This window comes from Cucumis sativus, chromosome 5 (genome assembly GCF_000004075.3).
Source record: "Cucumis sativus cultivar 9930 chromosome 5, Cucumber_9930_V3, whole genome shotgun sequence".
Lineage (NCBI taxonomy): Eukaryota > Viridiplantae > Streptophyta > Magnoliopsida > Cucurbitales > Cucurbitaceae > Cucumis > Cucumis sativus.
The window spans coordinates 8,892,787-9,036,965 of NC_026659.2; the positions used below are offsets into that span (position 1 = coordinate 8,892,787).

The following is a 144,179-nucleotide window of genomic DNA, read 5'->3' on the forward strand; positions in this document are numbered from 1 at the left end:
TTCATATACAAATCTACTAGAGCTGAAAAAGTCCAAAATGTACTATAGGGGAGACAATAGTTAAATCCCCGCTCAAGCTTTGTCGCACTCTTTGCAATCAGTTTTTTTTTTTTTCAATTAACAGTCTTCAATGCTTGCTTTAACGATGTTTTCAATTAATTTTTCTCTTTCTCACGTTTTATAAAATGTTTTCTCAAGAACGTGAAGGGAGGCTACATCCTACTACAAGTTTGTCTGTAATTTTCAGATTTTGACTGACTGACTTGTTGACTAAGTAGAACAAGTGTCGCACAATCACTCATCTCATTTTTGAAAGGTTGCGATTGTGACACATGACACGTATAAAGTGCAGCTTTAGATTATAGTAAACATTTCATTTATATGTTAGGTTGTGCTAAATTTAAAAATACAAAATTCAAAACGTAATAAATTGATCATGGGAAGAAGTTACCATAATTAGATTAAAATATAAGAATTTAAATTTAAGACTTGCATGTATATATGTAAGATTTATTTATAAACAATATTTTTTGTACAATTTCTGAATGTATAACTTATTGTCTCTTACGAGCTTGATCCAAACTTTTTTTTGTCTTCATTAAAATACCTCTAGATAGTGTCGCATAAAGTTGTCCATGAAAAAACGCATTTTCAGGAAGATATATTCCAACATTATGAATTGTTTGTTCTTGTGGTTTGTTAATTGTTATTGCAAAACATAAGCGAACGAAGAATTGTTTTATCTTGAACTTGAATGGATATCCATTATCATTTGGTGTGCTTAATGGTATTCGTGGAAGAAAAACTTTCCTCCATGATCACCCATTGCCTAGTTCAGCATGTATAATATTTTTGTTAAATGATCGATATACCAATTTTATCGTCCCATTACACAATCCATTGGATGGATCCAAATTTTTCAATAACAATGTTGATAGAAAAAAGTCTTTTATAAAGTAGAAAAAGAATGTTACAACAACTTTTGAACTTTCAAATCTTGTTAATTAGAACTAATATGATATTTAATTTTTAATTAATTTCTAAAATGTAAATGAAAAATGATTCGTATTCAACTTTTCACGTCCTACATAGTTTAATTCCACTAAACTTTAAGTATAATTAATTAAAAAAGTAGTGGGTAAATGAAAAACCATTTGCATTCAACCTTTCACATTTTGCATACTTTAATTCCACTAGACTTAAAGTATAATTAATTCGAGAGGGTGAGTCTTTTATAATAATTTATATTAAAAAAATTAAAAATGAATTTACCATAAAACTATAGAGTGATTTGGAGCATAGAACTAAATTCAAGGTATTATGGAGAGAAAAAAGTTTGTCCATATTGAACCTTTTATACATACTAGTTTCTTTGGGTTATATCTCATCATTTATATTTACCTAATGTAGGGTTATATCTCATCATTTTATATTTTTATTTAGAATTAATATTTCACTTTTAATTATAATTAATGATATTGATGTTTCAAAATTAATTTCTATAAAATAGTGAATACAAGATTTTATTTTTTTTAGTTAGTCTCTTTATTTCAAGTTTAGTTAGATATCAAAATGTGATAACATTTAAATTGTTCCAAAAAGATTTATATTATATATTTAAATTATATTATATTAGGAAAGATTATTGAAATTAGCATAAGCTATAAAGAAGAAAGAAAAAAAAATAGATTTAAGTAATATATAGAAACATGATAGCAATTACTATTGGATAATTGATGTAGAAAATATCCGCATATATAAAATGTTAAGTTTTTATGAAATTAAATAGTTAATTTATTGTCTTTTACTGTTTTAGAATTTGAATAATGTTTGTAACAAATATTCATAAGTCGTCCATAGTTGATACATAATATAAAGGTCATATAATATTTATAAGTTAAAGAATTTAAAAATGTGTAACTAAAATCATTTATTTAAATTTAGTTTCACCATATTTCATTTCCTATCTTTTTTGGTTTTGTGCTTATGTCTAAATATTAAATTTTTATCATCTAAAGTAATACTAATTTGTAAATTTAAAAACATACTCTCCAAAAAAAAGTTAGAAATTTTAGAGTATTGATATAAAATTATAACAAAGAGATATATTAATTTAAGATAAAAGACATAATGAAAAATAAGGTTTCATGTCATTTTACTTTCTCATTTTAGTTATAAAAATAAAAAGAAGATATAATAAAAAAGAATATAAAAGAAAAAATTCCACTCGTATCATTTATATAACTAAAAAAGTAACAAAAAGAAATGAAAGAAAAGAAAGAAAATATTTGTATAGATCTCTAACACTGAAGAAATAAATCTTATCTTCTTGCATTTCTCTTCTTCTAATTGATGATACGATTTTCTAGATTTACTATTGATCTTTATATTCACATAGTTCTTGTCTCCTTGTACTTCCATCTCCACTTAACAACGATTTTTTTACTTAAGGAAGCAAGAGACATCATACATTTATATTGAATAAATTGGTAGAAAGTATAAGTTAGAGAATTTTAAAAGGCTTATTTGAATTTATCATCATGCCTATAAAAATTATTTTTCCACTACCCATGAAGTTAAAGATGAAGAGTTAAAATTCACCCACTATTCATGTATTGAAGTTGAATGACAAAATTGTCATAAAATGAATAGTAAAAATACTTATAATTAAAAGGGTAAAATGGACTAAAAAAATTTATCCATATACGAGTTTTTGTATATACTATAGACTAGAGATATAACAAAGCTCCTAAAGATTTACAGTTATAGAATATTTTCAAAAACAGAAAAACCCAACACAATCACAATAGAAAATACAATAATGTTCCATGATTAATTGGCACCCATGATTCGTAATATATTTGATAAATACTTGTTTATGTTTGAGTATTTTTTATCGTTTAGATTTGACTACCCAAATCTAAATGATTTTTTTCAAGATTCTATGGTACACGATCGTTTAAATTTGGGTAGCCAAATTTAAATAATTTTTTCAAGATTTTTGGGTATACAATTTAAATTTGATAGATTTGATACACAATCGTTTAAATTTGAATAGTCAAATCTAAATATATTTTTTAAAAAAAAAATTGGTATACGATTGTTTAGATTTGATCGTTTAAATTTGAGTAGTCATATCTCAACGGTTTTTTCAAGATTTTTTTGGTACATGATCGTTTAGATTTGGTATGATCGTTTAGATTTGATTATTTAAATTTGAGTAGCCAAATCTTAACGATTTTTTTCAAGATTTTTTTGTACACGATCATTTATATTTAGTACGATCGTTTAGATTTGATCGTTTAAATTTAGCTACCAAAATCTAAATGATTTTTTTAAAGATTCTTTAGTACATTATAGTTTAGATTTGACTATTTTTAGTACACGATCGTTTAGGTTTGACTATCAAATATCCTAACGTTTTTTCACTATCTTTTATATTTGGCACACAATTTCTGAAACAACCAAATAACAGTTTTAAAAAAATTGCAGAAGAAGAGAAAAAGACAATGGAAAGAAAAAGAAAAATTGCATAAGAAAGAATGATGGAAAGGAAGAGCAAACATAAATATTTAAAAATTGAAGAAGAACATAAAAAGATGATGGATAAAGAAAAAAAAATCGTGGAGAGGAAGAGAAGAGAGACAATAAAAAGGAAGGACAAACTTGAAATATTTTAAAAAAATGATCTGCTTCATGTACTTTTTCATTTTGTTACCCGAGTACTAAATATTTTACTAATTTGTTATATTCATGAAAATATAACTAATGAAAATTGGAAATTTAGCAACCGTTAGGGAATGAGATTTTTGGCAAAACTGTGCTATGTGCCTGTATGACTTTTTAAATATTCCAATTTTGCCCTTGGTTTTGGATACATCATTTTTCTCGAATACAATGTATTTTAAATGTATTCCAAAATTATAATTGTAACGAATTACATGAATTAGATGGCTAAATTTATTAAACACAATTGGTTATGGGATTATAACATACTGAATCAAGATTTAAGTGCTAGATTTCAGATGATATTTCCTATATTTTTTTAATCTTGAAATCGATATTAAATATAATATTTTGTTTTGATTTAGTTAGATTCCGAAAATATTTATCTTTAATAAATCTTTTTATATTTATTTAGTAAGATTTCGAAAATATACATTTAATAAAGAGGTTTTTTTTAAAAATAAAACAAATGGGAAAAATATTTACAAGAACAATTTTAAAACCGGAAAACACTCATAGGCCCACAATAAAAAATACCTAAAATGTCCACACACACTTAATATATTTGGTACATGATCTTAGTATAGATTTGGTACACGATCCTTGATCCTGTACCAATACCAATATAAAATATTTATATTTCATACACGAAGATTCTTTTATATTTCATACACAATCGTTTGGATTTGGCTCTTTGATATACAATTATTTAGATTTGATACACAATCGTAGAGACAAACTTGAATTAGATGATTTTCAAAGAAACAGGAAGAAATCTGACACTTTATGATTTATGGTTGTCTAATTTTCTAATTTCTTTATTTTATAATTTATTTATGGGAAATTGCATAGGATAGCATTTTGAGAATATGCTATAATAATTATAGCACTTTGTTTTAAAATTTTGCAAATATGACAAAATTTTCACTTCTCCATCTTAAATTTGATATTATTCCTAAACTACCCTTCAATAACTTATTTCTCTTCCTCTTTTTAATGTCTTACTCATTATTTATTTATGCTCCCACTTTTTAAGGCCCTAATTATTTGTTTATTCTTATACTAGAAAAATTATTTATTCTTTCTGTCTTAATCTTAATTTTAAAATATCAATAGTACAATAGTTGTAATATGAATAATATAGTATAATAATTGTTGATTGGAGTAATTTAACTTTATTTGTGACTTTTTTTTAGTTTTTTCAGTGTGTATTTTGAGTTGAATTTGATTTCCAATGATTTTGTTTTATTTTTTTACATTAATTTTTTTGTTTTACTTTGTCTCAGTTTCGTATGTCAGTATTATGATATACTTATATTATATGTATTAGTTGGTTAATATACTTACTACGTGATTTTCATTTTTTCAAATTTTATGCAGTTCATTAGAGTATTATTAAATATACGAATGATGTAACTCAATGTATCATTATCAAGTATATCAACAATATATTGTTAAAGCATATCAGTAAAGTGAATCATTATCAAGTATATGAATCGAGTTTACAAGTGTATATCAATAGTATATCAAGTGTATAAGTAGGACTTCAAGCATATCAAGTGCATTTAATCAATCAATTGTATAAGTGAATAATACTAAATGTATATGCAGTGTATCAAACATATATTAGTATGTTTCGGTATCGAGTGTATCAAAGAGTATCAGGTGCATCAAGTGTATCAATCAAATGTATCAGGTGTATCAAGAAGTATCAAGTGTATCAAAGGGTGTATTAGGTGTATCAGACGTGTATAAAGTGTATTAGACGTATATTAGTAACGAGGGTATTTGTGACATTTTACCTCTTGATGTGTGAGCTGGGCTTCGTTTTTCCCATTTTCGCAAATAATAAAATGTGTGTGCTATGGACTTAATTATTACAACTTATTTTGTCATTTTTGCAAGTATCCATTTATTTATATTATTTATATATTATATTATTTTAATATTATATTTTCTCAATTTTCGTATTATATTGTGTCCCGTTTTCATAACAAATACATATTTATTTTTGTCTAATTTTTTTTCAATAATAGTTTTAATCGGGGTTAATTTACATAAATATAACAAAATTTATAAATATTTTCTACCCATATAACAAAAGAAGAAAAACTCATGAAGTCTAATTATTTTTTAATAAATTTCATATATGTCCTTGTTGGTTTTTAATATTGTGGGACGAGTTGTGTACTTCTTCCCATTTTTTGCGATTTATTCATCTCCTCTTCTAAATTTTCTTTCTTCAACATTTAGAATATAAGATCTGATTGTTTAAATCCCATATTTCATTTTCATCATCTTTGGTAAGAATTCTAAATTGTATTAGAAGATTAGTAACAATTGTTAACAAAGAATTATGTATTGTTGCATTTTGTAAATGATTGTGAACCAAAATCTAAATGACCGTGTATATAGTATTATACGATCATTAGATTTGAAGTTTTTCAGGATCATTTACATTGAACTACAGAATCTCTTACCATGACCAACACGACCATTTACCTTTAACTACACGATCATCTATCCTTGCACTGTGATTGGATTATCTTATATGATCGTTTATATCTGAAGTTTTCTCACCATTATTTAGAGTTTATTATTCGATCCTTTAAATTCAAAGCATTTTCTCAATCGTTTAAAATGAATTACACAATCGTGTATCATGATCTAAACCATCATTTAGACTGTAGTACACGATCATTTAAAAGAAGACTACTCGCGTGCATATGGTCAATTAATCGCGTGTTGACTGAGATTTTTTTGGTATTTCACATTGTGGACCTGTAGACTTTTTTCTTTTTCAAAAGAAGATTCCCTAAAAAAAACACATTCAAAATTTAGAAAGAAAACTACTTTTTTTGACCTTTCAAAAGTTGACTTTAGTGTTTATAAACTTGACTTTTCATAGCAAAAAGAAATGGAAGAATAAAACATTAATATTTTAAAAATATAATTACAGTTAATAATAGTTATAGATTTTTTTGTTTTTGTTTGAACTAATAGATTGGTGATACTAAAAGATGTCATAAACTTACAAAAATAATGTTTAGTTTTCTTAAGAACACATGTATTTTAGTTCTTATGACATTCTTTTTTTCTATATTCATGCATCATTAAGACTGATTTAAGAATATATAGTAAAGTATAATAAGATTAGTTATGAAATTTTAAGTAAACTATTGAAATATTATCCAACAAATTTTATTATTATATTAGAAAGAAAAGGATTGATTTGAATTTAACAATAATAATATGGATGGCCATATTTTCAACAAAGATGACAAATTGTGATCAAACTTTTCAACAAAGTTGACAATTGTTATTTTGGACTTTATTATTCATGTTTGACCAATCTTTTATCATTCCTTCCTATCCCTTTGTTTTTCAATCTTCCATTAAAGTCTTTAATCAAATGTCAAAGCATTTTTGATCACTCAAATCTTTGCATTAAAAAAAGTTAGATAGAGACATGCACCATTTTTTATCCTTGACAGACTATGACTTGACTAGATGTATAACATCAACTTTGTAGTGTTAACCTTGAAATTAGAGGTTGAATGAACATGTATGAATGATATTTTCTAATTTCAATTTAAAATATTATTAATAATAAGAAGAAAAAAAAAAACAACTTTAGTAGGCTGTTTTGTTTCTCTTTCTTCAAATTAAATAATATGAAACCCAACTCATTTCTCAGATTGATAGATTGATGCGACCATGTGAGGAAAGGTTTTTTGAGTACAAATAATAATTGTAAAAGGTTTGAAGATGAAAATAAAACTGAGATTAAAATTATAGGGCATTATTCAAAGTTTATATCATACAAACAAAAACATAATTCATAACCCCACATGGAAGAAAATCAGTAGAATAACTAATCTACCTTTAGTTTACAACTTTTTAAAATATGATGACTAGCTTCTCATCTTCAATTGAGACTGCTGAAGAATGTGGATATGTACACCAAAGAAACAAAAAACTTATTATGTGGAGTGTATGGTTGGTTGTAAAACGTACACTAAAATGTACAAGGTTTAATTTGAATTAAGAAGATTACAAACTTACTTTATCAAGCCAAGTAACTAGCTGTTGAGTTGAAGGTCTCTCTTTAGGTACCTTACATAAGCAAAGACATGCGATATCAAGAACTTCTACCATAGCCATTTCGTTCTTCTTGTCGTATACAAATGGGTCGAACACTTCACTTACTTTTTTGTCTTTCCTCATTTGGAACACCCAAGAGATCAGGTCCCGAAGTCCTTTCGGTCTGCACATGTCTATTGGTCTTTTACCTGTCAAAAGCTCTAATAGAACAACTCCAAAACTGTACACATCTCCTCTGTAGGTCGCAATCGAGGATTGTCCATACTCGGGTGGAATGTAGCCCAATGTACCAACAAGGTCGGTTGTTACGTGGGTATCATAGGGAAGAATGAGTCTTGCAAGACCAAAATCAGCTAAATGAGCTTTAAAATTTTTGTCTAAAAGAATGTTACTCGACTTTATATCTCGGTGAAGGATATGGGGTTCACAGAATTGATGCAAATATGCCAGCCCCCCAGCAGCCCCCCGGGCTATCTGCAGTCGGGTATCCCAGTCGAGGCAAGATGAACCATCAGGTTTTTCATGTAACCAGTAATCTAAGCTACCATTCTCCATGTAAGAGTAAATTAAAAGCCTGTCGTTCTTATACATACAATATCCCTGAAGAAGAACAAGATTTGGATGCTGAGCACGTGAAAGTGTTTCGATTTCTGCTTGAAATTCTCTGTCCATTTGACCACAATCACCAGACAGTCGCTTTATGGCAACCTTTCTGCCGTCAGGAAGGGTAGCTTTGTAAACTAAACCGAAACCCCCACATCCAATGATATTTTCTTGATCAAAGTCATTCGTCGATTTCAAAATATCCTCCAGCGAGAGACTTCCATTGTCATTGTTTTGGAACAAAACTACCAATCCTGTCTTGACTTCCTCCAAGTCCTTATTGTCAATGTTAGACACTTCGTTTTCAGGATCTCCAACTCTTCCCCGAGGTGGCCGAAGCATAAACACTACTACGAATGTTGCAAGAAAAATGATTCCAAAGATAACACCCACAATTATACCTATAAGAGACCCCGTGACCATTCTTGATTTGTGGGTTACTACCAGAGCATCTCCATCACTTGATGCACAGAGATCATCTTGGACACAAAAATTGTTTCCTTCAAAACTAGAGTTGGGAAAGCTATGAAACTGACCTCCTTTAGGAATCGCTCCATGTAATTGATTGTATGCAACACTGAACTTGGACAAAAAGTTAAGCTTTTGCAGTGATGGTGGAATTGTTCCTGAAAGTTTGTTGTGAGAAAGATCTAGAGTCTCTAAACTAACCATCCCAGAGAGGCTGCTCGAAATTGATCCCGACAAACTGTTGAATTTCAAATCAAGAACCATAATCTGCTTAAGATTTCCCAACTCTGGCCAGATAGGTCCACTGAGATTATTAAAACCGAGGTCCAAAGTGGGTGGAAATCTCCATACTTGATTGTACTGCCATCCAGTTCCATTTCTTTTTACGAAAAGAGAAAAATCCGGTGACACAGGTTCGTCAAGCAAGAAGTTTCTGTCAATGTAACTTTTCATTTGAGTAATCTCTTTCGGGATACCTCCGACGAATGAATTATTAGATAAATCTAAGTAAAACATGAATTGAAACTCGCCGAACCAGGATGGAATGTTTCCTCCAAGACGGTTCCATGACAAATCCAAAAACTGCAACTTGTTAGAACTTCTCAGCCACTGGGGTATCACTCCCTTCAATCTACAATTAGCAATTATAAAAACTTGGAGACTCTTGAAATGCAAGTTAGGATCATCTCCCAACACTTCGCCATGGAAGTTAAAGGTCAGAACCACAGTACTCAAACTCTGACAATGTTGCAAGATATTGAGAGCAGAGGAAACATTAACAATGCTCGTATTCGTAAGTGATAAATACGTTAGGCTCTGAAATTTTCTAAAGGTTTCAGGGATCTGACCACCGAGGTTGTTCCTAGCAAGATTTATGCTTCTCAGCTGCGTACAAGAGGGAAGATTACTAGGTATAAATCCCTGAAACCTATTAGAGCCTAAATCAAGTGTAACCAGGCTTTTCATTGCTGAACAATTAAGATCAAGATTTCCCCCTATTGAATTGTTTCTCAAGTTTAGGACAGAGAGTGAAGCAGAGTTTGACAAGGACTTGGGAATCCTCCCACTAAACCTATTGGACTCAGCAACAAAGAAACTCAAATTCAGAGAGTTGTAGAAAACATCAGGAATTTCCCCAAAAAACTCATTAGATGACAAATCCAACCGAACAAGGCTTCTTAGATTCCCAACAATTCTATTCAAAGAACCAGAAAGCTTGTTATTCTGAACAGACAAATGGGTCAATTTTCTCAATCCAGAAATCTCATTAGGAATCCCACCACTAATAAAATTCGATTCCAGATGAAGTCTCTTCAAAGAAACACAGTCCGCAAGTTGAAAAGGAAACACACCAAGAAAATCATTGAAACTCAGATTCAGAACCTCAATAAAAGTGGAGTTGATACAGATGTGAAATGGAAGAACACCGTTGAATAAATTACGAGAAACATTAAGAATCCGAAGGGAAGGCAAATGGAGGGTACCTGTGGAGAAGTTCCCCAAGAACCGATTAAAGCTGAGATCAAAAACTTCCAAGTGTGGGAGGTGAAACAGAGCCAAAGGAATAGAGCCAGTGAGGCAATTAGAGGACAAATTGAGAACTCTGAGGTGTTCGAATCTTGCAATTGAGTTTGGTAATTGACCAGCTAGCTTTATCCCAACAAGCTCAATTTTCACAACCCTCCCAGAAGAGTCACAAGTGAGGCCAGTACAAGAGCAGCAATTGGAGGAACAGTTAGCGTGCAATGAATGGATTTGAGAAGTAAAAGTGCGATGGAAGTCGTGGAAGGCCTCAGAATCATTGGAATGGCAAATTAAGGGGGTTTGGGAACAAGAGAGATGGAAGCGGAGAAAGATGGCGGAGAGGAGAAGAAGGATAGAGAAGAAATTTTGAAGACCCATTTTGGATATTGGGGAATGGGGGTGTTAAGGGTTTGGGATATGGGGAAGAAAATGGAGGGGGGGGGGGGGGGGAGAGAGAGAGAGATGAAGGAAAATGGAGGAAGGAAGTGAAGGAGAAAAGAGAAGAAAAGGTGTAACGGTGAAGGTCCATTGTCAAAGCTGGACGATGGTGGCAAGAGTCAAATGGTTGGTGGGTGACCTCATCCTCGTCACGTGCGCGTAGAACATAGACTTTTGTTTTTTGTTTTTAAAATTTTAAATTAAAAAGAATTATATAAAAAAAATGATATATATTTTTTTCTTTTTTAAAAAAAGATAAAATATAGAATAACTTTAAGGATTTTGATTTGATGGGATGAGTGGAAGTGAAGGGTGGGGGACGGCGGTCATCATCTCTCATCTCTCAATTCTCATCAATTCTCATCAATTCTCGTGCCTTTTATTTTCTTCTTCTTTTTGGCATCAATTTTAGGTTCTCTCTTTTCGGTGGCCAATCCATTTACCATATTTGAAAATATAACCATTTTTTGGTTTTCTAATTACCCTAAATCATACCAAATGCCTTTTTTTTTTAACAAATATTCTTATTCATCTCAACTTTACACCAAACTTTTTAAAAACCACCCTTTTAACAAAATCTCACCAAGTTGAAAAATAAAAAATTCTCCTTAAAACGTAATAAAATAATAATTAGTCAAACAAAAAAATTTTACACTGATAGATCTATTGGACTTTTACTGTGTGTTAATAGTAAAATATATTTTTTATTTGACAATTAACCGTATGTTAATTACAACAATAACTATAGAGTTTGATTATGTTGATGATCTATCATTGTGCATTAATAATAATAAAAAATTAAGACTATGATTTTAACTTAAAATTTAGGTTTTTATTTTGGTTGATGAGAAAATTGGTATAAAATTTGGATCAATAAAAATATTTTTGAACTCTTTTTAAGCCAAGCGTATTTATGAAAAATTTTCAATAGTTCACAAGTATTTTTTGAACAAAACTTCAACTGTTTCATCCGAAACTAATGGTAAGGATATTTTTTTAACCTATTTTTTCTAAAAGTTTATGAGCATTTTTTAAACTTTTGAGTATTTTTTACACAAACTCTAAAGTTCTCGGACATTTTTTATAATTTAACTAAAAAATATTTAGTAGTATTGCAATTATAGAAATAAAAATCAAACTATTATCAAATATAAAATAATCTAAAAGAATATGTAGACATAGTAAAAATTAAATTTAACTTGTGGAGTCTATTAGAGATAGGGTCTCGATGGAAAAAGAGATATGGGCAACAAAAGAAAAAAAAGGATCAATTCCACTCTAGTTGCATCCAAACTGTTTAGAAATTAACATGTATATATTATCATAATTAAACTAAATTAGGTTAAAGAAAATATGTACCTTCGTAGCTTTCTGTTTTTTGAAATCTCCTCACAAACTGATCAAATCGGGGACCACCACTATATTCGCTATTTTCTAGACTTAGAATCGGGTTGTAGGATCCGTTAAGTGAAGGAAATTGGGAGAGAATGATGAAAATTGGAAGGGGTAGGACTTAAGTTTGAGATTTGGGAGAGAGATAATTTGGTATCGATTTTGTAAAATAAAAAATATCAAAACCAAAAAAAAAAAAAACTTTCAATATTTGAAACAAACCTTTTAAATAACCTAATTACATGAAAAATGCATGTAATTAGTTTACCAACTCACAACACTTTACATTCCACTAACCATTAGTAAAATTTAGTGAACTAGGGGTATTCATCTTTATATGTTGCCACTTTTCCCACTTAAGTGTTAGTGAGATTATCCAACAAAATATTTGATTTTTGAGACATTTGCAAAAATGGCAAAATAAGTTATAATAATTAAGTTTATAGCACACACTTTATTATTTGCAAAAATGGCAAAAACAAAGCACAACCCACATATTAAGAGATAAAATATCACACATGCCCTCATTACTAATATACGTTTGATACACCTTATACATGTCTGATATACCTAATACACCTGATACTTCTTGATAAATTTGATTGATACACTTGATGCATCTGATACTTTTTGATACACTCGATACGTTTTGATACACATCTGAAACATTACTCATATATGTTTGATACACTGCAGATACATTTAGTATTCTTCACTTATATAATTGATTGATTAAATGCATTTGATATGCTTGAAACCCTACCGATACACTTGATATATTATTGATATACACTTGTAAACTTGATTCATATACTTGATAATGATTCATATCCTTTCTTCTAAAGTTTTTCTGATTTCTGCTGTTGGAGCCATAATTATTTGATTTTTTGAAGTTTTTTAACAAATTTAGAAAATTTCTCATGTAAGCATGAATATGGAATCATTAATATTATCAGTAGATAACTAATCTTTATCAAAAGGTTCTTCATCATGGATAGATTGAAAAACAATACTTTTACCTTTTTTTATCTTCTCTGTCTGATATTGAAATTTTATGTTACTACAGTTTCTAAATTGAAAAAGTACCAAATTTAAAAGTTGATAACCCTCTTATAACTGTGTGATAACTCTTCGATAATCGTCTAATATAACTAATTACTGTTTTTGGTATTTTTGATATTTTTTCAATAAACACAAAAAGAGGTGTCATACACTATTTTTTTCTAAATGTTTTTATCATTTGATGCAATTTCTCTTTATAAATTACACAAATGCCAAAATTGGGGAAACCTTACTAACAATGGGCGTGAGAGGACAAATACGATTTTGTCCCTAATTCAAAATTTGGCACAATCTTCCTTTTTTTAGTACGTAATATTCTGACGCTTTTTATTCCCATTCTTCTTTCTTCTTATTTCGTTTGCTTTCCAGAATTTCATTTCCATTATTCTCTCTCTTTTGCGCAACAGACTGTGGGTTTCACTAGTTCCGATTCTTCTTCTTATTTCAAATTCTTCTCTCTTCTTCTTCGAAATCTTTATTTCCTCTTCTCTCACATATTTTATCTTCTTTCGTTCAACGTCTCTTACGCGCATGTCCTGGGTTTTAGAAATTTATCAATCGATAAAACCTTTTTCTCTCTTCTTCTACGAAATCTCTACTTTTTCTTTGAAATCTCTACTTTTCTCTCACAAATTTCTTCTTCTTCCATCCAACATCTGTTGCGCATAGGGTGGGTATCACTAGTTCATCAATCGGTAAGGGTTTCGTTAATAGGTAAGGGTTTTAGTAGTTCAACATCTCTTATTTTTTTCGAAATCTCTACTTCTTATTTGGAAATCGGTAAGTGTTTCTTGATCTTTCAGTTGGTTTTCTTTGTCCCACAGTGTTTCAGACGTCCATTTAACAGTAGGCTAATTTTTGTTTTCTTGCGCACATATTATTTTAGGTTATTTTTTTGTTTTCTTAAGTAATTTCTTGATTACATATTCAGTTTAATAACATAAGGTAACTTCCTCTTTCTTCTGCATGATCATTTAAAGCACTCATTATTTGCGGAGTCAATTTACAGTTTTACCCCTAGGTTACCTCTAATTCTTAAATACGAGTGCTCCTCCAGTGAACAACCTATTTATAGTCCTACCAATAAAAAAATCTCCCTCGTGCCATAGAGAGGGTACGACCCTTTATTCAAGACCTGGAGACACCATTTAAAGGAACACTCATCTACTAACCCTAAAGTAGGTAATGAGTGAATTTCATCTTATGTAATTATGTTCTCAGCTTTCCACTTGATTTTGTCCCCAAAATGATAAGTTTAATTAAGTCGGTGATCTGGTGACTCTCACTCGTACAAATCAAACGACAATCCATCACGAACATGAGTTCATAATACCTTCAAGATTAAGACTAAGTTACCTATGTCATCGTAGAAAAATAGAAACCTAACTAGTTAACGAAGTTACATCTAGTGGTTACTATTTTGTGGTCCAGTCTTATGCAAACTCATTGCATAGGATACCTTCACTCGTATGTCAACTACACGAATGCATTGGATCATTGCGTTTATATCAAATACAAAGTGAGACGTATTCATAGTGTTACTAGAACAAGGTATCCAACCTTCCATTTACTATGGACCCTTTAAGCTGATCTCAAACATTGACCCTTGTATGTCTCTACATACATACTGTTTAAGACTCATTAAACAACTTCATTAAACAACTTAGAATGTTAGTTTATTGGATTTGGGTTATTAAGACAAAATTGATAATATAATCAACAACATATATTTATTACAAATAACACTTTATTAATAAAGGTCAATAGATTACATTTACAATCTACAAGTTTTAGGATATAAATCCCAAGATGTATATATTTGAATGGTTTTCAGTTGTACCTTTAAATCCATCTACTGTCGAATTGCATGCATTCAAAATATTTTCAATACTTTGTGAATGAACGGATGCGATAGAGGAAAGATAGGCCTACAAAAGGTCAATAAACTTAAATGATGATAAAGATAGCTTTCATTTGCCGTCCATCTTATTTCCATCTCATCTTCATTTGATTTTTATTTTGAATTAGTTTTGTTTCCATAGTTAACATTTTTTTTTCTAATCTCATTAATTATTGTATACAATAGCTTGTTGAGAAACTAGCTTCAACCAAAAGGAAATCAAGAAGATATAGTAGTAGAAAAACTATCTACCGTAAGTACCTAATAAAATACACAAATTGATTGAAACTTTTTCATTAATCAATGATTAATCATTAATACAATATTGTTTTGTATGTTTTGTAGGTAAGCAGAATGAAGAAAGCAGAGATGAAAGAGAAACGAAAACAAAGAAAAGAAATGATAAAGGAAAAAAAAGATAACAAAATTCTCTATTTTGATAAGCGATAAAATTAATATACTTGAACTAATAAACGTGTTTGAGGTCCATGAACAAGAAGAAGAGAAAGATAAAATAAGTTGAAGGAAAAGATCACCAAACTGCTGATGGAAATATAGTTGATCAAATACTTCAGATCCAGATTGACATGGTGATTACCATCTGATGTCCATCTTATACTCATCTGATTGCATTTGATTTCTATTTTGATTTCGTTTACATGGTTAACAAAAAATAAGAATATTCTTCTTCATTTATATTTAATAGCTTGTTTGAAGAGCTTAAACAAAAAGAAAATCAAGAAGATGAAATAGTAGAAAAGAATCCATTATATGTACCTCATAATAAACACATTGATTTAAACATTTTCATCTGATAATGATTGTTTTGTATGTTTTGTAAACAAGATGAAGACACCGTAGAAATGAAAACAAAGAAAAAGAATGAAAAAGGAAAAAAGAAGGTAACAAAATTCTCAATTTTGATAAGATTTAAAATTAATACATGTGATTAATTACCTTCTAATTACTGTATTATACCAATTTAAAATTCATTTTGTATTTGTTTTAGGTGGTTGACAATAGAATGAAAAGAAGGAAGTCTTCCCAAGAAGAAAAACTTGAATTGGTAGAAAAAGAAAGAACCAAAAGAAAGATAAAGCCAACACCGAAGGCTATGGGTTTTGGAAATTGAAAAGAAACAGAAGTCTTCGAGCAAGACTCATAATACACAAGAAGCAATGTTTTTGGGCCACCTTCATTTAGTTTAAATTTATCACAATAAAATTCAGACAAAAAAAGAAAAAAAAACTTTATGAACTCTATAGACTAACAATTACTAATTTTTGTGTTTTTGTTTATATTAGCACTAATATTTTGTAATTCAACGTTCGATTGGGGTTTACTAATACTTTGTTGTTAAAATCTCTTTGCAATCGACAAATGCATATTTTATGTTTTGCCTACAAATCATCAAATTGCAATACTCAAAAAAGAATCAGATGATATCACACTAGCAAACAAAGACAAATTGAAATACACGTTGACATATGATTATCATATGATTGACAATTAATTGATATGTTATTATCATATGATGGACAATTGATTGAACATTGATTGGCATGTGATTGTCTTATAAGTTAACAAAAAAATATACAATAATGTTTAGTAATTAACATACTAAAGTAATATTGTTCAACTTAATTGATAGGGTATTGTCTTCATTATATTTGTACATGATTCCTCAACATGCATGATTCCCACAACACCATTCAAAAAGGGTTGATTTTTACATGTTCTTCAATTATGACCAATACTCATGCAACGTGTACATTGACCAGAAAATGCATGTTTTAAGTTCGGCTTATAAATCATCAAATTGCAATACTAAAAATAGAATAAAAAGATATCACACTAATAACAAGACAAATTGTAAGAAAAATTGACATCTAATAATCAAATTATATATCGACATCTGATGGACATGTAGTAATTGACATCTAATTAACATATGATTTGCATGTGATTCTCTTTTAATATAGTTTGTCTTATAATTCCCACAACACCATTCAATAATAAGGTTGATTTTTACATGTTCTTCTATTATGATTTGTATACCCTTACAATGGGTATACATCTTGTACTTGATGTTGCGCTTCTCAATTCACCAATTGAAGGGATCCTTTGCTTTCAAGGTCTTGCTGCTGGACGTTTAACAACTAGAGACATTATAGTATCATTCACTGCTACAATACTTCATTCATTATGGTTACCAACGGGACGAACAAAACCATTAAAAGTTGATGCCAATGTGCTAGCAAAATAATACTTTGATACGCGCTATTACAAAAATTGGATTACTTGACATTAATACAATATCAAGTAAATGAATACTTGAAGCTTTTTTTGTCAAGTATAATCGACTGTCAAGTATAGTCTCATTACTTGACACTAAAAAAAACGTCAAGTATTATATTTCTTGACGTCATTTTCATGTCAAGTAAGATATCACACTTGACACTTTTTACGTGTCAAGTAAGATAGTATACTTTTTATGTGTCAAGTAAGATAAGATACTTGACTCCATTTATGTGTCAAGTCAGATACTATACTTGACTCTATTTACATGTCAAGTAAGACAATAGACTCGATTCTTTTTATATGTCAGGTAAGGTAGTATACTTGACACATTTTACGTTTCTCATATCTCATTTCCTGTTTTACATTCATTCAAATAAAAATGAATTCATTAACAAAATAAACTCTCCAATCAACAATAGTTTTGTTCTTCAAAATTAAAGCAAGTCACGTGTACATAATTTACAATAATATTATAAAAGTAGTATGACCATTCATGTCTCTCCACAAACTACTCTCAATTTACAAAGATAAATAAAAACACACTACCTATAACATTATAAAACATTAAATTATGTTTTGACCTTCAATAATTACATATTTTCAAGTGTTAAATACTTCATAAAACTTTTTCACCAAAGAATTATCGAAGCAACATACAATAGAACTTATCAAATTTTAACACAAAAGAAAAAAAATATTGATCATCAACTGTTTCTGAAGAAAAATCAAGACATACTTGGCAGCAACAGAGAAGCATATAATATTCTGTAAACGAGGAAAACGAGGAAGATATAGAGAAACTTGATTAAAAATACTTGCGGGTGACCTCAAGTATACCTTCCTTACCTACACTTGCTAGCTAGGGGTTGAACGTGAATGAAAGTTTTAAAAAAAGATGACATGTTGTTCCCAATATCTGCAGAATATATAGAAATAATAAATAAATTTAAATCACAATTCCAACCATTGCCAATAATCAGCGATGACATATGAATGAATGTATGATCCCATTTACCTGCAATTTCCAATCAAAACTCAGCTACAATGTTACAACAACACACCTGCATATACTCCCTTTTTTTTTTCTGTTTGTACTCAAACAAAATAGAAATTAAACCTAAACAAGAACACACTTGCATCATCAATATTCCTGAACAAGAAAGCTCCAAATAATCAGGCTAGCTTCTACATCAATAACTAGATGAATGAAGCTAGGTTATTAAATAAGTTCACATATGTTGTAAAGCTTTTTTTATTTTATAATCGGACAAAGTAAAAAAAAAGAAAAAACTAGGAATATTCAATGACCAAAATTCTGGAAGGTTATAAACCACAAAGGCAAAATGAGTGCTAGTAAAGCCGGCATACGTGGTAGACAAGAGAGGCTGAGGGTTACATTTTTCGTGGAGAGAATGGGGGAGATGAAATGACACTTTATTTAATAAATTTTAATATATTTATTTTACGAAAGGAGAGAAATAAAATGTATTTTTATATAGTTTACTTTTACGTTTTTTATACTTTTTATACTTGACATTTTCAAATTGTCAAACAAAAATATTAACTATACTTGACGTTGTTTTCACGTCAAGTAAATGTTAACTATACTCGACTTGAAAAAAACGTAAAGTAAAAATTAACGTAAAATAGTTCAAAAAAATTTGTAAAAACTTTACTTTTTTAAAAGTATACTTAACGTTTTTTTTGTTTCTTTTTTGCGTCAAGTAAATGTTCACTATACTTGACACGAAAGAAAGGTCAAGTAAAATCTGCACTATACTTGACGCGAAAAAGATGTGAAGTTAAAGCTAACGTAAAATATGTAACACCCAAAAAATATGTACATAGTCAAGCGTGGCTTTTGAATGATGTTCTCCTTTGGATAATTTCAGCCTCTTAGACTTGCCAAAGATGCAGTGTTCATAGAAGCCAAGTCTTTTTACTCCTCTAACTTGAATCAGCCCCCTTGTTTCCGTCTTTTTACTCCTCTAACTTGAATCAACCCCTTGTTTCTATAGTTCAGTAAACTCTCTTTCATTGATATGTGAAAGTCATGCCATAGTTCTAGTTCATTTTCTTTCTCAGTTTCTAAAATTAGAGCATACTTGGGTTTGATCACATTTTTCACAATATACAAGTCTTCCACCTTTCTTGAAGTAAGAATTACTCTACCTTGTCTTTCCACTTTCATGAATCATCTTTCAATATAAATGAAGCACCCTAGGTCATCAAGCATACCTAAAGAGATAAGATTTCTCTTTAGCTTTGGAACATGTCTTACCCCTTTAAGGAGAACCTCCATGTTATTAGATAACTTCAATAGCACCGAGCCTACACCAATAATCTCATAATTTTGATTATTTCCCATGTAAACTGAGTCTCCCTCTTGTAATTTGTAGTCAACAAACCAGTTTTTCTTAGAGGTCATATTATAGGTACATCTTGAGCCTAAGATCGAGTCTTCTTCCTTAGTTTCAATTTTCATGGCCTTTTTATTGGTGGCTGCTAACACCTCAGTGTATTCAAAAGCTTCATTACCAACAGGCTCGTGATCACTTCCATGTTCTCTTCCTCTTCTTCGATCTTCTCTTTGATAAATAATTATGTTTCGATTGAAGTCTTCTTTGTCATAAGGTCTACATCTTCTGTTTTCATCTCTTCTGAAGTTCTTTTCCTGGTCAGGACAATTTCTTTTAAAATGTCCTTCTTTGTGACATATGAAAAACATTTCGGTGCTAGTTTATCTCTATTTGATCTGTGATTTCTGGTGCTGTTTTTTCTAAAATAAATTTTCCCCTTTGAGAACAAAGACTCTGCTGCATGTGAAGTCTTGTTTTCTATCTTCAATTCCAGTTCCTTGATTTTTAGTGTTGTAATGACTTAATTCACTATGATTGTCTCTCTACCATACTTCAACTCTGTCTTTACTTCTTTGTAGGTGTCATGGATTGAATTAATGAGAATAGCATATTCACTTTCTACCCCCAACTTCTCCCCAGTTTGATTAAGAGCATTGGTAAGTTTCTTGAACTCATCTAAATTTTCAACAAGATTCTTGTTCTGATTCATTTTAAATAAAAATAACTTCTCCCTTATGAACATCTTATTTGGTATGTCTTTCTTTTCATACAGTGCCTTCAATTTCTCCCAAGCAACAAACACATTGGTTTCTTCAATTACCTGTCTCAACCCATTATCAATAATATTCATAACAAGTGTACCGTAAGCTACCTCTTCCATTTTTTTCTCTTTCTGACTTGGCCAAAGTTGCAGGGAGTTCTTTTGGATCTTCTAAAGCTTTCAAGGTCTTTTATGAACTTAAGATTGCTGTAATTCTTTTTGTCCACAAGGTAAAGTCTTCATTCCCATCAAATTTTTCTTTTTCATACTTCGTAGAACTCATTTTCTTTCTTTCCTTTCAATTGCTCTCATACCCGTTCTTGAAAAAAGTATAAACAGAAGTTTCTCTTTCTATGTAAAAGCAACCTTGAGACAAGTGTAATTTTTGCAGAAATTAACTGAAACAGTAACATACAAAGTAAAAATTCTAATTGAAATAGATATGAACATTAATGTAATTAAAAAAAATACAATGTGAAAAAATAATTATTCAATACAAGAGGCACACTAAATTAATTTGTAAAAAAAGACAACCAAAATAAGTGTATAATCATAATTAGTACAATTGTGGAAAGATAAAACTTTATTTCAAAATTATTATTAACGATACGTAATATGTATTATCTGATAATTTTTTAAAAATAATTTGAAATATAAATAATACAAAAGTACTGAATTAGTGTTTGCCATTATTTTAGGAATATGATCTAATGTTTGAATTCAAAATATTATGAAATCTAGAACGGTTGAAAATCTCTTTGCAATATTTTTAGAGAAATTGTTATTAAACATAAGTTTTATAAATTCATTAAATAAATGTTAATTAATTTGATTTATATACTAAAAATCTGAAAATATGTTATGAATTATAGACATATATTTATGGGATACTGAAGAAAATATCGTCAATCCAAAAAATATCATAAATTAGTTAAGATTTTCCAAAATTGATTTTAGTTAGCAAATACACTCTGTGATATTTCACTTCATTATTACATAATGCAAATACACTACGTTTGTAAAAAAAATAAAGTATAATCCTATGTGAAGGGGTATAAACAGGTAAAAAGAAGTAAAAAGAAAAAATTGAACCGTAGATTATTTGATATTTTTTCTTTTATTATAGTAAAATTTTTCATACTCGCCGTTATCTTTAGAAGTACTTAGAAATTAAAAATGTATGTCGCAACAACTCAAGAACCAAATACGCAGCAAAGCTATGAAAGATGTAAACTTGATGGTAAAATAATATTTTGACCTAGTTGAAGTTACAGACAACCTATGAAAGATTAACTTGTTGATTATGGTTATATCAAATGGACACAATATCTCTATAGTGATTAGAGGGGGTAGTGCAACTAACTACTGACTTTAGTGGAATAATGATCTGTTAGCCAGTTAATCTCGAATCGTTGGAGCCCATTATCTATAGGTCCATTAGGTTTCCGTATTAGCTCATATGAAATTAACTTAATTAGAACAATATGATGAAGTAATTAAATTGTTCGAATTAAGTAAAGAAAGAGAAACCAACGAAGATATGTGAACATATAGTCGTTGATCATAAGTTTGAGATAGAGCATTATGTGTTTAAATTTAATTTAAATATTAAAAATATGAATGCAGATTCATATTGGGAAGCCTAGACTTGATGAAAATCGTCACAGTTGTAAAAGGTCAAATGGTTAACTTTTTTACTTTAAAAAATTAAAATTTGACTGACTTTATATTCAAATATGATTTAAATTTTGAAAAAATGAATTTCGATTGATGCTCGTGTGGTCGGAATTAGTCAAGATGTACAAAATGGTAAAAAGTCAAAATGTTAACTTTTTACTTGAGAAAAACAAAGTTTGATCTTCTTTTTAACCCTAATTTTGTTTAATTAGGGTAGTGTTGCATGCTAATTTCTAAATTTCTAAATTCATGCAATTAGATCGGCGCATATCTACCACTTTCCATCATTGGTTATTGTCAAATGTAGCAAATAAGCTAAAATATTTGCAAAATATAACAAAATATCACAAAATTTATCTAAACTGTGATAGAGTAAAATAGACCGGTATCAAAGGTAAATTGTGATATTTTTCTATATTGGTAGATATTTTGAGAAGTTTTGTCTCCTAAAGTTAGGGACATTTTTAAATATAGTAAAATAAATTAAAATATTATAAGATTCAAAGAAAGTGAAAGTAGGGTTAAGAAATGCTTAAAAGAATTAAAAGTTACAAAGTACACCTATTTTTCGGATGACTCGCTCAACTTACAGCAATAACAGTTTGTGTGATTTGAAAGTTTTGTTACGAGACATGTGAGTAAAGCGAGACAAAAACATGTTTGAGATTCCCTCGTTGAAGCGGAAGCGTTCAAGAAAGAGAGGAAGAATGGTTGGGTAAGACATTACGAAAGTGCATTTAATGACATTATTTGTGCATTGATTTAGTCTTCAGTGTTGGGGTATTGAACGATATGCATAGAATGCATGGGATCATATGAATTATCTAATTGATATTCCCTTTTTCAGTCTGACTTTTCTTTTATCCAAAATTGAACAAAGACCTTTTCAATTTCAATATCCTTCAGCTGCCTTTTATTTAGTTTAATTATTACAATAATAATGCATAGAATATGTTTATGCATGAAGCACTTAAAGCAAATTCCTTTTTTTAAAAGATTAATTGTGTTACGTTGAAATTTTATAATGTGAACTGTAAGATACCACTCACTGGGAGGTTGATATTCCACATAAAAATATGTGACCATAATTTTTAATTAATATTGCTATTTTAAAAGTACATTAATAATAATTAAGTGAGAAAAATAACAATAATAAAGGGCAACTACATATTATTTAGAACATTGAATAGAAGGTTTGTGAAGGTAATTTTAATACAACCCTTTACTGGGGGTTGTTGAATTGACATTTTCTTAGAATAAAAAATGAACTAAAAAGCTTTAGGTTGGCCTTCAGTACTTTGGTTAACCATGACAGCTACCCTCAATGCATGAACGCGTCATTAGCAGAAAATAATGACTTTCTTTATCAAAACTTTTGATCTATAAATAATACCCTTCCCGACCTTTGGTTTCCTCCATCTCATCTTCATCTTTTCTCTTCTTTCATTATATCATCATCTCAATACGCACGCTTCTTTCTTTCAGGATTTCATCAAAATGTCAATGCCTCCCCTACTTGTTCTTGCATTCACCTTCTTGCTTTTCGGTTTAGCATGTGATGCTCAACTTTCCTCTTCCTTTTACGACCAAACTTGTCCTACTGCACTTACAACTATTAGAACTGTCATTCGACAAGCCATCTCCCAAGAGCGCCGTATGGCTGCATCTCTCATTCGCCTCCATTTCCACGATTGTTTTGTTCAGGGTTGCGATGCGTCGATATTGCTTGATGATACTCCCTCTATGATTGGTGAACAAAATGCAGCACCCAATAGAGACTCTGCTAGAGGTTATGGGGTGATACACAACGCCAAGACGGCAGTTGAGAAGATTTGTCCCGGCGTTGTATCTTGTGCTGATATTCTTGCAGTTGCTGCAAGAGATGCTTCTTTTGCTGTGAGTACTTGATCTTCGGCATCCATCTATGCACTATATATGTCAAAATATTATGAATATTGTCTTTTCTCATACTAAATATTATTTGTACAAAAATTAGGTCGGTGGTCCATCATGGACAGTAAGGCTTGGAAGAAGAGATTCGACCACTGCAAGCAAAGCTTTAGCAGAGAATGAGCTTCCACATTTTCAAGCAGGTCTTGATCGGCTTATTTCCATCTTTTCAAATAAAGGACTTAGTACAAGAGATATGGTTGCACTCTCCGGTAATTAAATCTTTTAAGTTTTTTGAATTCATCATATAAATTATTATATGCATCAACTTTTATTAATTCATGTACACGTTAATTCTATTATTGCAGGTTCTCATACTATAGGGCAAGCCCAATGTTTTCTCTTCCGTAATAGAATATACAATCAAACTAATATCGATGCAGGATTTGCTAGCACACGTCGAAGGAATTGTCCAACATCGAGTGGGAATGGAAATTTGGCACCACTGGATTTGGTCACACCCAATTCCTTTGACAACAATTACTTCAAAAATCTTGTTCAAAGAAAAGGTTTGCTAGAAACAGATCAAGTTCTCTTTAACGGAGGATCAACAGATAGCATTGTTACAGAGTATAGCAAAGATCCAACTATGTTCAAATCTGACTTTGCAGCAGCAATGATCAAAATGGGAAATATTCAACCTCTCACTGGTTTAGAGGGAGAAATAAGAAATATTTGTGGTATCGTTAACTAAACTTATTTTGTTATTAAACAAATCATAATCTGAGCAAAAAAAAATTGTATTATTTCCATTTATTCATTCGTTATGTAATTTAAATTTTAAATATAATTCTTTGTTAGTATGTTCCATTGATAAAGTTGTAATTTTACATTTTTCAATTAAAGTCAAATTATCTTTTCCATCAAAATTGAAAGAAACATATTAGATCTAATTACTTGGTAATTTTAGTTACTTATCCTTGAGGAGAGATTTTCTTGTGTACAAAGATCCTTTGACGAGGGTATTCAGTAGATACCTAGAGTTTCCATCTCATGGTAGGTTAGAGATAAGCGCCTCTACGGATGTCTAGATTTTCCATCTCATAGTAGCATTAACGAGATATGGCATTATTGATGCTATAATCGACTTTTTATTGTATTTTCGAAATGTTATAACACTTGACGTTATTAAAAAATGTCCCAAACTTTTGATAATTGGTTTGTTAGGATTCCTAAAAACGCATTAAAATATAACATATTTAGTTTGTTACTAAAATAGAGGCGTGTGATTGATTAATGACAAATAATGAATCAAAAATTGCAGCCGTCAACTTTATTGCAATATGGGAAGCTTCTTCCAATATATTGTCTTATTGTTTCATATATTATTATATATTCATTACTTTTAACTTTTTTAAATAATAATAATAAAAAAAAATACTTTAAAACTTCAAAAGTTGTACTCAAAGTAGACACTCACTTTTATATTTACTTCTAAAGTTGCTTATGAATTACTTATAAATCTTAGTTTTCTTTGATCTTTAGTGCCCATTAATTAATATTTTATTATTTTTAAATAGTTTGATTTTTTCTGTTCTACTTCTTAAATGATAACTATTTTATTTACATTTCACTTTTTCTTTCTTTCTTTCTTTCTTTCTTTCTTTTTAAATTTTTGAATATGATGTTTGCTTCTTTCACATTTTTGTACTAAGCTTTTCACCATAGGGCTCTTCACCCCTTCAACTTCTCTGTTTTGTATTTTTCATATATAATTTAAGTCATATTTAAAACATAATATATTTATTGCTTTATTCACGCCCTACGGTTCAAGTCTTCTTGGAATATATCTTCATTTGCAATGGTTTAAAATTTTAGATTTCTCATTGCTTCGAAAGAATTTTTCTAACAATTAGAACACTTCCTAGCTTCTCAACCTAAACTACATCCGTATATAAATTCAGCCGATAGAAAATTAGAAGATCAAGTACTAAAGATTCTCCAGAAAGCTCGTGTGAGTATTGTCACGTTCATTGGGACCTATCTACGTAGCTTTCATCTCTCTCTCGTAATCTAAATTAACAAATCAATAAATGACATCAAAGAAAGTCACATCTAAAGCTACACATTCGCAACTGACGCTTACATTAAACCTGATGCCTGGAGTCACTCAAAGAGGATCATTCAAGAACAAACACAAGATCTTGTTCTAAAAAATCAAGGTTAGGAACAACATATGGAATTTTTTAAAGGTTGGATCATCATCGTTAATGTGAATTCTTTGTTCGAAAACTCTTCCTTTGCTTTTGAATCACACCTTGAAGTAATGTCATTCATGATGGTAGATGTAACACAACCGATGTGATAATGGCAAAGATGGAAAGAAAAATAAATCTTCCAAGGAATGTTGTCGAGGAGAAAGAGATCATGAAATTGTTGCGTTGAGAGATCAAATGTAACGTTTTTTTTTTTTTTTCACTTTTTCATTATTTTAACTTATTTTCTTCATAAACATAATAATTATTATCATGTAATGTTAAATTCATGAGTAATTTTTTACACTTGGTATTGAATTTATCTTAACAATATTACCATGTTATTTTATTATTAGTTAATTAATTAATTTTTTTCTTACATCATATTCATATTCATCTTCATATTTTATCCTTCTTAAAAAACTCCAACGATGGAATTAAAAATATATGGAGTCCCTTATTTCTAAATTTTTGAATTGAGGGGATCAGTTTTTTTAGAGTCCAAGATCGATTTTCAATATTTTTTTTTAAAAAATAGAATTTGTAGTGTGATATATTTGATTATATATGTTGCATTATTTCCTATTAACCTAATTTTGAAATTTTTCTTAAATTTCATTTTTTAACCGTTTAGAAAATTTTTCTTTAAAACTATATTTTTTTAAAAAAATTTAAAATATAAATCTATATTCATAAGGTTTTCTAATCAACTTATTTACTTACATTTGTTTCGCTAAAAAAAAAGTCTACGATGAAATATAAGAAATTTGATATTATGATTTTCTAGAATTTTTGAGGTGAGAGATCAATATCTTTTGGAGTCTAGATTTGACCCCAAGAAAAAATGAATTTAATCAATATTTTTTTTAAAAAATCTTTATTCGAAGACACTAGGCTAGATTTTGAGAAATTGTAATAATTTTTCATTTTCTTAGGGTGAGAAATTTTGCTCAATATGTAGTATAATTAATGGAATATTATTCCACTTATGAGACCATTGCTTCAAATATTGAAGTAATGAGGGGTAAGATAAAACATTAGTTTTAAAATAAATTAAAAAATATTTTAAATTCAATATTTGAAGTTTGGTCACTGTTTTTTTAAATGGGTGCGGTGTGATGTTAATACTTTTTCCATACACAAATTACTCTTGAACTCAAATCTATTTTTCGCAAACAATTTTTTTTAAAAAATTGTTTACTTTATTTTTCGGTGTCCAATCACACACTAAAAAAGATTGGTGACAACTCCTATTTTCTTTTAAAACTAACTCTTTTAATTTGGTGAGAATAAGATTGATCCTTAGAAAACCGTATCGTACATCCTAGTAGCCAAGATAAGCACCATGAATCAAATATCCTACAAATACGCTCCATATGAGTTATTTAAGAATTTTTTATATACTTCTTTGCTATTCTATAACTTTTTTATTGACTTAGACATTAAAACTCTTTTTTATTTGTCTTAGATAGATTCTTTCCTCCTAAATTACAAATTAATGGGTTGGGATAATGTTTGAGGGTAAAAATTCACACCAACATATTCTTTTCTCTCCCCTTCCATTGCTCTTAATGATCATTCCTTGACGTATAAATTTTTTTTTAGTGTCAAGTAAAGAAGATTTTGTAGTAGTATACAAAAGAATAAGAATCTAAATCAAGAGTATGATTAACAGAAAGTGCATGACTATATGGTATTTCTTCCAAATCCCAAATACAACAAGTGCAACTTCTATAATTTAACTTAACCAAAAAGGTTTTACTTTCATCCAGTATTGGATGTTCAAACTCACTGATAGAATAAACCTAGAATTAAAACAAGAAAATAATTAAATTTATAGACTTAAATACTACTCAACATAATAATAGCAATATAAGTGGAAAGGAATTGAAAATGTCAGAACGGGAAATTATTCCTAAAGGAGTGGTTGGAAAGCTATCTTTCTGTGAGCATTGTGTAGTTGACAAGTCTACAAGACAAAGTTTTCAAAAGGCTAATCACAACATCAAAACTATCCTAGACTACATTCATTCCGACCTATGGGGACCCTCACAAATAATACCATCCTTAAATAATTCCAGCTGGTATTTTCTAATATTTACTTATGATTACTCTAGAAAAAGTTGATTTTATTTCTTAAAGGCTAAATACCAAACTCTAGGAAAAATTAAAGAATGAAAAACCATGGTAGAAAAACAAACTTCTAAACAAGTTAAATGCTTAATAACTGATAATGGTTTAGAATTTTGTAATGAGAAATTCAATAACTTTTGTAAAGAACATGGTATAACGAGGCATAGGACTGTTAGATATACCCCTCAACAAAATGATGTTTCTGAAATGTTAAATAGAACCATAATGGATAGGGTTAGATGTCAAATGTTAAATGGTTTAATTCCAGAAAATTTTTGCGCAAAAGTTGTTTTTATACTGTTTACACCCTTAATATGTGTTGTCATCACTCTATAACCTTCCTAACACCTGAAGAAAAATGGTCTAAACATCGTCCTAATTTACAAAACCTTAGAATATTTGGTTGTATTGAATTTGTCTAACAAATTAAGTCAGAAAAAATTAAAACCTAGAGCTATAAATAAATGTATGTTCCTACATTGGTTTATTGTAATTATGATCAAACAACACATATCTAGCTAATAACCCCACTTTTCAAGAGCTCATGCATTAATCGTACATATTGAGATTATTGATTGTCATTTTGTTGGTGATTTAATTGCTTTCCATCCGCTCTTCTTTTCAACTTGTTGATATGTTTAACTAAACCTTTATCTGGTCCATTGCTTAAGCATTTTACGTGGAAGATGGGCATTGATGCATAATCTTCATTGTCCATCTTGAAGGGGTATTAGATATTATTTGTTATTAATTAAACTATCATTATTTTTAACCATGGTTAACTTACCCAAAGACAAGGTGAATGCAACAAGAATCAACAATGAGTAGTCCTTGAGACATTGACATTATTTTGAGATTCATAAAGGAAGAAGTGTTTGAGATGATGATATGGAGAAAGATTGTACTGTAAGAGAAAAAAAGGTGATGGAAGAGGAGATGGAGCAAACCAAAGGTTGGGAACTGGGAAGGTTTATTATCTATAGAACAAAAGTTTGGGTAAAGAAAGTCATATTTTTCTGCCCATAACGCGTTCATGTATCGGCCGTAGCCGTCATGCTTAACTAAGTAAACCCTAAACATATAAACCTTTTTGTTTTTTCTTTTTCTGTTGAATTTTGATTGTAAGAAAATGTCAAATCAAAAAGCCCAATAACGGGTAGCATTTCAATTCTTTATATTGACTATTTTCCTAACTTATTATTATTTTCAAAATTTATTGTTTTAAATTTTAGTTTTGTTTCGAAATATTGAATTATTTACATATATACTGATACACAAGCTCAATGCAACTTTCAAATTAAAAATGGCATTAATACATTTTTGTAATTACCAAATCTAAAATTTGGAATCCGAATTTGGCAATCGATAGCTTTACTTTCTTGTTATAGGCATTGGAAAATAACCTTCGTAACAAAAACCAATCATAAACCTTTCTTCTTAGTCAAGTAAAAATGGAATGGGCTTTCTAACTCAAACCAGCCAAAAATATGAGTAGATTTTTATAGGCATACAGGATCTGAGCTGAAGGTAGGTAGACGAATGAACCTCGACTCCGTTGGGTCAATATTGAATAGTTATTTTCAAATATAGTAAATTGAACTAAACTATGTACAAATTTATCAAAATATTATTGTTTTAAAGATAGACACTGATAATCACCAAAAGACAAATATCATTAAATTAGGTATACATTGGTCGGTTAAAATGGGTTTTTCGATCAAACTACCACTGAATGTACTATGGTCCGTATAGTAAATGTTCAAACCATCTCCTATGGCACTAAAGAGTGCAAATCGGTCATCAATCAGTCATTTGGTTATGGTGGATTTAAGCTTTTGAATTTCTTTTTGCACCATTTGTATGATTGGATTTTTCCTAAACAAACACCAACCAAATCCCTTCATATCTCCAATTGATGGCGTTTGATTTGATCGATTTTGATCGACCATATTGATATTTTAGTATATCATGTTCCCTAACTATCATCTACTATCATTGATAAATAATGATAGACAATTAAATGATAAAAATACCAAGTTAAAATGTCTATTATAAATATACAATTTTACACAAAAATATTCATAGAGCAATTTTGCTATTTAAATTACTTACCATACAAAATAGGTAAAATAAAGAGAATTGTAAAAAATGGCAAGATGGGCAAACTGTTTACATTTTATGACCAAATGAAATGTAATACATTTTTGTTATTTAGTAGTTTTTTCTTTTTTTAGGATAAAATGTAAATAGTTTGTGTTTTTTTATAAAAGGTAAATAGTTTGTGTTTTTTTATTATTGTGGAGAGTACTCTTAAAATTAAAAATATTTGAAAGAAAAAAAGAGAAAGTTTGTATTGATATCGACATTGGAGGCCGCCATTTTAGTTTGACCAAATAATCTTTCAAAGTTGGAAGTTTTCAAAAATGATAGGACAGCTTACTATCACTTGGCAATATAACGACGGCTACTCTTTTAGCCAAACCTTCATTTCAATATATTGCTATAAATAACACCCTTCCCACCTTCATTTCTCTTCATTACCTTCTTCATTTTCTTTCTCACTTCATCATAAGGCTTCTCTCAACCAAAGGGAAAGGGATACACTATACCGATGGCAGCTACGGTGACCACAAAACTAGTCATTCTTATAACTGCAATGGCGTTATTACTTTTGGGCACAACTGAAGCCCAACTTTCGCCTACATTCTACGATCAAACTTGTCCTACTGCACTCACTACTATTAGAACTGTTATTAGGCAAGCAGTTTCTCAAGAACGTCGAATGGCTGCATCTCTCATTCGACTTCATTTCCATGATTGTTTTGTTCAAGGTTGTGATGCATCAATTTTACTCGATGATACTCCCTCTATGATTGGTGAACAAAATGCAGCACCAAACATAAACTCTGCAAGAGGTTATGGAGTGATTCATAAGGCTAAAACTGAAGTTGAGAAGAGATGTCCTGGCACAGTATCTTGTGCAGACATCCTTGCTGTGGCTGCAAGAGATGCATCTTTTTCTGTAAGTACTGACTTTTAATACGTTTATTTAGTCTATAATGTAATAATATGTTATGGAACAATGTTTTTTCTAATAGTATATATTGTTGTCAAATAGGTTGGTGGTCCATCTTGGACGGTAAAGCTTGGAAGAAGAGATTCTACCTCTGCAAGTAAAACTTTAGCAGAGAGTGAGCTTCCACATTTCCAAGAAAGCCTTGACAGACTTATATCCATTTTTGCAAATAAAGGTCTTAGCACCAGAGATATGGTTGCACTCTCAGGTAAATTAGATTAGATGACACAATATTTAAATTCCTTTGCACACTATATATACACACGTGCGTGTGTGTGTATATGTATGTATATTCCTTGGCTTCCATCATTTAAATATATGTTTACTACTCTATGGCAGGTTCTCATACTATAGGACAATCTCAATGCTTTCTTTTTCGCAATAGGATATACAACCAAAGCAATATTGATGCAGGATTTGCTCGCACTCGACAAAGAAATTGTCCATCATCGGGTGGGAATGGAAATTTGGCACCACTTGATTTGGTCACACCCAATTCTTTTGACAATAATTATTTCAAAAATCTTATTCAAATGAAGGGTTTGCTTGAAACAGATCAAGTTCTTTTTAGTGGAGGATCAACGGATAATATTGTTACTGAATACAGTAGAAATCCAAGTACATTCAAATCGGATTTTGCGGCTGCCATGATTAAAATGGGAGACATCCAACCTCTTACTGGTTTAGAAGGAGAAATAAGAAATATATGTGGTGCGGTCAATTAATCTCTTGTTCTACCTTCTTTAATTCATTTGTTAGTTCATTTCAAATTTCATTATTGTGTCCTTTGGTGATACATTCTAATACACATTGTGTGTCATTCTTCAAGTTGTAATAATTATGTGATACTTTTATTAATGTCAATCTAATTGAGAAATATATTCTTTTACTTTAATTTTAACTTTGAGTTGCAAATATTTTAAGCTTCTTGAATTTACCTATTACTTCTTTTTTTTTTCCTACCAAAGTTCACCCTTATCCTAAACTCATTGGTTAACAATTAAGCTAAAATGAACCGAAAAAATCATCACGTGTATTTTTTTATTTAAAAAATCACAAAATTTGAAGTGTTTAGAAACCAATTTCAAAATAATTTTAAAGAACTTTTATTAAAATGGGTTTGAATAAAAAAAATATATGGTTTTTCTTATCCAAGTTAATTATAAGTATAAGTTCAAGGAAAGAATCATTGGATTGGGTGAACGATACTAACTCTGCATTTTACATATTCGATCTAATTAAAGAGATGAGAAGGGAGTGAAAGTTGAGGGGGAAGAGTATGACAAATCTTTTCTCATAACTTCATTTTCTATTTTTGTATTAGAGTTTGACTGTTTCTACACAGTCCAATACACATAACTTTAAACCTAATTTTATTTATTGCATCGTCAATTAAAACTATTTCAACCTTGAAAGGTGACTTCGATAACTGGCAAGAAAGATCCTTTGGACACTCAAGCATCCAACACATTAATTTGTAATTTAACGTAATTTAGGATGAGAGAATGTACGTGAGACAAATAAAAAGGAGTTTTGATGTCTAAGTCAATAAAAGAGTTGAATAGCGAAAGAAGTATGTAAAAAATTCTTAAATAATTCATATGGAGCGTATTTGTAGGATATTTGATTATTCATGGTGCTTATCTTGGCTACTAGAATGTAGGATATGGTTTCTTAATAACATAACAAGTTAAATTTGATGGTTAATTAACATTGTTAAATCCAAAAACAATCGCTTCAAAGAATTTATAATTACCAAAACCTACTACTATAACAACGATTTAGTAAAAGTGACAAGTCTGAGTCCATCTACTTTGAATACAACTTTTGAAGTTTTAAAGTATTTTTTTTTATTATTATTATTTAAAAAAGTTAAAAGTAATGAATATATAATAATATATGAAACAATAAGACAATATATTGGAAGAAGCTTCCCATATTGCAATAAAGTTGACGGCTGCAATTTTTGATTCATTATTTGTCATTAATCAATCACACGCCTCTATTTTAGTAACAAACTAAATATGTTATATTTTAATGCGTTTTTAGGAATCCTAACAAACCAATTATCAAAAGTTTGGGACATTTTTTAATAACGTCAAGTGTTATAACATTTCGAAAATACAATAAAAAGTCGATTATAGCATCAATAATGCCATATCTCGTTAATGCTACTATGAGATGGAAAATCTAGACATCCGTAGAGGCGCTTATCTCTAACCTACCATGAGATGGAAACTCTAGGTATCTACTGAATACCCTCGTCAAAGGATCTTTGTACACAAGAAAATCTCTCCTCAAGGATAAGTAACTAAAATTACCAAGTAATTAGATCTAATATGTTTCTTTCAATTTTGATGGAAAAGATAATTTGACTTTAATTGAAAAATGTAAAATTACAACTTTATCAATGGAACATACTAACAAAGAATTATATTTAAAATTTAAATTACATAACGAATGAATAAATGGAAATAATACAATTTTTTTTTGCTCAGATTATGATTTGTTTAATAACAAAATAAGTTTAGTTAACGATACCACAAATATTTCTTATTTCTCCCTCTAAACCAGTGAGAGGTTGAATATTTCCCATTTTGATCATTGCTGCTGCAAAGTCAGATTTGAACATAGTTGGATCTTTGCTATACTCTGTAACAATGCTATCTGTTGATCCTCCGTTAAAGAGAACTTGATCTGTTTCTAGCAAACCTTTTCTTTGAACAAGATTTTTGAAGTAATTGTTGTCAAAGGAATTGGGTGTGACCAAATCCAGTGGTGCCAAATTTCCATTCCCACTCGATGTTGGACAATTCCTTCGACGTGTGCTAGCAAATCCTGCATCGATATTAGTTTGATTGTATATTCTATTACGGAAGAGAAAACATTGGGCTTGCCCTATAGTATGAGAACCTGCAATAATAGAATTAACGTGTACATGAATTAATAAAAGTTGATGCATATAATAATTTATATGATGAATTCAAAAAACTTAAAAGATTTAATTACCGGAGAGTGCAACCATATCTCTTGTACTAAGTCCTTTATTTGAAAAGATGGAAATAAGCCGATCAAGACCTGCTTGAAAATGTGGAAGCTCATTCTCTGCTAAAGCTTTGCTTGCAGTGGTCGAATCTCTTCTTCCAAGCCTTACTGTCCATGATGGACCACCGACCTAATTTTTGTACAAATAATATTTAGTATGAGAAAAGACAATATTCATAATATTTTGACATATATAGTGCATAGATGGATGCCGAAGATCAAGTACTCACAGCAAAAGAAGCATCTCTTGCAGCAACTGCAAGAATATCAGCACAAGATACAACGCCGGGACAAATCTTCTCAACTGCCGTCTTGGCGTTGTGTATCACCCCATAACCTCTAGCAGAGTCTCTATTGGGTGCTGCATTTTGTTCACCAATCATAGAGGGAGTATCATCAAGCAATATCGACGCATCGCAACCCTGAACAAAACAATCGTGGAAATGGAGGCGAATGAGAGATGCAGCCATACGGCGCTCTTGGAGATGGCTTGTCGAATGACAGTTCTAATAGTTGTAAGTGCAGTAGGACAAGTTTGGTCGTAAAAGGAAGAGGAAAGTTGAGCATCACATGCTAAACCGAAAAGCAAGAAGGTGAATGCAAGAACAAGTAGGGGAGGCATTGACATTTTGATGAAATCCTGAAAGAAAGAAGCGTGCGTATTGAGATGATGATATAATGAAAGAAGAGAAAAGATGAAGATGAGATGGAGGAAACCAAAGGTCGGGAAGGGTATTATTTATAGATCAAAAGTTTTGATAAAGAAAGTCATTATTTTCTGCTAATGACGCGTTCATGCATTGAGGGTAGCTGTCATGGTTAACCAAAGTACTGAAGGCCAACCTAAAGCTTTTTAGTTCATTTTTTATTCTAAGAAAATGTCAATTCAACAACCCCCCAGTAAAGGGTTGTATTAAAATTACCTTCACAAACCTTCTATTCAATGTTCTAAATAATATGTAGTTGCCCTTTATTATTGTTATTTTTCTCACTTAATTATTATTAATGTACTTTTAAAATAGCAATATTAATTAAAAATTATGGTCACATATTTTTATGTGGAATATCAACCTCCCAGTGAGTGGTATCTTACAGTTCACATTATAAAATTTCAACGTAACACAATTAATCTTTTAAAAAAAGGAATTTGCTTTAAGTGCTTCATGCATAAACATATTCTATGCATTATTATTGTAATAATTAAACTAAATAAAAGGCAGCTGAAGGATATTGAAATTGAAAAGGTCTTTGTTCAATTTTGGATAAAAGAAAAGTCAGACTGAAAAAGGGAATATCAATTAGATAATTCATATGATCCCATGCATTCTATGCATATCGTTCAATACCCCAACACTGAAGACTAAATCAATGCACAAATAATGTCATTAAATGCACTTTCGTAATGTCTTACCCAACCATTCTTCCTCTCTTTCTTGAACGCTTCCGCTTCAACGAGGGAATCTCAAACATGTTTTTGTCTCGCTTTACTCACATGTCTCGTAACAAAACTTTCAAATCACACAAACTGTTATTGCTGTAAGTTGAGCGAGTCATCCGAAAAATAGGTGTACTTTGTAACTTTTAATTCTTTTAAGCATTTCTTAACCCTACTTTCACTTTCTTTGAATCTTATAATATTTTAATTTATTTTACTATATTTAAAAATGTCCCTAACTTTAGGAGACAAAACTTCTCAAAATATCTACCAATATAGAAAAATATCACAATTTACCTTTGATACCGGTCTATTTTACTCTATCACAGTTTAGATAAATTTTGTGATATTTTGTTATATTTTGCAAATATTTTAGCTTATTTGCTACATTTGACAATAACCAATGATGGAAAGTGGTAGATATGCGCCGATCTAATTGCATGAATTTAGAAATTTAGAAATTAGCATGCAACACTACCCTAATTAAACAAAATTAGGGTTAAAAAGAAGATCAAACTTTGTTTTTCTCAAGTAAAAAGTTAACATTTTGACTTTTTACCATTTTGTACATCTTGACTAATTCCGACCACACGAGCATCAATCGAAATTCATTTTTTCAAAATTTAAATCATATTTGAATATAAAGTCAGTCAAATTTTAATTTTTTAAAGTAAAAAAGTTAACCATTTGACCTTTTACAACTGTGACGATTTTCATCAAGTCTAGGCTTCCCAATATGAATCTGCATTCATATTTTTAATATTTAAATTAAATTTAAACACATAATGCTCTATCTCAAACTTATGATCAACGACTATATGTTCACATATTTTCGTCGGTTTCTCTTTCTTTACTTAATTCAAACAATATAATTTAATTACTACATCATATTGTTCTAATTAAATTAATTTCATATGAGCTAATAGGGGAACCTAATGGACCTATAGATAATATGCTCCAACGATTTGAGATTAACTAGCTAAATCCCTTTAGTTCAAGCTAATCAACATTTGTTTAATAGGTCATATTCCACTAAAGTCACGTAGTTAGTTGCACTACTCTCTCTAATCACTATAGAGATATTGTGTCCATCTAATATAACCATGATCAACAAATTAATCTTTCATAAGTTGTCTGTAACTTCAACTAGGTCAAAATATTGTTTTACCATCAAGTTTACATCTTTCATAGCTTTGCTGCGTATTTGGTTCTTGAGTTGTTGTGACATACATTTTTAATTTCTAAGTACTTCTAAGGATAATTGTCAAAGATAACATATTTGACAATTAATTTTTTTTTTCATAAATCTAAATAGAGATAATGGCGAGTATGACAAATTTTACTATAATAAAAGGAAAAATATCAAATGTAAAATTTAATAAGATTTTTTTGGCATAAAATAGACCGTTCAAATTTTTTTTTTTACTTCCTTTTACCTGTTTATACTCTTTATGTAGGATTATACTTTTTCTTTTTACTGATATAGTGCATTTGCATGATGTGAATAATGAAGTGAAATATCACAAAGTGTATTTGCAAACTACAATCAATTTTGAAAAATGTTAACTAATTTATGATATTTTTTGGATTGACAATATTTCCTCAATATATTCCATAAATATATGCCTATAATTCATAACATATTTTTGGAGTTTTAGTATCTAAATCAAATTAATTCACATTTATTTATTAAATTTATAAAACTTATGTTTAATAACAATTTCTCTAAAAAATTTACTAAGATATTTTCAACCGTTCTAGATTTCATAATATCTTGAATTCAAATATTATATCATATTCCTAAAATAATGACAAACACTAATTCATATTTTCGTATTATTTTAAAAAAAATATCAGATAATACATATTACGTATGGTTAATAATAATTTTGAAATAAAGTTTTATCCTTCCTACATTTGTACTAATTATGATTATACACTTATTTTGGTTGTCTTTTATTAAAAAATTAATTTAGTGCGCCTATTGTATTGAATAATTATTTTTTCACATTCTATTTTTTTAATTACATGAATGTTCATATCTATTTCAATTAGATTTTTTACTTTGTAGGTTACTGTTTTTGTCAAAACCTTAATTTTAAACCAACGTATTATTAGTGAGCATTTTCATAATATTTTCAAATTATTTATATTCGAAAGTATTTATAGAAAATATGAATTTAAATACCTCCAAAATACTATAGTTAATAACAATATGAATTTAAAATTTTATCTTAATTAAAATTCTTATCATTAGGTTCACTACGTCATGTAAAATATGATTTACAGACTCATTATTTATCTTTTCAATAAAGTACTTAAACCATAAATTCTCCAGAATTCAAATACACAGTTCTTAGAAGTTACAAGTCACTGATGATAACAGACAGATCCAATTTGTTCACAACAAAAATATATACATCTAATTGATAGACAACATAATAAACCTATTTCACGCAATCAGAGTTACAAATACCTTGTAATTGGGATTCACAATTCTTAAAATTTAATAGTCAATCATTATAACAAACATATGTCAAACATACACTACTATATCATTTTCATCTGATTTTTTTTTTTCATTTCATCATATATAACTTTTTCGTAGATTGACTACCTTCCATTTGTTTGAATATATTTAATTTGTTCGATTTGTTTTATTAGTTATTTCTTTTTTTCTTAATTTAACAAAATCGATTTATTTGTTAAATTGGCCAGGTTTAATTGCGTTGATTTTCGATAGAGTTACAATGTATTTGTATATATTACATGATAATATTATTCTTTTCAGATTAGTTCCACAGTATTTAACAGACTATATAACATATATTTCTAACACCAATTACATTGTAATTTATGCTTTTAAATAATGTGATAAACTATTAGTTCTATATCATGATTGCACATTTAAATATTAATATTTATTTGCTCATATATAATCATATATTTTTCCAATAAAAAAAACTTAACATTAAGATAGATTTGTTACAAAAAAGAGTGGGGTGTAAGAATATGGGTTGAACCCAAATAACTCGAACTACTTACTCAACCCATATTATATGGGTTGGGTTAAAATATGAGTTGGGTTGGATTAAAAAAATTTAATTTTTTTAGGTTGGGTTGTGTCTCGAGTTGAAAGGTTGAAAAATTCGATTCAACCCAACCCGAATTAATATATATATATATATATATATATATATATATATATATATATATATATATATATATATATATATATATATATATATATATATATATATTATTTAATAAAAAACAAATTAAGTATATAAACTTTGAATTTATTGTATGAAATTTTGAATTATGTGTATTTAAAATTTAAATGCAACAATTTTGAACTTTTATAACCCTAAACCCCCATCCCAACCCGATCCATATTTTACGGGTTGGATTGAGTTGGGTTGAATTGGGTTAGAAACTAAATTTGGGTTGCCAACCCAAATAACGGGAAAATACTGGTTGGGTTGAGAAGGTCTCCAAACCCAATCTAACCCGATTTCACTCCTAGAACATAGCATTTTTCGAAACTTGCTCTTTTAACTGATTGAAACCCTCTTCAACCGTTTTTGCGTCTGCATGAATTCTCTGTTATGCCATTAATAACAGAAACAAAGAGGAACAATAAGAAGAAGATGAAGACGAAGATGAAGAAATAGCAAAAGGGTGTTGAGAATTTCAAAGAATTTCTTACTCCACAACATCGGTACAACAATCGACCTTCATTTCCACCGCCAGTGGCAGTTCATGAGGTCACTATCAAAGTTCGAGTATCATTGACGAAAAGAAATAGCAAAAGGGTGTTGAAAATTTTGTTACTGTTGCTCTACAGTTTCAATAGTTTGGGTTTGGAGAGTTTTGTCTTGACCTTTTAGTAAATCCATGGATACTTTGCTTAAAATCAATAACAAGTATGGTTTTCTGCAACCATTACATGGGGTTTCAAAAGAATTGAGTGGTGTGAGGGGTACAAAGTTTCATGGTCAGGAATTTGAATTTGGTCAAAGAAAGAGTCGTCTAAAATTGAGGAAAGGGATTGTGTTGGTGTGAGAAGTAGTGCTCTTTTGGAGCTTGTTCCTGAAATTCTAAAATTGAGGAAGGGTTAATAGAAAGCAGCTCAAGTTAAAAATGTTGCAGAAATGCATTTCCAATGGTGTTAAGTTTCTTGAAGCTAAAGTTATTAAAGTTATACATGAGGAGTTCAAATCTTTGATAATTTACAATGATGAGTAACCTTTGAAGCTGCCATTGTTCTTGACATTTGAGGGTGATATTTTTTTTGTTTTCTCTTTTTGGTTTGAGGAATTTTCATTGGATTTAAATGGTTGGGGGAGTTTTTTTTTAATTACAGTCTATTTGAAGTTTATTTCATTACTACATTTATGATTCAAGTTTTTTAGTTAGGGATGCTCGTGCTATTTTTTTTCTTCAACTTTTTCTGTTATGATATTTTGTCAATTTAAAAATATTTTTGTCATTAATCCAAATCGAACCTCCTACTTTGTCATTCTTCTTGTCCGCTCGTCTATCAAACTGTCAAAATATTTACGGTGCAGGTAATAAAATGAAAAAATTCATGAAACTGACTATTTTTTATAAAAATTTCAGGTTTGTCATTCCTCATCATCGTCTTTCTTCTCTTTTCGATTGTGATTTTTTTCTTCTCCTCCTCTGCGATTATTTTTCTTTCCATCGTCTTTTTCTCTTCTTCTTCAGTTTTTTTCTTTCCATCATACTTTTCTCTTATGCATTTTTTTAATATTTTTGTTTGCCCTTCGTTTTCATATTATTTCTTCTGAAATTTTTGTTTCTTTTCATCGTCTTTTTCTCTCCTTATGTAATATTTTTTACTTTATTTTTTTTTTCATCGTATTTTTCTCTCCTTATGTAATATTTTTTACTTTATTTTTTTTTCATCGTATTTTTCTCTCCTTCTGCCATCTTTTAAAATATTTTTTTAAACTATTATTTGGTTGTTTAAGATCGTGAAAAAAAAATCGTAGGGATATTTTGGATAACAATCATGTACCAAAAGCGATCGTTTTCCAAATATAAACGATCGTGTACTAAAGGATCTTGAAAAAAAGTAGACAAATCTAAATTAAAGGATCGTTTTCCAAATATATTACGCACATTGGATGTCAATTAATCACACGATATTTTTTATATTTTTCATTGTAGGCCCATGAGCTTTTTTCATTTTCGAAATTAATTATTCTACAGGGTGTAAATATTTTGTCGCTTTGTTATATTTTTTAAAAGACCCCAAATTAATTACATGTAGCAAAATTTTCAAATTTTATCGGTAATAGACATTAATAGACACTAATTTACTTATATTATTTACATAGATAAACAGTGATAGAAGTCTATCAATAGTTATCATTGATGGAATTCAAAGATTTTTTTTTATACACGATCGTTTAGATTTGACACACGATCATTTACATTTGATTGTCTAAATTAGGGTAGTCAAATCTCAATGATTGTTTTTACGATTTTTTATATTTGTCACACGATCTTAAAAACTTAAATAATAGTTTTAAAAAAAATAGCACGATCTTAAACCAAATAATAATTTGAAAAAATATAGAAAATTACCAAAGAAAGAAAAAAACGATAGAAAGAAAAAGAAAAAATTACCGAAGATAAAATATAAAAAGGAAGGGTAAATGAAAATATGTTTAAAAAAATTGAAGAAGAAGAGAAAAAGACGATGACAAAAAAATATGGCAGAAAATGAAAAGAAAAAAAGATGGCAGAAGAGAAGAGAATAAAGATGACCATGAGAAGGAAAAAGAGAAGAGAAGAAAGTTCACCATGATAAGGAAAAATAAAACTTGAATTCTAAAAGAAGAGAATTGTGAGAATAACAAAATAATCGATAACAAATTGGAAAATAGCAATTTTTTTTAAAAAAATGGATTTATAGCAAAACCGCTTGATGCAGTCATTTTTTTTATTTTTTTCTGTCGATTTTACCCCTGTATAGAAAAAATTATTTTATCACTGATACGTTGTATTTGTATAAATGAAAAATGATAGAATATAACCCAGAATCATAGATACAATGTATTTACAAACCATCAGTTTTATAAAAATATTAAATAAATATTTATTTTAAGGATGAATCTAATTGAATCAACCTTCCCTAAATTTATGCCTGCAATTCATACCAGATTTTCGAATTTGTAAGTTTCAAATCAACCAATTAACAATTTATTTATACAATTCATAATATATATACTAATAGCTATTTAATTCATATTTTATTTCTATCAATAAAATGATTGATAATATTCTAAGTTTCAAATGATTTGATTAATATTTAGTTGCATTTTATTATATCATACATAATACACAATTTTCATATTTATAATTCATTATTTATAAATATTTATTTTATTATTTGAATTTGAATGTTTAATGGAAAGATATCCAAATTTGGAATTTAGAATGGTATCTTCTCCAAAAATTGTGCCCTTTGATATAACAACAATTCCATATTAAAATTGTTATTTTTCGATCATTTCCTAAAATTGTTCATTTAACCTAATAATAAATTGAAATTAAAACTTTCGGTTCATTTAAGTATCCTTTCATAAGATGATTTTACTGTCCATTATTTAAGTTTTTAGTTTGATTATCAATAATCCACAAGAGAATTTAGAGGAAAAGGCATTGGAAGAAGGTTCCAAGCGAAGGTTACCTCCGCATGCAGTTTTGGTTGACTATTGATTTATTATTATTAACCTTTAATTAATCACACATCAAACTTCACCTTCTCAAAACACACCATTATTACTTGGTTACTCATCGCCGCTTATTCCTTTTATCCATACCAAAACACAAAGATTGAAAACTCGACATATTGTTCAAGACTCATCAAATAACTTAGGATGTTAGTTTATTGTATTTAGGTTATTATTAAGATAAAACTAATTAAAATAATCAATAACGTTTTGTTAAAATTATAATAATAACACTTTATTAATAATGGTCAACGGATTACATTTACTATCTACGAGTTTTAGAACATAAAATCTAACAAACTCCCACTTGGACTAAAACTCTAGTCCTTGTGTGATGTACACAATAAAGTAATCTTTCAACTTTGGAAATGGTAAAATATACAAGTATATTACATAATAAAGTAATCTGATAATTTTTTATTAACCATACGTACTATGCATGCTTAGCCTTTTAGAATTTCATTTCTAAATATTGTCAATGTATTGGTATTTTAGGATTCCCAAATTAAATTGAGGAATAATGGTTCTGTAAAATCTTCAACTAACTAGGGCTTTTATCCCTTCCGTGGGTTCTCGCTACCATGGGTTTCTCGTCGTCGTGGTTTCTATCGTTGGGGGTTGGTTGAGTTCTTTTGCCCCTCATTACTGTCGAAGTTGGTTATGTCTTCTCTTCAAAATAAAAAAAAATCTCGGTGAACTCTACCTAAGTACATATAAATGCATTAATTCTATCTCATTTGCCCCTTTGTTTCATCGTTTCTAGACGCTAGAGAATTTGGCCTTAAGGATGTATTTTGTATTTTGTGTTATGAATGTATGTTAATATAGAAGGGTGTAAAGACATGTGATGGAAGGTTTCAGGGTTTGTGAAAGCATATTTGAAGCATTTGCTACTTGTTGATGGTAAAACTTGTGGTCATGGTTGATGTCTCCCTTCTCATCATCTCCATCGTCATCACCTTCTTCCACATAATCATTTCCATCGTTAGCGTCTCCAGATGAAATTTTGAGATTCTGAGTCTGGTTATAAATTTTAAAAAAAATTATCAAGTTTAAGTGATCACGTAACAAGACTAAATGATCGTGTAACAATTCCATATGATCATGTAACTAGTCTAAATGATTGTGTCATATGTCTTCTCGATTGTTAATAAGTCTAATCAATCGTTCAAAATTATTACACGATCGTTTAGGTTCACATAACCACATGTGAACTTATGAAATCTCAAGAGTATGTGAAGCATAACTCAACCAACCTTTAAAGCATCTACTTGATTTTCGCCAATTCGATTTGTTGGAATTGACAGTATCAGACATCTTACAGAGACTATATCAGTTAGTCTCGACAAATCCTTTCGAGCACCAGACGTTTATAATTTAAGATGTTTATAGGATCGTGAATGCATGTGTCTTCGTGAGAACTTGTCACCTATCTTTGAATCCTTGCCTTGGGTATTTGGTTTTGTATTCACTCTATATTCCATCTCCATATGTATCTCTGGTCTACTTGAGGATTGTGGTGAATGGTTAGCATCATTAACATTAAACTCTGATCGGATCAGGGGATTTGAAGATTGCTAAGTTTCTAAATCGTCGTGATCACAGATGTCTCATCATGATGAGTACTAGCACATGTGTCCATGCATGGGAGATTTTCATTCTCTTGTATTCAAGCTTCTTTCAAAAATATTTCGTCAAACGATAGCTTAAGCTTGGATATAACTATAGTTTTCATAAAAACCAGTAGTTATAAGGCCACATGGTACCGTTAAAAGAAAGTGGAACAAATAAAGGCAAAAAAATGACTAGAACAACTAAACGATCATTTAACGTAACATACTAAACGAACTTAACGATTTAGTTAGTTAATATAAATGATCGTTTAGTTATGACTATACTTACTTTCTTTGTCTAAAATACCTTTCTATCAACCATCTTGTATGATGAAGATTGTGTACAAATCCACCTTAGCATTCATGGAACTACCCGCTTGCTTGATTTTGTGGCTATGAACTTTCTTGAACTTGACAGATTTTATAAGCCCACACCTAAATGACAATAATTGAAGCATTATAAAAACACATTTTTTTTTGTTCACAATCAACCAACACAAATATCTAAAAATAAATTAAAATCACCTGAAAAGCAAGTGCATAGCCTTTGGTGTTGTAGAATGGTGAATTGCTTTGGGATTATCTATCCTTTTCAATTTGTATGCATCATTTTTTCTACGTATAATCGTTTTCAAACTGTGCAACAAAAATTTGATCAACACAGACAACCAAATCCTAGTTCCTAGACACTTAATGGTCGTCAATAATCCCTAATGTGTTCACATCCAACTGAGTTTTCTTGTCCTTCCCCACCATTGCAACCTTAACAAACAATGCCAAAGCAACCTTTACAACTTCTTCGTCAGTTGTAAAATTGCATTTTTTGAAGACTTCCTCAACCTCCAAACATGTTTTCGATTTCTCCTTTGAGAGCATGGGTCCTCCAAGTATGAGCTTCCATAGCTTATCTCCGCATGTGTCTCTTTTTCAATTGTTACATTAGTCGGCCACAATCCAACTACCAGGTTAAGTTCTTCTTGTGAGAATATAACTTTCTAAATCAAAACAACGAAACTTACAAAGTCTGACCTCTCCTCCCTTACTTCCCTCGATAAGAAGTGGTGGGACAACTAGTCATTAAAGACCATGTCAACTTTTTTAGCAATGGTCTAAGTACAATTTTATTGAACATTTTCATATATTTGTTTGTTAGTTTATCCTTTATCACGGTATGGATCTTGTGTACTTGGCATGAAACAGTGGCAGAGAAATATTTGTCCTTCCATACCAGCCATCCTAACAAGCTGATCATAGGGAGAAAAAAATACAAACGTCAATTATTAATATATAAGTGTATGATTCATAAATGGCACCAGTGGTCTAGTGGTAGAATAGTACCCTGCCACGGTACAGACCCGGGTTCGATTCCCGGCTGGTGCATTTCTTTTTGATGATGCGGATTATGGTGAAAAAATTACTTTTTTCCTTCCTCATTTTTTTATTTTACTTTCCCATGGTTTGTTTTCATATCCATTTTCATTGACTGATTTTTGTTGGTTGCTTTAATTTTGTACTTTCTGTTTTAAGTCCTGAGGTTTATTTACGGAGAATTTGTAAAAGAAGTAGATTTTACAAAATATTTACAACCTATAACAAATTCTATCATGAATAGTTATTGATATGCATAGAATCCTAAGTTTTGCTATAACTTGTAAATATTTTAACTTATTTTGCTATTTTTAAAAATGTCCCTTTATTTATTGCCTAGGATTCTTCATGTTAAGCGAATTGACTGAAAATACCATGGCAGACATTCAATTTGGCATGTCAAACACGGGGGGAGGGGGATTCAGCAACATATTTATTGAATAACTTTCAGTCGTAAAGCACTGTAATTATTTTTGCAAGACCATGTGATTTAAATAGTTATATGTTTCAATAGTAAATTTTGTGTCACACCACGTTCTGAAGCACCTCCTCACTAGGTTCGAGATGTAGCGTGATCCCTAACAAGACAATTCATAAATCAAGGTATGTGATTCTCTAACTAAGTTTAATTTGTGAAAATCATATAGTTCAAATACTTTGGCATTTATTGTTTTATACAATGTTATAGTTTTATTGTGTAATCATGAAAATAAAATGACTCTAGCAAACAATATCAAGTCTACAAATACAAATTGAAAATGCCAAAATTTTTATAAAATTTATGAAAAATGTGATGAGAAAGCACATTCTTTTGACCTATTTGCTAAATTCCTAGAAAGCATGGTATGTGTGCTCAATACACAATGCCAAGAACACCACAACAAAATGGGTGTTGCAGAAAGGCGTCATCGTATATTAATGAATATGATTAATACAAAAAACGCTAACCTCGCGCAATAGAAATTTTTAGAGATTTTTCTATCACACGTCTTTAAGTGATTTCAGTCGATAATGACTCAAGATCTTCACCCTTCTCGACCAGACATGCCCGAGAACCCTAATATTCCTTTTATTGCTTCCAATTTCGGCTAACACGACCCCAACATGGCCTGAGACCCATCTTTAAACCCTTCCTGTTTTTCATCTAGATCTGCCAAAGTCTCAAGATGGCTCGAGACACAACTCGAAAACTTTCTATCTTTCCACTCGATCGGCAAGCACTGAGATGCTCCTATCTTAGCACCAAACTTTGCTCCCTGTTTTTCATCTTGCCCAAGATTGCTCCAAGTTGGCCCACGATTCTTACTTCTGCCTTTTCTCTGTATTTTTTCTCAACCGAACAAAACAGCGTCTAAACACTTCTGTCCCGAGATCTTGGACAAAACTCTTAGCCTTTCATCAACTTCTTAGCTAGCAAATGGTATAATGAGTATAATATCTAATACATAACCATTTGATGTTTTCTCACGATAAATAAACTTCAATTTTCAAGCTTGTTATTTCCTTGGATGGTTGGCCTTTGGGCTTGTTTATTTTGTTGAGTCATTCTTTGGCTTGTTGACTTGGATAGACACCTCCAACTTGTTAATCAATTTGGATCAACCTCCAGTTTGTTGATCAACTTACAGGGCCTTTTCTTAAGTTTGAGAAGATTAAATCAACTTGAAGGTTGTGAAGATAGAATTAATTAATTTATCGAAGTCTTCTAAACTTTGAAACTTCAAATAGTTTAGGTATTCCATTCTCAAGAACTTAGAGCATAAATTTTTAATTCAAAATTTGAAATTTTAAGAACTGAATTTGTAATTCAACCCATAAACATGAAAATTTGATAACTACATTTACAATTCAACCTTTAACTAATGTTATACACTTCAAAATTTTATTCAATGTGTATATAGAAGTTATAAAAAAATTTCCAAGGTCTCAACAATTATTGAGTACATATGAGAAACATTTCTGAGGTTGCCGACATGACAGGAACCTGCTTGGCATCTCTTCCTTTGAAATCTTTCTTTTTGAAAAATTAAAGATTGCAATAAGATTTTACGGTTGGTATGAGCCTCCATCTAACTTTTATATTTCACAAAAGTTGCAAAAAGTACTTTTACATAGAAAGGTAACTTAACAATTATTGTTACCATCAGAATGCTTATTATAGCGAATATAAATATGCTCTACTTTATATGAATAGAATCTTACATGACATATATATTGTGACAATTATTTTTATTTCAAAAGGCTTTCTACAAAAAGCAAAGCATTACAAAATTATTCAAACATTTCATCATGTTGTAGCCTCCACTAAAGTAGCATGTAACTTTGAGGCCTCCTCTAAAACACATTGCCTATCAAAAAGAGCTGACACAACAGCAACACCTTTAAGATTTGGGATACCAATTCCCATCACAGCAGCTGCATTAGTGTGATTGATACCGCCAATTGCTACCACTGGCAATTTGGAAGCTAAGCAAACTCTTTTCAATCCATCAATCCCAACGGTTAAATTGTTCGCTTTTGTGTTAGTGGGATAAACTCCACCACACCCAATGTAATCTGCACCATCAATCCATGCCTGTTCCGCTTGCTCCGTTGTCTTGCATGAGACACCGATGATCTTGTTGGGGCCAAGAAGGCGGCGAACTTCATGAGCAGGAATATCGGACTGACCAACGTGTACACCATCCGCATTACACGCAAGTGCAATGTCAATACGATCGTTGATCAACAATGGAACTCCATGTGCACGACAAATCTTTATGCATGACTTTGCTACTTCCAAGAAATCACGAGTTTTAGCATCTTTTTCTCTGTTCATAGAAATAAGAGGGAATTACGTTGGAAGAAAATTAACAGTTGAATAAAAGTTTACAAAACTATGCCTAGTACTCAACTTCTAGCAAAAGTTAATTAAGCCTAGTTTGGTAACTAATTGGTTTTTGGTTTTTGAAATTTAAGTCTATTTACTCTCAATATTTTACCATGGTTTTCATCTTTTTTAAGTGAGAGTTGAATTCTTAATTAAATTTAAAAAACAAGTTCTTAAGAACTTTATTTTTTAATTTTTTTAAAAAAGAAAACAACAGTAGAAAGTAGATACCAAACCAACAAATTTAGAGGTGAAAAGGGTAAAAGGTTCTTCACAGGCTTAATTTCAAAAACTAAAAACTAAGTTTACATTTGGTAACATCTTGATGTTGGTTTTCGTTATTTGTTCTTTAAAATTAAGTCTTTCATTTCCATGTTTTCTGATAATTTGCATTTTTCTTAAATACAATTGATTGAATTTTTAGTCAATTCCAGAAACAACTTTTTGAAAACTACTTTTAGTTTTCAAATTTTGGATTGGTTTTTTAACCGTTGGTACAATGTTGGTACAAATAAAGAAAGTTAGAGGTGGAAGTAGTGTTGTTAGAAATAGTGGGATTAGGTCAATGTTGAAAGTCCAAGAGTAATTGAGATTTACTTTACCCTATTTTTTTATTATTTTAATTAGGCTCGTGTTTCCTATAAATATTTCTACTTTGTACCTTTATTCTCATTAGAAAATAATAAGCAACATTTATACTGTGGCCTTGCATGTACTAGGGTTTCCACATAAACCTTGTGTTCTTCCTTCATCTCTATTTTTGATATGGTATCAGAGCGAGATATTGATGAACCATCACCCACATTTCTGCTGCTCACATCTATTCTTCTAATGGTGGTGAGTCTTCAACACAATCAAATCCTCACATACAGACTTCCTCTCTGTGAATAGCACAACAACAATTGGACATGCTTCGACAACAAATTGCGGCAATTCAAGACATTAGGAGCCACTTTTACCAACCCTAGTCCTAACTTCATACAATCCCACCGATGTATATGAGAATCTTGTAGCATCGTTCGCCTCTTTATCCTCTTTTTATATGTCTAATACAGTGCACATTCAGCAGGATATTTTTCAGTGAAAAAGCCTAATGACCAAAACTATATTTCGTGGTCCCAGTCTATCAAAATGATTCTTGAAGGGCACCACAAATTTGGCTTTCTAACAAGTGAGATATTTCATCCTCCACCGAGAGACCCATAGAAATGGTACTGGAAAAGCGAGGATTCTCTTATTCAGTCTTCATTGATTAATAGTATAGAACCAAAAACAGGTTCACGAATGTAAACTGAGGACAATGAATGGTGACATCATTTTCTAACCGATTCTCCCTTTTCTGGCAAGAAATGGACCTATGTAGAGAAATTGTTCGAAATTGTCCCAACAATGGCATACAATACTCCAAAGATCGAGGAGATTGGTAGGATATATGTTTTTCCGGTTGGTCTCAACCCTAAGTTTGATATTGTCCGCAGACATATACTGGAGCAAGCAAAGACCTATACCCTCTCTGGTCGAGGTTTGTTCTGAGGCTCACCTTGAGGATCGCACCAATGGTATGAGTAGTCTAACAACCCCGCCATTAATTCTACTGCCCTCAGTGCGAAGTCCCCTAGTCATGGTAGTGAGAGGCACAATGGAAAACCGATCCCTATTTGTGAGCATTGTAAGAAATAATGGCATACCATGAGCAGTGTTGGAAGTTACATGGTCATTCCTCAAGAGGTAACAGATGCTCTTCCAACGACAAACAGAACCCAGGACAAGCTTATGTGAGTGAGTCGTCTCCCACCCCTTCTCAGCCACCTAGGAGCCCAACCCGACTACACTAGGAGCTATTGTCCAAAAAATTATATCTCAGTCCTTCAGTCTTATTAGTGTAGATGAGAAGAACATCTGGATCCTGGACTTTGGCGCCACAAATCATTTGACAGGTTTTTCTGATCATTTTGTCTTACATTCCATGTGCTAGAAATGAGAAAATAAGAATTGCAAATAGCTCCTTGGCTCCCATTGTCGAAAAGGGGCAGATTTCTCTTTTTGAAGGATTAACCTTACACAATATGTTGCATGTGCCTCGAGTTTCCTATAATATACTATCTATAAGCAAGAATACTAGTGCGTTGAACTACAAAGCAACATTCTTAACTGATTATTTATTTTTATTTTTTTTGCAGACTTTAGCTCCGGGAGGATGATTGGCACTGTTCGACACAGCAGAAGACTACCTAGTTGATGATGATCTCCTTCCTAGATTTCTAGGATTAGTCTTTTATCTTCACACTTTGCTACTTTCAAAAGGCGATATGTTGTAGCACTTTTGTCTAGGTCATCCCAACTTTCAATACATGAAGCACTTATTTCATCGTCTTTTTTCTAAAGTCGAATTTTCTTCTTTAGCTTGTGATGTGTGCACAAAACAGCATCGAGTCTCTTTTCCCTCGAAACCATACAAGTCAACCCAACCTCACTCTTGTTCATAGCGATGTTTGGGAACCATCTAAGGTGACTACCTCTTCTGGAAAACGATGGTTTGTGACCTTGATTGATGACCATACCCATCGTACTTGGGTTTTCCTTATCTCCGACAAATCTAGAGTCACTTCCACATTTCAGGACTTCTATCACTTCGTAGAAACGTAATTCATACAAAGATTACAATCCTACAAAGTGATAATGGTCGTGACTTTCAAAACCACACCCTTAACGAGTTTTTGTTGTCTAAAGGAATTATTCACCAAAGTTCTTGTGCTTACACCCTCTAAAATAGGGTTGTCAAGTGAAAGAACCATCACCTTTTGAAAGTTATTTGTTCCCTTATGTTGTCTACTTCCCTTCCTATTTATAAGGCGATGTTCTCTCTGCAGCTTATCTCATCAACCGAATGCTTTCCCATGTCCTACACCTCCAAATACCCTTTAGACTGTCTCAAGGAATCCTACCCCTCCACCAGTCTCATCTCTAATGTTCCTCTCCAAGTGTTTAGGTGCATAGCTTATGTTCATAGCCATGAGCCTAACCAAACTAAATTCTCTCCTCAGGCACAACTTGTGTGCTTGTTGGATGTCATCTGCATGAAAGGGACTACAAATTTTTCCACTCACCTTCACGTACGTACTTAGTTACCATGGATGTCACCTTTCTTGAGGATCGTCCTTTCTTTCCTGTTAGTCTATTTTAGAGGGGGAGTGTGAGTGAAGAGTCTAATTATGTGGTTCCTTTGAAGTCTACCTATCCTACTCTGGGTTCCTTACCTGACCCAAATCCCACAGGGCAGTCCTACCTACAAATCAAGCTCCCTGGAAAACCTACTATAAGAGGAATCTTAAAAAGGAAGTTAGATCTCCTACTGTTGGACCAGCTCCGGTCGAAGATCCTAAACTTTTACGAGATTAAGGTATGATTGATTCTATTGACACATATTAATAAATGATTCAAGACGAAGTCCACTAACTCACATACTGGTGAGTGAGAATGACGGGTCCGAGACAATCCTTTGAAAATATGGTTAAAAAGGGCCGTTGATGAAGCCATCACAGACAGAGAGGATACGATTGATGAAAATGAGGTCATTGCAGAATCTACTCACAACGAAACAAAGCAAGACCATCTAGAAAACATTCGTAAGTATGATTCATCCATTGATCTTCCTATTGTACTGAGGAAAGGTACCAGGTCATGTGCAAAGCACTCCATCTCTAATTATGTTTCGTACGAGAACCTTTCACCCCAGTTCAAAGCCTTCATTGTCGTCTTAACTATACTATAATAGCCAAGAATATCCACCTTGCCTTAGAGTGCCCTAAGTGGAAGACTGCGATCTCTACACACTCCCAAGGGACACAAGATTGTAGGATGCAAATGGGTGTTTGCACTAAGTACAAAGCAAATGGTACCCTTGACAGACATAAGACTAGGTTAGTTGCAAAAAGATTCACTTAAACTTATGGGGTTGACTATTCTGAGACTTTTTTCCTATTGTCAAGTTAAACACTGTTAGAGTCTTGTTGTCCGTTGCTGCAAATAAAGATTGGCCTCAATATCAACTTGATTTTAAGAATGTTTTCTTGAATGTAGATTTAGAAGAAAGTGTATGTAAGTCATCCTCCAAGACTTCAAGTTCAATTTGACAAACAGGTTTGCAAGCTTCAAAAGTTGTTGTATGGGTTGAAACAGTCACCAAGAGCTTGGTTTAACAGGTTGTTTACTACTTTTGTCAAGTCCCAGGGATACAATCAAGGCCACTTCGATCACGCCTTGTTCACAAAAAAAGTCTCCAAGACTGAGAAAATTGCATTATTGATCATCTATGTTGATGACATTATACTGTATGGGGATGACACCATTGAGATCATCCAACTAACAAGGAAGATGAGGGATGAGTTTGACATTAAAGACTTGGGGAATCTAAAATACTTCCTTGAGATGGAGGTTGCTAGGCCAGAGAAAGTACACCTTTGATTTATTAGCTAAGACAAGTATGACGGGATGTTATCTTGTTGATACGCCAATTGAGTTCAATGTCAAACTCAAAAATTCAGGTGACAGGTTTCCTGTTGACAAATAGAAATATCAACGCCTTGAGGGAAAGCTGATTTATTTCCCTCACACTAGACCCGACATCTCCTATGCTATAAGTACTATCAGTTAGTTCATGCAGGCTCCTTATGAAGACCACATGGAGGCATTAATAGAATTCTAAGGTATATAAAAGCAACTCCGGTAAAGGGTTGAGGTTTAGGAAAACTGACAGAAGATGTATTGAGGCCTATACTGACTCTGACTGGGCAGGGTCTATTGATGATAGAAAATTCACCTCAAGATACTGCATCTTTGTGTGGGCAATCTTGTTACTTGAAGAAGTAAGAAGCAAGGAGTTATGGTTCGAAGTAGCGTTGAAGTCGAATACAGGTCTATGAGTTCGGAAATCTATGAAGAAATCTGGCTTTAGAAGGTGTTTTCTGATCTTCATCAGAATCAAGAGATGCTTATGAGCCTATTCTGCGATAACATGGTAGCCATTAGCATTGCCAATAACCCGATCCAACATGACAGAACCAAACATGTGAAGATTGACAGACACTTAGAGAGACTAGATATTGGTAGCATCTACATCCTTTACATACAGTGGCAGATCCAAAAAATTTATCAACAGGGGACTTCGAGTTGTAACTTAGAGGATAAATAAAAATCTGAAAAAAACTACATAAGAAAGACTTGAAATCTAGTTGGAAGGGGGGCGGACAAGCATAGTTACCACTAAACTGTCTACAAATATTAAGCATTAATTGGTTTTGTTTATACATATTATATAAAGACAATAAAGTTGAGGGGGGGTTTGAGCCCCCGGGCCTATACTAAATTCGTCAGCGTTTGCATACCCTCGAGTCAACAGATTACTGTTATACTCACAAAGGGGCTCCTTAGACAAAACTTTCAATCATGTGTTAGCATGTTGGATCTTTCCGAAACTTACATCCCAACTTGAGGGAGAGTGTTAGAAATAGTGGGCTTGGGTCATGTTGAAAGCCCAAGCGTAGTTGAGATTTACTTTGCCCTAGTTTTTTTATTATTTTAATTAGGCTCGTGTTGCCTATAAATATTTCCCCTTTGTACCTTCATTATCATCAAAAAATAATAAGGGACATCTATTCCGTGGTTTTTCTCCCTGTACTAGGGTTCCACGTAGATCTTGTGTTCTTTCTTCGTCAAAATAGTTAAGGGTTTATAGACTCAATTTTTAAAAACAAAATGGCTACCAAACACGACCTTCATGGTTCAAGGCCTAAGATATTCAAATCTAGATGACAACTTCACTATCGCTCGCCCAATGAGCACCCAAGGAACATCCAGACTACACTTATGGGTTAATTTCTAAAGCCATTTAACCTTTGAACTGAGGTGTTGAGAGGAGATATAAAATGCAACAAAGAATTCCATGCATTTTGAAGTAATGACTTAAAATTATATATCAACTTATACAAGACATTAGGCAAACCTTATTTGAACAATAGTAGCACCTCCTTCCACTGCATCTTTAACAGCATCAGTGATAGAACGGTCCCAACGCTCATTCATACCTGAATCCGTAACAGCATACAAAAACAAGTCAGCTGGATTGAAACATCCCTGACTGTAGGAACTTGGTTCTCGATTCTTGAGACAACATAGATGATCGAATGGGCCTTGAGGTCCATGTCCAATGTTAATGTCCTTGCTGTACCTCAATGCTCTTTCGATGAACTGTTTGCTTGCCTGTAAAAATTCAGATAAGTAAAACCTTAGTTGTAGGCAGTCATCAAGTCTGTTAATCAACAACAAAGCTTATAAGCGTGATTCAGTCATCAAATGGATATGGAGTGAGAATGATGTCTTTTCATCCAAAAAGAAAGAAGACAAATAATCAAAGAATCCAAAACTCCTAATTTAATTGAGGGGCAACCATATTTTGATGAATGAGTTAAGAAAATATATCATAATAAGATGTTTGTTTCTATTATTTTCTTCTCTCCTTTTTCATCAATAAGATTGTCGATGCTATTTTTCCTTGTATGATGCTCATGGCCCACCCTAACGGTAAATTAGAGCTATTACTACAGCTAGATTATTATAACTAGATTTCTTTAACTATTCAATAGGAAGTTGTATTATGAGCCCTTAAGACTTGGATCTTCTTACGGCTGAAGTTAGTAAATTAAAGAAGAGATCCATATACAATTACCTTAACAGCTGAGAACATTGAAGACCCTTTAGCAAGTTCAGCTGCAATGCATGATGCTAAGCTGCATCCAGTACCATGTGTGTTGCGAGACTTTATGCGTGAAGATCGTAGCTCATGCAAATCCTTGCCTGTGAAAATTATTTTAAATTTTGGATTCAATGGATGTTTCCTTCGTAACAAAAAGAAATAATATCAAATTGTCAAAATTTTGCAAATATGTACTTACCATCAAAGAATATATCAACCGCATCCAATGAATCGGGCAGGTCCCCACCTTTGATAAGTACATTTCTGAAAACAGCACAACACTCCGTAAGTTAATTTTTAATAAAATATAGAACCATTGAACCAAATGCCAATAATGTATATTGTCTTAGGACCGTCATGCCTACAAAATTAAACCTTCTATAACCTATGGATGACCGTATGAAACTGAGGCCTTCTAAAATGTGTGAGGTTGATTTTAATTGGTTAGAAAATTGAATTCGAAATTATTGTTATCGTTTCTTTATTTGAATATAATATTAAAAACTGAGGATGGGAAACTAGACCTCCGACCCGGAAAAAGGGAATAGGACTAACTCATTTTGCCAAACCGAAATGGAGCGCTGGCAAAAATAGCAAAAAAATTTATGATAATAGGACTCATGTTGCTGCATTTTTCAAAATTGCAAAAGTAACAAATTTAAAAGTTGATAACCATTTGATGATAACCCTCTGATATCACTAATTACTTGTCATATTCGCAATATGCAAAAAAGAGGTGTCATGGGCTGTATTTTCCTAAATGTTTGTTATTTGATGCAATTTTCCAATCGAAATTATCTTTATAGTTAATAGCTTGCAGAACAAGAAATTAGAATATATATATATATACACACATATATAAAATTAAGAATCCAAGGAGAGAAATTTGGATGTTTTTCTTTGAGTAAACCCATGCCTAAACCTGAACTCGGCATCCCACCCTCCCGTCACTCATTCTATAATTCCCTATCTTTGTTTTCTATCGATAAAATTATTTCTATTGACAAAATTCCATGTAATCACAAATTGACCTGTAATTAATTTGCGACCAATTACAAATTTGCATGCTTCCTAGAATTAAAATTAGAAACATGACAGTGGCAAATCAAATGGCGCCACTTTTCTAAGCATTGATCCAACGGGCAATGTTAGCTTGTCCAATCGAATTACACTAAGTGGCGATTGGCCCGAAGCTAGGCTGTCCCAGGTTTAATAAAATAAATTGGGACAAACTTGAACAATAAATCTATTTAAAAACATATTAATTTAAGATCAAGTCTAAAAGTTGAGCCCAAAGTCAACCAAGCCCACATGGGCCTCCCAAAACTATATAAACAGAGAATACGCATCATTTGATACATTCAGGCAGAGATCCAAAAATCAATATTTAGAGAATTCAACAAAATGACCCTCAACAAATTAAGCATATCTTCCCCAATGAATAGATCGTCTCGTCTTCAACAAATTGAGCATCTCTTCTAAACGAATAAATTGTCTCTTCAACGAATTGATCTTTTCCAAATTGATTGTATCTTCATCATCTATAAACTAAAGACCGATCTCCTCAAAGATCTAAAGGCTTCGACAAATTAATTGTATCTTCATCATCTACAGACCCTTTGATGTAACTCAAATAAGAGAATTGTATTAATGTTTTTCAAGTTGTGAATACAAGAAGATAACTACTCAATTTATAGCAAAAAGTAAACTAATCCTAATCCTAATTCTAAGAGAAAACTTAACAAAAGTGAACTAATTTTAATCTAATTAATAAAAAACTTAACAAATGCCTTTGGGAATAGGTAAAGGTGTATACAGTCCAGTATTCTGCTGCTGTCCTTTGGCAGTTTGGCACGTAAAACAGTGCTTAACAGTCTTTGTAACATCTCGGTGGAGTTGAGGCCAATAAAACCTATCACTCAATAATTGGTAAGTTTTGTCTATGCCAAAATGCCCCACAAGACCATTCTGAGAATCGGCAGAAGATGCTGAGCAAAGCTGCTGGCCTGAAGAGTGGGGCTGATCCGTAACATCAACTGCGGAAGACCCACTACGCGGTTCGAGTTGATGAACAGGAGAAGGCCGCAATACGAGAGGAAAGTGGTAAGACCAAGAATTCCGCTTTTTCCGCAGAGCAAGTGGGGAGAGGTAGGTTCACCATACCTCGAAAGGAAGAGTGCCGGATCGAGAAGCTGCCCACGGAGCGGTGCGAGAAGCTGCTCGAGTTTACATTTGACTGATTTTTTTCCACTCAAAGAAATGCCGGCGGTCTTTCACTGACGAAGCGAAGAGGGAAGAGAAGAAGAATCCTACGAAGAGATGTTCTAGGAATGCAAAGAAGATTATTCTTAAAGAGAAAATCGTTAGTTAAATGGAAGTCATTACAATTGACATGATCAACACAAAGAGACCAAATTTGACTAAAATCGGGGTCGTCTTTATAAAGAGTGGGCAAAGAATCAAATGCAACTACTTGAAATTTAGAACAAGCTTTTCTTGAACAAGTTTTGAGGAGACAATGTTCTCGCTACTTCCGCCATCAATTATGACATTGCAAACTTTACCTAATTGCAAACTTTACCGTTGATTGTGCAGCGAGTATGGAACAATGAATGTCGTTGAGGGTGAGTTTCCGTTTTTGGTGTTAGGAGAATTCGTTGTATCATGCAAGATAGTTGTTCCCCTTCATCCAGTTCCAACTCATTTATTTCCTATTCGGAATTAGGTTCAGCTTCGTCTTCTTGGCTCCCTCCTTCCTCAACATGTGCTACCATCTTCCGTTGTGGGCATTGATTGGATAAGTGTCCCTTTTGGTTGCACCAGTAGCAAAATCCCAAATTCAGTCTTGGGTAGTTGGTTGAACCATTCTTCTTGGTAGAGAGTTCTCAAGTTCTTGGGCTATGAGTTGTTTTGGAAGGTTGTCCTTCTTTCGCCATTGTTGTACCGGAGCCTTGAGCTTGCTTGGCATTGTCATAGTTCTTTCGTTGGTACGGGGCGAATGCCTTCTCCCACAGGTTCTTCTCGATGCCGCTGTTTTTCTGCCTTTTTTCCAGCTTCCATTCCGCTTTAAAAGCCATCAAAATTGCAGCCAGTAGTGTGGCTATGGGCTGTAAATCTAGCTGTTCGTATATGTCTTCCTTAAGACCATCAACAAATCTTGCTATTTGATAATTTTCACTCCCGTTCGTCTGAGTTCTTGCACTTAGACGGTGAAACTCCTCTGCATATTCTCCCATTTTCCTATTACCTTGACGGCATCATTGATATTGTTGATAAAGAATCTTTTCGAAATCCGTGGGTAGAAAGTGTTCTTTCATCATCTTGAGCATTCTTGGCCAGCTCCTTATGGGTGTTTTGCCAATTAAGCGTCGATTGACTTGGATTTGATCCCACCAAGCCGATGCACCCAATTTGAGCTTCAGTGAGACCATCTTGACTTTCTTGTCTTCGGCTGTCTTCATATACTCAAAGAAGCTCTCCACATTTTTAACCCAATCAAGAAATGCTTCTACATCCAATTTACCACTGAAATTTGGTAAATCGACCTTCATCTTGAAGTTTTGCTGAAACATTCCTCTTCTTAGATCTCCTCTATATCAGGCTGGTTCTAATCTGCCTTCAAAATAATCTTCTCCACCATTTCGGCCCCTTCTGAAAACTAGGTTTTGATATCTAATCTCTCTCTGTCGCCGGCCATCTCCCAAATTTCCTCCGTCTTTGGCATGGCCGAAATAACATCTCCTCCTCTTCAAAACCCTCTAAAACTTGAAGACCCATATTGGGTTCTTGTAGTCGGCGGCCTCTGAGGTGGTCCCCACCTTTCTCGGACAATTCTAACGAACTCTGGCGATTTTTGTGTTCCGAATTCCGAGTTCTTGGTGGTTACCATTTCCGATCTCTTGCTGCTGAAGAAGGGCAGTCAACGCCTCTTCAAGCCAGCGAGCAAGTCTCTCCATAATTGTTTCAAGAACTCCCATTTGGTTGAATATTTCTGCTATGCTTTCTTCAATGGCCATCAATCGGGCAGTCGAAGTGCGTGGAGATGGGAGTTCTTCCTCTGTCGGCACTACCACCTTTCCCTTGTCAGAGGTGTTCTTGCCGGTCACAGCTCCCTTCATCGGTGAAGCTCTAATAGCAAGTTAGTGTATGTCCGATTCTTGGACAGAACACGTAAAGAGACTAAAGTCTTTGTTCCGGAAATTTTTCTATTATCCCCACAAATTGACAAACTATTGGGTTTTTATACTAAACCCAATAGCCAACTAATATATCAGGAAAATATAAAACATTACAGCTTCCAACAGTCAACTAATTACTAACAGCACAGTGGGGGAATATATAAAACCACGACCAATCCATGATGGTTTATTTACACCCTTCAAATTATAAAAGATAACTTGTTTCAAAAGTACTCCCAATACTTTCAAATGTTTGAAATATTACAATCCAATTTTCTATTCTAGATCAGCACAACATGGTTTCATATCCTAAAATTTCATCCGAAATTCTAAAGGATTTGTACTCCTAGAGTAGTTTTAAAACGTTAATGAAAGATGCAACTTTGAAAGAATAGAGGCACCTGCAAAATTCAAAGGTATCTTTGATAATTTAGCTTAAAACTTCCTTTTCGGCCAGAGGCAAGGCAACCAAAAACTTCCTTTTCTTCTCCCTTTCTTATTACGAGAAAAATGGGTGTCTTTCATTGATACCAATGAAATTACAAAGGCAAGCTTATCTGATGACTAATAGATTAAGAACTTACTTTGATCCCATCTGATAGATTAACATTGCAGCATGACGCATGTCAGAAATTGTTGTAAGTGGCATATCACCAAGTAAGGCAGATGCTTCCTTCAAATTTGGAGTTACCAAGTCCGCCATTGGTAGAAGTTTTTCCCTGCAAGCAAAAGACATGTCAAAGATTTATGCAAAACTAACATAAAAAGATCAAACATGACTTCTGAATTTTAAAAAATGAAACTATTTTGATTCAATTAGCGAACTATTGCTCTATTGGGGAATTCGGGTGTCACAAGAGAGAATCCCTGCTATAGATTTTTCACCATTTAATCCCATGCGACATCAAGACACTACTTGACAAGCCTTAATGAACTTTGCCCGAAACACCCACAAGGACACTCAGAACACTAGATGATTGTTAGACCCCCAATTATTCACAGATATAAAAGAAGAGGCAAAAAGGTTCATTAACCAGGAGACAGATCAAGGAGAGATGATTGTAATAAAGAATATGGCAAGTGGGGCCCACAAATAAAGGAGGGATATAAATAGAATGTTTGGGGATTGGAGTAGGTAGGTTTTTTTGTAGTAAAAGGCTGCTGGAGCTTTATGGGAGAGATTGCCAGCCTTCTCTAAGGAGTTTGCTTTGTTTTGTGTTTTCTTGTATTTTCTTGCTTAAACATCTTGTCAACTTCTGGTTTGGTTGATTATTGTAAAGATTACAGCGTGTTGCCTCCATTTGTTGCCTTTGTTAGGATTATTTGTGTTATTTTTAGGGTGATATCGTAACAATGAACTCCCAATTTCAACTCAAACGATCACCACATAACCCAGCTAGAGAGAGGAGTGATGCACATATACATGGTGAAAATATAGCACACCTTATTCGTCAAAGCTCTATGAAAAGTGAAAACCACACTTTACAAGACTCAAGACTAGAAATCTCCCACCATGAGAGATCTTCCCTTGCAAGGTGTGAACTAATGAATACTTGAGATATTGAGATCTCTAAGATAACCTATCTATTTTGAGATGCCTTGAACAATCCCCAAGCTCATCCAGGTGTGGGAGAAATAACTTTAGAAGGGCCAGGTGGGTCCCTAGTGGGCTAAAACCACCCAATACACATGTAATTAGGGCCACTCTTCCATTTTTCCACATTTAACTCCTACCTTTTAGGATAGTGGAGAACATGACCACTTTCTCCCTATTTCATCCACTTCCCACCTTGCATAATTCTAGGCCACCTTCCTACAAATTAGGGAGTAACCACCCATGATGTCTATGATCATGAATACCCACCATTCATCACTATAAATATGTTTAGTAGCTTATTTGGTCAAGCACACTTAATAATCTTTATTATTAAGTGCCTCACAAAATCCCTGCCTCGTGTCATGCATACAAGTTATGTCATGAAACACTTGATAAAATGCATTTCCCTTTACACCCTACTAGAATCGTGTGTGTATATCTCGACATGTTATATTTGATGAAGAAACCATGCCTTACATAACAGAATCAACACACACCACATAATTACCTATCTTGGATGTTACAACATTTTTAGATGCAGAAAGTGACAAATTAGATGCCACAATCAACTCCAAGATTGGCCAAGAAACAATTTCTCAAGCTCCTCTCCATCCTACCTTCAACTCAAATAATTTTGAGACTGTCAGACCATGTAAGACCAAAATAATCTTTGGAGATCCCAACAGTTATAAAGCAATTGTTACCGCGACACCAGATGCCAAGAGCCAAGAACCATCAAGCAATCTCATGTCACTAGACGATCAAAATTCTAAACGAATTGGTGTGGAAGAACATAGCCTAGACGAATGTCAAAACCTTGAGCACGAATCATATGGGCAGATATTAGATCAACCGCCAACCTCAACACCAAAACAGTCAACTGCATCCTCTGCCCATGAGATCTCTCAACCCTCAACTAAATCTAATTTTATTGATTTGCCTACACTTATAATTCTCTGTTTATTGACTTACCTTTTGACGATGCTACAGATTCATTGCCTCCATTACCAACTCAAGATCATGTAGCCCATCCTAAACAAACCAGCAGTAATACCTCTCTCTTTAAATCCCATGGTCACTCGGTCCAAAGTGAAACCAAAATACATAACAAAATCCATTCCTACACAACCTTCCTAGTTAGTGCCACTTGAAGCCCATCTCTTGAACCAAAGACATCTCGCTCTGCACTCAAAATTTCCGTGTGGAAGGATGCAATGGAGGCAAAAATTAAAGCCTTACATGAGAAGCAAACATGGAAACTTGTACCTAAGCCACCCAACACCAACATAGTTGGCTCCAAGTGGATCTTTAAAGAAAATTCAAAGAAGATGGAACCATAGAGAAACACAAAAGGAGACTAGTAGCTCAAGGATATTCTTCAATTGAAGGTCTCGAATATGAGGAAACCTTTAGCCTTGTTAAACCAACAACAATTTGATTAGTACTTGCTCTTGCTGCTTCTTTCAACTAGCCCTGAAACAAATATATGTCAAAAACGCCTTCCTCCACGGTTATCTCAAAGAAAAAGTGTACATGGCTCAACCTCCAGGTTTCACTTACGTTGCTCATCCTGATTGTCTATTTATTGAAATGATCACTTTATGGCTTAAAACAAGCACCTAGAGCTTGGTTCGATAGATCGTCCACTTTCCTTACTCACATAGGACATGTAGCACCTTCGACCCATCTCTCTTCCTTTTCAAAAATTCTAGTACCTTAGTTCTTATGCTTTTTTACGTTGATAATATTATTCTCACTGGCAATGACCCAGCCTTTATTGCCACCTTAGTGACCAAGTTAGGTCAAGAACTTGCTTTAAAAGATTTCAGGATCCTTCACTAGTTCTTAGGAGTTGAAGTAAAGCATATACCCCATGGTTTTCACATCACTCAAATTAAGTATACACACACAGTAGATATCTAGCTAAGGCTAACTAAATGTTTACCCAATATCAACTCCAACAGCAACAAGCAACAAAAAATGCCCAAGAGATGATGAACTAGTCGATCCTACCACTTATAGAGGCCTTGCTGGGTCCATCCAATACCTCACCTTAACAAGACCTGACATCGCCTTTGCCATCAACAAAGCTTGTAAAAGATGCAACTACCCACAATGCAGCACTCCAGGGAAGTTAAATGCACTCTAAGCATAGTATGCATCATGGCATCATTTTTCTTAAAAACAATTGCCTTAAGCACTATGATTTTAGTGATACAGATTGGTTGATTGTCCAACCACAAGGAGGAGCACCTCAGGCATTTGTGTGTATCTTGGATCCAACCTCATCTCATGGGTTTCGAAGAAGCACCCAACTGTCTCTAGATCCAGCGTTGAGGTAGAATATCTAGCTATGGCAAATGCAATCGCAGAACTCACTTGGATCACATTCTTGCTGTGACATTGAAATCTCATTATTTAAAGCTCCTGAACATTTCAGCGATAATATGAGTGCTCTCCAAATGTCCATCAACCCCGTGTAGTCCCTCATATTTCAGCGATAATACGAGTTCTTTTTTTATTAGAAACATGCCAGAAATTGTATAAAAGAAAAGCTTCTAAAGCAGCCTACACAAGCGGAGAGGTTTTGAAACCCTCAATCTAACAAGTGAAAGTGAACATAGTAGCAATACCACATAAAAGATAAAACATCACATTATAGGCAGATTCATATAGCTCTTGCTATGATGAATGGATGCCATCTAAAATCATGGTGGGGAGAGGAACAAAATAGTATTATTTTTCAAATTATTGTGTGATTCATGAGGATTTCAAGCCTCAATAAGCTCTTATAAACGTGCGTCAGATGTAAGCTTTAACGTTAAAAGTTTGAGCTCCACACATAAGTTTCGGAAGCCTTTTAAACCAGAAAACACTGTCCCAATTATGAAGATATTGAAAAAATGAAAATATGGAACGAAAGAAATTATCATAATCATACAAATAGAATCCCCTTGAAGGACTGAAGATATTCCATTTCAAGAAAGCATCAACTTACTGTAACACTGAAATAATAGCAGGACCAGCCAGAACATCTCCACTAGTAGACACCATGACAGGATCAACCACCAAAGCTGCCTTTAATTACATTAAAATTTAAACCACGATTAAATCAAAGAAATCCACCAACAACTTCCTTAATTACTTTATACCTCGAACGGGAAACTCCTTCAAGCACTGATGTAGAACTTGAACGATGCCAGTAGAAGGTAGCATTCCTGTTTTCACCTAAATTAATGTAATCATTAGTAATCTTCTATCCGTGCTTACCAGATTAAATAAAGTACATATTAGTATGTACTCTGAAAGAACAATAAAAGCTACCCGGTGCAATATCCCATACATGAACAGTCCACATTCTTGTTAGCATGAGCTCCTAAGAAAAATCAGTAGGCAACCATACCTTGAAATTTCTTATTTAATATATATATTGATGGATTTACGAAGAGCCTACTCTCAACCCTAATTTAGTTATACTCACCACATCAAACCTAATTTAATTATACTCACCACATCCACTTGCATATCAGAGAGAACAGATTTCAGCTGCTTTGAAACAAAGCCCTCCGGAACAACGTTTACATCCTGAAAAAGTTATTGCAGCTTATTGTTAAACAAAATTTTAAGTTAATATTAATTCAAAACAAGCAAAAGCTAACTACAACAAATATATTCTAAGAGTGAGTTTAGAATGATTTTTGCAAAGGTGAAAAGTGTTTTATGCTAGTACTACTCAAATTTTTCGTAATGTTTAATTAGGTATTTAAAAGCGGTTTTGAAAATTATTTAGAGAACTATGCATGTATTTAAGTGTTCGTAGAATAAGTGTTAAGTACTTCTCTAATTAGACCAGAACTCAGTGTCATTGTACTCTATATCGTTTGAAACATCAATTTCATTTGGTTATCCAAGGGATTCTTCAAAGGGTCCATTGCTTCACATAAAGTGTTTAATATTGTTTCACTTAACTTTATATATAGCTCTCAACCCCATGGTCATAATCAAACTGTTCTTATACCAAATCGAATCTAGTACCTTTGTATGTGTCTAGAACTTACAAGATAGTCAAGTGATTCAAGGTACTTAGACTCTCCCCTCTTGAGATCTCTCTCAAACCCTAACTCAACCACCACAGTATTGTCTTACTACTCCCTCTCTCTATCTCAATTTATAACCAAGTATCCTAACAACTTGTCTAACTAAATAATAATATAACCCTTAAATACTGTAGTAAATAACATTGCAATTATGCAACTTGGGTCACCTGAAAATACTAATAATTACAAAAAATCTTCGAAACTGAACGCACCCAACGGAAACGTGAGATCCAACAAAAAACAAAACATCATTAGGATCCCTTTCCAACCCTCTAAACACTATTATTCCACACATATCAAAGACCTCACAAAACAGTGCACACTTCGGCAAGGCACAAGAATTAGCTTTTCTCACCAAATGGATGGAGGAAGAACTCTTTGATCATATCACTAGTACTTTAGCCATGAGAAAGGTGCTTTTCACCATGCCAAAAGCAACCCTAAACACACCCTAGACAGCATTTAATAAAGTGCTAACGAAGTATTAGCTTTCACTTAAAAGCATGATTTCAAAAATTATCCCAAACTCTCAAAAAAAACATTAGAATTTGCCCATTGCAGCATGTAAAACCATTTTCTACACTCCAATATACCAAAACAGTCGGACAAATAGCAAGTGAACGTTTGATTATTCATACACCAGTCTTTCCCATTATTCTTTCAACCCAAAACAAAAAAAAACAATACATAAATATAGATAATAATAATAATGAGTGTGTGATAATGACCTGAACCCCCACAGTATTCTGTGCAGTAATAGCAGTTATCACAGTGGAGCAATACACTCCACGAGCAGCACAAGTCTTAAGATCTGCTTGGATTCCAGCCCCTGCTCCCGAATCAGAACCAGCAACACTCAACACATGGGGAATACACGTCTCATTTCGATTACTTGAAGCTACAACCATTTCATCCTGCTTCTTCATGGCCATACAAAATCTAGAAACTTGATTGAACTAAAATAGACAACAGTAAAGATTAAGGCACAGAGAGGAAAACCTATAAACTATAAAATATATTTTCATAATAGATAAAGCTAACCCTCTGCTTGGAATCCCTTAATGTGGAAAGAACTTCAAATTAATTTAGGATGCATAAAAATGGGGGTAGGAATCTTGAAATCTTATTTTTGTTTAAATAAAATAAAATAAATTGGTTTACATAGGTCTGATAAGAGAGGATTTTAAATCTTCTTTTATGAATATTCGTGAGTGAACAGCGTGTTCTATAACATTTGAACCTAAAAAATTAATTTTCAAGTAAGTGTCAGGATCTATTGGTGAGTTATTAAGAGTATGTTTCCTTTTTACCGATAAAACACCCACGATGGCTTCGTAAACTTGAACAATTATGTTTCCAATTCTACAAATATAATAATATCTGCCTAGCCGCCTCCAATTGCCATGAAGTTTCTTCTATATTCAACGAGACTCAGTGCTATTCAATCAAACTAGAGTCAAAGTTAAGTTTTCAATTTAGCCTGTGCATTGTATTTTGGTGGGTTTATCGAATTGATAAATTTAATTTGAATATTTTATAGTTTATAATTCCAACAAGTCTTTTTATAGCCAACAAAACTACAGGGCTGTTCTAAATTTTCTTATCCAAGGAAACAATATAAAAAATAAGACCTTAGGGATCTGAGAAATGAGGGGCAGCGGCACCATCTCACCAACGGCGCCGGCTAGGGGTTGAACAACTGCGTTTCTGAGAAATAAAACAGAGATATGTAGCTGTAATGGCTCAAGGAGGCGAGAAAGTGGGAGAGGGAGAAGGCGGCGAAAATTTGGTCGGACGGCTGAGAATGAAGTGTGTGGCGGCGGCGCTGAGTCGGTGGAGTGCAATGTGGCTGAAAATGAAATAGGGTTTTGAAGTCACAAAATTTAAGAAAACTAATAACAAACTCTTGCAATATATATATGTATAAAGATGAACAGATGATGTATTTTTGAATAGCAACTTCATACAATAAACAATATTGATCAACACAAATATGGACACATCAATTTACATGATTGGTTAACAATGAGTTAGCTAACTCAAATGAGAAAGTAATTTTATGATTTAGAGATAAATATTATATTATAGATTAGAAACGTACGTTTAAAGTATAGAGTTTATATATAGTGTATATATTGTGATTGTTCATCAAGAGTGCCAAAGAACTCGATCTAGAGCATTCAAACAAAATATGTAAATATGTATAGTGCATATTATGAAATAAATCCTAAATAAGTAAATGCAATACATTATTCAGATTCAAACGACAGATTTATACTTTGAGATTTTTTTTTACAATTCTAAATAGTTTTGCCATGAAATTAGATTGTGGTTATTTCTTTAATTTAAATACTTAACATGAATTGGATAATGTTTAATTACAATAGATTGATCAATTGTTTATGAAAAATCACAATATACATTGATAAACTAAGTTCATTTTTAACAAACCTTCTTCTATTGATTTTGGTATATTTGAAAAGCTCCCTTTGTCATCTTCTTCCTTAGAAGGAGGTTTATTGGAAACAGCATTCGCTATCAAACTAGCTAAAATGGAGAAACAATAATACTGGTTGGTTATATAATCAATTGTCATACCATAAAATAATGTAATTTGATCTATGGTATTTTGAATAGTTGTGACATTTGGATACATGATTCAATCTTAGTTTCTTTAGCTTTAAGGATATGTTTAGCTCTCAAGTCTCATCTATGGATAATGTTACTATGGTTACAAATATGGTTATCAGAAGAAGAGACACTAACAAAATGAATGCATAAATTTGTAGCGCTTTCACTCCAGGTTATCCGCCAAATCAATCCTTCCAAAGCCCTTGATCCTAATGGTTTTCCAAACAATGCCTATCTAAAATACTAAGACATTGTTGGAGACATTTGGATGTGCTTAATCGTCAAAAGCCAATTAGTGAGTTAAACAAAACTCACATTGTTTTGATCTCAAAGATCAAATCTTTACATGTTGTTTCTAATTTCTGACTTATTAGCTTATGCAATGTTTCCTACAAGGTTGTTACAAATGTATTAACAAATTGAATTCAGTCTTTTCTTCACAACATCATATTGAACGATCAATTTGACTCTGTGCAAGAGTGTTCCATATCATGGACAACATTATCATTAGTCATAAATGCTTGCATTTTCTCACAACAAAACAAAAATATAAATCAAACATTGCAACTATTAAGAATGATATAAGTAAAGCTTATGATAGAGTTGAATGAGTTTTTGTTTTTGGAGTTTTGGGTTTTGGAAAAAAATGGTGATGGCCCTTGGTTTTGTTGAAGCTTGGGTGGATCTTGTGATGGATTGCACTAAATCTCTATCTTGGTCATTCCTTAATGGTTTACCATTAAAGACTTTCAATTCACCTCATTTTGTGGCCTTAGACTAGGTGATCCTCTATCCTAGCTCATACCTATTTCTATTCTACATTGAAGGTCTGTATGTCCTCCTTTCTGCTATAAGATATCCAATGGCTTTTTAACAAGTCTTAGAATTAACAAACATTGTCCCATAGTTACGCACTTATTTCTTGCCAATGATTGTCTTTTTCTTCTTAAAGTGTTTACCGAAGAGTTTAGCAGTATGAAATAGATTATTGTATTAGGCCAAAATGTAACCTTCTCAAAATCAAGTATAATTTTTTTCGGACTATCAAAACCATCTGCAAAGTATCATGCACATTGTTTAAGTCTCTTTTTTTGGGCTTTATCTAGCCATGTCTTCTGGCTTTTCATAAAATAAGAATGCAAACCTAAGTACATGAAGGATAGGTTTTGGTAAGTTATCCAAAGATGTAATGGTCATTTATTTTCATATGGTGGTAAAAAGATGTTTATTAAAAGCATCAGCAAAGTGATTTTAACATATATTATGAGTTACTTTTATCTTCCTGCTAGTTTCAGTAAGAATTTAATGGGCATTTTTGTTCATTTTCTTGTGAGGATCAACTCGTGGGAAACGAAAGATTCACTGGACTTCTTGGAAAAATCTTTGTTTGCTGAAGGAAGAGGGTGGCTTCAATTTTCAGGACTTGGAAACTTTTAATTAGACTCTCTTGTTGCCAAATAGGTATGGCATATCATAAATGACCTCTTCATTGCTAGGATTCTTAAAGGTTGGTATTTCCCAAACTTAGAAATCCATAACTCAACATCTTTGAAGACTAATTCCTACTTATGGAAGGGTTTCATTTAGAGTTTAAGGCTGTTAAATTTGGGTCTTCAAAGCATATTGGCGATGGTCACTCTATCAACATTTTCACGAATCATTCGGTTTTGCGACCATTCACCTTTAAAATTGTTACTCCCACTTTTAGTGAAGGCGTTCCTATGGTGGCTAATTTGATTGACACTCATAGACATTGGAATATGGAGAAAGTATGAGTTATTGCATGTGGATTGGGTGACAATTTTTGAAACTGTCATGGTTGGACTTGATTCTGATGACAAGTGGGTGTGAGAGTTTGACTTGTTAAAAGTGTACATGGTTAAAAGTGGTTAAGCTACTACTTCTTCTAATGATGGTTTCGATCAACGCCAAGTGTTAATCAATGGAAGATTTAGTGGACTAGTGAGAAAATTCAAACCGAAATGAAGCACTTTATGTGCCTATTTTTTCACGGTTTTAGGGTTTAGTTGTCTCAAATAAACCCTATTAATTAATTAAATCATATTTAAATGAATATATCTCAATAATCGATAGTTTAATTTAATTAATTTAATCGAATCAAATTAAATTATGAATTAATTCTTTAATTAGTTAATTGCTAAATTAAATATAAGATATTTAATTTAATTCAAATGTGAATCATATTAAGATATAAATTTCTCACACAACTTATTGTTTTGTGTATATGAGTTTCAATACGAATCTTATTCACACTAAACTAATATTTGAACTCATTCAAATATTTTATTATCTCGTAAATTAACTTTGAATCATATTTTACGAAACAATCTATCTAGTAATTTGTTATTCCGATTAAAAAGTGAATTTTAGTCAACTTCTTATCCGTTTTGGTTCTTTTAGGTCCTCCGCCTACGTCAACCACTATTTCACTTCTTTCACTTTTCTTGCTTTGTTGTATTGTATTGTTTGTTTTTTTCAACGGAACCAGTTGCTATTATATTGTTTTTTCCTGTATGAACATAGATAATCAATTAATAGCTCAAAATATAGATCAACGTATTTTTTCAAAACAGAATACCTCATCTTCGATACTTATTTCACTTTTGTTAGTCTTCTTTCCAGACACCCTTAAAAGCATGCAACAAACCACTAGTTCTAGTAGTCTTCATCGTTTTCTCATCTTTCATCCCTTTTAATAATATATATATATAAAAAAAAGTGATTTTAAAGGTATTTAGGCATTTTGTTTTTAATTCTAAAAGAATCGGCCCAAATTTATATTTGTATAAATATATCACAAATTAGAAAATAAATATAATCTATAACACAAGCGAACAATATTTATAAAAATGGCAATTTTTTACCATGATAAATTTTTTAAAATGCCAAATTACCTTTCAGTTTTCTTTCGCTCTTATGCTATTAGTGATGATTTCTATCACGGATATCATACTATCAGTGATGACTTCAATCAATGGCATCATGTCTAATATGTCAATATGTTTTTTATAAATTTATTACTGATAACTTGAACTTTGAATTTTTAAATGATATAAATGTCAACAATACCTAAAATCAATAATTTATTTCAACAAAAATTGTAATTATATCAATTTCATTTATACAATCCGCGATAGAAGCTATTTTATGGATAATATATTATTAGTGGTTCAAAGCTTTTATCAATAGCATGCTAATACAATCTCTTTTCTTTGTCCATTTTTGCTAAAAACAAACAACCACAATATCACTTTAGAGTTGAATTATATTGATATCATTGATATATAGTAGCCTATTAGCTAGGGATATTACTTACTTATAAATGCTATCAATGATATCCTTATGTTGTGTTATCACTTATAATATCAATCAGTAATAGCAACAGAAGAATATCATTGATAGTAGCTATCAAAAATATCAATTCATAGCCTAATTAAACCTTATCAATTAAAAATTGACATGTTTATCAAGGATATATCACTAATAAAAAATATTCTTCTAATGATATCACTCTAGTTTCTATTAGTGATATCCTTGTAATCCAATCGTTGATAAATAATGTTAGTGATATCATTTTACATTGATAACAATATGGAAAAATTACTTATAATAGCTATTAGAAATATCAATTGATGGCAACATGAAAGGTAAAAGATATTAGTGATAGCAACTTGTATCACATTTCTTAAACTAAAATCTACCACGGATAGCAGTTTGATAACAGTTATCAGTGATAGCAGCTACCTGTAGCAACTGATAACATATTTCTCAAATTGAAAGTCACTCTACCCTCCTATGGCTATCATTGATAAACGGTATCATTGATAGCAGTTTTTAATTCTATCAACCGATAACATATTTATCAAATTAAAAGTTATTAGTGATAGCAACATATAACATCTACCAATTGCTATCAATGATAACTTTTTCAATTTAAGAGAAATGAGAAAAAAATATTTGTCATGATGACAATGAAGGGATGAGAGCCCTATGCAACACAATAATTAACATAGATCTTAACTCAGTTTAATTGGGATTTAAAAATAGCAGTGCATTCGTAAAGTAAAAACATAAATTTTTTCTAAATTACTATAAAGGTTAAACATGCTTCTAATAAAGTTAGAGAAAAGAAATACAGAGAAGAAGAAGAACTTAGGTTCGTTGACAGCTTTGTATCTACAAATCATCAAATTATGACGTCGCCACTTAAAAACATTCCTATTCTGTGAGCCAGGAACCAAAAGTTGGAAGGAAGTTTTTTTTGGATAATTTTTTTTTTGGAGAGGATTGTAGTATGCAGATTTTTTTCTTAACGCTTCTATCACTATTGACGTACCTCTGGTCAAGAAGAGGAAGTCATAAAGATTATGGAATAAGTGGAAAAACCACTCACATTTCCTAAATATTTTATTTAAACCATATTAAATTCTCTCGCATAACCTATATAGTTTAAATTGAATTAAATAAAATAAACTACAATATTAATTAATTCTCTAATTAATTAATTTTTAAATTAAATATTTTATGTTTAATTTAATCCAAATTTGAATCATATTCAAATATAAATCTCTCTCGTAACTTATAGTTTTAATGTGTATCATATACCCATTAAATTTTAACTTTGATATGAATCTAATTCATATTAAATTAATATTTGAACTCACTCCAATATTTTATTCTCGCATAAATTAATTTTGAATCATATCTAAAATAAATTTATATAATAAAGTTTAATTAAAATATAAACTTTATATTATAATGTATCACCATACATTAATATTAATTCTAAAGTGAATTTGAACATTTCAAATTACAACCAATACATATAAATCTCATTATCCTTTATGAGCTAGGAAGAAAATCTAATGGGCCTATAGATCAGAAGCTATAACGATATGAAATTAATTAACTAAACGCATTAACCACATTAATCAATATTCGTTAATTGTGTGTACACTCCACTAGAGTCTCACAGTTGAACTCTTCTTAGTGTAAATATATTTTTTGTGTCCACGGATATAGACAAATAACATTAAGTTAGTCATTTACAAGTATTTGTAACACCAACTGGTCAAATTATCGTTTTACCCGTGGCTTACTTCTTGTCCTTAAATACCAGTGTTCTCTAATGAATAACTTGTTTATGGTCCAACCACTAGACAAAAACCCTCTAGTGCCATAGAGAGGTTAGGGCCATTTGTTCAAGTTAAGGAAACATTGTTTAAGGGAACACTCATTACCTACCCTAAGGTCGGAAATGAGTGAATTTCATCTTGTGTGATTATGTTCCCAACTCCCCCCTCAGTCTTATCTCCAAAATGATAAGCATATTAAGTCATCTAGCCACTCTCACCCGTACAAATCAAAGAACAATCCCTTACAAACATGAGTTCATATAACACTTAAGATTAAGACTAAGTTACCTAAGTTACCTAAGTCATCATAACGAAATAGAAACCTAAATAGTTAACAAAGTTACATCTAGTGATTACTATTTTGTAGTCCAATCTTATGAAAACTCATTCCATAGGATACCCTCACTCCCATGTCACCTACACGAATGAGTTGAATCGTTGCGTTTGTATCAAGTACAAAGTGAGCCGCATCTATAGTGTTATATGAGGATAAGGTACTCAACCTTATTCTTATACTGCAGACCATTTACGTTGTATCTCGAACATTGATCATTGTATGTCTCTACATACTGTTTAAGACTCATCAAACAACTTAGAATGTTAGTGTATTGGATTTGGGTTATTAACGCAAAACTAATAATATAATCAATAACACTTATTGAAATTATAATAATAACACTTTGAATTATATTTACTATCTAAAACTTAGTAGACAACTATCATTGATAATAGCTTAAGTGATAACAACTGATAATAGCTTCAGTGATAACAACCGATAACAACTATCAATGATATTCACTAATAGTAGCTATTAGTGATAGGCTTCAACGTGAAAAAATCGAAAAGAATTGTGTGAAAGAATCATTTCTCAAATTGAAAACTATCAATGATAACAATTATCAGTAATAAATGCTATAGTTTTTAAATTGAGAAATTCAACAAAAAAAAAAAAAAAAAGTTCAAAATGATGGTTGGATGTGAGTATTTTAGACTTTTACTATTTTTTGTGCTATATGTGCAAATATTTATCCTTATGCTATATATATGCTATTAATTTAAGTTTTTTTCGTCATATATACAAGTAATCCAAATATATAATATTAAAGAACTAATCAAATATTATATGTTATAAGTTAAATATTTCCACCAACCATTTTTATATATATCATTCCTGAGTTTGCTTCAAAATCTATTTGGTAAGGATATTTTTGTACCTTTGTAGTTCTTCTCCAAATGTTGTATGCTTCATGAATCGAGAATCGTGAAGATGGAAGGTTATGGTTTGGAAATGGAGTAGCTTGAAGATGAAGTGTTGATTTGAAGATGGAAGGTTACATATGGAGATTGAGTAGCTTGAAGATGGAGTGTTTGTTTGAAGATAGAACGTGGATATGAAGAGCTGGATGACTCTGTTATGAAGATGAAAGAATGGTTTAGGGAAGATGGAAGATAAATGGTTGGAGATTTTAAGCTTGAAGATGAAGGGCTTGAGATTGTGAGACTTAAAATGTTCCCTAAAACACGTCACAAGTTTATTTTCTTTGCTATCTTGGGTTGTTTCAAAATTTCTTGTACAGTGGAAAGGGTGTGAAGTGATTGTTCCTCCCGTTTCAATTTTAATTAAAGTGTAACAAGAAATCTTTGGAAATGAACGTCCATAGCACGCATGTACAAGTTTTAGTAGTAAGGTGGACTTTTGCAAATTTGTATTTATTAAATTTTTAATTTGATTTTTCATTTTTACGAAGAAAAAGTAGGTTTGCCACTCTTAAAAAAAACGCTATTGTTCTAGTTAGCCCAAATATTTTATTGGTCAAAGGCTAAAGATGTTTCTTGAGAAAGGAAATGACTTGGTTTGTGTGAGTCTGCCACCTAAGGAAGAAGAAAAGAGAAGAAAAGAGAGGAAAATTTAATTGAGATTGGATGGCAGTGGACATACAGCACCATGAGCTTTTAAAAGTGAAGAAGAAAAGGCAGAATGGCTGTGAGCCTTTCTGGTCGGAAATGGAGAGATATCACCAAACTAAATTTTGTTTATGGGAAGAGAGATTTGTAGCTCATGTTTGAAGTCCATAGTCCCAAGTTTAGTACAAACCAATATATTTCAAGTGGAAGTTAAACCTATAATTTAGTTTATTTAGAAAGATAGAAGACTCCCTCAACACTAAAATTTATCAAATAGATATTTAACATCTTCTATTAAAAATGAAACCCTTTGCTATGAGATAGGAAGGGTAAAATTGTATCCATCGTTGAAAACTAAACAATTTCCATGACTAAAAACAGATGGAGACGAGACTTCCACGTCTTTCTTAAAACTGCTTTGATATGAACATATTTACAAACAAAAACTATTGAACCAAAATACCAAAGCAGATCCATGCCAACTTGTAAACACCATCCATCTTTTGGAAACAACATATATAATTCAAAACCAAAGAGGTTCTATGATGAGGAAGATGAACTATCGTCATCAGACGAACCATAGCGCTGGCTTTCGCATAATCCGGGGAAAACCGATGGAAGACATGGATTCATAGGGCCCGTAAATTGACGAGCCGAACCAACTATTGTTCTTTCATTGATTCTTCCAACTTCTTTGCATACCTGATCTAAGATGGCAAGAAAATCCTTTACCACCATAAAAATGCGCAGCGGCCGAGCTTCTTCTTTTGCTAGGTTTCCATGAAAGTATTCGGTTATTTCCTTTACCATGGTGAGGACAATGCCTTCTTGAACTTGTATCCTTGATACTTCTTCTGCTGCCTTGCCCAAGAACTTGTTCATGGCATCAGAGAAATTCGACCGACTCCCTCCTTTCAGCATGTCTTCGTTCAATCTAATGACCTCTGTGATTTTTGTGATCCCTCCAGCAAGTTTCCCTATGTCGTGGATAAGTACATCTGCATCCATTAATGCAGCTTTTTTCACATTGGATAGCTCCCTACTAAGACCTGAAACGACTTGAAGACCAAGCTTTCGAAACTCGACGTCATTTGTTAAGGAAGATTGCTGAGTATTATCAGCTGTCAGGTTGTTGTCGGAGGTGGAGTGTCGATAACCTTCAGCTCTAATAATCTCCTGTACTACAAAATGCAAGAGAGTAGTTTTTCCATCAGTGCCCTTGATATCAACAAGCTTGAGAAGAGTGTCAAGTTTAAAAGCATGTGCGTCGCCTCTGTCCGTGCCTACATTCATCCGGTTCCCAGTTTTGAGCACTGCTTCAAGAAGTTTGAGAAACATTCTGCTGTTCTTCAATTCTGTACAAGCAGCCTGTGTAGAAACAAAGTATTTTGTGCAATCCGTAAATTTGACAAAACAGAATATCCTGCCATAAGAAGCCGTGGACTGTCGAAAGGAATGAGCAAAGAAAAGCTAATGAATTACCTCAAGAGTTGTAAAGGACCGAATGAGGTACTCAACCTCAGAATCGAAATTGGCCATGTAAAGCATTGCATCCACCCTTTTGAATGCAAATGGTATATCAAGAACTACCTTGAGGAATTTCTCGGCTGGGCCAAGTTTAAAAGGTGAATCGTCTTTGTATTCTTTCAAACTACGCTCTTCTTCTTCGGTTGGCGCCATTTTCAGTAAACTTTCGAGCAGTTCAGTACACAGCGCATCTGAGTTTCCTGTATGGACATATCAAAAGAATTGAATCAAACAGGAACAAACAAATAGCAATCTCCATTATTTCATTAGCACATCCAATGCCTACAAACCCAGGAAAAACACTTGAATCAATGTACAATAACTATAGTTTTCATGTGCCAAGATGGGAAAACACCAAATTTATTTTATGGATGTACGAAATGATTTCAATGGATCCTACTATGCAACTTTCAGCGATTAAGGTCATGATTACGATTGGCTTAGCAAAGTTTGTTAGGAGCTACTCCTTTGAATGAGAGATGAAAACCAGGTGATAAATTGTCCATTTCATAAACTAGAACTAGAAGTGTACATGGTTTCTCCAAAAATTATTTCACTTTCCAATTATAACACCAAAAGGATCTTCCCATTTCCATTGCTAGTTGGAGGCGCACATGTGGGAAATTTTAGATAGAAAGTACTTGTTTACATCCCATTCTGATCAATTCCATATTTTTTTGGTTTATGAACTTCTAAATGTTTTGATTCAGTCCCTCAAAATCTAAAATATTATTTTGGTTGAAATCCTCTTTTATACCCAAATTTCAGATTTGGTACACTTTTAAGTACCTGAACTTTTCCTAAGAGAAGACTATTTTAGTCCCTTCAACTTTCAGAAAGAATAATTATTTTGGTCCTTATTTCTACTGTGCTTTTAACAGCCTAATGACATAGCTTTGAATATGTATTTTACTCTGTCGATAATCGTAATTTCAAGCCACGAAGGGTAAGGATAAACATTAGACAAGCGAAAATTACAAGGAAAGAAAATGTAAAAACAACTCTAAAGGTTGTTTTAAAAAGTGAAGGGACTAAAATAGTAGAAGTATAGGAACCAAAATGGAACAACCACAAAACATCAGAGACTAAAAAAACATTCTGAATATTTAAAGACTAAAATGAATAAGATGTAAAAATCTAAGTTCTAGTTAAACAATGAATTGAACCAGAATACTTTAATAAAGTTACCTTCCAAAAGGGCTTCTAAGACCTCTTCTATGGTAACATTAAGTGCCCTCAACAAAATTGCAATATTCTGAGACTTCTTAGGATCAAGAACTCGATTCTCTTGGCTCCCTAAAGGCATGTTTTGATGAACACTACCATTTTCTTTGCTCATGATATTGGAATTATGATTATTCACCATAAAAAGTGATTCAATCATTTCCTCATTCAACCTGCAATAATCATTATACAGTTCAAAAAGATGATTCAAAACACATGTATTGCACTGTAATCATTACAACAGCAATAAGATCAATCCAAGAAGCACAATAAACAAAATTCGTACTGAAAAGAACTCGATTTGATCTGATCCCACACCATTGCTCGATCAGAGCTCATCCGAACTTTGTCCCAATGCAATGCCTTCAGTTTCGGCTTCAAAGTTTCTTCCGCTCTCTCTGCATCTACAATGGTGTTTGATTGCTCTCCTGCTGACATATGAGCTATGTTCTGTGAGAGTATCGGTCTTGTTGGCACGGTGAGTACTGGTGGACCTGTTAAGAACATTAATAAAAGATTAAGTACACCATATCCTATCTACTTAAAGCTTGTAAATGAGCAACGATTTAAAATTAATATTGTCGTGTACGAATTTCTAAGAACTTTAAGTAAAGCTGAGTACTAAAAACATTGAAGAATATATAATGTAGTTTGATTTAATCAAACCTAGATTTGGTTCCTTGTTGAGAAGAGAGGAAGATTGAGGAATCTCCCAAAACATTGGAGGAGGAGGAGGTGGCGGTGGCGGACGCAGAGGAGGGGCTGTTGGTAGTTTCACTGGCAATGGTTGCTGGTAATCCATCCTAGATCCATCTGAAAACTGCCGAGGCAGCTCCGGAAAATCAGAATCCCTCGATGGCGAGTTCTTAGTGTTCCCAGAACCTCCCAGTGGCGAAGAAGCAGAGGAGAACGACGGTGATGGTGGTACTGGAAGCGTTGGCAATGGCCGTAAAGGAACAGGGAATCTAATAATGGAGTCCGGAGACTTTGATCTCAAGCTAGTGGGGCTCAACATCAATGGCGGAGAAGGACTATTGGGAAGAGAAACAGAGGGAGAACCAGAATTCAAACTGGAATTATAGCTTTTCCTCAAAAAATTTTCAGTTTCCACATTATGAAACAACTTCACAGGGCTCAATCTTCTGTTACTCCCCACATTCTCCTTACCGCCGACGGAAGACCCTCTTGGTGAAAAAAACTCTTCGTCGTCGCGATCGTAGTCATCATCATCATCATCATTACCATCAGCATTCCTCCGATAATCGTCTGCGAAATTCCGGCGGGGAAGCGGTGGAAGGGGATTCAGCTCCGGCGACCCCATTTTCACTGGAGAAACAGACTCGACGATTCCGCCACCACCCTCCTCCACGGCTCCAGCAGCCTGTTCATCAATCTCTCGAGAAGTAGCCAAAGTCCCAAGATAAAGAAACTTGGAGGTGGTAGTGGAAGAGGTTCTGTTCTTATGAACTCCATCAGAAGTGTCAATATCCGGAGGGTAGAGCCGAAGATTATCAGTTCTAGAGGCCTTATCAGTAGCAGAGACTTGTCGGTTCCGGTTTCGAAAGTAGTAAAACAGAGCAACGAAAAAAACAAGAACAGAGAAGACAAGAGAAACAGAGATGACAATGGCGAAGACATGGCGGTGGAGGTGTTGGGAAGAAGAAGTAGGCTGCGGGAAGAGAAGAGCAGAAATGTTGGCCGGAAATGTAGGAAGCGCCGTCGAAGGAGGCGAGGGAGGCGGCGGTGGCGAGGAAGGGTAGGATGGAAAAAAGGGTTTAGGGGGAGAGGAAAATGAGTTGGAGGAAAAGGGGAGTTTAGGCTGTAGGTGCTGTGGTTGAGACAAGGGAGAAAGAGAAGATGGAGCTTGAGATGGAGGTAAAGAAGTCCATGGGAAAAAGGGTTGGTGGAGAAGGTGGCGGTGGTGACGGTGGTGGTGGAGGAGGAGGAAGTTCCGGTCAGCGGCGGCGGAAAGGGGTGAGAGAAACAGAGAAAGAAAAGAGAAAAGGAGAAAAAGGCTTGAAATGGGCATTGTAGAGAGGAAGAAGAGGAGAGGAGCCATATGGTGAAATCAAAGGGAAAACGGCATGGGAGAAGAAGAAAGGGGAAAGGAGAGTAAAATGGAGGAAGGAGGAAGGAGGAAGGGAAGGAGAAAGAAAGAAGAAAAGAGTGAAATAAATGGGGAAATGGAGTTTTAATTTGGCAGAGGAAAGATTCTGATAACAATGATCAGAGTGAGAGTGAGAGTGAGAGAGAGAAATGAGGTGTTACACAGAGAGAGACGAGGAAGAGGGAAAAGGTGCTCTGTTCAACACAGAACGAAGATGGGCGCGTGAAGGAATAGGTCAAGGGCGGGTTAAGAGAAAAGAGTGGATGAAACTACGGAAATGACCCTGTGAGTTTCACGGTTGGTACAGTGGTGAGTGCCCCCATTGTACGTACCTCTACTTCTGAAGCGCGCCTAAGTCCAACATTCTGACCTTTCACATTATATTTCTTTTCTCTTTCCCATTTTGGTCTCTTCTCATCATGTGAAATTGAGTTTGTCTTACTTCTTCCCACTTCAAATCATTTGAGCAACACACACAAAGTCCAAAAACACACCCCTATTATATTATATGTGTTAAATTCCGTAATCTTTATTTATTCGTATTATGGTTTTTGTCTAAATCTAGCTTTCTCAATTAAATACTCCACCATCTTCATCTTCTACACCAATCCTTTCAACTGCACAAAATAACTCTATCAAACTCAATAGTAAAGGAGCATATATATTCACATTAAGAGGGCAACATAAGGTCCACACCAAGTCTATTCCACAAACATGGTTTCTAATTCCACCCAAAGATTATAAGGAATGCGTCAAATGATCGTGAATTTCTGAATTATAAAATATGCCTATTAAAATGATCTTATCATGTGCATGAATAGAAAGGGTGTTTAGGACGGAGTGAAATGGTGAAATTGAATCAAACTCAATTTGAAATGTGAATCAAATTCATTTCATCAATGATTATGAATGGTTGGGACCCACCATGTAAGAAAATAATTTATGAATACAAAATTTATACTTTTTAGTGATGTGCCAATATCTTTTAATAAATTTTAGCTATACAAAAATGCAACTATTTATTCTCTATGTTTTTTTTTTTTAAAAAAAAGTATTCTACAAATATTTATATTCATGCATAATTTTTATTCTACAAATATACGTTGCATTTAAACATATATTTGTTCATACAACTACATTTCTAAGGAAAATTAATTCATACAACTTTCGTATTGATTTCAGTGTAGTGGATACAATTAGAGATAGTGCACGGGATTGGACAGAGTCGGGATGCCACTCCTCATTCCCGTTTCCGCTTCCTGTTTCATTCTCCATTCCCACCCATTTTTTCACAAGGAACGAAGCAGGTAAGGCGAGCTACTACGCGTTAATGTGTTAGCCAAACATTTTAAGTTGAAGAAGTTGTGCTAGGTATTGGAAGCCTAAAGTCTTTATTTTAAGTCTTTGTTGTAAAGAAAGCATGTATTGTATTTGGAACCTATGTTGTTTAGTAAGAAATTGGTTAGTTTCTTATTATGTGTTGTGTTATCTTATTGCCTAGTAGTTTAAGTATCAAGTTGAGCTAAGTTACAAATTTTAAGTATTTAAATTAAACTAGGTGATAAGTCCAAGGATTGAACACTGAGCATTCTGGCATTTTTCCTAGAGGCATCAAGGCTACTCAATTCACGTCTCTGTGCTGCAACGTGTGATCTGAACGCGTTGCGGGGGTGGGACGTGACAAGTTGGTATCAGAGCAAAAGTTCAGTCCTTTGGGAGTAAAAGTTTAAGTTGAGTTTAAATAGTGTGATACCATTTTGGTATCAGAGCAAGTTTGGTCTTTTGGGAGTAAAGTTCTTGATAGTGTGGTACCATTTTGGTATTTGAGTATTGCGTTCCTTAGGAATGGAACAAGTGCAGGTTTGTAAGTTGTTATTTTGGAAAAGTTGAACTAAATTTTAAAGTTGTCTTTGTAGGAAGTTTTGAAAAGACGTCATGCCAATAAGAGAATGAAGACGAGCTGGGAGTAGATCACATACTACAAATCCAAGAGAAAAAGAAAAGAAGTTTAGTATTGAAAGACTGAAGGCGTTAGGAGCCATGACCTTTCGAAGGAACAACCAACCCAGATGATGCAGAGAGGTGGCTAAGTTTGATAGACTTTTTTTTTGGCGATGGAGTGCCATAAAGAGAAAAGAGTTAAGTTGGCAACATTTTTGTTAGAAGGAGGTGCTGAGGATTGGTGGAGTCTTCATGCAGCAAGAGCAAGAGGAGTAGACTCTATCTCATGAAAGAAATTTAGAAAAAACATTTCAGAATAAGTTTTATTCTTGTTCGTTTTGTGATGCGAATATGAAAGAATTTATGAGCTTAGTACAAGGTGATATGACTATCACGACATATCAATGAGTATGAGAAGAAGTTTACCGAGTTGACTAAGTATGAATTAGTTTTTGTGGTTGATGTGAGATAAATGTAAGGACAGTTTAAAGACATAGATTCGAGCTCTAGTGACGGCTAGTGCTAATTGGTAAGATTTTTCTAAGTTGGTTGAGGCAACTATGCGAGTTAACAGGTATTTGGCGAAAGAAGAAACAACTTTATGGGAAAAGAGGTCAAGTTCTATGATGAGTGAAGAAGAAGAAATGAATAGTGTTGAGGGATCAAGTAAGAGATAAGTCTAATTTAATCAAGAAGCACGTTAGACAGATGATAAAAAACCAAGATGCATGGAGTGTAATAAGAAACACTCATGGGTTGATAGACAGAATAAAATTCTTTGTTTTAAATGTGGTAAGCTGTACATTATCAAAAGGATTGCTAGATGTAGTAAAATGAACCAAAATATTTACAAATATAGTTAAATATCATTGTTTATCCCTGATGGACTAATAATTTACTAGTAATAGACAGTTCATTGTGATATTTTGTTATATTTGAAAATATTATCTCTCGTTTTGTTATTTAAAAAGATTACTCTAAACTTAAGAAGTAAAGTAATTTTCTTTTTTAAAAAAACAAACCATAAATTTATTTTTCTTTTTAAAGAAAAAGCACGTATTTGTTTCCATCTCTGTTAAGAGTACTCTAATAATTGTGAAAATAAAAATGAACAAAAGCTTACAATCTTTTAAAAGAAAAGTGTTTTGATATATAATATTTTGGTTTTGGTTTTTTCTTTAAAAAAATAAGAAGAAAAAGTTGCATAAACTTTGGGAGAATGTTGAAGAAAAGAAGGCTTTTAGTAGAGAATTTTAGGAGTTGATGTAAAAAAGCAATTTGCACCAAAGTTTAGTGCATAAATTTCTCTCCTTTCAAGACAGACAGTGGGCCATACATTATTGACCAAATCATTCCTTTTTTTTTTTTTAATAGTAATAATAAAAATACCTTTTTTCTTTCTTACTTTTCTTTTCCCATTATAATAATCCCTTGAAAGTATAAATTATAATTCCTTTTTGTTTATGCATATAATTGTGGTCTTTCATTGGAATATTGGTGTACATGCCAAATATTCCATCTTTCATCTTTGAATTTATACTTAGAGAGTCACTTTGAAATCCTTAAAAGTCTTTTTTATTTTCTTTCTCTCTTTTCTATTTAGTACAATTAGTACAATAATGTGTGAGATGGACTAGCTAGATCTCACCTTTTAATTAAACCATGATATATCTTGTATCATAGTTGCTATACCTAGTTTTGAGGCTATAATGACTTTGCCCCTCGTTAATGTTGTTTTAATTTTAAACATGTGATACACACGAGTTCATAATTATTATTTGAAATCTTAAATTATCAAATAGATTTAATCTGTTTACATTTTGGATGCAAAGTTGGGTTGAGTTGAGTTGAGTTTAGTTTGGAATTGTTTACGTATGTATTGTATTACATATTTCTTTCTATTTTAAAATTTTGTAACTATACGTATTTTTTTAAAAAATTTGAAATGCCTAATTTTTTTAATTTTTAAATATAATAAATTTCTACAAAGTGAAACATATACTATACACAAATTTTAAATTACACTACAAGAAATCGAGGTTCTCCCAACGTAGCAAAAGATGTCGGTGAACGAAACGTTGGGAAACGATCCTTCCACTGATGCAACAATTTGTATGTTGGTAGATTTACTCTATCCCGACGTATTATTATTGACGTCGGGCGAAGGCAGAGCATCCTCGATGCCACAATGCTGACGTTAGGGACGGGGAAACAATAAAATATATATAGTTACTTTTTCTCGACACATTAATGAGTAACGTCTATGCTAGAATTTCATAAGGTCCTATATATCTTGGACTTAGTTTCCCTTTCCTTCCAAATCTGATCGTATATTACTCAATCCAACACACGATCGTATATCATTTTATACACGATCGTGTATCATTTTCTACAAGATCGCATATCATTTTCTGCATGATCACGTATCATGATCATTTAGAAGAAGAATTACACGAGTCCGTGTGTCCTGTGTTGGTACTACCTACACAACCATGTATCATTTCCTGCACTATCGTGTATGATGATCATTTAGAAGAAGAATTACACCCGAGCGTGTGGCCGATTAATCACATGTTGACTGTTGCATTTTTTGTATTTTTCATTGTGGGCTTGTAGCCTTTTTCCGTTTTCGAAATTGTTATATATAGTGTAAATATTTTGCCAGTTTCTTATATTTTTAAAAAAATCCTATAAACTATATATATATGTTTACTTATTTGAAAATAGGAGTGTGTACGTGGGTTAGTTAGGTTGATAACCCAAAAGACTCAAATAAGGTCTCCAACCCTTACAATTTAAGTTGGGTTGGTTTGAGTTGTTTGGTTATAGCCTACTTTTTCTTTTTAATTTCAAATATGTAAGTTTATCGTTAACACATGATTTAGTAACTAAATCTCATTAAATTCAAATATAAAATATCAATGGATATTTAATCAAAACTTTAAGCAAAGATAAATATTATATATAACTGTTCTAAAAGGAAAACATAAACAATTCACAAAGTAATCCAATCAAAATTAGTCAAACTTTAAATAAAAGAAAAATGTATATATATTGTTGTTAATACATACGTAATTCGAATTGGATTGGATCGACCCGAAGTTTTTTTAGCAAACCTGCAATCCAACTCAACTCAACAGAAACAAAAGTTTAGGGGAATTGGATGAAGTGGCCAAATTGGTTTACATGTTGAGGTCGTTACATGTCAAAGGTACTTTAAAGTTCAAACCAAAACAAATCGAAGAAAAAACTCTTTTCATAAAAGACCAAATCAAATAGTTTAAGTACAAAAAGATTATAAAAACGGTTTAAAAAATGAACATCAAAGAAAGTTTAGTTTGAGCTCTATTTTAAATAAACATAAAAATACAAAAGTGTTTGCATTTTAAGTCAAAATGAAACATAGAGTGGTTCTAAACATAAAACTCATTGTAATCATCAAAACTTGAAAACACATAAAACGTTAAACCTAAGCATTTGAAAGATCCCTATATGGTATTCAGGAGTCCTTCTTATCCCTCGTCAGTATGCCCTTCATGTTACCTTTGCTTGAACAAGTTAAACGTGAAAAGTCTAAGATCCACACCTAAGTTAAGAACCAAGAGGTTAAAATTTGGCCATGTGTTATGAACTAGGCAGTTTGGTCAAACGAAGACGTTTTGGTCAAAAGACGGCGTTTTGAACTATAGTTTAAGCGTAAAAAGTTTGAAATCAAGTTAGTTTGCAAGAAAGGTTGGACAACAAGATTTGTGAAACTTGTGTTACCATGCAATTAACACTACAAGAAATCAGACCGTGACGCCAGAAATAACGTCGACGAAAGGTGCGTCAGCGTTCATCACCTTTTGAAGACGCGCACAACAGTAGGTGGGGAAATGACTCTTTGGAAACTTTGATTGTCAGCTAAGTTTTAATTGTTAGCTAACCTCTCAGATAAGAGATTCTACTACTAAACCTTCAAACATAAAATTAAGAGCTTGCATGTATTTTTCATTACGTATTTATGTAGCTAAGATGCATAATGTGTTGATGTTGATAACTGATATTGATGACTAATGTCAATGACTGATATTGATGACTGATGTCGATGACTGATATTGATGACTAATGTGGATGACAGATATGATATGATGTATGATATATTAATCACATGATAAGGACGTTATGATTGATATTCATGTCATGTTATGATATTTATGATATGCTACATGCTATGGACTATGATATTCTATTAACTTTGTCTATTAGAGTTGTACCTACATGGGTGTCCCTTGGGATCACCACCTTTCACAGATTTATGACTATGTGCGCTCGACGAGACCATCAGTCTGTAATGACATGATTATGAGTTATTCGACAAGATCACTTACAACTCGACATCATAGGTGTACTTTCAGGTTCAACGACAGATGAGAGTGTTTCTACGGGTTCACTAGATTGCGTGTGTTCGAGAGCACGATAATTTTGGGTACCTCCTTATAAGGCCCTAATGGAAAGTTAACATACACCTAGTGGGACTAGTAATGAGTCTCTTATTGATATATTTTATGTACTCACTCTTTCTCTATGTTTAATATTTTAGGCAAAGGTAAAAGATCTGGAAAGCTGACGAGTGACAGGAAGGGCCATTGATACGTCATATGGGTATTTAGTTATGCTTTCACGTATATGCATCAATTTTCTAGTATTTTGTCTTTAGACATTTCAAATTAAATTTGTATCCTATTTATTTAACTATATTCTATTCAAATTAAGTTTTGCGAATTTTATGTCTTCCGAACATTTATTTATAAAATTGTTAGTTTCCCTATTTTCAAGAAAGTGCCTTTTGTTATTGTTTTTTGAGTAATGACCTCAGCTTAGTATAAAAAGTTGGTTCATTACAGGTGCTGCCAAAGTGTCTACGCGAAAAGAAGTGGAAGAGGTATCAAGTGTTGTGAGTGTTTTCTTCAAAGTATTTAAATGATTTTCAGCTTTGTTATAAACTTTTTGATGGTTTGAAATGATGATTTCAATATGAAAGTTTCTAAAAGAAATATACATAAACGTTATATGTTTTAAAATATGTTTTATGTGTTTCAAAGCATGACTTGTTATAAAATGGTGTTCAAACTTTTAGTTGCTTTCTAACAATGAGCTAACTATTATGTGCACATAATGTGTCATGACAACCATGGGGCAAAGTGGGCCACATGATGATGAGAAGATGGTTATATGTTGAAAAGAGCGTATTGAATTTAGTGGCCTGTGCAACAAGGACGAATCTATAAATTCTCGAACGCTGTTGTTGTATTAGCCTAAACATGAAGTAATGAGACCTAGCATAAAGATTGATTCGGGATCTTTGGTGAAAGGAATGATTGATAACTAATGTGTTTTTATGAGTAATAAATGTTTATGCGAAATGAAGCATTTACGTGAAATGATATGTTATTGTAAAAAGAGATATTTATGTTTAAGAATATTTGTTATGTTTGGTGAAATAGTGTTTATGAAAGGTATTTCACCAAAAGGATTTTAAAAACCTCACTAAGTCTTTAGACTTACATTTTAAAATTTCATCTTTCTAGGTTCTAGGTAGAGGTGTAATTGGTCTGGGTCGGGTCGGTTTTCCTTCGAACCCGACACGACCTAAAAATGTACGAATTTTTCACAATTAGGAACCGACCCGACCCGATCCAACCCAAATTCGGGTTGGGTCACAATGAATCGGGTCGGGTCGGTTTTTTTAAAAAAATAAATATATTTATTTATTTATTTGATTTTAGAAAATGAATTAAAAATGATCATCTTGACACTATGTTTTCCCTCTTTCTTCCCCCTTCTCCTCTGTTTTCTTCTTTTTTCTCTTCATCCTTTTCTTTCATTTTTTCTCTCCATCCTTGTCTTTCATTTTTTCTCTCCATCCTTGTCTTTCTTTTTTCCCTTTGTTTCTTCCCCCTTCTCGTTTGTTTTCTTTTTCCTTCTTTCTTCTTTTGTTGACCAAGAGAGCAATCAACAACTTCTTCAACTCTGTATTATTCTTAACAGATGTCAACTGAAGATCATAAACATCATTCTAGGGTTTGAAAAATTTTAGGTTCTCAGATCTTGGTTTGAACAAAATTTGGGCATTTGACTGCACATGAGCATAAGACGGAAGACATAAGACCCACGAACGGAGAACGACCGAGGAACGGAGAATGACGAACTCGTGTAGATGGAGGAAGACGAACGTACGGTGAACTAGGGTTTAATTTTAATTTTAAGTTTTGTTTTACATTTGAACCGAACCGAACCAAACCAACCCAGTTCAATTCATTTCGATTTAGTAACAATATTGTTGAAGTCCAATCCAACCCGAACCGAACCAAATTGGGTCGGATCGATTCTTCGATTCGGTTCGGGTTTTTTCACCCCTAGTTTTAGGTGTTAAGGCCAAGTAAGAAAAGGAAAAAGAGCTTGCTAGGCGAAATGGCTGTCAAGGCATTTCAGCTTAAATTTTAAGTATTATAATTTTAACCAAGTGTTGTAAAACTTATTGTAAACGCTTAGCTAAAAGTTTAATAAAGATTGTTTTGACTGCAACTTGTGTTTAAGTTGTTCTTATCGCCTAAAGTTTATTTGCAAGTTATAAGTTAAGACAAATGAAAGTCACTAGGCAATTATGCAAAGCTTAAGGACCCCAAGCTTAAGTTGTTCTTATCGCCTGTGTTTGTACAAGTCAATTCCACTTGACCAAGCCTACAATCTGTGCTAGTTGGTATAGTGCTTTTGAGTTCAAATCATGTGATATGTTATTGATTCAGGATCATTGTATGAAAAATTCTCTTCATGAATCTCTTCATTATGCAAGTGGATATGATCATTGCATGCAAAATGCTCCCAATATATTCCATCATTGACAAGTCCTTGTTGTACAAGTTTTCCTATTGTTTGTCCAAGTGTAAGCAAAACAATAGGTTTTCCTGGATGAACTAGGGTCGAACATAAAGAATTGATATCAAAGGTAAGTTTTAGAGTCTACTTCTCAATCAGGTTGTATAAAAGAATAACAGTGTAAAACTACATCTACTTATATACACCTAGAGTATTATCTAAAGATGATTTAATGAGGGTGGTTGAGATGGTATAAGCGTGAACTAACTTGTATTAAAGAGGGGGGGATGGGTGAAGGAATGCCTAATGCTATCAGGCGAATAAGCTATATGACCATCTCAATGCGATATAGCTTGATTAACTAGTTTATGATTAAGACGTGCACCTCTCAAAGTCATTGAACGTCACATTTGTTCTTCTGTCAGGATCCAAATGACTAAGCCTAGCAAAACAAGGTACGTCTAGAAGTGTTTACTGGGATAGCTACAAAAATTCCAACCTCATTTGGATTATCGAGGATAAGGATGTTTTGTGGCTTATGTTAGTTTTATCCAAATTTCCTGATAATGATTTATTTGTGGTTGTTAACTTTGTATTGTCCGATGCTGCTAGAAGTACAACATTTTTTAATAGCGAACTCCCCAGATCTCAAAATTCATATCATGATATGAGAATTGTTGACTTTGATGCATCTTAAGTTGAAATTTCTATTAAAGTAGGATCATTGTATAGAAGCAAGTCAGTATTGAAAAAAGTTGTTTATTTGCATATTGTTAACCATAGTTTTGAGCTTAACACGGTTAGGTTCAATTGTACCTCATTAGATATTCGATGTAAGGATTCTAGCTTGTTTGTGCAAATGTTTTTATGTAATATAACGATTCATTCTTACTCTAATGATTATGTGTTCAGTTTTAAGTATCCTAAATCTATATATTTATTAATAAGTTACTTTCATTATGGGCTAGAGATATATCATCTTTTGTACTCAACTACACTGTATTTCATATATGTTGGAGCCATATGAGTATATCAAGTTTGTGAGTTACCCTATTTTAGTTTATTTGTATTCAATTCAACTATCTATATTTTGCAATTAAATACTTCTATGTTTTCATGATTGAAAATTAACGACTTATATTATCATTTAGGGACAAGATACCTTGTGTGATATGCAGTTGTAGTTATCTTACGGTTTCTATAAAATAAGCTTAATTTAGTCCAAATACTAAATACGACCCAAATCCATGTGGTTGAGCCGATGGGTTTGGTCCCAGACTTAAGCCCAAAAAACTCATCAAGCATAAACATCTAATTGAGAGAGAATCAGATGATCAAATACTAGATATCAAATCAACATAAACACAAGTTGAACTCCACAAATTAAATATCGCATGAACAAAATATTTGAAAAAGTATGAATGAAAATAAACATTTTACAATCATTTTAATGAAAGGAAGAAGTGGATTTAGGTGTAAGATTAGACATAATCCAAAGCTTCATGAGTAGAACCATATTTGAAAATATGCAACAATAAGAAGATATGAGGTGCACGTGTTTGAAAAGGAGAGAACTAGTTTTGAATGATTGAGCCTTGACAAAATTTGCAATCCAACATGAGAATGACGTGGCACTTTTTGGCCCTAAGTTATTTTATTTTAATCCCAATAATAAATAAATAAAAATAAATATATATATATATATTGAATTGGCAGTGTGGGACCCATGATGGTTATGTTTGAAGGTCACGTGATGACCAAAAATATTTTAGAAAGTCTCATACGGATACCACACTCTTACACTCTTACACTCTTCCTTTTCTTTTGTGTATTCATTACACTCCTTTTGCCAAAAACAAATATTATATATATATATATTACCTATATCATTATTACTCCCTGCAATTTACATTTACGTGCATTTTTTTTTTTTATACTGCGATAATCTTCCACTCTAGTTAACAAATAGTTTCATCGATACATATCAACGTATTAACGACAGGAGACCTTTATTATGATACAATTGTCTACATATATATCAATACAACTCCTACCTTTTTATTTTGAGATAATAATAAATTTTTAACGTAGATTTTGAGACTTGGCTTTAGTGGAATATTCCGGTGAATATACTCACCAACCATTATTGAAAAACACTTTTTCGTTCTAAGACATTCATGAAATTACAAAAAGTAGAGAATAAGGTAGCGAGAGTGTTGTAGGCGATCAAGATTAGTTTAGTTCAAACAAAGTTTACACCAAATTTGATAGAAGCGGGTTGTAGGTCAAAGCCAATGGTCACACCAACAAAGCCTAATGCGAATGGGATCCAAGCTCCGACTAATATATTTAGTACTTTTGTTACTTTTCTTCCTTTTATTTGTGATTGATAGGTAAATTTAAAGTTTTTATAATATTTTATTACCATGAAATTTTTTAAAGATTAAAATTATATATATAATTTTATAATGAGTTGTTTTCAAACGTACCAAAATAACTTAAATATAATGAGTTATTTGTCATTTACAATAATTTTTTTTGTAACTATATATTTATTTTATATTTTATATAAATTAAAATAAAAAACTAAAAAATGTCATCAAAGTGTATTTTGAAATTTTAAAATAAACAACCAAAATATTTGAACATGACCATTGGTTTGGTTTTCTAAAAACACATAAACCAAAAATATTTATCAATTTTTTTTCTTAAACCAAAATTTTGAAATAGATTCTTGAAAGATAAACAAATAACAAAATCGTTATTAGAGCCGAAATGATTAGGATTTTCTACACTAATACTAATAGTCTAATTCACTTGGTCAAATTACAACAATAAGTTAAATGAAGTTTTTCATGAATAATCTAATTATCATATATATTACATAAAAATAAGCCAAAATGTTCATAATACACCTGTCCATTTCTAGCATTTTTTATTTAAAAATTAGGAACACACAAATATGGTATTTGAATTCCACACTTGAAAGAAGAAAAAAAAAATACAATACAAGTTAAATAATAAAATTAGATTAATTAAAATATTTTTAAAAAAATATAACGAAGTGATAAAATATTTACACGGTATAAAATAATTTAGAAACTGATAAAAGTCTACGGACCCATAATAAAAAATATAAAAAATACTCCAAAATTTAAACAATTTTTTCAATATTATTTATTACAGGATCGTTTAAATTTGCTATTATTTGGTACACGATTTAATCGACCCAAATTTAAACGATTTTTTCAATATTTTCAAATCTAAAAATAATTTTTTTAGATTCTTTTGCTACACGATTGTTTAGATTTGACTATTTTTAGTAGATGATCATTTAGATTTAACTAGCCAATATTTTAACGATTTTTTTACGATCTTTTATATTTTGCAGACGATGTTAAACAACAAAATAACAGTTTGATTTTTTTTTTTTTTTTTTTTTTTTGCAAAAAACGAAGAGAAAATGATGATGAAAAGAAAATAATTGTTTGAACCAAATAATAGTTTAGAAAAGAAAAATGATAGAAAAAGAAGAGAAAAAGACATATAAACTTAAAATATTTATAAAAAAATGATCAGTTTCGTGAATTTTTCATTATGTTGCACGAATCATAAATATTTTACCGGTTAATAACGATTAATTTATTCATAATCTCAAATATTAAGGAGTAGATAATACCAAATTAACTGTTAATTCAAATTTTGTTACATTTAATTGAAATTTTAATAATTAAACGGTAAGAATTTTGAAATTTTAATAAAAATGATTATCATCTATTAAAGGGCCCATTAGCAATTCAAATTTCAAACTTAAATGTTTTCTCTCGCATTCTAAAAGGAAAGAGAAAAGAAAGAGAGAAAACACATTTTATATATAAAACGAAAGGTCAAATTTGTAAATCATTTTGAAATGAAAAAGAACATATAAAAATTCAACAAAAAAATATCTAAACCCCACAACTTTTTAAAGGTTCATTTTATTTGAATATGCTCATGCTTTATTTGTCATCAACGATTATAAAAAGAAAAAAGATGTCATCACCAAATTTATCCAAATATTAACGTTTATTTTTTTTATTTGTGTAAATGTATTGTAATAAATGCACGAATGAGGAGTTGAATCTAGAACCTCTTATCCACATGTAAATACAACTGTTAGTTGAGCTAAGCTCATGTTGACTTCACGTTTATTATTAATATTTGAGAAAAAATAAGTAAGGTGGAGAGATTCCTATTTCAAAAATATAATCTATTGCCATAAATATTTTATTTCACATTTATTATTTATATTAAAATTACCTATTTAGTTTATTAATTATTTAATATATTTCTTTTCATTTAATTTTATGATTTTCATTTGTTAGATAGGATTATGGTAAGATTTTAATTAAAATTTTCTCTCAATTATTTTTCTTCTAGTGATTTTAGTAAAACATTTCTTCCAATATACTCTCTCCATTTCTTATTCCATTCATCTCCTTTAAGTTTTGTTGGTGAGTGCATATTTGTTTCATATTATTCATTTTGTTTTATGAAATTGTAAATTATAGCATGCTGGAGAAATTGTCTTAATAAGAAAATTTACACTGAATGAAATATATATGCCACATACTTTCTTTTCGTTTTGCATTATTTTTATTACCGAAAAACTTGAAGAAGATGAACAGAATAAGAGAGAGATCGAAAAGTGAGAGAGATCAAACAGAGAGAGTATTGAAAGAAATGTTGACTAAAATCACATGAAGAAAAATAATTGATAGGAAATTTTGATTATAATCTTACCATAATTGAATTAATTATATATACTATATTTACATCGAATATATAATCAATGATAATTTTAAAATTAAAAAATGAAAAATAAATATATGAAATAATTAATAGACTAAATAGGTAAGTTTTAATATTAATAATAAATGTGTAATAAAATATTAATGGCAATAGATTATATATATTTTCGAAAATATGTAATATTTAAAAATAATGTGAAGTACAAATTACAATACCCAAATCTTATTAATGAAAGTAAATGAGATTTGAAGACAATTGTGTAAAGAGCCAAGTTTGATGTTTTCTCTAATTTTTTCGTAAGTTTTCACATATCCAACTCAATTCACGCCTTAAATATAAAAATTGGTCCTACAAGGATAATGAACCTAAGTCCAGTCAGCACATGAACTTAAATTCAAGTCCAGTCAACATATGGACTTAAGTCCAAGTCCAAACAAGCAAATTGACCCAAGTCCAAGTCCATGTCTAAGCCCAAATCTACTAAGCAAGTAGACTTAAAGAATTGAATTGAAACTTCTCCGTAAATAGAGACCTTGCAATTATTTATTTCAGAGAGAACTTGCAATTATTTATTTAAGAGATCTTTGGTTGGAAGAAAAAATTAAGACTATGAAGAATAGAAGATTAAAATTTCAAAAACTCTAAGACGTGCAAATTCTTATTCACCTTGAGATTACTATCTTCCGAAAGATTGAAGATTTTGGAAGACTAAACTTTTTTTGAATTCCAAAAGATTGAAGCTTAAATTGATTTGTAACTCCAATTTTTTGAAAATCGAAGAATAAGAAGTTCTAAATTTTAACCTGCATTTGAGAAAAAACATCAAATGAGTAAACATTAAAGATTGTATCTACAACACCATATAAATTAATATACAAAGTTTAATTCCACGAACTACATTTCTCTAAAAACTTGTGTGAACAATATATGTTCATTAGTAAAATCAAACATTTTACTATATTTTAAATATATATTGGTTCATGTTATATTTGAAAACAACTAATAAAAAAAATAAAAGAAAGAAAGAAATTGATGTTTGAAAAGTTGGTAAATTACAAATCAATATCTCTTCTTCTTCAACTTCTTCCACTTCCTCCTCTTCCTCTTCTTCCTCTTTGTTCAATTTTTCTCTTTGGGAGTTGTTTTTGAGGATACAAGCAAGTGGGTATTTGATTTGATATAATTCTTTCTAATTTGTGATGCCAAATTCCTTTCTCAAAATTAGACGAAGAAAACTAAGAACATCTCCCTAATTAAGTAATTGTTTGCCCATTTTTTCAAATCATTATTTGTCATTGTATACCTTTCATCCCTACGATACGCTTTGTTATGTGTAGTGTTGAAAAAAAAAATTTTACGCGCGATAACGATGCGATGAGATAACAGTTATGTACAATGCTATAAGATTAAACTATGCGAATGATAGTCTTGAAAATCCTACCCGGTATAGTTTTCAATTATGTGATATTGATCCTAACTAAACGATAGTACTGACCATGTGAAATGCTAGAATATCTCATCTCACATGTTTGACATTCTAGACGAGATGGTCAAGCGAGATGAGATGAAATAAATGACATGATCTTTATCACATAATTAAAAATTCAAACGTTTTATTACCATTTTATATTTAATGTTCAACGTAATCTTTTCATAATTACAAACGTTTCTAAAACTAAATTACTTTTTCAAATTAATTTCCAACGTTTCTATTTGTTTCCTCGCACTATATAAACACCTCTACACCACTATTGTTATTTCATTATAATGTAAATTTCATGCATAGTTATCTTATTAGCTGTATAGGATTTTAACTTTTACAATTACAAAATCTCGAAACAATTTTATTTTTTTAAAAAAGGAAAACAGAATGGTGGTTGACAATAAACCATTTCCTTTGTTCTATTATTCTATTGGAATATTTTTAAAAATAGTAAAATAAATTAAAATATTTACAAGCTATAACAAAACTTTGGATTTTATAGCATATTAATGACCATCGGTGATAAAATTTGCTATAGGTTATAAAATCTACTATTTTTAAAAATTTTCCTATTTTATTTCTAGTGGAATTGGATGGTGAAATTGTTATTGAACAACAATGAAGGTGAAGATGAAGAACATTACGGTTAACAACAAAGGTATTGATCATTCTCGAGGTGTTCATGATCCCAACTGTTGGAATTTAGTTTTTCTGAATGATTATTTGGAAAATTAAGAATCCTAATTTGGTGTTGAAATATCTTTTTTCTTCGTCATTTACACTTGTATAATATATTGTATATATACAGATGCGAGACATGATTTCTAGTGTTTGATTATCTATTAACATTAATTCTTAAATACAAACTAAGTTAAGTTTGTTGGATTCAAAATTAAGTTTTTTGAATTTCATACTTGTACTAAAGAACAAGCGTAATTCAAAATTTTTCCCATTGTTTTTAAAAAACTACACAATCGCCTTGACACGATCTGAACGATTGTTTACCATTGTTAACACGATCGTTTAAATTTAAAGTTTTTTTTTGAGCTACACAATCATAAACCATTTATTTAGATTGTAGTACACGATCGTTTAGCCGATTAATCACGTGTTAACTGAGAAAATTAGAAAATTCAGTTAGAAAATATAGGGAAAGTTAGAAAATTGAGTTATAAGCGTGGAAGTTCATATTTTCTTTATTTTAATCTTTATATTTTTAAAATATAAGAATATGTTTAAATAAAATTGATACAAAAGCAATAAATTTGTAATCTACAACTTTTCCAAAAAGAAAAGAAAAAAATAATAACAATTGTTGTGGTTGAAAAATAAAAGTTAAAAGATTCCATGGATTTTTTTTAAAAAAAAAAATCATAAATAACTTTTTTTTTAAGTAAAAAACAAAAGTGTGTGATGGGAAAATTCAATCGAGTGGGCTGCCAAAAGCAATTGAAAAAATCAACTTTTTGAACAACTTTGTTTGTCTGTGGTAGTGGAAATTAGCATTTGAAAGGTTTGAAATTCAGTTTTTTTTTTTCTTAAGTAAAAATAAAAGAGGGTTTGAAATTCCAAGGATGATATAATTGCATTAGTTTTTAAATATCTCATTCAATAGCAATCAAAACATTAGGGAAAAAAATATTAAATGTTTCTCAACTTTTAAAGTTGTATTAAATTTATTGGATTGCATTTTAAACTTAGATAAAGTATCATAATTTTAACTTAATTTTTCTTCTTTTTTTTTTTTTAAAGAAAAGTGTTGCATTTATTCCTCTAATAAGTATGTATTTGAAAGTTCATTTAAAAAGTGTTGTTGTATATACTATAAAATAAAAGAAAAACATATGTATGATTATATAATCATTAAAAAAGGATTATATTTTATAGAAAACGATATTGGCTAGATTTTGACTATAATTGGTGAGTTTTCCACCTCTGGAAGGTCCGCTTCTCGCAATCAAGGGGAGGTGTGCCGCTTAGACCCTTATCGCGTACTTCTTCGTGAAGTAACACGCTAAACTTCTAGTAAGCGAAACAACTTATCTCTTTTCATACTGCTTAAACGTCTTACTTTCCTTTAAGATAAGGAAGTGAGATACAACAACTTAAAACCTTTACTAATGTATCATTGGTATTACATTCTCTTTTACTTTTATCCATTTATGTGAAAGACAAAGATAATACAACGAAATGAGTACAAACTTTCTTTTTATTAAATTAACACTTTTACATGAACGAATATTAGACTTCTCCTTACAACGAGACCTATCATAAAGTTAGAACCTCATTGTCTATCACAACTTTTCCAACTACGACACCTTACTGGCTCACCTCATTGTGTAGCAATGCACCTTAGGCCTTTATCACCACCCAATGCTTCTCCTTAAGGCTGAGTACTTCGAGGTGTGAAGACTCCACTTCTTCCATGACCTCAAACGTCTACGGACCCATCTCAAAAGACATCGCTTAGGGCTTCCTTTTCCTGGCTCAGTTTTTTGGCTCTCTCACTTGGTTGGATCTTACCAACCACAATGTTGTGCTTGCCTTCCCTCGGAACTGAACCTTCCGCATCAAGGAGTGATCCACTTTCCAACCGACTCCTTGGACGCGAGATAGATGGCATGACTAACCTATCGCATAAGATCACAAAACAACTATGCTTTTCCTCCTTAACTTAGCTATACAGCCTCAAGACTAACTTTCACATGGTCTCAACGCTTAACAACCTAGGAGGAAAAAACTTAAAACGTAAGTCATGTTAGGATTTATGTCCTAAAACTAGTAAATAGTAAATATGATATATTGACCGTTATTAATTAATAAAGTGTTATTATTATAATTTCAATAAATGTTATTGATTTATAAATCCAATAAACTAACATTCTAAGCTGTTTGATGAGTCTTGAACAATATGTAGAGACATATAGGGATCAATGTTCGAGATCAGCTTAAAGGGTCTATAGTATAGGAATAAGGTTGGGTAACTTATCCGATAAGCACTATGGATACCACTCACTTTGTATTTGATACAAACACAATTGCGTTCGTGTAGGTGACATTCGAGATAGGAGCCACAAAATTGTAACCATAAGATGTAACTTCGTTAACTAGTTAGGTTTAACCAAGCCAAATCTAAACGATCGCGTACCCAAATCTAAGCAATCTTATACCAAAGAATTTTGAAAAAAAAAACATTAGAATATTGATACATGATTGTTTAGCCAATCCAAATCTAAATGATCAATCATTTAGATTTGGACAGCGAGGTACACGATCGTGCACCAAATATATTACACATGGAAGTGACCAATTAATCACGTGTTGACTATGATATTTTTTATATTTTCCATTATGTGCTTGCGAACTTTTTCTTAGGTTTTTAGAAAACTTATTTTTTTTAAAATTTAAAATGTTAAATATAAGACCTATAATCCTAATTAGATACTTTAAGGTTAAACATAACGCTAATGCTATGAGATAGGACGGATAAAATAAGACCTCCATCCATAACAGTGCTGTGATCTTATACAAATCGTATTATGAGTCTATTATGAACAGACTGATTGAAAGAGTAGTCTAATATCCATCCCATCCCAGAGGCGAACCGCAACATGAGAAACGGCCACATTTAGCATGTTGGATATGCCCACACAACCAAGAATATTCAATTCTCAAGTGTTTACATGGCCAATATCAAAGCTACCTGGCCTATTTACATTATATCAATAGAATCAAAGTTCACATATACGTACATACATGTATATAGAAGAACGAGTAACACGAGTAACGGAATCAGAGAGCGTAAAACTGATCAATTTGAGGCCCCTATCTCATCTACTTCTACATAAAACCTCTACACAAATGCTCTTCAACATTGTACTTCGTACCGTTGTCTCTGTTAGTTTTTCTCATTGTGCTTGGCTTTTGGCTTGTGATCAGCTACTTTCTGTTTCCCCTTCTCAGCTTTCACATCCTTCTGTTTTAGCTTCTCTGTTCAAGTTGCAACTGCTGTGATGGCTCTTTAGCTTCTGAGAAGACTTTCGTCTTGTCTTTCTTCACTTTCGTATTGCTCGAGCTTGATGTTTCTTTTTGTACATGTTTGAGGTTCTGCCTGCTTTGCAACTTTTGTGCAGACTCTCCCTCTTTGTTGACAATGTTCGTTGTGCTTTTCTCAGTCTTCACAACATATTTGGCAGCAGTTTCTTTTTTAGCTGACACGAGCTTTGGCGTACAATGCGACTTGTTAGAAGATTCTTTAGCTGTTGACACAACGTGGACATGGGGAACTTTCATCTTATCCACCATCTTCAAACCATTTTGTGATGCTTTCTCCCTGCACATTGGCTCATACTTTGGTTGAACCTGCAATCCTTGTGAAGACCGTTTGGCTGTTGACATGTTATTACCTACTTTCATTTTTTCCTTTGCATTCGTAACATTTTGCGGTACTGTTGCCTTTGTCTCTGTATCATTTTGGGATGTTGGTACCTTCTGTACCAACTCGATGTTAGGTTGAAACTTCAACCCTTGTGAAGACCATTTAGCTGTTGACATGTTATCAGCAACTTTCATCTTATCCTTGGTCTTTGTAGCATTTTGACATGTTTTTCCCTTATGCACTGAATCAAGATTTGGTTGAAACTGCAACCCTTGTGAAGTCGCGTTAGCAACTATCTTCTTCTTATCCTTAATATTTGTATGAGATGCGGTTTCTGACTTGAACTTCTGCTGAAAATAAAACACTTGTGAAGAGCCTTTAGCTTTTGGGATCTTATTGTCAACACTCGTCGTCTCATTCTCTTTGCTTTTCCTTTTTATTGTTCTTCTCTTCCTTCTGTAAGCAGATGAAAGCTTGGTGCTTTGGCTTGTATTCGCAACCATGTTTGACGTGTTTTTCTCTTGTACTCTGCACTCCAACTTTCGGGAAAGTTCTTCAATAGTTGTAACAACTTCAGGATCACTGAAAATAACAGGCAAAAACATGAAATGCGCATATTGATTCAGAACATCCTAATGCACTGGAAATTGATCATATTTGACATAAATTTTCAATCAAAAGTTCACAACACCCACAGGGCAGAAACATTAGATGAAACACCACAAAGGTTCTGCAAGTTCACAGAGTTCACTTGATTTAAACCAACCAATCACCAACCTCTTAAAATGGATCTCATTTGTTTCGTACAAACTAAAACCTGACAAATCCAAGCGATGAGCAAAGTTTTCATAATTTATTTTCAAAGCATTTGAACTCTTAGCTAAACTTGGCGTTTACAATCATCAACTGATTAGCTTTTCTTTTCTTTTTCTTTTCTCAGTTTAGAAAGAAGCCCTATTTCACAATTCATTGAATGGATCGGGGGGAGTGTTGTAGTTTTCAATCAGGCCGTCTATCACTAAGTTCATTCCTTTAGCCATTGCGATAGTAGCCCAAAGAGAACTAGAATAGTGTTGAAACATGCAGAATAACCCATACTTACTATTTTCTTTGTTTTCATTTCTCACCATAATTTTCCTTTGCCTAATTTTTTTTTTTAAAGACCAACTCCATTGAGAAAAAATGAAAGAACAGAAGAGCGACCAAGCCCACAAAAAGAAGCAGGGTCTCCAATCTAACAAAAAAAGATCAAATGACTAATTGCAACTAAAATAAAACAAAATAAAAACACGTCCCAGACTATCATAATTCTTTTCTTTATTTGTTCAGCCTTCTTTTAGAACTTCAATTTATTTTAACTAAAAGTTCTACCAAGAATAAAATAACATAAAAGAAATGAATTAGAGAACAATAAGAAACTAACTAGACAAGCCTCTCTTGATGATGATGAGCTATAGAACTAAGCTCACCTCATATTTACTGCAGGAGACTTCTTCAGTTCATCAAGTACGTTTTTCACTCGAAAAAGTTTGGTCTCTTTCTCAAAAGAGCTTGTCTGTTTAGATTTGGGCACTGAAGCATTTATGCAATGAACTTTTTTCTTTAACTTCATCTGAAATAATATTTAAGAGAGATGCGGCATAAAGGCAAAAAACAAAAAACAAAAACAAAACAAAACAAAAATGAAAAAGGATGAAAGAAAGAGAAAAATAAATAACATAACATAACATAACAAGATGTTACCTTCTTTAAAGCATTCCTCTTGCAGCCCTTCGGATTGACCATACGAGTCTGTTTTTCTGAGTTCATTGAATCAGACACTTCACTCGAGTTCTGTTTGATGGTGATTGATACAGCATCAATGTTCTCATCCTCATCCTCGTTGGCACAATCCAGAACTTGCAAGGTCTTAGAGTTCAACGAAGTAGAACCATTGATAGACTCAGCTTTCTGGCTGGCAGAAGGAGAAGACGACCCACAATTGTGATTATAAGTGAGATTCTTTGCAAACAGCAGTTTCCGTATATCATCCTTCTTGCCAATTTTATTCATTCTAATCAAAATGATTGCTGGAGGAACGGGTTTCTCGCAAACATCTTTAAAACAGACTTTCACAAGAGGATTCCTTATCTTCCAAACTGCTTCTGCCATATAATTCAGGAAATGATGGTTCTGCTTCCTTCTTTGCCTAAAAATCTTAGAGAATGCCTCAGGTAACTGCGAATGCATATCAGGTTTACGAACAAAATCATACAGCATGCTATAATACTTCCCCAAATTGGCAGAAAGTAAACACAGTATAATGACCAGTCGCAACAGAAAAATGGGATAGTATTCCTTTGAGTTGATGTTGGATCTCTTTATCCATTCCCTTGCACCACAGTTATTGAAGAGAAGCTCATGAACCATGTTTACTATAGAGTCAAATAAGTGTTCAGAAGATATTTCGGTATTCACCATGCGTTGTACTTGCCTACTAGACCACTCCTCACAAATGAGCCACTCAATGAATGAAGATCGAGTGGTATAGAAGCATCTTTGAGACATTGACACCAAGACAAATTGACGCTCCACTATATACAAGAAACAATTAGGTGTCATAAATTCAAACTCTTTCTTCCAGTTAACAAAAGTAAGCATCAAAGCCTCATGCAACTGATTGATCAGTTCACTTTCTCCAGAAGCCTCAATAACTTTTCTAGCCACTGAACTCTCTGAAGTTTGTGAAGCTATCACGTGTCTTTTCAATGCATCAATTACTGCCTTCCAATGTAATTTCGCATTGCATCTTCCAGCAATCTTATCATACAATCCAGAAATTAGCTTCCCAGAACCTAAAAGTGCTATCACCACCTTTCCAATTTTTTCATATGATAACTGACCCTTTGAATTAATGGTTTTCAATATGAATGCTTCAGTGACACTCCTAGACAGTCCAGATTCTCTTAAAGTAATCATACTTTTAGTCATGGGATCAGTCCAACAAGCACCAAACATATTATCAAAGAAATGGTCAGTATATGATTCAAGATAATCATGCAATTGTTTGTCATCATCAGGCAATCTGGCAAGATTAGAAGATAACAGAAAGTTTGCAATATCGACAATAGCAATGGCAGCAGAACTTTGACGAAATTTGGAAAAGGAATGCATGACAGAGAATCTGTGGATGTTGCTTAAGAATTCCAAAACTTTCATACCAACAGAAATTAACTCTGTGCTCCAATAACTTCTAGCAGCAAGAGCGAATTGTTGAACATCCATGCTCATCATCTCTCCATTTGTCTGAACAGATTGAAGGTTACTATGAATTATCCAATCAGCATCAGTAAAAGATAACTGGTAAGTGTTCTGATGGTCAAAATGCTTCCTCATACCCAAGTATTTCAAACAGAACCCCTCGTAAATTATGAAGTCATCAACATTTTTTGTACCAAGAGACTCGAGATATTTAATTATGCCTGTGATCTTATCCTTCCAGAGGTTCCAAAAGTGGGAAAGGGTTTCAATGGAAATCTGGCTCTGAGAGATTTTATTCTCTGCATGCCTCAAGGGATCACTCACTATGTCATCTTCCCAGTCATATGATGAGAGGTTTGAACAAAGGTGAGCATCAAGAACTCGTCGAGTTGATAATATTTCACAACAGATGTTCTTATTTTCCCGGGAACTGCTCAAGTGATGTTTCATATCTAACAAGCTATATATTCCATCAGATAATATATCAGTCTCTAAAGAAACATTTCTGTAGAATACATCACAATTGAGGCTTGCAATTGATTTTGCTTTTGATAGAAGTTCCTCCTTTTGTTTAAACTGCTTCAAGGGCCATCCTTTGCTTTGGGTTTTCCATAGAGAGCTGGCGAGAACATAGAAGAGGATTAGTTCCACAGCTTCTTCAAGTTGGCCAGACTTCTCTAATAAATCAACTTCAAGCAAAAGATCCCCTTTCAGCCTTGCAATCAGAGCGGCCTCTGTAAAATTTCCTGATATTTCTTCCAATGATAAAAGCTCATCAAAGCAGGCCAAAGACTTCAAAAATACACGTTTTGAATCCATGGAATGAAAAGCTTTAACATATTTCAGCATTGTTCTTTTGTCTTGAAGCCTATGATAGTGAAGTGCACATTTCCTTAAAAAAGTAGATTTCAAATATTCCAACTCTTGAACATTACCGGCTGAACTACCTTTTCCCAGATGTTGTTTGCAGCACAAGACGAACTGCAGCCTAACACTGGTAAAATTTTGCAAAAATGTTCCAGTGGCACATTTTAGAAACTGCGAATTCTTGAGAAAATTTTCAACTTCACAGAAATTAATGGCTATCATACTTTGACACATTTCAGAGACGCTAGAGGCAGTGCCAGAGAAAGAAAAAAGAGCCTTCAATTTTTCCAAAACCTTCATTCCAACTGACAGCACTTCTGAACTCCAGTATCTCCAACCAGCAGATGTAAACTGGCAAGCAGCAATGCTAACTAAACCACCATTATTGTGCAGGGACCCATTGACCACTTCTCTTACCCAATCAGCACCAGGATTGAGCAAAAAGTAGTGTGCTTTTTTATTATTGTATTGCCTCCTTACACCAAAGTGAGACAAACAAAAATCCTGTTGACTCTCACAGTAATCATCAACATCATCAATGTCAATAGAACATAGATAGTTTAGTACGCCAAAGAGACTATCCTTCCAGAGATTCCAGAAGTAAACTAGTGTTTGAAAAGACACCTGATTTTTGGAGATGGTGTCTTTTGAATGCCTTTCTAGCTCACTCTCTATTACATCTTCCCACATGTAATTTGACACATTGAGCTTAAGATGAGCATCTAAAATCTTCCAAGTAGAAAGAATTATACCTCTGAAATTTTTACTGCCCTCCGAAGCGGTTAGACTCTGTTCCATCTCATCCAAGCCACTTACTTTGCATGATAAGATATTAACCTCTACAGAAATCATTTCATAAAATGATTCTGAATCATGTTTCGCTATGGATATCATTTTCTGTAATAATTTCTGCTTGTGCTTGAACTCCTTTAATGGCCAACCTTTGCTTCCAGAAGACCATAACGAGTTTGAATGTATATAGTTCATAAGAAGCAACGATGCGTCTTTATAGTTTCCTGTCTTTTCTAGCAAATCAACTTCAAGAAGAAGGTTTCCTTGTGACACTGCAATAGCCAGAGCCTCGGAAACGTTTTGTGCTTCCATTTCAAGAGATAAGAGTTCATTGAAGTAGTTGAAAGACTTCAAGAATGAACGTTTTGAATCCATAGAATGAAAGTCCCTGACAAACTTTAACATCGTGCTGCTATCTTGTATTTTATGAAAATGGAGTGCACAACTCATGAGATATGATTGTGAGTTGTCATGTACAGCTTGAATTTCATTGGCCAGATCTACATTTGGAGTCTGGTGCAGTCTTAAAAACTGGATGGAAAGATGCCCCGAGTCAAAGATTATTCTCTGATTTTTGGAGTTGATAGATGACTTGATATAATCATCTTCTGTGAGGAACTTAGCCATTTGAAACATATGAACAGCAGTGAAAGCTTGAAAGTAAAATGAGAGAGAGTTCCTCACAGAGAGCATATGGAGATCTTTTAATTTAGACAAAACCTTCAACCCAACAGAAGATAATTCTGAAAACCAATAACTCTGTGCAGCTGTGACGAACTCTCGAGAATTGATGGTAACAAAGTTTTCATTGCCTTCACAAGATACTGTCGCAGCCCATTCAGCTTCAGGGTTAACTAAATGGTAAATACTGTTCCCATAAATTAACTGCTTCCTTACACCCAAGTAATCTAGACAGAATTGTTCATAGCTTGCATAATCACCGTTGATTTGGCTTCCAGGGAGTTGCAGATACTCTAATATGCTCATGACATTTTCTTTCCAGAAGTTCCAAAAGTAAACTAGTGTCTGAACTGAAACCTGGTTTAGGGAAATTGTTTCCTCCACATGTTCTCTTAAATTTGTCACTATTTTAATTTCCCATATATATTTGGGGGCACTGGAAGAAAGATGAGCATCAAGGATTCTCCAAGCAGACAAAATTTCACCTCTCAGATTTCCATGCCTGTGGGAGGAACTCCAACTCTGCTCCATCTCAAATAGTTTCATTGTCTGATTTGATAAGATATTGGCTTCAGCAACAACATAATCATAGAAACTGTCTGACTCTTTCATTGCCAGTATCTTGGCTCTGATTAAAAGCTTCTCTTTTCGCTTAAATAACTTGAGTGGCCAACCTTTTTTTGCACATCCCCACAAAGAACTGAAAAGCACATGTTGCAATATGAGTGATGATGCATCCCTGAAATTTCCAGCCTTTTCTAAACAATTAATCTCAAATAAAATCCCTCCTTTCTTCATCATCATATCGATTGACTCTTCTACATCTTCCTCCAGCAACAATATTTTCTCAGAGAGACCTAAAGTTCTGAGAAATGAACATTTGTCAACCATGGAGTCGAAGCTTTTAACAAATTTCATCATGGAATGGACATCTTCAAGTTCGTGATAGTGAAGGGCACCTTTCTCCAGAAACACCTGCCAGACCTTTTTGATATCTTCACATTTCTCAATCAGATCATCATCATCACATTTCCTCCAGTCGCTGATCACTTGTAATGCCATCTCAAAAAGATGTGCAACAGTGCAGACATTCAGGAACTTAAAGAAGCATCTACCCCTTGAATATGCCTCAGCCGCTAATTTGTAGCATTCAGCCAGCATATAACAATCACCAGCATCTTCTAATTTTGCTTCTCCACATTTTGATAAATATATATAAGCTACATCAATAGTTGAGACATATTAACAAGATAAATTAAGATAGGTGTTCCACTTCAAAAGAAACACATTATATGCTTAAAAGAAAGAGAAATGAAAAGGAAAAAGAAAGAAAGAAAAATATTAATAAAACAATAAATAAGAGGTGCAAATAAAAAGGATGGTTAAGAAATACATATTTATGCAACGTGAGAATTATATAAAAATAGGGCCCATTTAAGGAAACCACAATTGAGGTAAGACAAGGTAAATTAAATTGTATTATCCATTTCCGTAAATGGATGCAAAAGTGAATTTCTTGAAATTTGTAAGGGCGTTGCATAATAAGAATTTTCTTTTTATGAGAAATGATCAAGATCAACCTAAATTTCATTGATGGTATGAAATAACAAAAGGCAAGGGATGCCATGTGGATTATAGAAAGTAATTACAATGTGTAATAACTAATAAGAGATGTAAGACTGCAGTCTGTATGCACAAATGTGAGGAGAATAAACACCAAGATTGAGAAATATAATAAACAATTTCCATTAGTAGTTTTCTTATTGAAATTTTTTGTTGTAATACAAACTCTGAAAAAAAATATCAGTAATACCGTTGCATTAGGAAAGAAAATATACTTCAAGTGGTCCAAAGAAGTTGGACAGCTTCACGAAGGTGTAAACTCAGAGCTAAACAATCATCAAAATGATGTACCATCTCCTAATGCCCGGTCCCTTTACTTATAAGTAAATACTCTTAAACAAACTATCTCACAAATTATCATGTTATCCCTTCCTTACTATCTAGTCGCATTGAATTCCTAATTATGATCCTTTGAACAGTCTTTACTAAACAAGATTGAAGTTACATACCTGCTGTTTTATATTCCTTTAACTCAAGGAAGCACTTAGCAGCAGCCTCAGCATGATCCATAGAAATGTAAATTTCTGCAGCTTCCCGAAGGACATTACAAGCCATTTGAGGATTTGAAGCATTCAATGTGGCAGCAGTTGCACGAAGAGAAGCAGCCCTGGTCCATTCTTTTCTAAGCCTGTCTTCAGCTCTTTCAAAGCACAAAGATGCTGCCCCATAAACACCCTCAGAAAATAACTGCCACAATGTATAAGAAGTAAGCACCAAAGATGAAAAAAGAAGAGCTTGCAACAGAAATAAGGATAGAATTTATGGACAAGTTCGACATAGCTAAGACCATGTTTACCCACCCATAAAAGTAATGAATCAATGGAAATTCGAAAAGTGGGCTCCATGGATTACGTTTATTGTTGTTTATCTATATTACATAATCGTAATGAAATATATTTTAAATTTTGTAATCAAAGAATGTAATATGATTGAAGAATCAAGGGTGTTCAATTGGATTGAATTTGAGATTTACCTAAGACCCACTAGCTAATTTCGTTACCATTACATACATTGCCACTGTTACAGTATTAGAATTATGAATCGGTCATATTTATGGTCACTATTATGTTATCGTTATCGTTACCATTACTATTAGGGTCTAGCAATAGTAGTAACAGTAAGAGTAACCACAAATATGACAAAATTATATCTAGTAGTAAAGGCAATGATAACGGTATTAGAAACATAAGTAAATGAGATCAAAAGCAATCAAATTAATTTTGCGATTCAGACTCATTACGATTGATCTATTAATAGAATTTCATTACGACTACGATTATACCACTTTCATTACGGTTTTGTAAACATGGCCTAAAATTTATTTCCAAATTCATATACAACAAATCAATAAATTATTAGTTATTGGATACTTCTTATTATACTAAGAAAAAGTCTTCGGCCTCTAGGTTTTTTGTCTGTTACAATAGACGCAAACGCCCATAATCATGATTTCCTTGAGCAAAAATGCACTCAAGCATTGAGTCCTTTGATTAAGAATCCCTTTCGGTGGAATAATGCTAAAAATGAGTAGCCTTTTGAGCCAGATTTCTTCCTTTGGACATCAATTCATCTCCTACTTTCGTTGATAGTAATCTTTCAAAGGAAGTTATTATCTAGGAAACTCGTTGGTTTACTAGATTTGAAGCAGCTCAATTGAATGCATCCCTTTGGTCCTCTCTCTGATTATTCGAATCAAGATATCAGTTTAATCTGGAGTGCTCTCATCTCCATGAATTAAATTGTTGACAGCAACAATGATAATAGATGGCTCTCTTCCTCTACTACAGTTCATAGTCATGTTTGTAATTTTTTAATATTCTTGGCTGAGATTGTAAATGTTTAAGTCTCTTTTATGTAATTTTTAAGTTTTTTTTTTTGGAGGTGATGAAGGTGTTGTGGGGGTGTCACTCTAGTTGAGATGCTCTCGTACACTTCCTGATCTGTAGCTTTATGCTTGTTGTTTCCATTGTACTTTGAGCATTAATATCATATAATTATCTTAATGAAGAGGCTTGTTTCTTGTTAAAAAAAATCAACAAATGGAACAATCAAGTTATCAACAAGGCTGATTTTTTGGCTTGCACACAAGGATACCCTGATGAGTGAGCATTGTTTGATAGTTTGAGGTTTCATCTCAAAACCAATTGGCAAGGAGAGGAGTAGCTCATCTATCTTACAAGGAGTGCGTTTCCTTGAGTTTTCCAATGTGGAATTCTCAACATCTCAACAAGTATGATAGGAATCGAATATAGAGATTCTTATTGATAGCAAAAGATTCCCAAAAGAGATTACAATCTATCTTCCTCCCATTCACAAGAGAAGAACCACAAATAAACACACAGATAACATAACCGATTATTTAACCAACCCACATATATAGAAATAACTATATAAAAGTAACGACAGATAACTTCCAAAGGACTTCCCAATCCAATCCATTAATAACTACTTGGAACTTCCCTATCCTATCTATTATTAACTACTTGGAACTTCCCAATCCAATATATTATTAACTACTTGGTGCCACTGAATGAAGCTTCCTCTTCCATGACCAACTTCTTACCTTTGCCTTTGGTACCCTCCTCGCATATGTGAATATAAACAGTGCTATTAAATGGTTACATATTATATTAAATTTATTTTTATTCATCAGCTTAAGCTTTTGGGTTTGAACCCAAGACATCCTGCAACGACCTGCTCTTATATCATCTTAAATCACCAATTCACCTAAAAGCTTAAGCTAGTGGTCGAAGACAAATTTAATTATATATCACTAACACGTAGTGTTAGTAGTGGTAACATGGAGATCGAAATTCCAATTTTCATTGAGCAAGATAAGATTTCAACTGAAGTTGATAAAGATTCTAATTTCCTTTCACAGAGTTTGTTTGAAGATAAAAAATTGCTGCTTCAAGAATTTTCTGTTTTTTTGAGAAGGAAACAAACTTTTCATTCGAAAAGAGACTAATGCTCGAAAAATATGTTAATGAGGAGAGAAATGGAGAAAAACAAAAGAAAATAACTGTTGCGATGCAATGAGAAGAAAACACCAAAAAGAAAACTCTTAAAACCCAACAAACCAACACTAGAAAAGAAACTCAAAGCCATAGAACACATAAACTTTAAAGCCAAAGTCAAAGCCAATTGAAGACCTTCAAGCAAACAAAGAAAGAAGTCCTTGAAGACCAAAAGTACGAGTACCAAAACACAAAACAGTCCAACTTCTAAACTGTCAGCTTCCAAGCTGGCAACTGCTATAAAAAATAACACAACTTCTTTAAAGCAAAATAGTAGGGCTAACTCTCAAGGTCACAAGAATTCCCCAATATTAGTTCTAACCCTGGACCGAACCACCTAGCAAAACTTTTCTTGCTTTTTGGAAACTTTAAGCCAAGTGCTGGTTTGTTTACAATTTGCAGGATCGGTACTCAGAATCATTCGAGTTTACTCGTTCAATCTTGTTTGTGCAGTGATTTGAATCTCAAACAAGGAATGGCCTTCCTTGCCTCGAGATATTAGAGCATAATGTATTCTGGTTTTTTATTTTCTTGAATTGATTTTCAAATTGTTTACAGGTTGAGTTTTATGGGTCTTGTTAGTTAGAAAGATTATTAGTTCCTGCTCTCGGGATTTTATGACAAGCACCTAGATCCATATGAAGTGTATAATAATCATTAGAATAATCAAGAAGGTACTTCTTATCGGTACTTCAACCTTATTTTATCATGCAAGCTGGAAAAAGTGATCGTACCTCTAGCCCCAGTGAGCTCCACTCCTCTTTTGTGCTTTGGGCCTTCATTGCTTGTATGATTGAGTAATCCAATGTTTTCACTTGAATATAACACAGCTTTTTCCAATAATCAGCCATCGGATTGGGAAAGTCCTGGTTGTCTTCATAAATCCATAATCGTTGCCTGGAACGTGTAATTGCGATATGGAGTAGCTTTAATTCCCAACATAAGCCCATACATACTGGCTGATTGAAGTTTGGCGAATTGTGAGAAATTTCAAGCATATCTTGCTCGGTCATGTATTGATAAATGACTCTCCACTGATGTCCCAGAGGTGATGAGTTGAAAAAATTGTACAACAGAACATCCTAAAATGAAAAGGAGAAAAGAAGAATGGCTATGAATAAATAACCTGGGTTTCTGGTTTTGAAATGCCAGAGGTGATTAATCCCCCAAACTTGAGACTACTCTTAGAAGCTGGATGTAATATTTATACAAAAATTCATTAATAAATTTATTAGAATTCAAAATAAGAACTAATATTCACCTGAAATTCCAAGGACTGACACTCCATAATTGTAAGGACAATGGCTTGATTCCCTACGAGATTGGAGATCTCATTTCTGGCATGCTCATCACGAACCAGGATGACTTGTTTTGCTCCAACTTCACAAGTATCTGCATGCATATTTCTTCCCCCTTCAAATAATAGCGTCATCATATTTTGACCTTTCCCATTTTCAAAAAGAACTGGAGTTTCAAAATTACCAGAACTCATTTCACTTGTTTCAGGGCACAGTATATCAACACATTGAGGAAAGAAACGGAAAAGAAGATCTGTAACACTATTAGCTAATTGGAGAATTTTAGGTTGTGTACGACAATTCTGATTCATGTGAAGAATGTCAGGGATTTTCAATAACCCCACATCAAAGTCTTTTTCATCAGTTTTTACTCTTGATATGAATTCCTTGTAGAACAGAAATCGTATATCTTGGAACCTGAAGTCAATACTCTTGGTAATAGTTTGAGCTGTATTACTTGAAAAAACAAAGCCTGAACCAACATTTCCACACAGGTATTTCAAAAGAGTAATTTCCATCATAGTAAGAGCTTGCGCTTCATCCACATATACAAAATCCATTTGGTCACCTGTATATTGAAAACCTTTCAACCGATGGTGAAGATCACTGACTAGATCAGCCAAGTCATATTCCCCTTTTTCTTTCTTCATCTTTTCATAATCTAAAAATATATCATAAATTCTTTCTCTTTGCTTCCTACTTAATGTGGACCGACCCTTTGCAGGTCGAGTATAGTCTAGCTTACTAACTCTACCATCAAGAGCTTCCTTTGCTCCTAATCCACCTTTTATCTGGGAAATGATTTCATTGAAAACGACAACAGCATCAAGCTTTTTGGTTAGATGGCCATTGAAATAGGACCAGTAAGAAGAAGCAAAACTTTTAACAGATACTTCTTTTGATACTATAAAATTATAGCCAGCAGTTGACAAGGGATCTCTGGGCTTGCCACAACTAAGTTTCCACTGTTTCTGGAATCTAAAGAAGTATGAATCTCCCACAGTTCTATCAAGCATCATCAAAAACTTTCGAAATGTCATCACAAGAGGATATGAGTTGAATGGAATACCATCAAAGCTGTTTGGAACATTCAAAAGATCTTGAGCATCATCCATATCCAGAACGTCAACCCTATTAAAACTTTGGTTCTCTTCTAATATGTTCCCACCATCAGAAATTCTGCATATCGAAGCAACCTTCAATTATGGCTTAAACAAATAAAGCATGATTCGGCGATGGTAAAATAAGAATACATCAGAAACATAATTTGAAACAGCCCTAGAAACAACAATATGAGAACATTTTTAAGGTGAAATAACTACAAAGAAGGGGGAAGATACAAAGTCCTCAACCAATATAAGATTTACCATTTGGAAATGAAAGATCTCATATTGATCTGAAGAAAATGTTCTTATTTCATGAAGCTACTAATGCATCTTTCATGAAAGGTGTGACTTAGCAAATTACCATAACTTTGCACAAACCTTGACAAGTACAAAAGGTGCTCCTTTACAGCAAGGCATTGTTTAAGAGTGACTGTGATGAAAAGCTGTCGCAGTACAGTCCTATCAATCTTTTTACATTCCTCACCACCCTCATTTATGTAACATACTTCTGCATTTTGTCTCATTACCTCGTTACATCCCTTTGGATGGATCAACTGCTGTTTTTCTCTCATAAACAGCTTTATTGTTAAAGCTGCAGTTTTTTCCGAACCAGGCCTTCCCATTACGAAAGCACTGGTAGGAAAAAGAATTATATCCAATTGTTCATCTTCCACTTGACATGGGAGATCCAATTCTTTACTATCATGGCTTGAAAGCAAGAGTTTCGCTTTTTGATAGGATAAAGATTGGAACTTCATCTGCAGCAAATTCTTTTTCAGAGTTACATTCTTAGTGTCATCACTGTCATCCTGACTTAATATGGCATCGAGCTCAGCTTTGATGTGATCCTTATAGACAACAATATCATGAGAAGCACTCCACGTGATTGGAAGCTCAAGATCCCTGGACCAATAACAGAAAATCATGTGAGACTAACATCATCCGATTTAAAGTAAATGTTTGAATGGACAACCATTTTCTCACTGTTCACATTTCAAATGAAAAGACGTGGATGTACCCTTTATGAGAACTTGCCATACATAGATTTAGAAATTCATCGGTATACAGCTCATGTATGTTGGAAAGGCAATCAACTACTCCTTTTACATCCGTCAAAGGTTTGATATCCCATATCTTTAGAACTTGTTTGTACTTTGAACCCTTCTCAATATCTAACGAATATATAATGTACAGACCTTCAACTTTAACACATTTTATTATGTCAGAACATTTAGGATTCGGGAAGTTCTTAGTTTCTGGGCGCCAGCCACAGGAAAGCCTCAACAAAAGGACAATAATTGACTTCTTCTGGTTGACTGAGACCACTTTCTGGAATGATGCCCTAAAGGAATCACTTAGAAGAACCTGGAGATTATCAAGAAGGCAAATTTGTTTAAGCACTTGAAAAGTCAATTTAAATATGGAAAACTGAAGATAAGGAACATAAGTATCAATATTGGAGACATATATATCAATATTGGGCAACGAAATTCTCTAACATAATGACAGAGATTACAAGATACATACCTTCCACTGAACCATTTTAAACAGTACACTATCCTTGTTGAGTAAATCATCAAGCTCAAGGAGGACTTTCTTGACCTCTATTATAGCATCAGCCAAGTCTTTGTCTTCCTCAGCATTAAAATAACATTGACGATCCTTGGCATCAGAAACTACAGCTTCCCATTCAGAATTACTATTTCCTAATGTCGTTGCATCTCCCACAATCCAAAGACAGTGCCTATAAAGAACAAAGATTCTAAACTTTAACAAGTAAAAAGAAATTAAATATTACAAAAACATACATAGAGGATAACATACCTAGCTCTTGTTAAAGCAACATTGATTCTCTGTGAATTGGAGATAAACCCAATCTTTTTTCTCCTGTTGGATCTGACAGTGGATAATATGATCACATCCTCTTCACCTCCTTGGAAACCATCCACAGACTTCACTTTTACAGTAAAACCGTCCCTCTTCTCATATTTCTGTCCAAGCCTGCCCTGAATCGCTGTAACTTGTGCAGCATAGAAAGAGATTACACCAATGCTGAGCCTTGTCTTGACACTCCTCCATGCTGCATATATATTTTTCCATATGAAAGAAACCCACATCACTGTGTTAATCTCAAGACAAAGGATGAACTCAAGAACAATTAAAGACAATCAAATATGAAAATGAATGAAATCTATTCAAAATTTCATAAGGACAAATAACAAAGTAACACTAGCCTTTCGAGAGGGCTAGACTCTCCCAAGGTCCTCTATCCCCTTACAAGGAAATCCCTCTACAAAATTCTTCACACCTCTCCCCAACCCCTCTCCTACTATTTATAACGAAAAGATCTAACTAACTTACTAACTATTTACTAATATGCTCCCACTAACAACCATCTTCATTTCCTACAAATAATCCACTATTTTCCTATCTAGGGTCCTTACATTACTCCGCCCTTCGAAGACACCTTATCCTCAAGGTGTGCTTTCAAAACAGGATCACAAAATTGGTCCAGGTTCCTCTCTTTATTAAGCAATGAAAATCTCAACTGCAGTCCTCACCCTCCTGAAAAAAAAAAGTCTCCGATTTGGCTTCCATTAATTCATTTGAGTTCAGCACATTCAGCAACCCATACCCAACTTCTGCAATTTTATCCCACTTGTTGACATCCCCTCCTGACACATCACAAAGTTGTTTTCCCACCCCTTCACAGAATAATAAAACAGCACTATCTCCATGTCTTGGTCTCCTTCCACCGCCAACACCCTTTTTCTTTGCATTTTCTTTTCTTCTCGTCTTGGTTGCCTCTTTTCCTCTCTTCATTGTTTGCCAACCATCTGGATGTTCCCCATTGTCGTCCGACATTTCAGCCCCTATTATCACAGCTCGCCGACATTGAGCACCCAACTAACATTACCAATCACAATGCTTCCCTCGTGGAACACATGTTCAAAGTTCACCAACAACGAACCCTTAACCCTAGTGATAGCTTGAAAACCAACCATCCATAAGTTATTGAGTCCGAGGCTAGTATATTATATGTACACAGAAAGATTGTTCCGTTGTTGGTGTTAAGTTTACTCCACGACAACGATGTTGTCGAGAGCATCGGGTGTAACTATCATACTTGTCCAGGGTGTTGTTTGTCTATGGTCGTATGCTCAAATACCCCCAATTTATCTTATCTTTATGTTTCGTATTTAGTTTAGCTCGTTGCTTTCCATTTTAAATCATAAAGCTTGGGTGTGACGTTTCAACATTTACATATGCAAGTCTGCCAGAGCTGAAAATGTTCAAAATGTAATATAGGGGAGGCATAGTAGTTGAATCCTCGCCCAAGCATTGTAGCATTCTTTGCAAGCAAAAATTTTCCCTTGCAACTGATATTCTTCATTGCATATTGTAACTATGATTTTAGAATTTATTTCTCTCGCGTGTTTTATAAACAATTTTCTTAAGAATGCGAAGGAAGGTTCCATCGTACGATGAGTTTGTCCGTGACTTTCGATTTTCAATTGGCTGACTTGGTCATTGAATTCGAACAAGTGCCGCACAATAGTCCGTCCAAGTTTGAAAGGCTACGATTGTGACAAGTAGTATCAGAGCCAAATTGGCTAGTTGACAGCTGAGACAAAAAGATGTCGACGACGAAATAGACGGGCAAGACCCATAATGAACGATTAGTAGAACTCGAAGAGCAGATGCTTTACCTAGTGGGAGTTCCTGATTCCATCCGTTTCTTAGAAAACCCAGCTTAATGAAATTTTCAAGAAAGCCAATGCCATTGATGCGGTGTCCGGTCGTCTCGACGGATTGCCCATACAGAAATTGTTGAAAATAATTGACACTCTAGAATCACGAATCCTAAGAACTGGAAACGTCACCTACGAGCGTGGGGGCAATTCGTTAGGCTCTACTGCCCATATGGAAGAACGAGTTATTGAGCTAGATAACTCCCAAAAGACGATGTTGGAAATGATAAGCGGCATGTCAGAGGATTTTCGAACCCTCGATGTCGTTAGGAACGAACTTGCAGAGATGAACACAAAGGTGAACCATACAATGCGAGCAATGGCAAACCAAGCTCTGACTGAGGAGCAAGCCAAGTTGGCATAATAAAAATCTCGAAACCCAAGCCCTTCTGTGGGGCAAGAGATGCAAAGGCATTAGAAAATTTCATCTTTGATATCGAGCAATGCATCAAGGCCACGAATACCGTTACAAAAGAAGCCAAAGTGACATTGGCGACCGTGCATCTGTCTGAAGATGCGAAGTTATGGTGGAGGTCCTGGTATGCTGATATCTAAGAAGAACGTTGCACGATAGACACCGGGGACAGTTTAAGGAAAGAACTCTGCTCTCAGTTTTTTCCCGAAAATGTTGAAATTCTGGCTCAGCGGAAACTGCATGAATTGAAACACACTGGCACCATCCGAGAGTATGTGAAACAATTTGAGGGACTGATGTTAGACATATGTGATATGTCAGAAAAAGACAATCTTCTGTTTTGTCGAAGGGTTAAAGGGCAAGGACTAAACTATATGAGCAGAGAGTTCAAGACCTCACATCAGCCTATGCTGCAGCTAAACGTTTGTTTGATGTCTAGTGACTCTCAAGATGCAAGACGTCACCAAAGTTCTTCTTCACTCAGAAGAAATAGAAATAGCCGATCGAATTCTCCCAAAGCTGTCAGTGAAGACAAACGTCCTAGTGGAGACCGCAAGCCTTCCCAACCCAACACGGGGAACACCTTGCGAGGACACAATAATTAGAACACACCAAATCGTCTTCTCAGTTGCTACATATGTAAGGGACCACATCGGGCTAAGGAATGCCCGTATCAACCGGCCTTCTATGCCTTTCAGGCCGTTTTAGCCTCAGACTCAGATGACAAGTTGAGTCAATCAGAAGAGGAAGTTGGTCAAGCGGAAAAAGTTGAGAATCCTAGAGTGGGGGTTATGAGATTCTTGTCGTCTCTTCAGAAGAAAGTGGAGGAGACAAGTAGACGTGCAAAAGGAGGTCTAATGTATGTTGACACCTGGATCAACCGGAAGCAAGCAATGAGCACTATGGTTGACTCTGGTGCAACTCACAATTTCATAACGGTGGTAGAAACCAGACGACTAAGCCTTAATTGGAAGAAGAATACAAGAAAAATGAAGGTCATGAATTCTACAGCTTTACCTGTTATCGGACTAGTGAAACGAACGATGATACAGTTGGGAGGATGGAGCGGTCCCGTAGATTTTGTGGTTGTAGGCATGGATGACTTTGATGTAGTACTCGGAATGGAATTCCTCCTTGAACATCAGGTGATCTTAATTTTCATATGCGAGCCTGTTAGAGCTGAAAATGTTCAAAATATACTATAGAGGAGGCATAGTAGTTGAATCCCCGTCCAAGCATTGTCGCACTCTTTGCAAGCAAACTTTTTCTCTTGCAACCGACAGTCTTCATTGCATATTGTAACGATGATTTCAATGAATTTCTTTCGCTCTCGCATTTTATAAACAATTTTCTCAAGTATGCGAAGGAAGGTTCCATCGTACGCTGAATTTGTCCATGACCTTCGAATTTTGATCGGCTAACTTGTTCATCGAGTTCGAACAAGTGACATACAATCGTCCGTCCTGAGTTTGAAAGACTACGATTATGACATCAGGCTGCCCCACTACGGCAAGGATGTTGGGAGTACTTGGGTGTGCCCTACTGCAACATAACTAGATGCTAAGTAAGTTAAAAGAGAAGTCAGGCTGGTGTATTTTAAATGTGAATTGCTCGGTTGAGATTGCTTACTTTATTTGCTTTTAAAAGCATGTTTTATTTAAGTTAGTCATTTGCTAGGCTTTAGCTAACGTTTTCAAATTGTACTTTCCAAGTAGAGAATGCGATCCCATAGTTTGACTTATTACTGCTAATCTGTTGTCGAGTTCTGGTTTCTGTTATTGTATGTCACATATTCTGCACATACATTTTGGTCTATATATACTTGTTGTAAGATGTTTAGGGAAATGTTTAGGACTTTGGTTGTATGTTAAACCTTAGTTTGTGTCTACTTAAGACCATGATATATTGCTCAAGTAAGAACCCTAATTGTTTAAGTAATGGGCTGCATTGTTGTGTTTAAGTTTACTTCATGAGCATTATATATGTGTATTCAGTTGTTCTTATTTTGAAAAGTTAGTAGTCAAGTTAAGGATCAGCAGGTATCGTTGAGAGGAGATTAGTATTTTCTGGCTTCACGCCGTCTCTTAGGCTTAGGGAAGGGAGTCTGGGAGGGGTTATGACACTTTTCATTTTCCATATCGTTAGGTTACAGTCTCCACAACAATTTTGCATCATCAACAAGAATCATTATTGCTATTGTAACCTTTGACTGCTCTATATATTGATCTACAGGCGTGGGAAAAAATTCAAACAAAACAGAATTGGAATTTTCAAAATTTTGTTAGATGACATGAAACTTTTTTAAGAAATCTAATTTGGAAATCTATTATCCAGATGATTTTGCACGTTAGAGTAAACCGAAAATGTGATTTTTTGATACATTAATAAATAAAATCAGTTTTACCAAGCATGCTAGACGGTTAAGATTCCCATATAAGTGATTTTGACCCAGTAAAAACTCCGAAAACGGACTTGATGCCTAAGTACCAACATACCTTTGTAAAGTTTTTCAATTATTTTGATCACAACAGCTACCTCTAACGCATTCTTCTTGCTACGTCCATCATCATCCCCTTCTTCTTTGCCAACAGAAACATTTATGAAGGTATATGGACCAAACATTGGACTAGGAATATAACGCTTCTTGTATACTTCATCCATGACAAGAGGAGCATCTGTAATTTGATTGCTGTAAAATTTGGAATTTGGAAAGTAGCTTATTGATGGATGCATTCTGTATTGTGTGTTGAGCAAATGCTTTGAATGTCCCAATAAACTCAGCCGTTCAAAAAGACTTCGACCATATCCCGCTGCATCACAAACCTAACATATAGAAGATAAGATAGTTCGAGTGAGTTCAGAGGATACTTGAATGAAAAACTATATTTGAATGTTAATATCAAAATAGACGGCAAATTAAACTTACTTGGCTACTAACTATTGCTGGCAATTGGCACTCATCGCCAATGAGAATAGCATGCTTTATTCCAGGAAGCTGTAATGGCACCATCGATTCACATTCTTTCAACTGTGCAGCTTCATCAATAACTAGCAATTTCACTGGGTCCATTTTCATGAAGTTCAACTGGAATGAACTGGAAGCAGTGCAAAGTATCAGAGAAGCCCTCTGGAAACAGAACTCCTTCACAGATTTTTTATTTGCTGTAGTTGGGAGTTGAAGTTGATCTAGAGAAGCCTGAAGAAATCTGAGAATTGAGAGGCACTGGTTCCTCAAATGTAAAAAAGTTGCTTCCACTGACGAATTTGGAAACTCCATGAATACATCAAGACTTGAAAACAGAACCTCCATTTGCGTCGAGGTTATATTTTCCTGGGACAGAAGCATCCCAAATGAATCAACCAAGTTCAGAAGGATCACTATATTCTGAAAATTATGCTCCAGGATGAAATGCTTGGGAATATGCGTTATCAAAGTTTGAAGACATCCACGGAGTGCCACAGCAGTAGTATTAAATTTTTCCCTTATGAACCTAAGGAATGAAGTGGCTGCAACCGCATTATCTCCTGTCTTCTTGTCCCTTCTACTCATGTTTACATTAGACTCCAAAAACATGTGATACTCAGAATTAGTACTTTCAAGAAGATTTATCAGAGAAGTAATATGAGACTTCCAACCAGATTGTCCAAAACACTCAAGAAGCCTGTCAACACGATAATCTGAATATATTTCTTCAAGTTCAGAGCCAACTTTCAGCCGATCCTTATTCCCAAATAAGAGCACATCTCCCAAGGAGCATAGCACCCCTCCTTCTCTGGATGATTCCCTCAACAACTTTACAACTCGAGAAGCCAATTCTGTAATAGCAACATTTGTTGGTGCACAAGCAAGAACCCTTTGCTTCATTTCCAAAATTGCCCATAGCAAGAAACTTATAGTTTTAGTTTTCCCTGTACCAGGTGGACCCCATATAAGCTCCACCGAAGGCTTATGTTCACAAAGTGCCTTGCAGACACAACATAGCACTGCTGCTTTTTGAGAATCATTCAACACAGAAGATAAGCTTGTCCTCAATTTTTCAGCACAGATAACATTATTATACAAAGAGCATTTGCTACAAATTTCATCACCCTGACATCCAAAAACGATCAAATTAATTGCTTTTCATTGAAACGGTTTCTATTTTCCCCAAAATTATGCTTAAAAGAAATGGGATGTAAAAGAATGGAACCTAGTGATGTGATCGGTGAACATCTTAATTCAGGAGAAATTCTTACCATTGAGCTTTTGCTCAGTACATGCTTGACAATCTTCACATCTTCAGAAAAGTGTAATGAGTTCCATATTCTCAAGTTAGTAGTGACATTCATCAGAAAAACGATAAAGAATTCTTTCTGCATGCCATGTTCACCGCTGATATTTTTGGATACATTTAGTTTCAGATTAGTAGAGCATCCAGTGTCAGTGATTTTGTTAACCGAAGCAAAAGCCCAGGTCCTTGTTGAGCATTGCAAATTCATATCAGTTTCCGGCTTATCATCCAATATGAGAAAGATATCCCCAGGCAGTGTTCTATAAGGCTCCTTACCACTATTGTTTGCTGTATTTTTCCAAACATCAAGCTTGACATTTAGTAACAATTTACCACTAGATTTTGGCTCCTCAATAGACACCATTCGAGCAAAAGGTGCTTTATGAATCGCCTTCAAACCTGAAGACAGTTCTGCTCTTGTTTCTTCTAATAAAGGAAAGAGATAGGACCCAAGATATTGATGCACTGACTTAAACGATTCTGGAATATTTTGCACCTGAAATTTTGAACTCAAGAATATGAATAAACACATATCAGGACTAATCATTTGACGTATTTTAACAGGCGAAACAGGGATTTGCAGGAATGAAAAAGCTACTTCCACTTACAACAACGAAGAGATAAATTATGCACCATCATATGAAGCTTACAGATAAAATGAAGTGAAGAAAATTTAGTTCCAAAGCCAGCTTGTTAATACTTCAATTGATCTCATGATACTTGTATTCAAATCTTACCCGCTTGAAGCCGTTAAACTCATAAAAACAGTAGCATTATAGTTTCAGAACCATAACTTAATTTTATAACCTCAAAGACACTGATTTTATGGACATAAAATTTTGAAATTTTGTGAACATTGAATCACATCCCATAATCTCATTTTTGTCATCGTTCAAGTTTTTACAATGTTAGAAAGAAGCGTTTACAACCAATTGTATATTAGACATTTTTAACCAGCAAGATCCTAACTTAGGGAACAAAAAAGAAGGAAAAAACATTCCTGAAAAAATGGGAGTAAGATTATGGGAAATGTAAGGTGCTATATTGTGTATGTGAAATACCATGGATGGTAAACATTTTAATAAATATATCAGGAAAAAAAATAGTAAAAGAAGATGTAACCTTTTATATATAATATAATAAAAGTAGTTAATTTTATATTTTCAGTTAATCCATAATATAATAAAAGTAGTTAATTTTATATTTTCAGTTAATCCAGCATCATCTGTTGCCATTACAAAATAAAGAAATTGCAAAACAGTTAAGACACATCAGAGAAAGCAAAACGAACACAGAAAATAAAAGATGATCAGAACTCAGAACATCAAAAGAAAAGAGAAAAATAGAACCTTGTCTCTATAGAAATCATCATACAAAATGTCTTCCAAAGTCCAAGAAAACAAATGATCAATGAGGCCATTGAAACATATTTTCTTAGCTTTAATCTTCTTTGAAGATCCTCCTGCTTCCATTATCAGGCACAATCACCAATAACAAACTCCTTCAGCATCAAAATTCCTTGATCAAATTGAGGCACAAACAATGAAAATGGAAAATATCAAGCTCAATCAAAATTCACATCCCACTAATTCCTCACACGTTGACCTGTTGTAACCTGATCAGCAGCAATGGTAACACTTCAGGACGAAATAAGAGAAAACCCATTTGTGAAGAAAACAATGTAGACTAAGAATTGACTTAAAAAGCCATTATAGATTAAAAAATGACTTCCATAGTACAAGATGGGTCCACCATACCTTCTTTTTCCTCCTTTTTCGTACACCCCATTTCATTTTACTTGGTTTGGGATGCTTAAACATTTTCAAATTGAAAGAAGACGTCATTTTACGAGGCCTCACTTTGCAACCTGGCTAAGGAACCGCATAGGGCGGGTCTTCTCCTCTTCTCTTCTTTCACACTGTACAAAAAGGGTAAAGCAATTTCCCAAAATCCATCTTAGCCATGTCAGTCGATCACTTTTGTATCATCCAGTTGAATTTCCTTATTGCATGATTCTTGGATTTATATATTATCAAAAAGAAAACTTTTTTACCTGTTAGCTCTTCCATTTCCAAATTTTTTTTGCTGCTTTTCAAGGGATTGATTCTGTTTGAAGTGGCGATTTTGGGAGTCCTTGGAAACCAACGAATTGGAAATTCACTAGACGACGGAAATTGACCTCTGCCCAAAAAAAGTGAAAATAATCCATTTGGAGAAGTGGGAATTCCAACTTCAGTACTGGAAGCACAAGAACAGAAGGACCCAATAAAAATGAGTTTTGATTTTCTTTTAAACAGATTAATGAGATGTCCCTTTGTAAAGGCATGAGATCTAACCTTCCAACGTAGGAAGCCACCGCACATGTTTTTAGTACAAGACCCTATGTATGTTTTAGATTTCATATATTTGTCTGCCATATATGTATTGTTGTATTTGGACGGTAGCAGAAAGATATGTATTGTTGTATTTGGATGGTAGCAGAAAGTGCTTAAAATTGAGCAGACATCACCAGAATCCAAACCCATTTGGAACGGTTTGGGAGAAGAATTGAGTTCGGAAAGCGTTAGAATTATGATAAAGTTGTATTTGAGAGAAATGTTTACCAAAGTAGTATTATAATAGGATATGTTTAGAGAAAGAGTTACGACATTGTTATTATAAGATGTGTTTATGATAATATAGGTTTGAATAAATGATTATATAGGTAGTGTTATATGATGTATATATTTTTTAAAATTAATATTCTAAATTTAATATTTTATTTTATTTTCAAAATTTAGCTTTGAGGTCAAACCGTGAAAAAAGAAAAACCAATTTTATTAAACAATCAAACTCACAAATCAACTAAAATATTTAGTTTATTTCAAACTCAACCTTAATTTTGTTGATAATGTTTATTGGACAAAATAATTTTACTTAAATTTAACAGATAAATAAAATTTGGAGTGTTGATAGTATATTCTTTTTCGGAATTTTCTCTTCATCCCATTTGTTAAACTCTGATAAACTCTGATGAAAAATGACTCTGATGAAGAATGGATTTTTCTCACTCACAAATGGCAATGGCAATGAACGAAGTGTAAAGAGAAGTTCACAGAGATCATCTATGCAACAAAATCCCCTTCAATTCTCAAGAAAATACATTGTTCTTCATTAATTAAGTCCTTTAATTTGTTGGGTTAAACCAAGCAATAGCTTCTGAATTCAATATAATATAACTAACATAATCTCTGAATTTAAACAACAATACCACAAAATATCAATACTTCAGTCTGTTGGTTCATCTTCATAATAAAAAGAAATCCAACAAACAAGCAAAGAAGAACAACCAAATTAAAAAAAAAAAAAGCATACTAATTTGTCCAAAAGATTAAAAACAATAAAAACACAAATATTTTTCAATTGTTTGAATATAATCTCCAAAAACCTTCAACATCTTTGCTATTCCACTAACTTAATCCCACACACTTCTCTCCCACTGCATTTAATTCCCAAATCAATTGGGCATTCCAATACATGATCATAAGGCTTAGATTTCCCTTATTTACTCAACCTGATCTCCACCATTTTCGAATTGTAATCAACTCATGATGTAAATTTTCCCTCATTGTTCGGCCAAAGAATCCCCTTCTCCAGTTTCACATACCCAAAAACAGAGCTCCAAACACCCATCTTTCTCACTCTGTTTTATTAAAAGATGGCTTCTATTTAACAAACAAAATTGTTAAAAAAATCTCATTTAACCTCAAGCCAAATCTCATTTGGGCAATCCCAAAATTAATCATGACAGCGATAGGAAACCGAGAGGGGAAGGGGAAAGAGGAAAACAGAGAGAGGAAGGGAAAAGGAAAACGAAGATAGGAAGGAGAAAGAGGAAGAAGACGATAAAAATTGAGGAAGGATTATGCAGAAAATGAGGGTGTTAGAGAGAAGAGTTAAGTGTTATGATAATATGTGTTTGGGGAAGAGTTATGATAAGATGTGTTTGAAAAAAAGAATATGTAGGTAGTGTTACGATACTTTTTTAAAAAAATATATAATGTAGATTCAATATATAAATTTCACAAATCTTTTTATTAAATAATATTTTTTAAAAATTATTTGTGTTGTAAATTTGGCTGTTTGGTTAATTCGAGGGGAATGTATCTTCTTTATTTATATACATTTATTCATTAAGTTAGTCTATAAATTTCAAAATGTTATTATGGTTGAAATTGATATTTGTATTTTGTTTTAATTTAATATATGATTCACATTTTAAATCTAATTTCATTAAAAAATTTAATTATTTAATTTTGTCACTATGAAAAAGAGTGAAATTGGTCTTATAGTTTTTTTGAAATGACTTTTAAGTAAAACTAATTAAAAGTCATCTTATAATCTAATACCAAATAGAAACAAAACTCAAATAGCTTTATCTAATACCAAATAGAAACAAAACTCAAATAGCTTTAAAAATTAGAATTGTAACATTTTAATCCATTGAAATCAAACTCCAAAATTAGATATAAATGTATAACATTTTAATATATAAGAACCAAATTGAAACTAAAACTAAACCTAATGGGTAGCCCATAAATTTTGCCCTTCATTCTACTAATATGGTGGATTATACTTTCGTAAATTTATCAAATTTGTTTCTTATTAATTGTGTATGACATGTTTCTTATTTATGGTGTATGACCTCTTTTTTTAAGGATATATACAATTGAACCTGACAAGATACATAGGAAACGAACATAATTTCATTAGGAGCTAGTCCAATTAACAAACATAATTTCATTTCAATACACAAAATTCAAGTACAGATCGTTATGGTTCCTCTCCAAAATCTTATCACAACATAATACGAGAATACAAGTTCATTAAATATAATGAACAAGGAGAGAAATGTAGGCATGATATCATCTCGAAAAAAATCATTCCTAATAACAGTATGAAATTCATCTTGTAATTTACTTTCATCCAATGTTGTGCTCCATTGTTATGGTAGACTCCAATAATTTTCCATGCACGCTTACCTTCCTTTTCTCCTTCTTCGTCATCTTCCATTTAAATTAATGTTAGCTCATTGATATGAAATAAACTACAATATATATATATATATATATATATATATATATATATATATATATATATATATATATATATATATATATATATATATATATATATATATATATAATAAAGATGAATTTGGATGAGTGAGTGAGTAACTTTAGCTTTAAGCATCAAAATGCTAACCTCTTTTTGAAAAGTAAATATGTGTTTTTTTTATTTTTGTTCATTATTTTTTTCCATTTGGATAGAATAATTGAACATTTGTTAGAGAAGAAATCAACAAAGAAAATGTTACACTTCTTCTTTTTCTAATGCATACGCGAAGTGAATAAACCAACTAAAACAAAACAAAAAGTCGACACTTGATTTGAAAAATAAGTGAGACTGCCGCAACAAGAAGGGGAATGAGTCAACAACGAAGGCGAGTGTGGAACTCTGAGCAGACTGCAAGTCGAAAACTACCTAGGGTTTCGAAAAGGGGTTTTAGAAGAAGATGACTATGGATATTTACGAGGAACAAGGGTCATTTCAATTTGTAGGAAGAAATTCTGAGGTTGGAAGAAAAATGATTTTTACGTCGAAGATGATGTCGAATCGAAGAGTAAAATGGGAAGAGTTTAAGGAAAAAAAGGAAGACTGAGTGAAAGAGGAAGAAGATGAGATTGAATGGAGAAAGGAAGGATTAGCACAAATTCGGGAAGGATTACACGGTTTGAGGAGAGTTTATGGAAAGCCTAAAACTAGGGTTTCCATAAATTTGAGTCCTAAACAAAGATTAGGGTTATAGTAACTCAAACCCAGAGTGATAAACTGGGGCTCAAATAACCCTTGTGTTTTTTAGAGGGAAAGGATTATGGGGAAAAGGGTTAAATAACCCTTTCTTGCCTGGTTCCTCAGTCCTTCTTTATTCTTTGCTCAATCCTTTCTTATTTATAATTAATTCATTTAAGTTTAAATACTATTTAATCAATTTTTTTCCTCTCATTTATAATTTGTATATTTATGAGTTTTGTTAATTTTACTATTTTTATTTTAAAAACATAACTTGTTTTTAAGTTATGAATTTGGTACAATTACGTTAATTTAAAATTTTAATTTCTTATTTTACTCTTGAATTAGGTAATTTATTGTGATTACACCACTTGACCCGTATTTTCTTTTTGCTTTTGCATTACGAAAACTAGGACGGTTTGGTAATTTAGGTTATGTTTCCACGATCTGTAAGGATCTCTGCTGAGTTCAGGACAATAAAGAAATTTCTAAGGTTTACTTTTTTTTTTCCATCTTATTTTGATAATATACATACGTGTATACAACAAATTTAAATCTCATAATAAAAGGAAAATATAAAACTATTAGAATTTCCTATAGTTGAGGAAATATTTCATATCATCCTCCCACAAGTTGGAGTTGCAAATTGAAAATATCCAACTTGTCTAGTAGAAACTCAAACTGCTTTTTAGCCAAAGCTTTGGTAAAGATATCTGTCAGTTGAGTTGTTGTGGGTACATAAGATGGTGAAATAAGGTCGTCTTAGATTGCATCTCGAACAAAATGGCAATCAACTTCAATGTGTTTGGTGCATTCATGAAACACTTGGATTGTGCGCCATATGTAAAGCAGACTTGTTATCACAGGGAAAAAATATAATAAATAAACACTTGTGAATGAGGAACACCCAAACTCAGAAGAAAACTTTTTAACGATTTTAATTCACATGTAATGAAAGCCATAGAACGATATTCGACCTCGTTAGAAGAACAAGCGACCATATGTTACACGTTGTTTCTTAGTCTTCCTTGAAATTGGGAAATTGATTGGAAACACAAACCAAGCAATGAGGAATCGTCTGGTAAGCGAACATGTTGCCTAATCCAAATCATACTAACCAATCAGAGTCAACTCACTGTTGGAATGGTAGTAGAATTCCTTGGCCTAAAGATTTCTTCAAATAATGAACGACTTGTAAAGCAACATTCCAGTGATCTTGCCTTGGTCGTTGCATAAATTGAGATAGAATGTGTACCAAGTAAGCTAAGCAAGACACATAATTGCTAAATAAATTAAACGACCGACCAATCAACGATAGAGCTTAGGATCGGAGAGATAAGATCCTGTGGAAAGCATCAACTGATGATTCTGGTCAATGGGAAAAGAAACTAGTTTAGAACATAATAATCCAACTATGATATGATATCGATCATATATTTTCTTTGACACACCAAGATCCTTCATATGGAAGCACTTGCTTAAATATGCCTTGAAAATTTATTATTGTAGAAGAGTCATTACCATAGATTATTAAATCATTAACATACACTAAAACATTTAGTTGTATGGTCCCTTTGGTGTAAGTGAATAGTGGATAACCAGAATAGGACTGAAGATAGTCAAACCCCTTCAAGAATGATGCAAGCTTTGCAAACCAACAACTAGGAGCTTGACATAAACCATATAATGATTTATGAAGACAATAAGCCAAAGTGGAATCATTAGAAGTAAATCCGGGGGGTTTCATATATACTTCTTCATTTAAATCACCATGAAGAAAAGCATTTTGAACATTCATTTGATGCAACTTCCAATTCTTCGATGTTGCTACAGCCAAAAAATTAGTTCATATTGTCACCATTTTCATAATCGAAGCAAACACTTCATTACAATCAATCCCTTCAACTTGATGAGTTTCCAAAAATAACTAATCTAGTTCTAAATCTCTCAAGGCTTCCATCAAAGTTGTACTCATTATTGTATACTCATTTACTTTTAAGAGCTTTCTTACTAGAAGGTCATTTTTCCATAGTTCAAGTGTCATTATCTTCTAAAGCATGAATTTATGTTTACATTGCACCACGCCATCTAACATCTTTTATAACCTCTTTGAAATATTGTGGTTCAACACATGTAGATATAGCTACAAAAAGCTTAGTGTTTTGCTGTAAATTTGTCCCAACTAACATAATGTGCTATAGGAAAAGGCGTACATGAGGGAGTCTGATAATGTGGTAAGGGTGAAGTAAGAGATGGATTTTCTTGATAATCGTATGTTGTGAAGCTCGCATTTTTGAAATAAAATGGTTGTGAGAGGAAGAAGGCTATGAATATAAAGTACAAGTCTAGGCCTTTTTCGAACGAAGCCTTTGTTCTAACTAGGCAACGCTAGGAAGTTGTAGTTATGCATTTTGGCTTACTGACGCGCAGAAGAGTTTGTATTTTGAGTTAGATGAGGAAGGGCCAAGCGGGAAAGGAAGTTAAGAAAATTCAAGAGGATTTACTAATTTGCATTAGTCAGCTTCTTACGTATTAGGTTAAGGTTAAACATGATCAGAGAAGATACTAAACCTACATGTGTAAAGCACTAAGTAGGAGCTAGCAAGCTAAGATGTGTTTAAAGATGACTAATCCAATTTAGGATTAGTATAAATAGGCCTTGTAGGGTTCAAAAAAATCTAGAAGAAAATCTAAAGTCCTAAAGCTCTGGCAAAAGAACATCAAGCGAGAAGAGAAGATCTTGATGTTAGGAGATAAGAGGGGGTTAGGAGAAAATGTGTAACTTTTGTGAGACCCTTTTGAAGAGGAAAAACAGAGATTTTCAAAAGCTTTTCCTTCAAAATCATGTTATGTACTATCTAATGCATGTAAAATCTTGTTATGATTTTATAAGAAAAGTATGAGTATTTGAAAGAATGATTTCAAGTTGAAATGTTTCCAAGCTTAAGTATTTCTTGTATGATGCTTGTATGAAATGCAAAAGCTTGTATTGTATGGGAGTAAACTATTAGCTTTATTTCTAACATGAGCTAGATATTATGTGCATATAAGAGTCAAGGAAACCATACGTTGAAATGATCAAATGGCAATAAGAAGGTGACCGAACGCGTTAAGATGTCCACATCAGAGCTGACTGCCTAAGCAACAAGAATTGAACTTGTAAATCTCCAAGGGATGTTGATGAGGATACGAGTCATCAGTGTAGTCTATGCGTGGGAATGATTCAATGTCTTGACGATAGAATTAAGTGGAGGCTAACGTGTCTAATGTGGTGTTAATGTTTATATTGCTTGATGAAGAGTTGTGAAAGTGATCTTGTAAAGTGAATTTATGCATGTACTTGTGTTCCCCAAAGGTTTTTCCAAAAATTTGGATTAGATGCTCTTCTTCTTCAAAGTTTCCTATTTATAGAAAAGGTTGTATAATTTAAGGTCGACTCCTAACACACCACCTCATGCTTGCATGACATGATCTTAACACCCTCTCCTAGCCTACTCTAGGCATGTTCTAGGTGCCTTGTGTCACGGACATATTTTTCCAAAGTGTGTTTACCTTTGGTTATATGCTCCGATTACCCCCAGTTTATCCCATCTTTACTTTGCATAACTAGTTTAGGTGTTTGCTTTCCATTCTAGGTCATAAAGCTTGGGTGTGACGTTTCGGCATTTTCCATATGCAAGCCTGCCAGAGAAGAAAATGTTCAAAATGTACTATAGGGGAGGCATACCAGTTGAATCCCCGCCCAAGCATTAGTTGTGCTCTTTGCAAGCAACCATTTTTCCTTGCAACTGACAGTCTTTAATGCTTATTGTAACGTCTATTTCAATGTATTTCTTTCTTTCCCTCGTTTTATAAATAAAATTTCCCTAAAACGCGAAGGAAGGTTACGACATACATCGACGTTACCCACAACTCTTGGATTTTGATCGGCTGACTTGTTCGTGAGTTAGAACAAGTGCCGCACAATCGTCCGTCTCGAGGTTGAAACGCTACGATTGTGACACCTTGCATGCCCTCCACTTCCTTATTAATAGCAACAAAACTACCTTGCTGCCAAGCACATTTCTTTAACAAATTTTCCTTCCTTTCAACTAAAGTTTCCATGACGCTCCAAACACAACACTCCTATGATGACACACTCTTAATGACATTTAGAAAATATTACTTAAATTTCCTTTTTAACAAGTCTTGAAATAAAATTTTCTTTTAATCCATGTCACCATACATGTCTCAAATGGGTTTTTATAGGCTCTTTGATCTAGCTATAAATATTAAAAATCTCGGTACAAATCCTTTTTCCAACTTTTCCTACTAACTTCCACTAAAGTAAATCCTTAAGCTTCTTGGAAATTTTGAAAATTAATGAATACTTAAAATTCCTAAAGACTTGGGAATCAAGTTTAGAGTTATGATAGGTGATAAATCAACTAAGACATCGCCACTCTTTGTTTCATCATTCCCCATAGTATCAAGAGGTATTTGAGGAGAATTTTATTGTCCATAACATGGAAGTTTTTTTTCTTCAACATTAAAAAAAGGAAATACATCTTCATAGAACTTGACATCTCGTGACACAAAAAACTCCTTTTTCTCAAGATCAATAAACTTCAATTTTTTTTTGGCAAATAGGTATCCCACAAAAACATATTTAAAACTTCAACTAGCAAATTTATCATCTTTAGATGGTTGATTATGCGAAAGCGCTAGACATTCAATAGTTCTCAAGTCACAAAATGAAGGAGTACTATAAAACAATATCTCATAAGGAGTTTTGTTGTAAATAACACTTGATGGAGTTGATTTATGAGATGGATAGCGTCCAAAACACATTCAGCCCAAAAATAAATCGACATTCCTCCCTAAAACCTTAAAGCACGAGCAACATTCAAAATATGTTTATATTTGGGTTCCACCCTTCCATTTTGTTGTGATGTACCCATACAGGAGGTCTGAAAAATAATTCCATTATGTGCAAAATAATTTTTCATGCAATTAAACTTTGTTCTATTATCACTATGAATAAGTTTCTTTTTGAGAATTTTTTTGACCAATTATAGTGAAAAAGGACATAAACATCCAAAATACTTTTTTTTATCAATAAAAAATAAACCCACATGGCTCAATAATAATCATCCACCAAAGTCAAGAAATAATGAGCGCTACAAGAAGATGGTTCATCATACGAATCCTATAAATCATAGTAAATTAACTCAAATATCTGAATGGATTTAGTATGACTTAAAAAACCACTGCGAGAATGTTTAGCTGGATAACAGACTTCATAACTTTTATTCAGACGACCTCTAGAATTATGAAGAAAAGGAAGTAACTTCACTATGTACTTAGAAGGATGTCCTAATCGATGATGTCACACCCCTCCCAGGCCACCTTGTCTTAGCCCAAGAGACGACGTGAAGCTAACATATATTGTTCCTCTTCTAACGATACTTGCAGACCTTATTATTACTGAAACTAACTTAACCTTGAACAAGAACATGTAAGAATCATACATTTACAGCGAAAACCTGAAACAAACTTTATATGATATAGTAGTGTAGCCCAACCTACAAAAAACAAGGTTTAACAAGTCTTACATAGACATATACAAACCCAAGTACAAACTACTTAAAAATGCCAGCTCTTACACCCACAACCTACTCAAGTGCATTTAAGTACTCATATACAGATCGTATGCACAAAGGAATATAAAACATATTCAAAAGACAACTCAAACTCTAGTAGATAGGTCAAAGTAGTCAGGCGTTGGGTCCACGATCTCTACCTAGAAAGTAAGAAAATATTTTTGGAAACTGTGAGCTAATTAAGCTTAGTGAATGACTAGCTTTTAAAACTCAACAAATACAATTTATGCAAAGCAAACACATAATTCTCAACTTAAATAACTTTACAAACCTTTCTCAATCTCTTGCTATACCCTGAATCTCTATATAACTACAAGACAAAAATCTAGGCATCAATAGTGCCCTATCTCATTATGGCCACTATGAGATGGAAAACCTAGATGTCCGTAAAGGCTCTCGTCTCTATCTAGTCTCAGTGATGAGAACTCTAAACATCTACTGAATATTGTCACACCCCCTCTCGATCCATTTGCGCTAAGCTTGAGAGACAACATGAAATCAACAGACATCGCCCTCCTCTATAAGATGCCTACAGACCCTACCTAAACTTTAACCTTGGAACTAATAGTTTTCCAGAGAACTAAAGATAGATAACAAACTTGAATTTTACAATTGAACTAGTACATACTTTGTACATAAACGTAATGTAGTCCATCCTGCTCTGAAAAGATTACTTCAACCTAATACATATATTGACAACCAGAGTTTGAAACCATAAGTAAAATCAAACAAGAATACTAATGCTCACCACTCGCATCTTAAATAACATGTACATAACTCAAAATATATAAGTTCATACTCTTCAGTACAATCCAACCACACGTACTATAATAGATAAGAATCCTCAAGCACATTGATGACAACGCATCAGGCACCGAGAGTTCGAGCTCTACTGAAGGGTAGGAAAACATTTTGGAAGTGTGAGCTATAAAGCCTAGTGAATGACTAATTAATAAAATGATAGTCTTAGAATTTAACAAGTGACAAACTTTTCGAACTTGTAAATAAATATGTGAAGTAAAGCGTAAGCATGATTTTTAACTCAAACAACTTTGTCGAGCACTCAACCAACTAGTTTACAAATTCTCTAGCAAGGTATTTCATGTTTGTAAAACTATATAACTAACATGACATCTCTACGTTGTGTAGGGCACACCCGGTACAACCAATATTTCAAACTAATACTAGCTATATGTGTAGTAGGGCCCACCCAACACTCTCATCGTCTTTGTTGCAGTGGGACCCACCTAGCACTCAGGACAACATCATTGTCATGGAGCACTCAACATCAACAATGGAATGTTTCCTGTGTGCACATGGTATCACTAGCCTCATGCTCAATATCTCAGTCATGTAGTTAATGAAAACCTCATAAATCACATTAAACATTTAAACATGCCTGCTTATTTCTTTCTTACTTAAAATCTCAAGCTTACTCAACTTGTTCATGAAAACTAGAAATCTTTAACCCAATGTTAGCTACAAATCATGCTTGCTTAAATTAATTTTTTTTTTTTAAAAAAAATACATTTTAGCAATTCAACATTCACATGGTAGTTTGAAACTATTAATAGAAATCATGTTTCGTTCATTTTTTTATATTCAAATATCACAAGTATTTAAATCGGCACTACTAAAAATTTGGGTTTTAATGACGCAAAATTTGTACAATAAAGAGTTTCAACGACACAATTTTTGTGTCATTGAAGCCCTTGTTAAGAAATGCTATTTAACTACATTTCAAAAAATGTGTCGTTGAAGATGCTTAGATGATGCCAAGAGTGTGATAAATATGTCACTGCTATCTATAACTTGACAACATTATTGTCATATTTAAATGTTTCGTTGCATACAATTCTTGTCAAGAAATTAATTTTTTATATTTAAGCGTTCGTTATTGTTTAAGCCACAACACATATTTTTTTGACATATAAATGATGGATATAAATAAATTAAATTCATGATTCAACTTACCCACATCTGTTTATAAAGATTTTTTTATTGATAATAAAAAATGTTAATGACATTGTTGGGAAATGTTTTAATAATAATCCAAAAGATAAATTAATTGTAATACATCTACTGTAACCTAATCTAATCAAAACTAACTCATAAATGGACTTGATCGATCTCATGGTCCATGGATTCTTCAACTACATTTAAATTTGGTGAACTCCTTCAAACGACTGCTAGAGAGCTTTTAAGAGAGAGGAAAAGTCGTGAAAGAGCGTTTTCAAGAAAGGGAAAAACGTTGCCGAAGAGCGTTTGTGGAGAGAGAAAGACAGCGATGACGTGTGATGAAGTAAGGGTTTTTTTCGGTCGTAGTTTGCAAGAGGGATGAAAGCGTTGAATGATTTTTTTAAATAAGAAAGCGTACGAATGAAACAAAACATTGATATTTTATTAGGATAATTGTTAATGACACACGATTTATGTCGTTAATTAACGGAGCAAAAACTGTCTCAAGAAAACTCAATTTGTGTCAAAAAAATGTGATGAAAAATTTTGCATTTTTATTTTTAACGACACATTTTATTCCCTCATACCTTTTTTTTTCTTGATTTCAAGTGTCATTAAAACTCATTTCTAAATAAATTTATTCGACGGTAGTGGCTAGATTTGTGGGTTCGACGATGAAGGCTTGTTGTGGCTGCAACAACAATAGTGGCTGGAGTGTGGAATCGAGGGCGGCGGGTGGCAGAAAATTGGAAGGCAAGGGTTTTTCACAACAATCTTGTCTTGGCTTAGCCCATGGTTCATCGCGTGGCTTGTCTTGGCTTGCCACGACGCATAGCTTTGACACATAGAGGTTATCATCTAGCGTGGCCCTCAAACACCTTGCATGATCGCAACACTTGCTCACATGGCCATGCTTTAGCGCCTAGGACATGTCTTTGGAGGTTTTTTTTTTTTTTTTTTTACATTGTTGGCTGCCTACACCAAGCATAATGTGTACCACCATGTCCAAAATGCCTAGTTCTAACCCCTAACCAAAATTTTGAACTCTCTCCTTTCCTTCTCATTTGGCCACCAACCTCTAAGCCTTAACGTTGAGAAAAAATTTGGGCTCAACTCTTCCTTTACAAAGCAACCTAAACAACATCAAACACACAACAACAACAATTCTTAACTTCTTAAGCTTTCTCTGTAACTTAAAAATTCTAAAGAAAGGTTGGGTTTAGGATTTACAGATGATGCCATAGCTCCAAGGATGACAAACCCTGAACAGAAATTGCTTGTACAGTGACACCAATCCATAGAGGTCGCTCACCTGCCCATCACCTCCCTCAAATATAGTACATAAGTTAGAATTAAATTCCAGTACAATACAATGAAGATCATCATTTAATTGTGAATTTGAAATCAAACCAAATGCCGCACTTAAGGTTACCCATTGATCACCATAGAATTCTGGAGAAAGATTTGCGGCAAGATAAGATCTCTTGCGACCCCAAAAAAAACAGTGAGTTCGTATCAATTTTTGCCATGGGGATAGAGTCAGATTGTACTATCCTGTCACTCTTGGCTATGGTAACAAAAATCACATACTCAATTACTCAATTAACCAATTAATCACCATCAGATAAGAATGATCTCAATTAATCAATTGCAATGGCAACAAAACCAAATGGGCAACTCAATGAATAAATTTCAATGGCAGAAGAACTTGACACCCAACAATCCACTTAATTCTCAGAACCCAAATCTCAAAACCAAATCAATTGCTCAAATCTTAAACCAAAGCAATTTTTATTTCTTCACTTGTTGCGATCAATTCAATTAACTGTAGCTACCTGAAATTAAATAAAATACCAAAGGTAGATCAATTCAATTAATCAATTGGTTTCAAAACATTCCGACACCATGAAGAGAACAAGAAAATAAAGGAATTTTTTCGTTTTCACTGTCTGTGATGAAATTTGCTATAGGTCGTAAATATTTTGTAAAATCTACTATTTTTAAAAAAATTTCAATATTATATATCAAGCTCTTGTTAAATTAATTGAAAGGTTGGAAGTGAGAACTAATTTGGTAAATTAATTATCTAACTTTGAAAATTAATTTAATTAGATTAAATTTTGTTGGATTTAAAAGTAAAGTTTGATTCAAGGAACTTTTTTAAAAATAGAAAAATAAAATAAAATATTTATAAGCTATAGCAAAATTTTGGATTCTTATTCTATCACGGAAGCATATCAATGACTATAAGTGATAGAATTTGCTATAAGTTATAAATATTTTGTAAAATCTACTACTTTTAAAAATTACCCTTGATTTAATTTTGTGTCTGAGTTAATTAAATGGAATTAAATTTAGGAACATTTTTAAAAGGAAATTTTTTTTAAATGGTAGATTTTACAAAATATTTACAACCTATAACAAATTCTATGACTGATAGTCATTGATATGATAGAAGACTATTAGTAATAAAATGCAAAAAATTTGTTATAGCTAGTAAATATTTTAATTTATTTTGTTATTTTTAAAAATGTTTCCTTCTAAAGAAAAGTTCTCTCCAAGACGTTTTTTTTTTTTTTTTTTTGTGTTTTTTGGATTTTGTTCTTTGAATTTTTCTTTAGATGATGGTGAGATGAAGAGAGGACGAAAAGTGTAGGAAGGAGAAGATGAACACACACTGTTTTAGAGTGGTTCGATAAATGCCTACGTTTACTGTTCTTTGGGAGCAAGGTATTATTTTTGTTCACTTTTTTTTTTGTTATGTTTAAATATCAAGATGATACAAGGTATTTATATTATTTATTATGTCTCTTGATTAAAACTCGTTAAATTAAAAGTTAAAACTAACAAATTTAGTTATATTTACAAGAAACAATAACTATTTTGGTAAAAAGTTTTGTATGATTAGCCTCTACAAGCTCCACGGAAATCAACGGAAGCTCTCTTCCTACAAGCAAGAGCAATGGTCTAATAGTGAACTCTCGACACACCATCTATCAGACATCAGTCATCAAATTGATCGACAACAGTTACCTTGCATGGAAACTGCAGATTCTCAACACGGTATATGGGCATTCTTTAGAAAATCATATTCTGAGCGAAAGCCAACCAGAGAAGAAGCACTGCCGAAAGAAATGTGGAAGCAACGGAAGGAAGTTCGAAAAGAAATGTTGAGAGATCGGAACTAATTGACAATCCTAAGTACTTTTCTTGGATGGGGCAAGATCGTTTTCAAGGGAAGTCTGAGTAATGCTTGAACAAACATACTCTACTTCAAACACTTTAAAGATAATGCAACTGAAAGGACAACTACAAATATAAAGAAAGGAGGTCAGTCCATCAAAGAATATGTGCCGAAAGTAAATAGTATTCTTGTTGCCCTAAATGAGGTTGGATGCTTTATCCTTTTACAAGAACACAAACAAAGTCTTTGCAAGAAATTATTTCATTGCTGGTGAGCCATGAAAGTAGATTAGAAAGAAATTCAGTAGAAACTCCAATGGAACACAACCTATAGCAAATCTTGTTTCAGGACCTAAAGAAAGGAAACAAATTTCTCTAAATACTGATCAACGTAACCAAGGTCAGTCTCAATGGAATAATCAAGGGCAAAATAACAATAATAAAATAGGAGGAAGAGGTAATGGTAATGGAAACCGTGGTAGAGGAAGAAGATTTTTTAATAATTCCAAACCACAACGTCAAATCTGCAATAAATTTGGCCACACAATGATGAGATATTACTCACTATATGATCCAAACTTTCAACGGGAGTTCACTGGTAATTCAGCACCAAGTCAAGCAAACTTTAGCCAAAGGTTTAACAATTTCAATGATCAAAATCAAACTGGAAGCAATCCCTTTCAAGCATACATGACTTCATCATCATAGAACAACAATAACTCCAGTGGATGGTATACGGATATTGGTGCTTCGAATCCTGTCACCAATGATTTAGCTAATCTAGCATTCAGTCCAAACCACAATGGGGTACAACAAGTTCACCTTGGTGATGGAAGAGGTTTGAAAATCCTTCATTATGGTCATTTTTTTTATTCCTACTAAAATTTCAATTTCACCCACCAAAGATTTATTATCTTTTCTATTCAAAACCTTCTTCATGTCCCTCACATAAAGAAAAATCTATTAAGTGTCAGCCAATTTACCAAAGACAATAATTGCTTTATTGAATTTCACCCGAATATTTGTTTTGTTAATGCTCAAGGAACTGCATGTAAAAACTTTACTCCAAGGACATCTTCATGAAAGACTATTGATTTTCATTAGTTAAAGCTCATCCAAATTCCAATCATGCTCAACTAGCATACACAAATCAACTGCTCTAAAGACAACTACTGCACCCTTCCTTATGAAATCCCTCCATACAAAACTTGTGGCATAGTTGTTTAGGTCACCTATCTCTCCCTGTTGTATAAATAAAATACTACATTATTATTATATTTCATTTTTCAATACTAATAAAACATCTCATACAATTTCCCATTCTTGTGCTCTTGGTAAAATCCACAAACTACCATTTTCTGATTCTCCATATATTCAAAATCTTTTGAATTAATTGAATCCGATTTATGGGGTCCCTCATCAAGTTTCCAAAAATGGTTTCGATATTATATAACCTTTGTTGATATGTTCTCTAGATATATTTGGACATATTTCCTTCAAACCAAATCGGAAGCTCTTCAAACGTTTATAACCTTTAAATCCCAAGTAGAAAATCAATTCACCACAAAGATAACAACCTTACAAACAGACGGGAGCGAGGAATTCATGACATTCACCCATTTTCTTGAAACAAATGGCATTCTTCACCGTTTTACTTGTCGACAGCCATGCGAATAAAATGGAATAGTTGAAAGAAAACATCGTCATATTGTAGATATATAGGTCTTACGCTCCTATCTCGCACCTCTTTACCATTAAAATTTTGGGATGATGCCTTTTGAAGTGTTGTCTTCTTGATAAATAGACAAATGTCCATGGAAAAAGTCTATGGAGTTACTTTTTGAAATAAAATTACCAGATTGTTCTATCCTAAAAGTCTTTGGATGCTCGTGTTTCCCATACCTAAGACCATATAGTCACCATAGATTACAACTTAGATCCACTCCATGTACAAAATCCACTCATCACACCAACTGCCATTTAAACTCCAGATGTTGATCCGACTCCAACTCAAACTAATGTCTCTGTTCCATTACCACAAACTTGTACTGCCACCAACGTTTATAATATGATTACTAGATCAAAGAATGACATACTAAAGACAAGAGTGTTCCTAACAAAATTCACTGATAAAGAGTCGACTTCAGCTAAAGAAGCCTTAAACTATCCTTACTGGAAAATGGTTATAAGGCCCTGATCGAAACTCACCAATGCGATGAAGGCCTTGTGATAAGAATAATGTGCGAATAGACTCTTGTTAGTAAAATGCAAGTTTATGAATGAGTTATGTGACAAGGATCATTACATAGAGAGGGTGTGTGATGATCAAATGGACAAGTTAACCTACTTCATCTAGAAACAGTGATGTCATGCAGATATCAGTAGTTCGACGATTGATGGGACCCGACCGCCCAATTTGAGTTCAGGATAACGGTTGACAGAGGCATGCAACATTTCAGGCTTGGGCCATTTTCCGCCACCTGCTAGAGATATCATTTCGGTTTGAAAAAACTGGCCGAAAAGGTCATAAATAAAGAGAGTTCAAGCCATTTGAGGTTGCTTTTTACCTTGATTCTATGAGAAATAACTGAAAAATGTTAAGGATTTGAGAAGAGGAATGAGCTCATTCGATCAAGATTTCAAAACGAGTAGGAAGACCTTGGCCTGGGGAGCTAAATTAGGAAACAGGTCAATTGTAACAGTGAGTGGTTTTCTTTACCAAGTGTTTCCCAATAACGAAATGAGTTTCTAAATTGTGTTTAAAATTTTAATGTTTCTCTATCCGAATCCATGAACCGTATGATTTTCAACATACTTTTCACTCACCAACGAAAGTGATTTTACCAATGAAAAGAAAGTATTTCATGAATGACTTCGAGTAGAAGAAATGTTGTGATTGTGTACTCTCCTTATACTGTATTGCTTTATGTTTAAAATGTTGATATTTGATGTTATGTTCGAAGTGGGTCGACCTTGTACCCATGATGATATGTCACCTTATTCTTGTTGTGTGATCTTGGATAAAATGCTATATTCTTGTTGTGTGATCTGAAATAGAATGTCTCATACTTGTTGTGTGATCTGGTATGAGATGCCTCATACCTGTTGTGTGATTTAGTATGAGATGTCCTTTGCTTGCTGTGTGATTTGGCATGGGAAGACACGTTATGCATAGAGAATTGAAATAGCAGGATGACTTTGCAAAATGACTATCCAATATAGGAGAGGCATACGATCTGATAAACTGTGAAATATGAAATCATGTTTGCTATAACGCCCATCCTGATAATTGATTTTGAAACAATACGACAAACTGATTTATTATAAAGTGTGTTAAAAGATCCTACTCACTAGACATTTTTGTCTAACATTTCAAATGTTATTTTATTTCTCCCATAGGTAGCAAAGGACATCCAACGTTGAACTTGCAGCCTTGACAACCTTCTATGCGTTGTACTCACATCATTTTGGTAGTAGCCACTGTCATTCAACATAACATGTAGGAGTTAGGTGAGTAAAGTTGAGTCATTCTTGAGTATGTCTTTTGTCCCTTTTTGGAGGACTTGAGTACCAATAATCAAATGTACCCTTATAGTTGTTCATTAATGAAGTGTTCTTTTTCTCAAACTCAACTTCCGCGTATAAAATTGTAATTTATGAAGTTGTTCTGCTTACTAGGCATTGGTGTGTCATCTCTCAAGAGATATGCATTCAATGTCTTAGGCAAGGTTGACTATGGTCTTATTGCAATCATTGCTCCACATGGGCACTCTAAATGCTTTCTCTCTTAAATGTCTTTAATCATTTGTTGCACGACTCTCTACTACACGATTGCTCACCATAATAAGTCTATGCTCGTAATCGCTCACTGTACTGTCACAAATGATCTTTTGGTCCTCTCAATGCATAGTCAGTTAAAACAAGGTGTCTTACTGAACTTATCACACAAACTCTTTCTTTGACGCCTTTGTAAAGTTTATTTTCTATAAGAAATTAGACATTTCCTTACTCAAGGCGTTTGAGGTACTTAACTTCATTTGCGTTCAATCACATTAACTAAGGTTCCTCTTGTTACTACTAAAAGATGCACTCAATCTCTGGGGTTAGTCCGTACATCAAAAATTGCTTTGGTATCACAGACATCTTCACGCGATCTTCGACTAAATGCATGATTCACCAGAATAAAGTGTTTGACTAAAATCAAAGTAAAACCTTATCTCTAATTTTGAAAAATCAAACGTGGTAACGACGCCAAAAGCTTATCTTGATTTTAGAGTTTGTATACGAAATGCTCATTATGTCTATAAGCTATGCGTAAATATCACATCCTCGTTAAGTACAAGTTTTCTTATTGCTTGCCTAAGTGTATGTAAGTGAAACGATAGGTTTCCTAGGTAAGCTAGGATCAAACATAGGGACTTGATATCAAGTCTTAGTTATAAAGATTACTTCTTCATCTAAGCGGTAGAAAGTATATATTTATACGGAATAAAGTAAATGTATGTCTAACCTAATATCTGAACTAGAGATTTTGTAAAGGGTCGAAGAATGATGGGGAGAGAGATGAACTAACTTGTATTTAAGATAAAATGAAGGAATGTCTTCGCGTTATTAGGCAATTGAACCGTGTGGATGTCCTTGATGTGATAGAAATCAAATAATTGGCTTTTAATTAAGGTGAGCACCTCTTAGTGCCTTGAACGTCGCACTTGCTCTCCTCTCGGGATACAAATTGTAAAGCTTTGTTAAGCGATTGCTATCTATAAGTGGTTACTTATAAAGCTCATATTACCTTTCTTTTAAGGGTGGTGACCTCTTGGCGCCAGTCACTCACACTTGTTCTCCTTCCAGGACACAAAATGATGAAGGTTAAACGTCATGGTGAAGTTTGTCTCAAAACTCCTCCTTGCGCGTATTAAATATATCCTTGCTACTGCTCTCTCGAGTAGTTGGCAACAAACGCTGGCCAAGCAACGAAGTAAATTCAACTAACACAAAAATCTTATAAGTTAAACTTCTTATCAATAACTTATCACAAGCCTAAGCTACTTATAACACTTTGACAGATGAACAATAAAGGAATGATGGATTGAAATGGGATAAATATGCAATGTATTAAAGAATGTAAGCCTTCAACCACTGTACAATATAAACATGATACATTACAATGAAATACAAAAATTGGGAGTAAAGAGAATGACGAATAATACAAGTTAAGGGAGAAGAAGTTGATTGATCTTTCCCTAATCTCTCTCTAAGCTCACACTTACAAGATTGACTAGAGAAGAAGGTGGAAAAGCTAGTCTTTTCCGCCAAATCCAATGGAGCTCTCTAGGTTTTGGCCCTTTTAGCTCAACCTTGGATTGGTCCATTAAGACGTCTTGTCCCCCTTTTGATTTGGTGTAGAATGAGGCTTTATGTAAGCAACTTCGACGGGAAACTTCTATTCTTCTGATCATGTCAGTGCCGATTGCAGTCTTTTCATCATTCTTCTAATTTAGTTTGTACCGATTGTCAGCGTGACTGGCAGCCTTGTGAAGTCAAATCGGTGTTTAGCTAAACAAAACTTATAAGACATACATTCTTGTTTTCTAGTATTAATTATAACACATTGCATTGCTCATAAACTAATTAAATAGATTGAGCATGAATATCAATAGAAAGATGGGAGAATGGTATAAGAAATGCAATAATTTTATAAATATAACTTTAGGTATTTTGGCTATGGATTTTATTTTACAAATTAATACAACAAAATCATAAAATGGTATACAGATAAATGCGTCAAGCCTCAAAGTATGATTTCTCATACTCCTTGGCTCTAATTTTTGCCTATTTGTTGTGGGGGAAATGGTAAGGGACAAACTCTCCCTCTTATTGTTCTCAGTTCTCACCTAAAACTCAAGAAAGAAAGGATGGAAGATGAGCTTACTCTCCGATCCAAAATTTTCACACAACGTTCTGAAGTAGAGTCTTCTATTATAGGTGGGGAGTGATGTTGACAGGACATTTCATGATTCATTAAACTTCTTATTAAAGTTGTATCAACGTCGCGCATACGTCTTTTTGTCCTTTTCCTAACATTTGTGCCAACCAAAATTATTTTCTAGTGCATCAGACCGCGTAGATTTTTTGTTCGTCGCCTTGTTGGTTGAACACGTCTCCCCACGTGACGTTCTATTGTCAAATTCTACTTCTTTTGGCCTATTATTCTGCGATAAAACATATAAACGCAATAAAATGAGGATAAAGTTCTTTTGTAATATGCGATACATAAGTTAATCAAATTTTCTACTTTTTCCCATGTTTTCTTCTACTGTTATGCAATAAGGCTTCGTTTTTTTATATAAAAGGCTACATTAACTTGTATTTCTACAAGTTATAGTTTATTCAAATAATTATAGACCCAAAGGAAGATAATTATTTGGCCAAATTAGGGTATGCATGTGGTAATGAGTGGTTGTGCTCAATTCAATGCTAGGACTTAAGAGTTTCAATTTTAATTAGTGCAATTGCAATACATCATCCAAGTCATGTCATTGCGCGTAATGCTCATTGTAACTTTTTGTATCACATGCTTCCATTGTAGGCGATGGGTCATAAGGTATGATCATAGCATATGAGGAGCTCACAATGTACCTCTTCATTGCTTGATTCTTAAGTCCTCGTTGAGTACAAGTGTTCCTACTGGTTGTCCAAGTGCAAGCGAAATAATAAGTTTACCTAGGTGATCCAAGGTCGAACATTGAAAATTGTTTTAGGTATTAGTTCTAGGTTCCACTCTTCATTTAGAAAAGTTGTAAAAATTAAAGAATAACAAATGTAAGAATTAGCTAATTACACAACGAAAGTCTGTAATGCGATATAAGGCCTACATTCTTTAATAAATTACATGTTTATACCTTTTTAATCTGTCAATGTATTATCTATAGCTTAGTCTTGTGATAAGTTCTTGATAATTAAGAAGTTTAGCTTATAAAGCTTATCACATTAGTTTAGCTATAATAATCACTTGACTAGTGTATATTACCAACTACTAGAGAAAGCAAGTAGCAGGGATATGGCTAACGCGCACAAGGAGGAGTTTGTACAAACTCCACCTTGGCGAGAT

At 33.0% G+C, this 144,179-nt stretch overlaps 6 protein-coding genes, 2 long non-coding RNA genes, 1 other non-coding gene and 1 pseudogene across 12 annotated transcripts; 5 read left to right on the forward strand and 5 right to left on the reverse strand.

The window, feature by feature from the left end:
• Nucleotides 1–7,495: 7,495 nt before the first annotated feature.
• LOC116404121 (phytosulfokine receptor 1-like) lies at nucleotides 7,496–10,869 on the reverse strand. The gene has a single exon (XM_031886356.1). The coding sequence runs from the start codon at nucleotides 10,801–10,803 to the stop codon at nucleotides 7,780–7,782; it is 3,024 nt and encodes a 1,007-aa protein (XP_031742216.1). The 5' UTR covers nucleotides 10,804–10,869; the 3' UTR covers nucleotides 7,496–7,779.
• A 12,870-nt stretch (nucleotides 10,870–23,739) lies between these two features.
• LOC116403994 (lignin-forming anionic peroxidase-like) lies at nucleotides 23,740–25,134 on the forward strand. The gene is made up of 3 exons (XM_031886130.1): nucleotides 23,740–24,211; nucleotides 24,312–24,477; nucleotides 24,574–25,134. The coding sequence occupies exons 1-3, from the start codon at nucleotides 23,813–23,815 to the stop codon at nucleotides 24,957–24,959; spliced, it is 951 nt and encodes a 316-aa protein (XP_031741990.1). The 5' UTR covers nucleotides 23,740–23,812; the 3' UTR covers nucleotides 24,960–25,134.
• A 6,013-nt stretch (nucleotides 25,135–31,147) lies between these two features.
• Nucleotides 31,148–32,584, forward strand: LOC116403796 (lignin-forming anionic peroxidase-like). Its single transcript, XM_031885358.1, has 3 exons — nucleotides 31,148–31,615; nucleotides 31,712–31,877; nucleotides 32,009–32,584. Exons 1-3 carry the CDS (start codon nucleotides 31,205–31,207, stop codon nucleotides 32,392–32,394), a joined length of 963 nt encoding a protein of 320 aa, XP_031741218.1. The 5' UTR covers nucleotides 31,148–31,204; the 3' UTR covers nucleotides 32,395–32,584.
• A 1,437-nt stretch (nucleotides 32,585–34,021) lies between these two features.
• LOC116404000 lies at nucleotides 34,022–35,406 on the reverse strand (annotated as a pseudogene).
• Nucleotides 35,407–45,838: 10,432 nt separating this feature from the next.
• On the forward strand, nucleotides 45,839–45,909 carry TRNAG-GCC. The gene has a single exon. It is a non-coding gene; the product is annotated as a tRNA-Gly (tRNA).
• Nucleotides 45,910–47,941: 2,032 nt separating this feature from the next.
• On the reverse strand, nucleotides 47,942–67,293 carry LOC101222631 (thiamine biosynthetic bifunctional enzyme TH1, chloroplastic). 2 transcript variants are annotated; one of them, XM_004140364.3, is made up of 10 exons: nucleotides 67,021–67,293; nucleotides 66,118–66,345; nucleotides 64,803–64,877; nucleotides 64,445–64,520; nucleotides 64,291–64,366; nucleotides 60,280–60,414; nucleotides 55,717–55,781; nucleotides 55,491–55,618; nucleotides 54,768–55,024; nucleotides 47,942–48,707 (listed from the first exon to the last, which is right to left on the reverse strand). In XM_004140364.3, the coding sequence occupies exons 1-10, from the start codon at nucleotides 67,054–67,056 to the stop codon at nucleotides 48,185–48,187; spliced, it is 1,599 nt and encodes a 532-aa protein (XP_004140412.1). In that variant the 5' UTR covers nucleotides 67,057–67,293; the 3' UTR covers nucleotides 47,942–48,184. The 2 variants fall into 2 exon arrangements, with proteins under 2 accessions (XP_004140412.1, XP_031741473.1); XM_031885613.1 differs by having other exon boundaries at nucleotides 66,118–66,303; nucleotides 67,021–67,287.
• Nucleotides 50,194–51,150, forward strand: LOC116403851. Its single transcript, XR_004216759.1, has 2 exons — nucleotides 50,194–50,703; nucleotides 50,947–51,150. It is a non-coding gene; the product is annotated as an uncharacterized LOC116403851 (long non-coding RNA).
• An 8,053-nt stretch (nucleotides 67,294–75,346) lies between the features above and the next one.
• LOC101213912 (formin-like protein 2) lies at nucleotides 75,347–80,158 on the reverse strand. Its single transcript, XM_004140403.3, has 5 exons — nucleotides 78,499–80,158; nucleotides 78,119–78,326; nucleotides 77,797–78,005; nucleotides 76,564–76,808; nucleotides 75,347–76,449 (listed from the first exon to the last, which is right to left on the reverse strand). The coding sequence occupies exons 1-5, from the start codon at nucleotides 79,889–79,891 to the stop codon at nucleotides 75,622–75,624; spliced, it is 2,883 nt and encodes a 960-aa protein (XP_004140451.1). The 5' UTR covers nucleotides 79,892–80,158; the 3' UTR covers nucleotides 75,347–75,621.
• Nucleotides 80,159–98,499: 18,341 nt separating this feature from the next.
• LOC101214394 lies at nucleotides 98,500–122,352 on the reverse strand. Of its 3 annotated transcripts, XM_031886196.1 has the most exons (15): nucleotides 122,210–122,348; nucleotides 121,802–122,067; nucleotides 120,418–120,948; nucleotides 119,108–120,271; nucleotides 118,677–119,004; nucleotides 113,839–114,094; nucleotides 113,542–113,758; nucleotides 113,033–113,379; nucleotides 112,393–112,917; nucleotides 110,872–112,087; nucleotides 110,345–110,692; nucleotides 107,043–107,280; nucleotides 101,134–106,190; nucleotides 100,860–101,002; nucleotides 98,512–99,972 (listed from the first exon to the last, which is right to left on the reverse strand). In XM_031886196.1, exons 2-15 carry the CDS (start codon nucleotides 121,922–121,924, stop codon nucleotides 98,994–98,996), a joined length of 11,472 nt encoding a protein of 3,823 aa, XP_031742056.1. In that variant the 5' UTR covers nucleotides 121,925–122,067; nucleotides 122,210–122,348; the 3' UTR covers nucleotides 98,512–98,993. The 3 variants fall into 3 exon arrangements, with proteins under 3 accessions (XP_031742057.1, XP_031742056.1, XP_031742058.1); XM_031886197.1 differs by lacking the exon at nucleotides 122,210–122,348 and having other exon boundaries at nucleotides 98,500–99,972; nucleotides 121,802–122,117; XM_031886198.1 differs by lacking the exon at nucleotides 100,860–101,002 and having other exon boundaries at nucleotides 99,848–99,972; nucleotides 122,210–122,352.
• LOC116404037 lies at nucleotides 122,250–123,151 on the forward strand. Its single transcript, XR_004216969.1, has 2 exons — nucleotides 122,250–122,383; nucleotides 122,550–123,151. It is a non-coding gene; the product is annotated as an uncharacterized LOC116404037 (long non-coding RNA).
• Nucleotides 123,152–144,179: the final 21,028 nt, after the last annotated feature.

What these genes read in the sequence shown, in the direction of transcription:
- LOC116404121 (XM_031886356.1), bottom strand. Translation starts at nt 10,803, where the DNA reads ATGGGTCTTCAAAATTTCTTCTCTATCCTTCTTCTCCTCTCCGCCATC.
- LOC116403994 (XM_031886130.1), top strand. Translation starts at nt 23,813, where the DNA reads ATGTCAATGCCTCCCCTACTTGTTCTTGCATTCACCTTCTTGCTTTTC. An exon ending in CAAGAGATGCTTCTTTTGCT is followed by an intron (nt 24,212 to 24,311) that starts GTGAGTACTTGA and finishes TACAAAAATTAG; the next exon opens with GTCGGTGGTCCATCATGGAC. An exon ending in AGATATGGTTGCACTCTCCG is followed by an intron (nt 24,478 to 24,573) that starts GTAATTAAATCT and finishes CTATTATTGCAG; the next exon opens with GTTCTCATACTATAGGGCAA.
- LOC116403796 (XM_031885358.1), top strand. Translation starts at nt 31,205, where the DNA reads ATGGCAGCTACGGTGACCACAAAACTAGTCATTCTTATAACTGCAATG. An exon ending in CAAGAGATGCATCTTTTTCT is followed by an intron (nt 31,616 to 31,711) that starts GTAAGTACTGAC and finishes GTTGTCAAATAG; the next exon opens with GTTGGTGGTCCATCTTGGAC. An exon ending in AGATATGGTTGCACTCTCAG is followed by an intron (nt 31,878 to 32,008) that starts GTAAATTAGATT and finishes ACTCTATGGCAG; the next exon opens with GTTCTCATACTATAGGACAA.
- LOC101222631 (XM_004140364.3), bottom strand. Translation starts at nt 67,056, where the DNA reads ATGGTGCCGCTGCCCCTCATTTCTCAGATCCCTAAG. An exon ending in AGAATACTGTGGGGGTTCAG is followed by an intron (nt 64,878 to 66,117) that starts GTCATTATCACA and finishes TAACTTTTTCAG; the next exon opens with GATGTAAACGTTGTTCCGGA. An exon ending in GCTACTATTGTTCAAATAAG is followed by an intron (nt 48,708 to 54,767) that starts GTTTGCCTAATG and finishes TTCTATGAACAG; the next exon opens with AGAAAAAGATGCTAAAACTC.
- LOC101213912 (XM_004140403.3), bottom strand. Translation starts at nt 79,891, where the DNA reads ATGGCTCCTCTCCTCTTCTTCCTCTCTACAATGCCCATTTCAAGCCTT. An exon ending in CAACAAGGAACCAAATCTAG is followed by an intron (nt 78,327 to 78,498) that starts GTTTGATTAAAT and finishes TGTTCTTAACAG; the next exon opens with GTCCACCAGTACTCACCGTG. An exon ending in CTTAGAAGCCCTTTTGGAAG is followed by an intron (nt 76,809 to 77,796) that starts GTAACTTTATTA and finishes ATGTCCATACAG; the next exon opens with GAAACTCAGATGCGCTGTGT.
- LOC101214394 (XM_031886197.1), bottom strand. Translation starts at nt 121,924, where the DNA reads ATGGAAGCAGGAGGATCTTCAAAGAAGATTAAAGCTAAGAAAATATGT. An exon ending in AGAGGAATGCTTTAAAGAAG is followed by an intron (nt 101,003 to 101,133) that starts GTAACATCTTGT and finishes ATATTATTTCAG; the next exon opens with ATGAAGTTAAAGAAAAAAGT. An exon ending in TCTCCTGCAGTAAATATGAG is followed by an intron (nt 99,973 to 100,859) that starts GTGAGCTTAGTT and finishes TGTTATTTTCAG; the next exon opens with TGATCCTGAAGTTGTTACAA.